The sequence below is a fragment of the Ochotona princeps genome, chromosome 13, assembly GCF_030435755.1.
Source record: "Ochotona princeps isolate mOchPri1 chromosome 13, mOchPri1.hap1, whole genome shotgun sequence".
Classification (NCBI taxonomy): Eukaryota; Metazoa; Chordata; class Mammalia; order Lagomorpha; family Ochotonidae; genus Ochotona; species Ochotona princeps.
This window is the reverse complement of record NC_080844.1, coordinates 22287360-22431538: the sequence shown is the minus strand read 5'-3', so window position 1 is coordinate 22431538 and position 144179 is coordinate 22287360. Positions and strand designations below refer to the sequence as shown.

General features: G+C 36.7%; 1 pseudogene; it reads right to left on the bottom strand.

The window, feature by feature from the left end:
* Positions 1–42996: 42996 nt before the first annotated feature.
* Positions 42997–120381, bottom strand: LOC118759431 (cytochrome c-like; annotated as a pseudogene).
* Between the last annotated feature and the right edge of the window lie 23798 nt (positions 120382–144179).

The following is a 144179-nucleotide window of genomic DNA, read 5'->3' as shown; positions in this document are numbered from 1 at the left end:
TCCCATATGGGCGCCGGTTCTAATCCCGGCAGCTCCACTTCCCATCCAGCTCCCTGCTTGTGGCCTGGGAAAGCAGTCGAGGATGGTCCAATGCATTGGGACCCTGCACCCGCGTGGGAGACCTGGAAGAGGTTCCAGGTTCCCGGCTTCGGATCGGCGCGCACCGGCCCATTGTGGCTCACTTGGGGAGTGAATCATCGGATGGAAGATCTTCCTCTCTGTCTCTCCTCCTCTCTGTATATCCAGCTTTCCAATAATAATAAAAAAATCTTTAAAAAAATATATATATATTATTTATCACACTTACTCTAGTCATTCTTTTATAAAATCTTACTTTCAAAAACCATGACATTCTTGGTCTGTTCTCATTATGTAAATAAATATGTAATGGAACAACAAGAGCAGACGATCAAATAAGCACATATTATGTTTTACCCAGACAATGGGAAGTGATTTAATAAAACCTCTGCTATTTTAGGCTTTGCTTTCAATGAATGCATTAGTTATATCAGTTATGATCAAATAAAATGATCAAAAATGATCAAATAACCATTTGTTGGAGACATGTTAATAAAGCATGTCATTCACAATTACGTTTGAATCTTAAGAGTCCTGAAAGATCCCAGAAGTGAAATAGTACACTAAGCCGTGATAATTTTCTTTTCTCTATTTTAATGCTGACTTTTCCATTCTTTACTAATAAATTTTGCTTTACTTTTGAATTTGAGAAAAATCCTTCCCAAAAATAACCTCCCATAATTAGCATCATTACTATACTGCTTAATATTTTTAAATTGCACATAAATGTAGAGAATGTATTATATTTATGTTCTTTCACGATTCTGTGACGCTTGAGAAATTTAAAAAATGAAACATCTGAAAGTGTGAAAACAGATTTGTTAGAATGACATTTATTAGTAAGCTAGTACAACCACCCAGCTGTTTGTTTTTTTATTCAGGTACTTTTTTTTTTTTGTCTCAAAGGCAATCCTTTATTACTAGTAAGGTGGGATATTTTTGAAAACACAGGAAAATAGTTACTATAAAAGTAGTTCTCAAAAAAAAAAAAAAAAGGAAAGAAAAGAAAAGATCTCTGACACAGGAAATTGTTAAAATGCAGTTTGTGGGCCTGTTTCTGGTAGCCTAGCGGCTAAAGTCTTCACCTCGTATGTGCTGGGATTCCATATGGGTGCCAGTTCTAACACTGGTAGCCCCACTTCCCATCCAGCTGCCTGCTTGTGATCTGGGAAAGCAGTGGAGGATGACCCAAAGTCTTGGGACCTTGCATGCAGATGGGAGACCCTGAGGTGGATTCGAATCAGCTCGGCTCCAGCCGTTGTGGTCACTTGGGCAGCGAATCATCAGATGGAAGATCTTTCTCTCTGTCTCTCCTCCTCTCTGTATATCTGACTTTCCAATAAAAATAAAATAACAAAAGCAGTTTTGAAGAATGAGGATTGGACATCTTCATGTTATGCATGTTTATAAAATAAGTTGAGCTAAGTGTTCTCATGGCCTGTTTAAAACTCAAACATTTTATGGACATTGGCACTTTTAATTTTTAAATTTGTTTCTTGGTAAAGTTCTAGTCATTCTGCACAATCCTGAGAACAGCTAGCTATTTACCTAATGATTGTAATGTGATATAAGTGGACTTTATAGAAACCAAAAAGGAACAACGGATAATAAAGAAATATTCTGTGTGTTAGGTCAATGATTGTGTTACTTCCAAATCATTGGGCATGGACAGGAACTTAGCATGGCATATAGAAAACATTTGTTTTGAGCTTGTTAGGCTTATTTGCTCTCTCAGGAGGTATACCATCTGCCTAGCTAGGACCCATTTTCTCACATTTGTGATTGGATCATGAATTAGTGCTATTAAGCACCAGAAAATCAACTTTAAGTCTATGTGTAAGTTATACTTTAAGGAAATCAATGTACTCACTGAGGGTTTTTCTTCACTATGAGAACCTGGAGCACCTGTTGACCATATCAGACAGTGGCCTGAGCCCAGACATGACATAGTGTGCAAGAATTCAGACTATGCCAGTTTTCTCAACTTAAATGCCCTTCAGGTATGAGCAAACTTTGTAGAACTCAAGACAGGATGAGGCTGACAGTACTGCACAGGCCCAGGTTTATCCCTGAACACAGAGCTGTCTGTATTTCTAGTTCCCAGTCTTCAGTGAAATGCAATTTAGAAGTGCAATTGGGAAGATGTGAAAAAATTTGCTCCTTTGGTTCTCCCCAGTAATTACAGCAGACTGTCTTCAGCACCAGCCACCTCAGTTGGAGTTCCTCAGTCCTGCTTTCATTCCCTTCCCCCCACCTTCATTCTAAAACACCCTGCTCTTCAGCTTAGTTAGAAACCAGCTCTGTTTCTACAGCCAAAGATCAATCTATCTGGGGCCTGTTTAACTTGTAACGTGTATTTGATCTTTTGCTTTTTAAGATCCAGAGATTCATTATCAATGTGTAGATGAAGAGAATGCACAGGATAAAGCATACCTATGGAAAGCCAGAATTATCCGTGTACTAGAGATAGGATGATGAGAAACAAAACCAAACGAAGAATACTGGTCAGAAACAAAATGTGCAGTGATTAACAAGGGACGAAGAGCTGTCATCTCCACTTTGCTTTCTGTGCTCTTGAGAGGATTAACATCTGATATCCAGCAACTATCTGTTAAGTAGTGTCACAGTTTATCCTAGAGCGCTACATGGCTGGGAGTTGGGGAAATACCAGGAGACATTAGAAGTGCTGGCTGCTACTGATCTTGCTTTGCTAGGAAAGAAATCAGAGAAGTATCCTTTAGTGAGATATTTGAAATAGTAGTTTGCAGCAGGTAATCATCAAAAAATTAATTTATAGCTGTCCTGATACTTAAAGGATGTTTCATAAAGTGCTAAGGAGATTTTTTTCTGAAGTACAATTCAAGAAATGTGTTTCTTTTCTGTTTTTAATTGTTATTAATTACATTGCATCATGTGACACAGTTTCATAGGCACTGGGATTCCCTAAACCCCTTCCCTTACCCTCCCCCCCATGGTGGATTCCTCCACCTTGTTGCAGTATTACAGTTCAAATTCAGTCAAGATTCTTTCATTACAAACATATACCAAGCATAGAGTCCAGCATCTTATTGTCCAGATAAATTCAAGGGTTTCTTGGGGAGACCATCTTTGGTCTGAAGGCAGAGCTGGCAGAATATCATCCCTATCAATTAAAAGCCCCAACATAACATCAACAACAATTTACAACATTATGGAATTCATTGACATGATATTGAGTAACCAATATGCTAAAAAATGCAAGTTCTTAGCCACATCCTGTGACTATTTTATTGACATTTCAATTTTAGTTTATATACAGCCAGGTTCTATACACCTTAAAATGGCTATAGGGTACTATTCAGCCATCTCATGTCTATTTTCATTTTAGTATTTAGCAGTTTATAGTGTCTTTTTAAAGCTGCTCTATCCTTATTAATAAAAGATCTAATCTTTATGATTTATCATAAAGCAGGAAGTATGGAAAATGTGTGTTTCATTATGAACCAGATTAAACAGTATACATTGGTTTCCTATGTATACTTGGGACATATAAATTATCTTGTTAGTCAAGCAGGCGTATAGGGATTCTCTGAGTTTGTTATTCACATAGAGCAGGTAATAAAGGATATCAGAGTGAACTCAGAAAAATCTGAGTTAGATACTCGGTTGACTATTAAGGAGGTGAGTAATTTCAGGACAGCTACTTAGCTTTCCTGGGATTTTTTGTAGATGGAAATTTCATTCTTATCAGTTGAAGGAAGTAATGAGAGTACCCATCTCATACAGCTGTTGTCAGAATTAAATATGGTAAGTTCTGAACAAGTGAACAAGTTAGCTGTTAGTTCAGGTCAGTGACAAGTATGGCACATAGGGTTCAAATTCAGGGAAACTTTCTCAGTTTTTGTCAAAGGGATATTTAGAAAATGAGAATGATGAAGTTAAAAGAGAAAACTGCTGCTCACTGAGTATCAGATATTCACTCAGAAACAGAAACATCTATAAAAGAAAAGAAGGAATTGCTAGAAGGAAATGTGGGAGAAACATGTCAGGACATGAGTGTAGTCCATGATTTCATGGACAAGATCCCAAAAGCAGGCAACAAAATGGAAACTAGACCTATGGGGTTGTAACAAACTCAGACACTTCTGCACAGTCAAGAGAAGAACTAGTAGTGTCAAGACGGACACACTGGATACAATGAGATTAAATGTCCACAAATTAACTTCTCTAACACAGAACTAACTCCAAAAATGTACCAAGATTCAAAAAACTCAGTAACAACAACAATAAAAATCCAGGTGAGAAATGAGCTGAATATAGAGGTCTCAGTAGAAAAAACTACAGTGATATATGTATCATCACACACACATATGTATATATATATATATATATATATATATATATATATATACATTCTCAATACCACTAACCCTCAGTTAACTGTAGATTAAACCCCTGAAGAGTGTCAGCTCATCCCTGTTAAAATAGCTATTATCAGAAGTACAGAGAGCAAAAAGGCCACCAAGGATGTGAGAATGTGAGAAAGGATATCTTTTGGATGTTGTTGGTGGAAACGTAAATTAGTACAACAACCAGGTAAAACAGGATGGAAATGTATCAAAAAGAAAACAAAATTTGAGCAGCCACATGATCCAGCAATCTGGATACTGGGTATGCAACAAGAAGACATGAAATCGTTGTATTGAAGTGATACCTGCTCCATCGTGTTTAATGTACCACTGTTCACACAAATCAGCCATGGTGTTCATCATCGGATAGCTGGATAAAGAAAATATGTTTCATGTATACACAGAATACTATCAACCTTTAAAAAATGAAATCCTGTCACTTGCAGTAAAACGGATAGAGTTGGACAGCATTGTGTTAAATGAAATGTCAGGCACAGAAAGACCATATGTCCTCCTTCATATGTGGGAGCTTAAAAAAAAGCTATTGTGAGCACAGAATGTTAATTCCTACAGGCTGGGAGGGATGGCAGCAATAGAAAAAGTTTGGATAAAATACTAAGGGAAGCTGGATATGGTTGTTAATTTTGGCGAATATATCCTGTAAAATTGCATGTTGATAATATGGGAAACTGAACATGTGGTATATGGGATCTCTTGATACTACTGCTTCACAAATTTTATAATTTAGAACTATTCTGAAATAAAAAAAGGGAACAAAAAATAAACAGGATGAGTCCAAAGTTTAAAAATAGTTATAGTCTAACAAAATATGGACATTGGTAAAGGAAAAAATGTAGTGTTAATCCAGTGATTATGATGTCCATGTCCCATATGGGAATGCCTGGGTCTTGACTCAAGCTCCTGGTGATGTAGACCCTGTGAGGCCACAGTGATGGATGAAGTCACTAGACCCCTGTAACCAACATGGGAGACCTGGATTGTCTGCCTCCAGTTCCTCAGCTCTTGGAGGCATTTGTGGAGTGAATCAGCAGAATGGTGAATCAGCAGAATGGAGCCAGCTCGCGCTCGCGCTCGCGCGCTCTCTCTCTCTCTCTCTCTCTCTCTCTCTCTCTCTCTCTCTCTCGTGTCTGTCTGTCTTTCAAATGAATACATTTTTAGCAAGATAAGTTACATTTTTGTTTAGAAAAAATATGAGCCAGCCTTCAGGTGGCCAAGTTTAGGAGACAAGAATATCCAACTTACTAAATTGCTTTTTTATTTTGAAAAATAGTAACTGCCACAAGAGATTCAAATACAGAAGAGTCATTTCAAACTTATTTAAATATCTGCAAAGCCATGAACAGACCTCGTTTATGTGGGAGCCTGGATTTATGGGACATGGCTGAGGTTCTGTTAGTTGGAATCAAATACAATTATGGTGACCCACATTTATTATTACTCCTGGCATGGTTGTCACTGTTACTTTTAACTATTTTTCCGTTTAATATCAGGTTGAAGGGTTTTTCTCTTTTTTTTTCTTTGTATTTATGTATTTACTTATCACTGATAGATGCTATGCATTGAGATATTGGTACCAGGTTGGATTATTAAATCTTTCACTTTGTAGGTTCTGTGTTACCTATAAATACAAAAATTATGTGGAAGCATTGAGATTTAGTGTACTCTTTTAATCTGTGTTTACAATTCTTAGCAACCAGTGTGTCATGTAACTCTAGTGGTTTGGTGATAATTTATTTAGCTCTACACTATATAAAATAATAAATCTAGTAATTTGAAAATATTCCTTCTTTTTTATTTGGTATGAAGGGTGGCTATCAATGGTATTTGTAGTCATTTCAGATTATTCTGTTGTAATATGAGCATCTAGCTATTTCTGATTTATGTATTTATCCCAAGTTCACATTGAAAAGACTGTTGATTTGAAGTGATAGTCATCAGTGACTCTTCTCTTTCACAGCTCAGCTTTACTGCTGAGATCATGAATTACTCATAAGTTCTCTGTTCTGTTACATCAAGTTAGCTTCAGAAACAGTCCCCAGTTTTGGATTCTTCCTTCAGGGAGTGGTTTGCTCGTAGGTACAAATCAGAGCCAAACTGAAGTCTTAACTTCAGGTTACTTTCTTACGAAAGCTGCTTACAGCTTACTGCTTACAAATAAGAAAGTCGCTGTAGCTACTGTGAGTTTTCTTTAATTCCCAAAGCTGTTAATTGTCAGGAGGAGAAAATAATGTGGTTTGATGAGAGGAAAAATTTTTGGAACAGAAGTATTCTTGTCTCAAAGCACTAGATGTAATGTTACTGGACATATGAACGAATAGAAGTGTGAAAGCAAAATAATCATGAACCATTCATGGGATGTCTGCCCCAGGATATTCACTTCTGCCATTGAGAAAGGACCAGGGATTTTTTTTCAAAAAGAAATATAATTTTATTATTTCCTGATAGGCACATTGGGCATTGGAGATCACTCTCACCTGAGATGATGCCCCTTGTACAGAGGAAGCTTAGCTGCATATAATAGACCAGGAAACAAAACAAGCAGCTGTTGTTCCCATTTCTAAGTTCCATTTATGGTTTTTTTTCCATTAAAATTAGGATATCTGAGTATTTCTATTTGATTAACTAGTTGACTTACATTCATCAATGCAACAAAAGGGGTACACATTTTGTCCATTCTTTACTTTCTTCCTCCAGGTTACCCCAAGTAAAATAGAGAAGACTCAGCATGCTGATTTCCAAATCCTGCTCTGATTTCTTTCCTCAATACAGTACACAAAGACTAAGAGAAAAGATGAAGGGAAAATGTAGAATAATGAGAAACAACCGGCCTCCAAAGATGATTAAAATGTTTCTCAATGTCTGAACAATCAAAGGTGCTCACAGGGATTTGTAAACAGCTGGTAACTGGCCAGAACCCTAATATTACTGCTTTCTGAGTCCAACGAAGCACCTGCTTTCCTCTAGGCACAATGTTAAATCAGAAATATATACGGTGTATTGAAACCAATAAATCTCTCTGGGTACTGACAAAGACAGGAAGTAGTGAGCAATTAGGAGATGGTATTATTCAGGCTATTGCATTAAAGAACGTGATAATTAATGAGGAACAGCTAAAAAATAATAAGTTCCTCCTGCTTGTGGGCAAACAAGGGAATCATCCATGAGTCTCACGGGAGTCACAAGGAATTTTGAAAACGTTATTTTTTTGTAAAATAACAGAGCACGGTAGTCCTGGTTTTTCATAGAAGAGATAAAGTGAGGACGTTTGGGAAAACGAAGGACTGAGAAAATTTTATAGCCATTACTATATTCTGGGAATACTAGGTACAGGCAGAGTTCAACACTGGTGGAATTAAATACCCCTCCCACTAAGAGTATTTTAATAGGACGGATACTAAAAAGATTGCAAAGTAACTTTATTAAAGTATAATTCATACACAACAAGCTGTACAAATTTAAAGTAAACAATAAAGGGGGAGGGAATTTGGGTTAGCAATTTAGGCTCTGTTTAAGATTCTAGCATTACATGTCAGAAAGTCAAGGTTCCTTGCTCCAGCTCAGTATGGTCTCAGCTTCCTGCCAATGCAGACCCTGGGAGGCATGGGGGTGATTTTAGTAATTGAATTCTTGCCGCCTAACTGGGAGACTTTGATTGAATTCTCCTAGCACCTGGCTTGGGCTAGTCTTGCTCTGTCATTGAGGATTTACTGAGAATAAGCCAGCAAATGGGAGGTTTTTTTGTCTCTTTTTGCCTATCAAACATTTTTAATGAAGCATGAAATTTTGTTATTTCAGCATATCAAAATCAAACTATTACCAGATTCACAATAGTGCTTCAGTTTCAAACTTTATGTTGCCTTTTGATGCCTCCCTACAAACCGCTGAAGAAAGATCTACTATTGCCGTGCATATACACTTACTAGGCTTGGGAAGACTGACATCCATGTGTAGTGATTCTATCTTCATTCAGAAGTCAGAAATACAATTCCTTACCATCTCTATTCCTTATAAAGTGATGACCTTACACAAATCACTCAATGTTTTAAGACTTTTAAAAATAAGGATGCAATCGATTCTAGGTCATAGGACTGCTAAGAGGATTAAGGAATATGTTGCAGTAAAGTGTTAAGCTGTCTGGCATAGGGTTCATAGTGGAGTTCATGACTCCTGGCACAGGGCAGATTAGGCCAGGCCATTATGGCCAATTTTGCAGTTAGCTGTGAAGGATCTCCTCTCTCCTCCCTCTTTGTTTGTCATTCTGCCTTTCAAATAAATAAAAAGATATATATACATATATATATATATATACATATATATATACACATATATATACATATACATATATATACATATATACATATATATACAGCTTCTTTTGTATATACAGACTATATTTATATATTTTAAATTAAAAGAAGTTATATATATAGTTGTATACTATATATAAAACTATATATAAAATTTCTTTTGATTTAAAATATATATTTTTTATCAAAAGAAGTTTTATGAAAATGTGCACATCAGCACAATAGATCCAATATAATAAATTTCATTACAAACTGTTTTCTGACCCATAAAGTACCTGGATTCCCAGTAGACAGAAATCAAAATGACCCTGTAGTAACACTTCCCTTTGTTTCAGAAGTCCTGTTCTATGTTTTATATTCATACCAGTGACATCTGATTTATGTTACATCATTCAAAATCTCATGTTTTAATTCTCTTTTGAACCAGAATACTTGATAACTTTGACAATATTTGACAAAGATCAAAATCAAGCCAATGATGAAATGAATTTTCATTAAATAGAAATTCTTAATTTCTGTTTTTTTGTGATATGTGAGTGCCATACATCATAATACACACACACCCACACATACACACACACACACACATGCACACACATACTCATAATGTAAAAACACTTAATGAAATGATTCTTTGTGGAGAAGTGGCAAATAATGTAACCAAAAGCTTAATGATCACAGACTAGAGGAAATAATTGTGCTCTCACATAACATGGAATTAAACTAGAAATCAAGACAGAAGGAAAGCTGAAATACCCATATGGTTGGTATACTAAACTAAAAAATGGGACAATTTTGGTATGAATCCACCATAAGAAAAAAACGAATTTAAAAGATTAGAGCATGCATTAATGATATAGAAAACAGAAAAATAAAGCAGAAAATAAACAAAGTCAAAAGTTGATTCTTCAAAAGCAGTAAATAAAATTGGGGCAGGATTATGGTGTCACAGGTCAACCCTTTGCCTGTGATTCTGGAATCTTCTTTGGATGCTGGTTTGTGTCCCAGGTACTATACTTCCAATCAAGCTATTCTCTAAACTATCTGAGAAAGCAGTGAAGATGGCTCTTGGCACATATGTGGATGTCCTAAATCTAAAATCAGAAAAACAAATTAAAGATAGGAAGACTACATATTAGTATCTTTCCTTTTGTTTTGTAGGTATAGAGATTCCTCCCTGTGTACCTCTCCTTCCTCCTTCCTCCCTATCTCTGTTCGTTTTTCCTTAAAAATACATCAAACTCAAACAAATTCAATTTTAAGGTAGGCCACAGAACATACTTGACTACTATTTTTGATATTTGACATCATAATACCACGTTCCCATTCATTAAATCATTATATGCAATGAAAATCACACACACACATACACACAGAGGTGAAATGAAAGTGGGGAGTTTGAAAAGTTGACCCCAGTAAGATGTTGACCTGAGTAAATCTAGCGTTGACACGCTGGGGGATAGAGAACATCCTGGAGAAAGCAAAGTGGCCTGATAGATTATCATCGAAGAACTGAAATGTGTTGGATTGTTGAGAAGAGAAAACCAAAAGGGAACCATCAAGTTAAGGTTGAGAAGCAGGTTGTTCCAGCTCCAAAAGTTTTTGAGAGATGAGTATTGCAGTTTTGGGAAGCATCAAGAAATTCGGGCAGTTGGGTACTTTAGAAAGATTATGGTAGAAGTTGTATGTAAATTACATAGAATTCTGAGGAGTGTGGGTACTAACTAACAGGAAATGTCTATTATGTGTGACAGGACATGGTCAGGATAAGCAATGCTAGAGTCTAGTATCTTGTTGTCAAGGCCTTCATTTAGCCAGGAGTAGAGATGCATTTTGCAGTTCTTTGCTTTCCAGTACTCTGGTCTCCATTACACCACTCATTTATGAGATTAGGAGTGACAGATGTGAAGCCCAGATAGCTGGAGATGAGACTACAGCTGAAGGATTATATCATTGTAAAATACAGGGGACAGTGGGGAAGGCAGAAAAGAGATGGAGGAAAGGGAAAGAAAGTGGGTGGTGAAGCCCTCTACCTGTAAAACTATCATGGGGAATGATGATAATAATAGAGCAGAGAGGCAGTGGAAGGGGTGGAGGCAGAGACTGAGCTGCAGTCACTCAAGGAAGGTGGTGAGCTTCTGAACCAAGGCAGCTACTGTCGTGATGGAGCAGAGGAACAAATATGGACATACTAAGGAGAAACAATGGACAAGCCGTGTACAAATCAAAGAATTACAATGTTAACATGGCCTTTTCCAGTGATGTTTTATCAAAACGTGTGATATTTTTCAAACAAGAAAAGCTAATAGTTTTCTCCCGAGGGTAAAATGCATTTTCCCCCTCAAAGTACAAAACAGTCTACCTTTAAATGGATATTAGTCTAATCTGTCATTTTGAAACATACCTTATGTTCAAGACATCTTTCCCTCTGAGAAACCTTGACAGCATGTAAGCACAAAGTTGCTGGGCTGTACTATTTAATATTCCTTGGATGTTTCCTTGCTATTAAAAATTCAGATTAAGAAATGCACTTGTCAGAATTGATTTTTATAGTTTGGACATATTAAAATGCATTATTAAATTTAGATTTTGATGTGCTTTCCACTAAAAAAAAGATCCTGTTATTCCAGTGACCTTCTCAGGGTAACAGGAGAGTTCTCAAAGTGCCAAGTATGTGACCCTCCCCATGGTGTTGAGTGATGGGAGGCCTCGGAGGTATCAAAGTAGCTTTATTAGACAAAAATCACTCTTTTCTCTGAGATGCTTTTCTGACTGCAGAATTCACTGCATTGACGAAGTGCAGTGTTGTCACATCAACAACACTAGGAGGTGAGAGAATGAAAGTGTAAATTTTACAAAATGATTTCATGTGGTTGTCATTAATATAACTGGGAAGTAAATGTTGTGTTTAAATCTGGCCTGATTTCTAAAAGAAGAAACTTCAGTTTGTACCCTTGAAGAACAGAAACCTGTGCCTTATTTAGCACTAAGAGAAAATACGAATGAATTGGCTCTCTACCATTGCTATATTCCAACAATAGTGGTTAGCTATTCAAAACATGTGGAGAAGTGGGAGTCTCTTACGATAATAGAGGAACAGGAACATAAAAACTGAAGTTTTAACTTGCTTTTCTTTTCGTATGTGATAGCTATTAGGAAACGTTCTGTTTGTCACTGCATTTGGACAAGATGCACCATTTCTAACATTTCAGTATGGAGGAGGCAGATACTTTCATTGGATGGACATTTGCAGAACTTGAAAGAAAAGAAAACAAAGCAAAACATAAGCAAGAAAAGAAAGGAGTCTTGCCATCTCCTTGGAGCATGATTGTCTTCTGCGTTACCTGCAGTTCACCATCACTACGAGTCTAAAGCAAGCTGTATGCCAGACACTCTGAATGCGGCCCCATCAGTTGTTTTGTTTTGATTTAAATCTTTACATACAGGATGGCTGAAGTTCCACTTGTGAGAGTCTTTTTGTGTGTGTGTGCTTCGGGAGAAAAGAAATAGCAAAATGTCGGGATCATTGCCACTTGGAGTTGCAAAAATATCTAATATCTAGTCCATCTAGGAAAAGGCAATGTAATTTCTCTCTTATTGTTTCTTAGGAATATACAACAAACACAATGTAGAAACAAAAGATATTGACAGGCATTCATTACTAGTGGGAAATATGTACTCTGTCCTTACAGAAAGGCAACTTTAGGTTTTTTTTTTCAAGATTTATTTACTGGAAAGTCAGATGTACAGAGAGGAAGATCCTCTGTCCATTGATTCACTCCCCAAGTGGTCACAGTGGCCAGGGTTGAGCTGATCCCAAGCCAGGAGCCAGGAGCTCTTCCGGGTCTCCCACGCCAGTGCAGGGTCCCAAGGCTTTGGGCCATCCTCAACTGCTATCCCAGGTCACAAACAGGGAGCTGGATGGGAAGCGGGGCCACCAGGATTAGAACCAGCGCCCACATGGGATTCCAGCATGTGTAAGGCGAGGACTTTTAACCACTACACTATCGTGCCGGGCATAACATATGGTTAAACATGATATTAAAAAACTAAACCTGGGCCCGGCACAGTAGCCTAGTGGCTAAAGTCCTTGACTAGCAGATGCCAGGATCCCATATAGGTGCCAATTCTAATCCCAGCTGCCCTGCTTCCCATCCAGCTCTCTGCTTGTGGCCTGGGAAAGCAATATGGGAGACCCGGAAGAGCTCCTGGCTCCTGGCTTGGGATCGGCTCAGCTCCAGCCATTGCGGCTGCTTGGGGAGTGAACCATAGGATGGAAGATCTTCTTCACTGTCTCTCCTCCTCTGTGTATATCCGCCTTCCCAATAAAAATAAATCTTTTAAAAAAATCAGCCAGAAAAGGTCAGTAGCTAATTCCTGCCAAAAAGAAAACAATTTAATAATAAGTTTTCTAATCATAAAAAAATAACAATAAGAAGAACTGAGAGCTTTCAAATGGCTGGACACAATTTTTTAAGGTTATTTTTTTCAGATTTACTTTACTTGAAAGAGTTACAGAACAAGAAAGGGAGAGAGAGAGAGAGAAAGAGGGAGAGAGAGAGGAGGGAGAGGGAGAAAGAGAGAGAGAGAATCTTCCCTCTGCTGGTGCACTCCCTAAGTGGTCTAGATGCACAAACCAGGATTCATATAGCATGCCAATGCCACAAGCAGAGGATTAGCCTGCAAGCCAGCCCTGTGGCTGAACATGCTTCAACAGGAGTTATGCGAGAGGCATGCTGGCCCTAAGGAGGAGGAGACTGGCCTGTAGGGTCCAAACACTTCCCTTGAATGTGTGATTGCATTTGGCTAGTTTTCTCTAGCACCCTTCCTAATTATATTATAGGTTATTACTAATATTAGAATAATTTTTAGCATAGTTCATGAAAATTAAATTACATGTGAATTTCACATCCTTTTACCATCTGTGAAAATCTAAAGGCCCGAGGAAACACACTTGCTCTTGATCTATGAGAATGTGACGTGTCATTGATATATGTGAGACTATAGGCTAGAACATGATGAACAGTTTTTTTTTTTTTATGAAAGGGAGGATGTCAATGCTAAAACGAAGATTAGAATACAATATTCTCTATTTTTTATGTCTAAGCCACTAAACCGTATATATTTTTAATATTCAGAGGAGTGATTCCATGTGAATCACTTCTAGCATCATGGCTCGATTCGGCAGAGTGGCTCGCACAAACAGGAAGTTATTGCATCCTCCCTGATCTGACCCTTCTGGGGCCTGTTTTTTATGATTTTAAATGAATATGAAATGACATTCCCAAGAAAATGAATCCAGCATGGCTGGATGTTAGCTGTATGCATCATTATGGCTTTTGCAGGACCTATTTGCATTTCAGAATCTAGTAAAATGAAAATGTAAATATTTGCTTCCTGAAAGAGGTGAAGGCTCTCCATTAGACCACAGGCACTTATGTGACACAGAGGTGGATGTGTAAGCCTGAAAAAGTTGGTCAGTGTGTCCAGGAAAAATCTTCTAACAGAAAAACAATTTCACTAATTTCAGTGTTTTTGTTGTTTACATTTGAAAAGGATGCCCAATGAAATATTCCTTATCAGTAGAAGTAGAAAGCTTCAGACAGAGAGGTAGTGAATGTTTGATATAACAGGCATGTGGTATAGTTAAGAATAAAGTTGATTAGTGAATGGCTACACCTAGTGAAAAAAATGTCAATGACTGTACAGTATTAGTTACCGCTGAAGATCTCTAAATTTTACTCAAGTGATGTGTGCTAGGTAGGATCACATGGACCAATTATTTCATCTCTTCATTCACAGAATGAAGATCTTTACACTTTTCTCCTTTGATTTCTATAGCGTGACAAAATAAGTAAAAATTGCATAAAAATTTTGTAAGCTATAGTAATGGATTGTGAATATGAACCTTCATTTTTATAATTCGTGCTGCAAAACAACATGTGGAAGTGTAGGAATCTTTGTGGAGGTAGGACCAGTATCAGATTGCCAATCATTTGGTGCAGAGACAAAATCTTTTTTAGAAGTAAATATTAAGTGGTCCTTATTATCAAGTCTGTTCTCCAAAGGAAAACTAAATTATTTCTTTTCTGTGTTGTTGGTTTGTCTCTTTGTATCTCTGTTTTGTTTCTCCTGCATTGCTTTTGCCTGTATGTTGGAGAGATACATTTGCCATGTATAGGTAAATTGAAGAATCTTACTCTTCCAAATACCTCTCATTATTTTAACGACTGGTAAAGTCTATTATTCAATCAAAAATCACCGTTCTGATTACAAAAGTAAGCTGTTGTGTATGACTTACTGACTTTGAACATTGAAAAGTATGCATTAGAACACCATGAAGTGAGTAAGATGTAACAGTATAAATCAATCAAGGTGCTTTTCTTTTTAAAGTAATTCTTATTTTGGAGGCATTTTTTTTCTAACAAAGGCTTTTAGTACTATTTAGACATTTTTTAAAAAGTGGTTTATTTGTGATGGAGACATGGGGTCAGGAGTGGAGGAGAGACAGTAAACTCCCACATGCTGGTTCAATTTCTAAATGCTCATGACAGCTGGAGCTGGACAATGCAAAGCCAGGAACTAACACTCTATCCAAGACTTCCTTATGGTTGGTATGGCTCCAGCTCTTTGTGTCTCAAAGTGTGTATTTGGAAGAAGCTGGACTCTGGAGTAGTGTGGGAGATCACTCTTGAATCTCTGCCTGCTTAGCCTATGTGGGGAGCCATAGGTCTGCGGCACACTGTGCGCCCTGGGGAACCCCTGACATGGAATTGGCTCGCCAAGACCTCAGTCTGGCCTGATCACTGGACATAAACACAATAGTGAAAGGCTGCACTCCAGTCTCTCTTCCATGTCCTTGGATGAGCTGTGTTGGGACTTCCTTGATAAACAACTCTGAAAAGTCAAGTGTGACCCACGAGCCTACCTGCCAGCCACACTTGCTGAACATGACCTGAGGCATAACTGCCAACTGTGCATTTGATCTGTGGCTTGATTGGAAGGTCCAGAGAGATACACATGCCTTCTAGCCAATTACAAGTGTCATTGTCAGGTGGGAGAACTGTCGGGAGACGACCTTCTGCCTTCCCCTTTCTTTTTTTGTTTTTTTAAAGATTTATTTGTTTTATTACAGTCAGATATACAGAGAGGAGGAGAGACAGAGAGGAAGATCTTCCGTCCGATGATTCACTCCCCAAGTGAGCCGCAATGGTCGGTGCTGCGCCAATCCCAAGCCAGGAACCAGGAACCTCTTCTGGGTCTCCCACACGGGTGCAGGGTCCCAAAGCCTTGGGCCGTCCTCGACTGCTTTCCCAGGCCACAAGCAGGGAGCTGGATGGAAAGTGGAGCTGCCGGGATTAGAACCGGCGCCCATATGGGATCCCGGGGCTTTCAAGGTGAGGACTTTAGCCAGTAGGCCACGCCGCCGGGCCCGTGCCTTTCCCTTTCTTACAATAAATGGATATGCTCAATCAGACTGTCTTCGGTGGTTCATGCTATTGAACACTGTGACTTCATCTCCTCAGTGGTTTTGGAAGCCTACTGATCAGGCAATCCCAGAAAGAGTAACACTGAGACTCTACCCAGATACTCTTATTTGAGATGTGGCTTTTCCAAGCAACATTGAACCTGCTAGGCCAAATGTAAGACCATGAAGACATTTTATTATCTGAATTTTAAGTTGAGAGAAGTAACAGAGAAAAAGCAGGAATGCCACTGGTAAGTCCCAGGACTAGGGGCTGGCCATGTCAGTCTGAGCAGCATCCTACTAAGCTCCCTTCCCCCTCAGCACATGCAAGATTCATTGTTAGGTAGGGGAACTTGTGGAACTCCCCTGCTAGGCTACAGCTCACATTGTTGAGTGTGAGAGCTGGTCTAGAGGCAGGCCAGACCAGGATTTGCTCCAGCACCCTTTGACATATGTGTGGATTGGATTTGGGATTGGTCAGGCTAGGCCACTCCACAGCACACACTGGTTGATCAAGAGTCAGGATGATGTATAGGTCTGACCCAGTTGGAGCACAAAACTCACTAGTTCACATGAGGGCTGGTGCTGAGAGTGAGCCAGGTTGGACTAGGCTGCTGCATCTGCTGGTAAGAGATGGACTGAGGGTGCACTGGACTGAGCCAGGCTGCAACATCAACACCTGTTGCTGAATGCCAAGGTTGGGTAACTGGTCAATTCATACCAGACTGTAGCATCCACTGGCATGTGCAAGACCCAAGGATGGGAATGGGCCTAGACCCTGTGGGGTTGGTGATTCCATGAATGAGCAGAAGAGCTGGGTCTAACGGCAGGCCAGACTGAGCTAGGCTGCCTTTGCAGCCCAGGAGAGTTGAATGAGTGCAGCCCAGCCAAGCTAAGCTGTGAACTCCATTTGGCAAATGCCATGACTGGGTAAGGGTTCTGTAAGGCTTGAGCACAGTATCCCCTGGCAGGCAAAAGATATGGGGCTGGGAGCATGCCTGGGAGGGGAACTGTAGGCATTCACTTGCTAGGCTGTACCTTCCATTGGTGAGCATGTGAACCAGGGCTGGAGGCATGCCAGGATGGTCAAGGCGACAGCACTTGTTGGTATACATGAGGACCAGGTCTGGGGATATGGCAGGCTGAGCTAAGCTGCAGCACCCGTGGGTAAGGATGGAACCTGAGAGGATGTGGGCTGAAGTAGGTTAGGCTGCAGCAGAGGCTGGCATGTCCAAAAACCAGGGCTGGAGACAGGCCTGGTTTGGGTTAGTAAATATTGCCCCAACAAGGCCATAGCACCCACTGGTATGTGTGAGGACTGGGTCTGTGGTGGACTGGCTGGGCTGAGCTGCAGCACCCACCTGTTCATGTGAGGTATGGGGTTGGGACAGAATTGACCAGGCAGTTACATCCACTGGTATATGTGTTGGCAGATGCAGGTGACAGACCTAACCTGAACTACCTTGTGCACAGAGTCAAGTATAAGTTTACTCCAAGTGAAGTTTCTTGGGGGACTCTACAACTGGATTGCTATATTCAGAACTTGGCCACAGGAAAAATGACAATATGTGTTGTGTGACTTCGGAATGCATGTTTTAGGATTGTCTTCCTCAGTTGTTTATTTTTAAGATTTATTTATTTTTATTGGAAAGTCAGATATACAGAAAGGAGGAAAAACAGAGAGGAAGAGGTCTCTGCAGTGGCTGCATACCCAGATACACACTGGAGATGTGAAATTCAGCTTATTCAGGTCAGCAGGGGATGTTGACTGCTTCTTCAGAGGGTGGAAAGTAGAACTGGTTGGACAATTCTTGCCACGCTTTGCAACATGTTCCCGTGTCTGTGGATGCACTAAGGTGGACTTTGTCAACCAATAGACTTTGGATGATTTTCTCAACCCTGGAGCAAGGAAATCAATAAATTTTCAGAGATCTTGAAACTACTCAGGTTAACATCCTTGGAACATTCTTTTCAAAATCAGGGTCTCTAAAGCATCATCACTTGACAGTCTCTCATCCCCAAGTGCTACTCTAGTTTGACAGCAAGGAGAACCGCCTCCTATTCCTCCCTTCCTACTCCTCACCGGAGACACAGAAAAAAAAAAACCTGAAACATTTGTCCCATGCATCTTCCTCTTTACTTAACCATCTCCACTTTAATCAGATGCTCACATGGACATGCATGCCTCTCAATTATGTAAACAATTTCATAAAGAAAATAAATGTTTAACAATAAAATCAGGAATGCTATTCACATCGTGCAATCCTCAATAAAGTCCTCTGTATTAAGAAGTTTTCTGATATCAGCATTAATGCCGCCAGTGTTGAGAAACCCTCATTTAGAGCATCATTAAGCAAACCAGTTTCATGGGCTTTCACTGAGAGCCAGCTTTGCTCCAAGAAGCTCAGTTTTTCTCCTTTTATACCATTTCTCTTTAATCGTATCATCACCTTTAAGTATTGGTCATGACTTTCCTACTAGAATGTATTTGAAAACATAAAGACCACAACATTTTGACTTCCGTAATGATGAACAACATCTTAGCTGAAGAATGCAAGTACAAAGTCTTGCAAGTAGAAAGTCGTACAAATAGTTTGGAAGAGAAGTTAGTAGAAATATATTAAACAAGGTAGAGTGCAAGAATGTAATATCTTCATACCATAAATTTATAAAATATTAAAGTTATCACACAAATTTTTAGAGTGACATTTGGTGGGGCGATATTTAAACAACTTAAATATTTTATTTCAAATAGAACCAACAGATATTAAGGAGTAATGTCTGTGTAAAGGATTTAGTGAGCCCTCCTAAAAAGAACTGGATGTTAAAGGTGTTCAAAGCTTCTACAATGCATCCCTGGTCTATTTTTCATTTCAAAATTTTTACCACCAAAATTTACCTTCAACTCCTATTTTTGTGAACCTATTGAAGTACCCTTATAAAATAAAATTTTCATTGAGTACTGTAAATGTACATATATTTTATTCTAAGTGGAAATATTTGTAAAAACTGTTTTGGTGAAACTGTCACTGTAAATGTTATGGATGAGAAAAGAGCATTTGAAATTCAACTTTTAATAACTGTCTCACAGGTTGTTCAAAAGGGAATTATTATTCCCATTCACAGAGTGGCAATGTAAGCCTTATTTCAAAATACCAAACAAGTTGGCAAAAATAATAGCGTGGTATGCTAAATAAAGAACCAGATATTCTATTATAAGGAAGTGCTCCTTTTAGGCAAAACTGTAAAAAATTAGTCATTAAACCTTTCACAGTTTTTTTTTTTTTTTATGTGAAATGTAGAGTTACAGAGACAAGTAGAGGCCGAGAAACAGAGCTCTTTCACCTGCTGGTTCACTCCCCAGATGGCCGCAATGGCAAGTTGACCTGATTGGAATCCAGTAGCCAGAAGCTTCTGTGAGGTCTCCCATGTGGTGTGCAGGGGCCGAAGCACTTGGGCCATCTTCCACTGCTTTCCCAGGACATAAGCAGGGAGCTGGATTAGAAGTGGAGCAGCTGAGACTGCAACCGGGTCCCATAAGGGATGCCAGGATTACGGTGGAAGTTTAACCTAGTACGTCATGGCAATGGCCCCAGGAGGAATAATTTAAGGAAAATTAGTGGGAAGACTTCATCTAGCGTGTGAATTGTCTATGCAAATTGCATTTATATGGATACATACTTGGATAAAACAACCATGGGGGTTCCAAGTAACTCATGTTTCTGTCTATGCAATTCTGTTTTGGGGTGTTTTTAGCCATGTGGAAGCATGGGGACAATATACCTGTTGCTGTCTTTTATAAGTAGAAAATAAATAAAACACGGTTTTCAAATGTTTTAGCAGTAGGGAAATATACGACTGTGATCCTTGAATAAAACAGAACACAACTAGGTGAGATTTATGATTAGCTCAGATTAAAGCTCCAGGGCAATTTCCAGGCAGTAACATCGAGAGGAAGAACCAAACAGAACTTTACAAAACCATTAAGAGACAAAAATTGAATCTGGGGAGGTAAAACTGACTAGAAAGTGGAATATGAGAGGAGCAGCGGTGGAGGGAGAGAGAGAGACTGATTTTCAGAGGTCACATTGAATCACATGTATAAAAATAAATTATTGCAGTTTGAGAAAGCCTGCAGATATGCAGGAAATACCCATTAATTCAAGATTTAATGGTATTAGAAGGAGGGCAAAAGTAAAATAGCCCAAAAAAGGACATGTTTCTTGCATTTTAAGAACAGCCCCAAAATGTTCAAATCAGTTTCTGAGAAAATTAACCACAAATAAATGAAACTAACATGCGAGAAATATAATACATGTTTATAGCATAGATTTATAAAATAGTATGCCATCCAAACAACTCAACTTAAGAATTACACGTAATTGTGTATTTTATTCCAAGTAGAAGTAGTGGGAATAAAGGGCTATGTAGGATATGCTGTGCAGTCTGTGAAACTTCATATGAATCAGATTCATGGAGCTTCAGTTTTCTGGCTAATTCCCAAAGTATTTTCTATAACAGAAAGGTATTTATGAAAATAAGAACCACCTACTATTGATAAATGATTCTAGGCAGTGACAATACATGTTAGCCTGTAGGGTTTTATTCAGGAGAATGCAAATCTCAATCCAGTAGAATCAAGCACTGCATATTTTAAATCTGCTTCAGAAATCTTAAGGTTTTGAAAATGAAATTTAACTATTTAATTCTTCACAAATTTTTTTAATCTATTTTGCCAAATCATATGTTCCCTCCTTGATAAAGACAAATTTACATGTGTTTATTTTCTACTTATGGACAAATCTTTTTAAAGTTCTTTAGAATTATAATTCACATAACCTTCCATGTTATTGAAGAGCTCAGAGAGTCAGTTGTTAATTTTATTAACATTCACTAATTTCTCCTCTGCACCAGCTGCTGTTTTAAGTAGTTCCCATCCTCAATAGCTTTGCAATGTAGTTTAGAGTTTATGAGGCTATGTGGAGTGCACTCTTTAGTGGAATTACTTAAAACATTGTGGAGAAAACTAGTTAGAGCATATGATTCTCACTGAAGTGTTGAGGTCAGAAAAAAAAAGACAAAATACACAGGCAGTACTGGGTCCATAATGTGAAGTTATAGATGAATTTGACCAATAAACAGGTATAGAAGCAGGACAAAGGGAATAGGAGGACACTCTTGGTCAGAAAATTCATCAAATATCTGGGAGTTACTGGAGTAAAAAGTGACTGGAGTAGAGCGTGGCTTTAATGAAGCTATAAACAAAGCCAGCTATACCTTGTGAAGGACATTTCTTGCTAAGGGATCTAATGTTTTATTTTTGACAAGGCAAAGCTTATGAAAAAGTTTTTTTTTTTTAAAGAGTTATTTATTTGAAAGCGTGGCATGGAGAGAGGGGAAAATAGAGGAAGAAAGATTTTTCCATTCCATTTTCTCCCCAAATGGCTGCAACAGCCAGGACTGAGCGAAACTGATGCCCAGGAGCCAGAAACTCCATCCCAGTCTCCTTCATGGACAACAGGGACTAAGTTTTGGGGCATCCTCTGCTTCTTTCCCAGGTACATTATCAGGGAAGTGGGCTGATTGGATGCAAAATAGTCAGTACTCACACGTGCACTCTGATATGGAGTGCCAGTATTGCAGACAGCTGCTTCATCTGTAGTGTCAAAATACCACTCCCTATGAAAGTTTTAAAGTCTCTTCCTTTAGGGTGATCTCTGCATTTCAGGCCAGCTCCACTGTGACAGACAAGTAACTGATGGAAAAGGGAACAGATCACAAATAGAATCTGAGACATAATTAAGAGTCACTTCAGAAATACTACAGTGGAGGTGAAGGGACATCTAGACTCATCAGAGTGACCGATTCTACAGGGGCTGCTGAGGTGTGAATTTGAAGGATGAGTTAATGAAGCATCATACATTATCACTTTTAGTGATAAACTGAGTGGATGGTCTGGAATGACAGTTCTTAAAGAGAGGGAAAGCAGAATTAAAAACAGGCTGATGAAGGAGATGAGTGAAAACATTATATGGAAAGGAAATAGAGCCAGGTCATAAGACTGGGGAAAATACTGGCCTACCACAAAGTTATTATTATCAAAAGAAAATTAAATTTAATTTAACATTAAGATAGCAGTGGGCGAAGTGTACCTGCTCTCAGGCTTTAGTTCTGGATTACCATGTGAAAGGCAGCATGTTATGTAAAATTTCCAAATGTCAGATTCCTCATCATCTTTTGCTCCATATGGTTGTGAACAATTTGTTTCAAATGAACCAAGAAGGAACTTGGCATATAGTTTACCCTCAACAAGTGTGAACATAAAAAATTTTACTGTCTACAAATAGTAAAATAGACCACACTGAATAAGTGTTTGACTCCAGCTTTTGGATGGCTACTTATTTTTTTTTCTTTGTTTTAATCTCCAAAGTTCAGATGATTCATGAAGTTTTGGCTAAATACCATTTCTTTTTTGATTGTGTCTATTGAAAATTTTCCCTAATTTATGTTTTATAATGTGATGAGACTGTGGGTTAAAGGTTTGTTTCTTCTTAGTGAAGATTTATTTTTAATTTAGTAATTCAGACTTACTTCAATTATTATGCCTAAGGGCACTAAAATAAATTCACAGTCTCATTCCACCTCATTTATAGTTCATCAACCTTGCAGTATTTGATATTCTGAACTCAAAGTATTTCATGGCTTCATTCAAAGTATTTAATGGCTTTCAAAAGAAATTCCTTTTTAATTTTTTGTGTTTTCATTTATTATACATTTTCACTAAATTTGAAAGGAAGAGAAAGAAAGAGAAAGAGAGCCTTGCATGTACTGTTTCATTCCTCAAGTCCCCCAGCAGCCAGGGCTGTGCAGGATGAAAGGAGGCCGATCCAGGCCTCCCACATGAGTGGCATGGCCCGAGATACGTAAGCCATCATGTGCTCTCTCTCTCAAACCCCTGCCTGACACGATTCTTATCGATTTTCTTTAGCAGGATAGCATAAAAGCTTGCAGATACCCAGAAGAATTAACTGACCATAATGTGTTTTTCTGATCACAATGGAATGATGCCCCATATATTCACCTTGTTATAATTAGGTCTTGCTTGAGTTGAAACTGATTTAAAAATATGTGTGCTCACATTTCAAAATTGGAAATTTTGATGTTCTGTGTTGCCTCATGTCTTTGGTTGGTTGGTGGTCTTTTAGTTTTAAAATTGTTTTATGATACAGTTTAATAGGCATTGTGAGTTCCCTTCCCCTCCCTAAGTTCCCTCCTCTCCCCTTTGTTCTCCCCTCCAGGCTTACAATGAGCATCCTTCATGAACTTTTACAAGTTCTCCATGCTGCCACTAAGTTGTCTCCCAACAGTGTAGGAGATTATTAGTCATTTTGTTGCGAGTCCATCCTGTAGTGCATGCATGAGGACTTACTTCTCTTTTTTTCCACCTATGAAAATACTCATTTCTGCTACTTTTCCATAATGCATACCCTTTACTACAGTCCACCACGGGGAGAAATAAATAGTGAACCTTCATCCACATGAAGCTAACGAACATATACAAAGGTATCAGTGTGACGCTAGGGTGGTGAGAAGAGAGTTCAGCCTTTCACATGTCCCAAGGCACTAGTGAAGGTACGACGAGGACTAGACCCTCATTACTTATGGGCAGTAACAATAAGAGTGATAAAAGGGGCATTGACAATCTCAGGTGATTACAAGCAGTCTGTAATGGATGACTGATTAATGGATTACATTGTAAGTTCTTATTTTGAAGGGTACAAGTAACTAGAAGGTGCAATAAGGTAGAATTTACAGGTAAAATCCTTACATTTTATATTATATTATATTATATTATATTATATTATATTATATCATATTATATTATATTATATTATGGCAAATATATGATGTCTGACATTTTGGGATTGACCTATTTCCCTTAGTATAATGGTCTCCAGTAGGCTGATGGGATTGCAGGCTTGTGCAACCACTATGGAAGACAGTATGGAGAATACTTAGGTAACTGAAAATCCATCTACCATAGGATCCAGCAATACCACTTAAGGAATATATCCCAAATGCTTGTTACACGAGAAAACAATGTGCACCCCAATGTTCATTACAACATAATCTATAAGTGCAAAAATATAGAAGCAACCTAAATGCCCATTAACAGAGGAATGGGTAAAAAAACTGTCGTTCATCTACACTATAAAATACTACTCAGTTATTTAAAAAATGAAATGCAATTATTTGTGGCCAAATGGGCCCATATACTGTCTCTGTTATGAAAAAAACATTTAATTTTTGCCCACCTGTGGAACATATGAAAAACGATATTCACTGCTGTGAGTTGACATTTAGTAGTTAGTATATTTTCCTTCCAGTGTTGTGAGCATATTTTACATACTCCTTCATCAACTGGAAAGTAGATATATAAGTTTCAAATATAGTGCAGTCACCTGAGCATGAGAAAGGGACCACAAGATTCAAAGCAGCCCAGTGTATAAATCCAAGTGTATGAATGTAATGTGCATAAATCCAAGAGCCTTCATTTCCAACGTTATTCTAGAAATGCGCCTAACAAATAAATGTGCGGATTGCCAGTGCTGTGAATGGTGGATTGTGATAAGTGCACACACACGTGTGACAGTTGACTCGGAAAGTGCAGAGAATTCCACCACTGCAGGGTATTCCCTGCTGCCCTGCTCAGTGATTCCACACTTACTGAACATCTTATTTTCTTACATAACATGTTTTTTAATTCTTTCACTCCGTATTTGTTATTCCTGTTCTAAAAGTCTTATACAAATGGATTTATACACCATGTTGTCTTTTGTGTGTGGTTTCTTTCATTCATATATTTTGAATCACCCATCTTTTTGTATACATTTGTTCCTAGCTTTTTTATCATTGCTGAGAAGAATACCATTGTACAATTATGTTGCAAATTGCTTAAATTGTCTTTGGTTTAAAGCCTTTATGACTGAGATTGATATGAATGTTCTAATACAAATAGCGTTATGAACATGTTTTGAATTTCTTTGGGTACTAGAGCAGATGTATGTTTCACACTTTAAGATAAAGACAAGCCATCTTTCAAAATAGCTTTATCATTTCACATCCATGTCAACAGTATGCAACAGTTTCATTTCCTAAACTCCATAACCAACATATGGTATTAGAATCTTAAATACTAGCCAGAATAATCAATCTTGTAATGTTGCATTATGCTTTTGTATTTATTTATACAGTATAATATTTTCTCAGATACTTAATGTTCTTGTGCTTATCTTCCTATTGAAATGATTACTGAGCACTCATTTCCCTTTTTTTAAAACCAAGTTTTTGTAGTTTTGTTATTGCTGTTTAGGATCTTCATATGCATTTTAGAGATGTTACTCATCGTGCCTATGTCCAGATGTGAAGAAAATCATTTGTTACATTCTATTTAACCAATTGGTAGCTTGACATGAGGATATAGGTTTTATAGGTAACATCTGGAATATAGTTTAGCATATATAGATTGCCCATCCATTTATCTTCTATTTTCTGATGAGATTTTCCTCTTTTTTTAAATAATTAATGGAGTTTAGTTTATCTTCTGTTACAGCTTGTGTTTCCTGTGTCTTGCACAGAAATTTTAAATTTCCAATTAACAAGAATCCAGAAATATCCAGGCTTTGATAAACTCTGTATTGTCCCCAAATAATCAATGATTTCCCTCTTCTTGGCCCTAAAGTCAAAATACTATTCTGGGGGACTGGCCTGGTGGAATAGAGAGTAATCCTTCCCCCCGCAGTACCTGTGTCCCATGTGGGCACCTGTTTGCATCCTGGTTGCTCCACTTCAAATCCAGTTCCTTGCTAATGTACTAGGAGAGCAGTGAAAGATGATCCAGGTCCTCAGGCCCCTTCATCCTTTGAGAGACTGGAGAAGCTACTGGCTTCAAGTTTCTGATTAGCTCAGCTCTGGCCATATTGGACATGTGGGGAGTGAACCAGTGAATGGAAGATTTCTCTGTCTTTCCCAGTCTTTCTCTGTAATTCCAACTTTCAAGTAAAAAAAATGCACACACACATACATATATACATATATTTATATCTATATATCTACATATATGTCTATATATAGATATATAAATAAGATTTAAAAAGCTATTCTAAATTTTGTCTTTAAATAATCATTTTTATTTTTAAATACTTTGTTACATATATAATATATTATTTAAGGCATAAATAAATGCTATTGTGCATGCAAATGGAGTTAAGTAAGCTTTCTCAACTTTTTATTCATTTTTTTCCTTTTCTTTTTCGTAGAGGGTTATTTTTAATTGAAACAGTTATAGAGAAAAAGAGAAGGATGGAAGGAGGAAGGGAGGGAAGGAGAGAAAGAGAGTGGCCAGTTTGAAGCTGGGAGACAGGAGTTTTTCCAGGTCTCCTATACGGGTTCATGGCCAAAGGCTTCGGATCTTTTCCTGCTGCTTTCTCAGGCCATTACCAGGGAACTGCATCAGCAAGTAGAGCAACTGTGACACAATCCAGCACCCTAATGGGATGCCAGTACCATAGACTGAGGCTTACCTTGCTACGCTATGGCACTGGTTTCTTTACTTATTTTTTTTTAAAGATTAATTTGTGTACATGAGTAGATTGATTTATTACTTTCTGGGGACATAGTATTCCATTTTATTTCTATGTTTTAGATGTTTATTTCTTTGTTTTCATCTAACTGAAAGGCAGAGAAACAGAGAACGGGCAAACTTCCATCCACTGGTTCATTTCTCAAATGTCTATAACAGCCAAGATTGTACCAAGTCAAAGCTAAAAGCCTGAAACTCCACCTAGGTCCCCCAAGTATGTGGCAGGGGTCAAGGTTCCTGAGCTATTAACATCTGCTGCCTTCCATGTTGCACTAGAAGTATCAAAAGCAGAGTAGCCATGTCTATGTTAGGCATGCCAAAATGAGATGCAGGAATTCAAACCAATGGTCAAAACCACTGAATTATACAGAAACCCTCTCCCTTGGCAACATCCCCATTCAATTTCTATAGCATGCTGTGTTTATCAATTTTCTTGTCTGCAAACATGCTTCCTGCTGTCTATTATGAAATTCCCATAGCAACTGCTTTTGTACATAAACAAGAACGTGGGTTGTTTTTTTTTTTTAATTTACAGATAGGAGTTGAATTACTGAATCCATAGAGAATACATTTCTGCCTTGCAAGGTAAACAGTTCACTACAGTATTTGTATTGATTTATGTTCCTACCAACAATTTAGAACACCTCCTTTTATTCCATTTTTAATCAGTTCTTGGTATGATCTGCTTCAAATTTTGCCATTAACTTCTTCTGAGAGTCTCTCGCTATTCAGAAACTCAATGTGTGCCTTACAAAACTTACTTTATCATCCCTGTAAGCCCAGAAATCCAAGGGCAATTGTTCTAACTTAACCATATTAAACATGAAGGTTAGGAAGATTAAAGGTATCCAAAGTTTTACAGTTCATAATAGCAAAGACTTTCTTACTCTGTCACAGACATTGTATTAAATACTTTTCTTTCATAGTTTTACTTTATTCTACTCTAACATCTCCTGAGGTAATACCAAGGCATTAGGCAGGCTATGTTCTTTGGGACTCTAGAGGACAACATATTTCGCTGCCAATTCCAGAGTCACTGCTGTTTCTTGCATGTTCTTGGCCCCCTTCTTTCATCTTCAAAGCCAGATTTCTCATGCTGTCATCCCTTTGACTCTCTCTTGTAACTTCTTCTTTCCTTTCATATTATTTATTTGAAAGAGAGGCTCATGGGTGATGGACACAGATGATAGTTAGGTGGCAGATAAATAAATAGATGCATAAATAGGTTCATTTCTCAAAGTGCTGACCATGAATGGGGCTAGAGTTGAGACTTGTGAACTCAGTACAGGTCTTCCACATGGTAGCAGGAACCCAACTGCTTGTAATAAAATCAGTGACTCCCAGAATCTGCTTTATCAGGACGTGGAGGTTAGGAGTCAAACACAGGTATTGAACACAGATATCTGATTATAACCAAGAGTGTAAAAGACCTCAAGGAGGCATGGGAACACTGGCTGGGAGTCTGAATACAACTTGGTCTTCAGAGGACACTGCCGGAAAGCTGATCAGCAACTTTGTACTCCTAGCTTGTGTCAGTGGCTAGGCTAATCAGCCACACCTTTCTCCCTTTTTTATGGACCTGGGTGACTACATCGGGGCCATTAGAATAAACCTGGATTTTCTATTTTGTCACCATAGGTTAACACATTAGCTCTATCTACTTTTTTAAGATTTTTTATTATTAATTACATTGCATTATGTGACACAGTTTTATAGGTATTGGGATTCCCCCTTCCCCTCCCCAAACCCCCCCATGGTGGATTCCTCCACCTTGTTGCATTACCACAGTTCAAGTTCAGTTGAGATTCTTCCATTGCAAGCATATACCAAGCATAGAGTCCAGCATCTTATTGTCCAGATAAGTTCTGGGCAATAAGTTCTAGACAATCCCTGTGTCAGATAACTAAATTTTCACAGGTTGTAGGGATTAGGGCATAGAGGTCTTGGAGGAACCATATTTTGCTTGCCATGGGGAAGAACCAGTTAAACCATACATACATTTTCTGTTTAAACTTTTAAGCCATAGATTCATATTACAGCTCATATTGTAAACAAATATAAGCTGACTATGAATGAAATTTTGTTAGGATGCAGAGATTGAAGTGGTAGCGTAGGACATTTTCCCTACAGCTGTCCAGACAAGACCAGAACCACAGAATTAGCACTGTTAATACTATTTGCTGTGGAGGTACAAAAGAGTATAGAAGGACGGGGTAATTTATTTGTCCTTGATTTGTTGCTTTACCTCAGATAATTGTCCACCTCATCAAATCTGCTGGCCAGTTTCCTTCGCCCATTGCAGAAGCATAACGCCTGCTTCATCACAGAGCACAATATGATCTGGAGAATTTTGTCTCTCCCACTTCATCATCTGGTCCATCTCTGTTCTTTCTAATTTTGCAAACTGTGCTTCTCACAATATTATAGATCAGTGAGTAAGAAAAAAGAAAAGTTCCTTGGACAAACACTTTGGCTAAATAGTTTGGGGGAATGATACTTCAGGTATTAGCCCACTCCCTTTCAGATTAGCAATGCCCATTATTGTGTTAAAGACCATGTGAAACCTGCTAGTTAGGAAATTCAACAAATTTGGCCTGAGAATGCCTCTATGCTAAAATCCTTATGTAACACGCTTCAGCCAAACACCAAGCTTAAAAGTGAAGCTCACTGAAACCCTAACATAGGCAGCTGAGTCTCAGTCAATAGCGGAAACTGGGCTTCAGTCACTTCAATAAGGCAAAGCACATGTGTGTTCAGACTTCCCTTCTGTTTTCCGTCTGTATGTGCTGTCTGACCATGTTGCAAGCCAGAGTTCTCAGAGTCTGTTCTGGTTCTCAGGTTGCCTGATTCATCAGCCATTCTTTGCTCAAATAGGCTCTTAAAATTTGTCTGTCTTCTTTTCAAATTCAGTAAAAAATTAAAATATAGTTTTGTACCCATGACTAATTGGACACAATATGATTTTGCGTCGTTGGTCTGACGCTCATCTCTCTTTTTCTCACATGCAGAGATTCCAGGTTTATTTTACGTGAGGAAGGTGGGGAGTGGGCGAGATGCTAGGACAATAAGTCTTAGACAAGAGGTAACAGATGCTCTTTTGGCAGGGCAAGACACACTTAAGTGGAACATTTTAGCAGTCATACTCTGCAACATACCTCCTCAGCATATTGTGGGGACATTAATTGACTTAATTATTTTAGAGATTAACCAGAATCAAGACTACTGGAAGTATCGTGGCTGGTGTGAGAGACTTCAATGAAAGTTTTACCCTCACTTAGAAAGCTTTCAAAATTAAGGTTCAGCAGGGATGGAAATCCTTGTTGAAGTCATATTTTCAGTTAGAAGGTCTTCTCAGCAAGACACCATTGTCTGGGCTGAATGTAGAGTTCTGAGCACCTTGAATATTCAGCCAGAGGATGTATTTCCCCAAGTACGCATAGTGGTAGCTGAAGTGTTCGAAGCGGACAGTATTTCTTTTCTTTCTTTAATGTCTCTAGAAATAGTCAATTTCATACAACCAGTCCTTCAGAAAATTGTTTTGCTTTCAGGAGGAGAGAGGTTAAATGTTGTTTGAATGTGACAATTTCCATAAAGATGTAGGGCAAATATAAGGGAAGCATTAGAGGATCACAATAAAGGTTTGTATATGTGAAAATACCACAGTTTTTCTCTAGCCATTTTCCACATGAGTAATTTATGCTTTGGAAAATCTGGGAAAAATCAGGAAAAATGCAAAAATTAATGAGAATTTTCATCAAAGACATAAGGAATAATTCTTGTTTAAGTCTCAAAAACTCTTCTATCAAAGTAGAAAGTGTAACTAATTCTTGTATCCCTGATTTTGGTGCTTGCACACTGCCATCCCAGTTCTGCATGCAGAATTTGTTGGAGTGATTATCAAGTTGGAGACTATTAATCTGATGGGTGGTTCAGGCTTCAGTGAAGGGCCGTGCCTGAGAATGCTTTCAGGGAAATGGAGACAGTTGCTGGATTATAGTTGTCCTACTCTGTGCACTCAGTACCTTGTGGAGGGCTGAGACATGACATCATCCCTGGGGGTCACAGTGTGGAGTAAAGTTGGCAAAAAATTCTCCTGCAGCTACCATTCTTAGCTGCTGTATAATTCAGTATTTTTCTAGAGATGTTTCATAGTCTGGTGGACAAATGCACGCTGAGTATTCTCATCCCTTGAGCACTTAGAAGCCTTTGCATATAAGAGGGTTAAGGAATTGACATGAACATGTAACAGAACAGGAGACTGCTGACGTGTAGCCAGAGTGACAGATTTGGAAATCAGTGGCATAATCCTTTTCCTTTCAGGTAGTCACCCTGCATTTGTGCTTCTCCTTAAACTGATTACAGTACTACAAGAAGCAATGTTAGGAGACTGACAGTGCCCAAAGACAAAAAAATTCTTTTATTTTTGGTGGCTAGAACTTTGATATTGCTACTATTTCTCTTAAAAAGGAAATTTTTAAAAATGTATGGAAAATTCGTTATGCACTTGTGAGAATATTTCTTCCATGATGATTTTGTGGGAAAATGTATTCTAAATCAGATGACTTTATTAAAATTTGGGCGATATTGAGTAATTTCTTCATTGATCAGGATGATAAGATCATGGTTTATAAAATTCTATGCCTCAGGGAGCAAAGAGAAAACATTTGCTTTCAACTGAAATAAAATTCATATTTATGAATCCCACTTTTCACATTAAATATTATAAGTGTCTATTTATTGGCAACTACTTGGATTGATTCATCCTACACAAATACCCCAGTAAATTGGTCAGATGTAGAATCAGTTTATAGGACCCCATTCAAACACAGAATTTTTGATTTTATTTTTTGTCACAGGTTTCTTAATGATTGTAATTAAGATAATTAGTTGTAACATCACTCCAAGAAATATTTTCATCAGTCTTTCTTGGTGTTTCCAACAACTAAGTTGTGAATGTGCTTTAGTTAGCTTTGGCAGATAATTTTCAAAAAGGTTATCTTGTTTAATTATCGTAATGATGTCACTGATAATAATAACAGTAGCAATAACTACACATTAAGGATCAGTCTTATGGAGGCCACTGCATGAGCCTGGCACTATGGCTCAGTGTCTAAAGCCTTGCCATGAAAGCCCCAGCAACACATGTGGCCAAGGGTGTGTGCCCACTTCTCATCCCGCTCCCTGCTTACGGCCTGGGAAAGCAGTGGAGGACAGCTGAAAGTCTTGGGACGCTGCACCTCCATGGGAGACCCTAAAGAAGCTCCTGGCTTTGGATCATCTTGACTTCAGCCATTATGGCCACTTGGAGAGTGAACCAATGCATGGAAAAATCTTTGTTTTTGTTTCATTTTATCTCTGTAAATTTGCCTTTCGAAGAAAAAAAAAAAACTTTAAAGAAGCCACTATGTAACTTGGCAGTTTTCATACTATATTTTTACTAACAAGAAAACTAATTATTTGGATTGACATTGTGGCACGGTGGGTAAAGCTGCCTCCTGAGATATGAGCATCCTATTTGGAGCACTGAGAGAGAGAGATTTTCCATCTGTTGGTTCACTCTTCAAATGGCTACAACAACCAAAGCTGATCAGAAGCCAGAAGCCAGGAGCTTCATCTGAATACAGGACACAAGTACCCGATTCATCCTCCACTGCTTCCTCAGGCCATCAGGAAGCAGCCAGGGCCCAAACCAGCGCCTGTATGGGATGTTGTAGATACGGGTGGAGACCCAAGCTTTTATGTGATAGTGCTGACACCAGTAGTTTTGACCTTAGAAAATTTTTTGAGACAAATTCTTTGTCAAAGCTACATTTAGAACACACAAATTCATAGAGAAAAATTGACTTGTTCCTTAACTGTCGAATAATATCAAATCTTGGTTTGCTAGATTTAATAATACTTTTAAATGTGGTTTAATTTGGAAAGGCATAGGTTTTTGCAGCCTTTGATTTTTGTTTCTAGGCATTTTAAGGGTTTTTTTCCTGTTATTTTAGTAAAGTAAGCCCATTGATTTTAATGAAAACATCAGTTTTGCGTAAAAATTACAACCTGTATTGAAAACGAAGCCAATTATGTGAGCAATGTTTTCTAGCTTATAAAAATGAAGCATTATTTATGAAAGAAATACTCAGTCTAGAAAACTCTGAGGCATATAATGCTAGAAAACCACTGAAGGCCGAATTATACTGTAAACCGTGTGTCAGCACCTGCTCTGCCAGATTAGTGGGTTGTGGCTTTTGACACTTGTATTTGTCATTAAAATAACAAAGTTCACATATCAAACATTTCTAAGATCTACTTCAACTCAATAATATGAAGGTTGTATATGTACTTTCTATTTGTTAAAAATTATCTGTAAAATTATGGAATGTAATGAAGTGGTTTAAATTTGAAAAGTATTCTTTTGAAGACATAAAATCTTATCCATATGTTAAATTATAAATACCACTATTGCTGTATTTTACATTCACAGGAAAACAAAGTGGTAACTTTTGCCCAAACAATATTGGCATTATTGTGACAAATGCTATAAAATAAATATAGCCATAGAGATATCTATGTTTCATAGATAACTTATGTGGAATTTTTCTGATACACTAACTTGAATGATATGTATTAATTATTACTATTATTCCATTTTTTGCATTTTAACAAATAGAGGTTCAAAGAGTTTAAGTAATTGAACTAAACTAAACACACATATCTGGTAAGGACTGTATCCAAACTCAGTGTTCTATAACATGCTATACTTTGTCACAGAAGAAAACCTAAGATGTGATTAAAAGATGAGATAATTACTCAGTATCTAAAACAAAAAAGATTAGACTGGTTGCTTATGTCTTTGAATATGCTGCTGGTATAGGTTTATGTGGTAAAGCAAGATACTAAAACAATGCCTAAGTTTGGGGAAGGGTTGATTTTAGGATATTTTAGTAATCAAGGTAGACGTAATACCAGTTGTAGAATTACCTATTGGTGATATATGTTAGAATGGATTGGTATCGACCTTAGGAGAATGGTCATAGAAGCTCATTGATTGTTAGCTGTGCTCAGTGAATCTTGTTGTCACTGATTATTTCAGCGTAAAAAAAGTTGACCTTTATAATGTTAAGACTATAGAAGTACGTGGACTATTTAAGAAGGGTTAAAATTATTCCTGGTCTTCACTTATTGCCATATGCATTGAAAATTCCATAGCAACTTTTACTAGTGGTTTACTTGAAAAATATGATTCAACATAAAAAAATAGGTTTAGCTTAGTAAGAACATAAAAAAATACTTAATTCCTTTCTTTCTCTATGTGATCTCTCAGACATATTTTCTTTCTGTGAACTACAGAGAAGATTGTAAAGTGTTATTTTCCTGAAAAATCTGCCCAAGTCTTGGAATCCAACTATGTTAAAAGCAGCTGGCTACCATTTAACAATCTGTAGATTGGATTCTAAACCACCATGAATTGTTAGGCTTGCTTTCACAATGCTCATGACTTATTTCATTTGAATTCACTTTGATGGTATGGGCCATCAATATCTAGCATCTGTGAAAGCATTGCAATAATTTAGTTCTCAGTTTCTGAACAAGAGTTGTAACCATAGCTACCAAGATGAGCTAAAATCCCATGATACAAACCTGTCATACTCATTATCTGTCTTTCCATTGCAACAATATAAATGTTAGTCTTTTAGCTGTATTGGAACAATGAAAAAGTCATCAACCTTTACCCTCCCAGGTGGACCAAGAGTATCTCATAAAAATATAACATAAAAATAGCTTCTTAGCTATTATTTACTAGAACTTTTTTCATATAGCTCTTAATGAAGGGAATCTATCTTTGTGCTTAAAGAATCTTTATACCACTTTGGTTTGATTACTGACTAAGCAACTTACTGCCTCCTGGACCTTATTGAAATCACATGAAGGTTATTTGAACATACGAATATGTGCTCATGGACAAGGATTGAATATTTAGTGCAGAATCCATTAACAATGACATTAATTTTGTTCTGTTTGAGAGGCAAAGAGAAAGGTGGAAAAATACATAGAAAGACAGGGACAGCCCATCAATTGATCCACTCCCCATATGCCCAACATATCTGGGCAGTTGAAGTAGAAAGCTGGGATATCAATCCAGGTCTCCCTGATGGGAACCAACAGCACTGCATCTTAGAGTCTACATTAGAAGGAAGACGGAGTAGAGGGTAAAGCTGCAACTTAATTCCTGCATCCTGTGATGAGACACCGGCCTTTCTGTCCAGAATCCTCACTGGCAGGCCAAAAGCCCTTGCCCTCAGCTTGGATTTTACCTCAAGTGACTGACTGTTCTTCCCCTTGTGGTACTATCTTCTGGTAGAAAGCTTATGTTTTCAATTTGTGAAGATCTTGGTGCTGGAAATTAAAAAAATGTATAGACGGTAGATTTATCCAATTTTCTCATTTGCCCTTTGAGATCAATTAATCTTCTCAAGTGCAGATTAGACGAGTTTACTAAAACGATATAATAGTGACAAACTGTGATAATGAGGAAAGTTTCAGAAACTAATTTGTAGAAGCTATCATCCCTTTGGTTATTATCAAAATTTTCATAAGGAAAGTATCATGAAAATATAGTATTCAGATCATATAATAATAATTCCAATAAAATATAGCGTATTAGGGAAATTTTTAAAAAAGCAATCCAAGATACATGAATATAGCCCTTACACATAATTGTTTGTGTTGTTTTTACAACAAATAGAATCAGCCAAGTAAACTGGAAACTAAATAAAAGAAAAACAAATATGTGATTATTATCTTAGTGTAGCAGTTACCTCAAAGTGTTGGAAATGAGATTGTGGGGAAGATGAAAAACTGTAATTGAATATAAATGCATCCCAGACATAGAACATGATTTCGCTCAGCTAATGTTTATAGAAGAATCTACGAAGTCTCAGGTGCTGTGCCAGTTTCTGGAAGCACGGTGGCGAGCAGGAGAGCAGACCCTGCCATGCTCTGCTGGAACGCATCCTCCAGAGGGAGTTGCTAGCAGCTGTACAACCAGGCACTTGTGAGATTCGTGTGAACAAAGGGCAGTGGATGCATTAGTTACTAGGAGAGAACATAGCAGACCACTGAACTGGTAGTGGGCAGGAAAGGGGAAACTATTCAATGCAAGAAGCATCTAAACTGGGAAACAGAGTGCATGACAGTGAGCAAAATGAGAAAGGAGTTAGTCCAGTATAAAGAATCTTGTGGCTAAGATCACCAGGAAAAACACATCTAAGTGCTTAGCCAAAAGATGTTTGGACTTTGGGAGTCACAAAACATGTATAGATCCTATGCATCCTTTCCTTGAAAGCCATGGCAACACAACAAAGCATTCATAGTGATTATGCAATGGAGCGTACACGTGAGGATATTGCCTGTTTATTTTCCTCCCTTCATTACAGAATTGTGACTGTTAACATTTCCTCTCCCCTTGGTGATGAGATGCCTTAGCCAAAGAAGTTATAGGTATCCTAGCTATAGTACACAAAGATCTCTCACCTGTGTGTTTGTTTCAGGATCACGTAACAATTAAATAATTTGTCCATCATGTGATAGTCAAAAACAAAGTCAGTCTTTTCCGCCAATGTACTGAAAATTTGTGTTCCAAGTGCTTTATGATTGAGTTTATGCTTCTCATCTTTCTATGCCTTAGATCAGCACATGAACAAGCTTGTTGAGAATGAAATCTTCATGGTACTTCTGGTTTTCAAAAATTGGTGTAAGCCAAACTGAAGCTATCTAGAAACATTGATCCTTTAGCAAGATCCCCAAGGCAACTGTGTGAATAGTACTGGCTCTTTCCTATTCATGTCAGAATGTTCTGTGAAACTTCTCTTCTCACCTCATTACCACACCTTACATTTGGGTTATAGCACTAGGAGGTCAGTATTGATTTTTAAAATGCTTTATTTTACTTTATACTTTTGCTTTTTTCTCACTATGCAACAATTTCCAAATTTCTGATGTATGTTTTTATCTCTCTGAAACACAGTGCCAGTCATATAAAGGGTGGGATGCAAATTCATACTGGTTACAAGAGAATTCCGTGCTGTTGCAAACACTTGCTGGTTTTGTACTTTTTTAAAGCAGGAGAGGGAGGAAAGAATGCAGCAGGAAGCATTAGAAATGACAGACACATTTGCTTTTAGCAGCGAGCTGGTACCCTGGAAAGCAGAAGACCTCAAGGTGATGATCTTGTATTTCAGTCTTTCATTGTGTGCTTGTTCCTCCAAGTTCCACTATGTTGCCTTTAGATCTTAACATGACATTTACAGTTTTGAAATTTCTGTAATTCATCTGCTCTATGGAAAATGCATTCCTGGTAAGCACAGAGTACTTCTTCCTCACTGTTCCAGCATAATGACTGACACTAAGTGAACTCACGGTGTGTGGTTTTGGACTTCATGTCATGTGCTTGTTGCATCCTAATTCCAAATCTCAGCTTAGACTTCTGTGCTAAGTGCTGAGAAAATTTATATAGTTATCTTAACCTCCCACTAAAGTAAACAAGTGCAAAATGTGAAAACCAGTTTTCCAGCATTTTCAGTAGATAAAATATATGCAGTGTGGTTAGCATTTTAGAGTTGTGTTTCTCACATATGAAAAGGATTTAATAACATTTTTATTGAGTGAAAGAATCTTAAAAGTGACTCAAGTTTGAGAAATGGCTGCATTTCTGACATGTAACAATAGTGGTTTTAAAAACTAATAATAATTTCACTTTTTTAGGAAAATTATTCTCATGGAGGTAAAACCATTAGTTGATTTTTTCTGAGTGCCATGTGTCCTCAATATTGTGAGTAGGGAATATTTGTGTGGTCTTATTTTGGGGTTTTATAATATGGTCTGCTGGAAATATTAGATATAATTCCTCTACCACAGAGGGTTGATTCTAAATGATGACCATGCAAAGAAATTTGCATTTTAGTCAAAATCATGATACATCTTTTACTTGTTGGAGTTCTCATCATTTGCTACATTCATTCTTTTTGTTCTTATTTGGGAAATCCATGGTAGTCTTTTATTTAGAGTATTCCCTGACAAATTCCTGGATCATAATTGAGGCCATGAGGCATTGCTAAGCTAAGCTAAAGCCAAAAGCAAGTTTGTTCTGCATCTCCCATGAGGGCACAGGGGCCCGAGGACCCAGGCCGTTCTCCAATGCTTTCCCAGACCACAAGCAGAGAGCTGGATCAGTAACTGAATAATTGGTGCACAAAGTGGCACCCATATGAGAATATGGGATGCTGGCATGGCAAGCAGCAGAATAGCATGTTATGGTATCACACTCGCCCATAGGCAATTTTCAGAAGCATGCTTGTAGAAAGAAAATTTAAAGAAGACAATACCTTCAAATGACACAAAGAAGAGACTTTCTTAATATTATAAAAATAGTATGCCCACCGGTCTCAGTATTTCTCAGGTTTGGTGCAGCTATTCGCTGAGTATTAATGAGCAGTGAGAAGAAAATTAGGCAGAATATGGAAGATTATTCTAAGCTTGTGTCTTTTTTTAATCTTCCTGCCTTTCAAGTAAAATATATAAAATGTAAAATAAATGCCTTTTGTACATTTTACTGATTGCTTGTCTTCTATCATAAGAATTGAAATGTTTTAATATTCAGTGTTTTTTGAAATGTAGTGAGTTAGCATTATTAGATTATCTCAAAAGACTTTATTGGCAGATGGAGAAAATGACAAATACATAAATTTTCTGCATGATTTTTACGTGTTCAACATGAATGAGTATGAAAGAACAACATCTATTAACAATGTGACTAGGATATGTGTTATGTGTTTCATGAATGAAAATGTTTTACTGGTATCCTGTAATGGTTTGTAGAATACTCATTCGAACATAACCAGTAAAAACAGCCTTTTTGACCTGAATAATATATTGAGAATCTTTCTGCTTTGTTCCATACCATATAGTAACACTATCCAACTACTATTTTTTTTATGTTGACTATTTCAGTTGTTCCTTAAGCACTCTATATCCTTTCTATTCTCCTTAAAAACTATTTTCTTTGTAGCATAGTTTCATTTTAATACTTCTGAGCACCAATAATTCCTATTCCATTTAGAATCAAATCCAAATATCTTAATGTAGTTTTTACATTTTTCTTCCTCTTTCTCCCACTATGTTATGCTTACTTTTTTGAATGGTCTGTGTATCTATTTCAGGGAGCAAGAAGTTCTGTGGGGATAAGAAAAGCAAAAGAGCAAGAGAGAGGGAAAGAGAGAGATCCTACCCATCCAGGGCTGGGTTGAGTTTGAGGCTGAAAAGCCAGGGCCTCAAATGTCTCCAGTGTGTGTTCTAGGAGCCCAGCTGCTTCAGCTGTCAGCAGTTGGCTCCAAGGATGCTGCTAGCAAGAAGCAGGAATCAAGTACAGAGATTAAACATGAACCCTCATACTCTATATAGGATGCAGGCATCCTAGTTGTGATCCTGCTGGGACAGACACCCACCCTCTTTGTTCCTTAGCTTAAATAAAGCACATAGGCTTCACTGTGGCTTCAGGTTGCAAGCTCCTATCAACCCCAATGCTACCAAAATGATCATTCATTGCATAGATATCATTTTCCTGACTTGTGTCATGGTTTCTACACTTTCATTTTATATCATCATACTTTATTTCCTTCACAAAATTATTAATTTAGGATGTTTCTCTATTTTATGTGTGTATTTAATTCTTAACAGTGTAATTTTCAGCCATGTCCTCGGCCTCAGGTTCATGTTTCTCCTGTTAATCACTTAAGCCAGAGCTTCTAGAAAAGTCCATTACATCAAAAATACTTCAGAGATACTGAATAGAAGACTGAACACATAGTACGAAGAATATGAGCTCTATAGCATAAAGATAAGGGATAAATACTTAGCTCTCCATCTTACTACCTGTTTGGGACTAGAGTAATTGCTGAGCCTGGCTGAATTTCAATGTCATCGCTAGAAACATGGAATGAAAACAGTTCCTACCTCATCTGTGCCTGTAAAGAAGACACAGTGAATTTGAACTGTTGATTCCACTACCTCAAAACGTAAAATCTCAACAAAAATCATAGTAGTGGTTTGCCTGCTGATAGCCATTCCCTGGATGTTGGAACCTGGTTTGAGTCATACTTACGCTTCTGTGGGCGACCCGGACTAAGTGCTTGTCTCCTGGTTTTGGCCTAGCCCACCCCTAATTTTTGCTGGCATTTACAGAATGAAACAGCAGATGAAAGATTTGTCTGTCTCCCTCTCTGTCTTTCTGCCTTTCAAATGAAATGAGACTCAATGAACAGTTCCTTTTACTAAGTAAAATTTTTGAAGTTTCAGAGTTACTTTTTTTTTAATTATTTATTATTTAACTTCATTAATTACATTGTATTATGTGACACAGTTACATAGATACTTGGGTTCTCCCCACCCCTCCCCATACCCTCCCACCATGGTGGATTCCTTCACCTTGTTGCATAACCACAGTTCAAGTTCAGTTGAGATTCCCCCATTGCAAGCGTATACCAAACATAGAGTCCAGCATCTTATTGTCCAGTCAAGTTCAACGGCTGCTTAGGTATAGAGGGCTGATCTCCAGAATATACAAAGAGCTACAAAACAACCAAAATGTCAAAACAAACAAGCCACTCAAGAAATGGGCACGGGAAATGGGCAGACACTTCACAAAGGAACAAACCCAAATGGCAAATAAACATATGAAAAAATGCTCAAGTTCCCTGGCAATAAGGGAAATCCAAATTAAAACATCAATGAGGTACCACCTAAGGCCAGTAAGACTGACCCACATGAATAAAAGCACCAACAACACTTGTTGGCGAGGTTGCGGGGAAAAGGGATCCCTACTCCACTGCTGGTGGGGCTGCAGGCTGGTACAGCCTCTATGGAAATCAGTATGGAGAATATTCAAACAACTCAAATTCAACATACCATATGATCCAGCAATAGCACTCCTAGGAATATATCCAGAACAGAGTTACTTTTAACATGAAAAGAACAATTGGTCTGTTGAATTTAGGGGGCTCATATTTGGAAATCGAGTCACCCATAACCACATATCTAGGCAATATCTTTGTCCAAATTTGATTAGAGGAATATTTTCACAAAAATTAAAAGACGAAAGCATTTACCTCAGTCTCTTCTGGTCTGTTTCCATCATTATGGCAACCTACCCAACAGTAAAGAGGAATGAATTTTTGTGTCTCTATTGCTCAGAGACCTTACATCCTCCAGAGGTATCTTGAGTCATATTTTTTACCAAAGCCATTTGACTTGTAAATGACAGTACTTAAAATTATCAGTGGGACGTTGATAATCTGATGGTTCTGCCCTCGAACCGGACAGGGTCTCCCCAGGAAGCTGAGGAACTAGATTGGACTATAAGATGTTGGACTCTATGTTTAGTTTATGCTTGCAAAGAGGGAATCTCAACTGTACTTGATCAGTGGATATGCAACAAGGTGGAACATTCCACATGGGGGGAGGGCGGGGGGAGGGGTGGGGTGATTCCCAGTTCCAACGAAACTGTATCACATAATATAATGTAATCAATGAATAAAAAAAAATATTAAGAAAAAAACAATTATCAGTGGGACTAATTGAAATCTGAAAATGTATAGGGACAATCTAAAACCATTTGTCAAACACCCAAAAGAACAAAAGGGAAAAAATTCAAATGCTTAATGATTCATGTATATATAGTCCAAAAAAAAAAAACCTTGGAAGAAATGGAATATTTAAAGATCCAAACATTTCTGAATATTGAATCCCCGCCCCCTCTTGTTAGTACAAAGTCCCTTTTTAATTGTCCAATTAATCTGTGGCATTTATTTATTTTTTTTTTCATTTTTTATTATAAATAATACATATTTATTAAACATTCAAATACAGAAATAAAAGCACAATATCCCACCCAGTAATCTGTGGCATTTATACTGTTAAAATTATTTTTAGGTGGAGTGGTGATATGGTGAGAATAAGAGCTGTGAAATAGCAGACATTTAGGTTATAAATGAAGTACTTATCAGAAGCCGCAGTAGTTTGGGATAATGTTGATATCTACATTTCCTGATTAAGGGGACTGAAAGAGAAAAATAAAACTGTAGTTCTTGAAATCAACAGAGAACTAGTAAAGGAATTCAGCCATGAAACGTATCCTTTTCAGCTGTTAGAATGAAATAATCTTATCGTTGTTTGTATGAGTCTGAAAGTGTCTTATGTTTCCTGCAACTTAAAGCATATAAACTGATGCCCTGGAGTACAAACTTGTCAAAGGAAGAGGGAGAGAAAAGAGCAAGCATTGAGGAAATAAATTATTGACATGTTAGGAAGTATTATTCAACCTTTTAAAAAAATTGTCATGGAGAATAGTGATGAATTTGGGAGACAGGACAAATACTGCGCTATTCCTATATGAGATAATGAATACACAAATTCAAACAGATAGAATGCTAGTTGTATATATTGTATTGTGCACTCAAAGACTTATTGACAGGTTGAATATTCATGTTGACAATTCTTACCACAATGAAATGAAATAGATGAAAGCAAGATTTGACAGATTAGGCAAAGGTTCGTGCCAAAGTATAGTTGAAAACCTCTGCAGTGTATATTTAATTAGCTTTTTTAAAAAAAAGAATTTATTTTTTTCAAAAAAAACTATTTTTATTTTCCGGGATACAGTTTTGTAGGCACTGGGATTTCTCCTTCCTTTCCTTTGTCTACTAATGCCATTTCTCCCATATTATCACAGTAGCATAATTAGTTTTATTTTTTATATACTATTGCATGAAAAAGCTGCATATAAGGTGATTTTTTTCATGTTACCTTTCTTGTTTTTGTTGTTGTTGTTATTGTTGTGATTTAAGGCACATTACCTTTTTTTTTTCAACAGATCTAATCATTTTTATTTAATCACACAAGGCAACCTTGTTTAAAACCAGTACTGCCGAACAGAAATATTCTGTCAGCCATTCACAATCTAAATTCTGATGTAGGAGAACTAAATTATGGTGGACATAAAAAAGTCATGAGACATTTCTGATTTGTAATAAATAAGGCAGTGGCCAAGCATTACTCATTAGTAGATTTTTTGAGATAAGCTATCTATCAAATCTGCCCTCTCATTCTTCTTCTTAATGCCAACAAAAATCATTGCCTGGGATGTGCTTCGGGATTCTCCAACTACTCAGTCACAGTGTCCCCTTCCCAAGTGGGGCCTGATGGAAGAGCTGGCTACAGGCCACGTTCAGGCAACTGGGGCGGTGTTAGGGAACCACCGAACCCTCTCACCTTGGTTCTTGTCGGCACTTCTGTGACAGAAGCCGACGGCCTGACCCATGACCCTACCAGACCATAGAGATTGGATCTGGTCTTGTGCTTGCCTCCTTTTCCCACAGTGTGGCACTGGGCACACCTCTGAGTAAATATAGTCTTGCCTTTCTCAACATCACCTGTTTTTTTTTTTTTTTCTTTTTTTAATTCGCTCTGGTCGCTCTCTGCACCCGAAAGGTCAGCGCTGGGAAGCTGGACATCCTGCTCTCTCCAAGGCACATCGTCTTTTTTTTTCCCTAAGATTTATTTATTTATTTACTTATTTATTGGAAAGTCAGATACACAGAAAGGAGGAGATACAGATAGGAAGATCTTCCATCCGATGATTCCCCAAGTGAGCGCAACGGCTGTTGCTGTGCCCAAACCGAAGCCAGGAACCAGGAGCTCTTCCCGGTCTCCCACACGTGTGCAGGGACCCAAGGCCTTGGGTCATCCCTGACTGCTTTCCCAGGCTACAAGCAGGGAGCTGGATGGGAAGCAGGGCTGCCGGGATTAGAACTGGTACCCATATGGGATCCTGGATGGGATCCTGGCACGTTCAAGGTGATGAATTTAGCCACTAGGCTACTGCACTGGGCCCCACACCATCTTTTTAAAATAAATAATATATCTGTTAAATTTCTAGATATTAATATCCCTTGATCCACTGGTAACATTATAAAGTAAGCACAATCATATTTGGATTTTTCCAGTCCAATTTTGTTTTGAAAATTTCCCAACATCACATACTGAAATGAATTAATGTTCCACTCCTACATTCCCATGACAAACAGAAAAACTCATGAGCTGAAAACAAACACAGGGGGAATTTATAAAATTATGGATCTCAACATTGACAGTTGAAAGAAAAAGAGACTAAAACATTTTAAAAACTCACATGTGGATCACAAGGTGTGTAGAACATAGAAAATTTACAAATTATTTAAAATCTGGAATTGCTGACTGTTTGGAAATGACTCAGATGGGTCATGGGTGGTGGTAAACAGCAGAGAGATTATGGGAGAATCTGCATGGTTCTGGATGTGCCCTGTGCCTGTTGCCTCTGAAGAAAGTGTGCCTTCGGTCCATGTTGCAACAGGCAATTGTCAGCAGCAGAAATGCTGTTCAGTAAATCTTTCTATTTGGTTGTCACTTTTGATCTGTGCTCCACACATCTCATGGATCACATTAATTTTGTCTCCTGGGGCCCGGCGCCATGGCATAGCAGCTAAAGTCCTCCCCTTGAACATGCCTAGGATTCCATATGGGCGCCGGTTCGAACCCCAGCAGCTCCACTTCCCATCCAACTCCTGCCTGTGTCCTGGCAAAGCAGTCAAGGATGGCCCAAAGCCTTGGGAGCCTGCACCTGCGTGCGAGACCTAGAAGAAGTTACTGGCTGCTGGCTCCGGATTGGTGCAGCCACCAGCTCTTATGGTCACTTGGGGAGTGAATCATTGGACAGAAGATCTTAAAAAAAAGAAAATAAAATTTTGGCTCTTGGAAATCAACTATACGGTCAATCTAATCGTTTGGATTGCTAAATTCTTGAAATGTAGTCTGATCAGATGTGTCCAGACCTGCACTAAAACCAGCATCATCATGTGTCATGGGCAAAGGAGACTGTGGCAGTGCCAACTGGTGCAGCTTGATTAACTCTGGCTATGGAATTTCTTACTGTCCTTGAATGGTATAAGCCTCTACCTGGAGGGCTTGAGGCACTTGGATGAAGTGGTGTGGGGAAAGCTCATACTGGCACTGCCCTGACCACCTGCAAAGATGACCAAAACACTGGACAATATAGGATTCTCACACCACACCTTTCATGGGGGCCTTGATCATGACCAGACAGATCTAGCAGAAACACGTCATGATAGATGGCAAAATGCCAGACATAGTGATGGCCCACTCAGTTGATTTGCAGACCATGTTCGCTTTTGCCTTGAGCTAACCCCACATTCCTTGTATTTCCTCGATCTTGCAATCACATTTTTAAAAAGGAGAGCCATACTGATTAGGAGGAGCCACCAGCCTTAGGGTGACTGTATGTCTGTTGGCAGATGTGTGGTTGATCATAGAGTTGCTGATGTGCTCTTCCAGTTTGTAAGTGAGCATAGCAAAGGCTTTGAAGTGTTATCAATGGGTCCAGCCAAAGTGATACTTCTCTCAAGACATTTCCTTTCTGAGCTGTTGATGCATGCACTACTTTCCTCCCATGTCATCATAGCATCCTACTTTCTAATGATGAAGCTTCCAACTTCCATGCCATGTGTAAGTAGCTGCATGTTAAGAGTGATGTTTAATCTACCCCCAATCATGCTGACGTCCATGTAGAACAGAATTCTTGGCATCTGGACACTTTGGTCACTGGTGGCGATGAAAGCCAAAACTGCAGGCATGTAATGGGACAATGGAAGCTCATGGGAAGAAGGAGGGTAAGGGCTGGGGTCAGGATGGATTGAAGCAATAGTTGAGGACAGAGGATGAAGGTGAAGTTGGAGGAAAGGGAAAAGAGATCTGGGGTTGATGGTTAGCTGCAGCTCTCCATGCTGCCTCTGTTGGCTTGGGCAATATGTGGATTTGTATTATTCAAATCTAATGCTAGTGTGTATTTGTTTAAAATTTAATTTTCTATGTTTAGAACATTAATTCCTATTACGTCAATAGTAACTCTGCTTTTATATACTAATAGTAAGAAAATGTAGATTTTTTGGTACTTTGTACCAGATTGAATTATTTTTTATGTTCAGTCATTATCAAGATCTAATATGCCCAAGGTATATCCTTAGCTTTAGAAAATATCTAGTAGTCCATTTTCAATACACAAACGTAAATGGAAAATTTCCATTAACTGACTAGTATAAATAGTGCAGAGGTGTAGCAACCGCTAAAGTTCATTGGGCTTGTGCAAATAGCTTACAGCTGCTGCCGAAAGTCGTGGGGCTTGCATAAACAGCTTTCAGGGTAGCAGCTGTGCAAGTTCATGTTTCTGAAAAGTCCCTAGGCAAACATGGTGTTAGGAGTGGCCAATTCAAAAGAGGAAACCAAAGTATCAGTGTTGAGAAATAAAATGGGAGGAGGAGGACAAAAAAAGTACTGATCAGAAATAATGAACGTAAAATGACATCCTTGAAGGTTGTACACTCCATGGTGCTCAGCCTGGGAGGAGCCAGTGGAGGGACCCATATTCTAGAAAATAAACTGCTGACAGTGGCTGCACTGTGTGTGCCTGCACATCAGACATTCCATCTTGCAAGACCATTAATGAAGCTTTCTTTTCTTTCCTGCCTTTCCTGTGTCTGAACCCAACCTTTGAGTGGACATGTGGGAACATATCCCACACTTAGTAAATTTTTTATACATCCATTTATTTTTATTCTAAACGCAGATTTACAGTGAGAAGGACAGACAGGGAGAAAGATAATCTCATATGCTGGTTCACTTCCTAAGTGACCACCAATGGCTCGAGCTGAGCCAATCTGAAGCCAGGAACCAGGAGCTTCTTCTGAGTCTTCCAGGCAGTGCAGGACTCCAAGTCTGTACTCAACTGCTTTCCCAGGCCACAAGAAGAGAGCAGGCTGGGAAGTAGAGCAACTGGAATACGAACCGGCACCCATACAGGATGCATTGCTTGGAGATGGAGGATTAGCCAGTTGAGCTAATGTATCGGCCCTCAGTGAATTTTTTTTTAATTATTTATTATTTAACTTCATTAATTACATTGTATTATGTGACACAGTTACATAGATACTTGGGTTCTCCCACCCCTCCCCAAACCCTCCCACCATGGTGGATTCCTCCACCTTGTTGCATAACCACAGCTCAAGTTCAGTTGAGATTCCCCCATTGCAAGCGTATACCAAACATAGAGTCCAGCATCTTATTGTCCAGTCAAGTTCAACGGCTTCTTAGGTATACCCTCTCTGGTCTGAAGACAGAGCCAGCAGAGTATCATCCCAGTCAATTGAAAGCTCCAACATACCATCAGCAAAAATTTACATCATTATGGAATTAATTGACATAGTAATGAGTAACCAACCATGGTGTTGAGGATTTTCCTGCACACACCCCCCCCCCAAAAAAAAGTGTTCTGCACCTAAAATGTTGACATATATCTTGTTAGAGTTACAAGCCAGTCTGGATTATCCTAAAATCTGCCAAGATCAGCAAAATTTTACTTCAACACAACAACTGGCTAAATACTAAGATGAAATGGACACGAAACAGCTGAATGGTGCCTTATGGCCATTTTAAGGTATAGAGCAGCCGGTCCTGTATATGAACTAAATTGAAATGTCAATGAGCTAATCATAGGTTGTGGCTAGGACTTGTTTTCCTTTTTTTTTTTTTTTTTTATTTATTTTTTTTTCTTTTTAATACACTGGTTACTCAAAACCATGTCAACTCCATAACATTGCAAATTGCTGTTGATGTTATACTGGGACTTTTAATTGACTGTGATGATATTCTGCCAGCTCAAACTTCAGACCAGAAAAGGTCTGCCCAAGAAACTGTTCAACCAATCTGGACAATAAGTAGCTGGACTCTATGCTTGGTATATGTTTGCAATGAAAGAATCTTGATTGAATTTGAACTGTAATACTGCATCAAGGTGGAGGAATCCACCGGGGGAGGGGAGGGGGAGGGAGGGGGGGATACCCAGAGCCTATGAAACTGTCACATAATGCAAAATAATTAACAATAAAAAAAAAAAAGTAAATGCGAGTTCCCAGCCACCTTCTGTGACCACCTCACCTATACTTCAATTTAGTTTATACACAACATATAACATTCAAAACATAACATGTTATACATAACATCATATCATCTTAAATTAAGGCAAACATGTGGTATTTAACCTTTTGGGATTGGCTCATTTCCCTTAGCATTATGGTTTCCAGTTTGGCCCATTTGGCCACAAAGAACTGCATTTTGTTTTTTTTAATAGCTGAGTAGTATTCCATGGAGTAGATGTACCATAGCTTTCTTATCCAATCCTCTGTTGATGGGCATTTTGGTTGCTTCCATGTTTTTGCAATTACTGATTGTGCTGCTATGAGCATAGGAGTGCATGTTGGTTTAGCAGAATAGAAACACCAGAAGGAAACCCACACAGATACAGCCAAATAATCTTTGACAAAAAGACAAACGACAATCCAGGCAAATGGGAAGGTCTGTTCAATAAATGCTGTTGGGACAACTGGTTAATAGCCTGCAGAAACAAAAAAATAGATCCACATCTCTCACCATACACTAAGATCAGATCTAAATGGATAACAGATCTAAACCTACATCCAGAAACCTTCAAACTTTTGGAAGAAAATGTTGGAAACACACTGGAACACTTAGGGGTAGGCCCTCACTTCCTAAAAAAGACTCCAAATGCAGTAGAAATCGAGACCAAAATAAACAATTGGGACCTCATCAAACTAAGAAGCTTCTGTACAGCTAGAGAAACAATCAACAAAGTAAAAAAGCAACCCACAGAATGGGAGAAGATCTTCGCACACGACATAGGTGATAGAGGGCTGATCTCCAGAATATACAAAGAGCTACAAAACAACCAAAATGTCAAAACAAACAAGCCACTCAAGAAATGGGCACGGGAAATGGGCAGACACTTCACAAATGAACAAACCCAAATGGCAAATAAACATATGAAAAAATGCTTAAGTTCCCTGGCAATAAGGGAAATCCAAATTAAAACATCAATGAGGTACCACCTAACGCCAGTAAGACTGACCCACATGAATAAAAGCACCAACAACACTTGTTGGCGAGGTTGCGGGGAAAAGGGATCCCTACTCCACTGCTGGTGGGGCTGCAGGCTGGTACAGCCTCTATGGAAATCAGTATGGAGACTATTCAAACAACTCAAATTCAACATACCATATGATCCAGCAATAGCACTCCTAGGAATATATCCAGAACACTTGTTTTATGAGAAACCAACATGCACTCAGTGAATTTTTAAGATCACATTTTTGGATGTTGGAAATGAAAATTTCCTCATAACAATAAATATTTCATTGTAATTTGTTTCATATTCTCACTTCGTATTATTCAGTCAGTATGTTTAATAATTATTCATAGAAGATATTTCAGAAGTCTATAATGATTGAAAACATTACAAACCAAGTGTGGTGTTTCATCATAAAAGCTGGAATATAATAATTTTTATTATTGTTTAACTATTTGATAAATTTGAGCAAATGTTGTCATAAACACTGAAGAGGTTTTTCAGAAGGTCAGTAATATCTGCATTGTTCATTGGAAACTACTACGGTTTGAAAGTAGAAACTGAAAAAACACTTGATTATATGACCTACAATTATAAGCCCATATGTTTTTTCTAATATTAAAAACATGTATTTAGCCAAATGGCAAATGTTCTATCCATTCTGAAGGAGTTACAAAAAGTGTTTTTTTATAGATTTATTTATTTTTATTGCAAAGTCAGATATACACAGAGGAGGAGAGATAGAGAGAAAGATTTTCTGTCTGATGATTCGCTCCCCAAGTGAGCCGCAATGGCCGGTACTGAGCCAATCTGAAGCCAGGAACTCTTCTGGGTCTCACACATGGGTGCAGGGTTCCAACGCTTTGGGCCATCCTCCACTGCTTTCCCAGGCCACAAACACAGTGGTGGATGGGAAGTGGGGCTGCCGGGATTAGAACTGGCGCCCATATGGGATCCCGATGCATTCAAGGTGAAGACTTCAGCCGCTACACCACAGTGCTGGACCCACAGAAAGCATTTTGAAAACAATAACTCACACACAAAATGCCCAAAGATGATCAATTTTGAAGTGAAATAAAATATGGAGGAAGAGATATAAATTATAGATGATATGAAGATTATTCTCCAGAAAATTTTGAATAAATTCATTAAGAACATGTAGAATTTTATTTTGTTATTGCTCCAACAATCCCATCTTTCTCTGTTTATGACTGTATTTGAAATAAGATAAACAAAACATGAGGAAGTAAATGAGGAGGTGAGAACAGGAAGAGGTAGCACACAGGGGTCTTTGCCTGATTTCCATTATATCTGATGGCATTGTCATTTCTTTTTTCTCTCCTACTACACTGGGATGTATGTCTCACTAATATTTATAGGTTTCAATATTGACATTGCTTTCCCCAGGTAGTTTCCTATGACTTTTAAGACCAGTCTGTGGCCTGGGATTATGAAGCTCCTAATACTCTATCTTTGAAAGGTGACCTGTTTTACTGATCACACCATATTCTAGTTGCTTGTCTACAATGTCCAATTCCTTTAAGCAGGAAGTACTGTCTCTCTTCAATGTTTCCTGAATAAACAGTGCAGTGCTATTTTTTTAGCTTGCATGTAATTATACTAAATAAATGATAGCTATAATTTAGTCTAGCAGAAATTAATTATCAAAAGTAGTCTAAAAAGAGTCTCAACTGCAAAGTCATTGGATAGTCCTTAAAAAGTAACAGTGGGGAAGGAGAAATTTTCACTAAGTTGCAAAACTAGGAAATAAGTGAGACTTTTTTAGTTTTTCCTGTTTATTACGTTAATAAAGAGCACTACTTTAGTAGGAACTAAGCTTTGAAATTGTAAACAAGTCTGACTATTTTGTAAAGAACTACATGTTTTTGTGAAATAGAAAATTTTTCTTGTAAATTTCCAAGGCACTGTTTTGTACTAACATGATATGATTATGGAAAAATACTCTGATAAACAAACAAGGGTTACTATTACTGTGAAAATGTACAGTTGTGTAAATAGGAAGTGAACTCATGAGAACATGGTTATGATTAGGGTAAGATTTCCGTAATAAAGACAGTGAATCTGTTACAGTTGAGAGACTACGGGGATGTGTTGCTCACTTTCATGATACTGATGAAGCAGATGATCTGGATTTAGGGGTTCAGTTTTGTTCTAAAAAGCATTTGAGAAACAAGCTTTCCTTGTGAGGCCTTATTGGAAACTTTCGTCATTCCTTAGCTGCAAAGCTGGGTTGCTGTACTCTTTGGCCTCCAGAGGAGAAAGGAGAGGAAACATGAAGTGGTGATATGTGTAACTTACTTTCAGTTCCACTAAGTGGAGGGCCTAACTTTGAATTCAGGAAAAAATGATAGCAGAATCTGATGGATGATTAGACATTTCTGCCAAAGAAAGAGAAAGCGTATTATAATTTTCAGTAATAAGGAGAAAATGATGAAAGAGATTTGGAGTGTATTTTGGGTCATAATTATATCCTTTTTAACTGTGTGGTAATTTTTATTACATATATGTGAAATTCTGTTGTTCACAATATAAAACAATCTGCATGTGACTGCTAAAGCAAATTTGAAAACATTATGTATTAATGTAATTGAAATACAACAATAAATAGGTCATAACATTTAAAATATTTTATACCATTATGTGTTATTGCATTTATATGCATAATATATATAAAAGCAGAAAGATGTCTACCTTAATTGTACATATATACTAGAAATTGAGAGATGATCCCATGAAAACTAACAGTGATTAGCTTTAGTATCAGAATAATAGTTATTTAATTTGTTATATTTTACAAATCAATCTTTGTAAATCATCTACTATGATATTTATGAAACTCCTTATGAGAAAATTAAGTAGCAATTCATATCTATGTAAAGAAAATATACAGAAAGATTCTGTGAATATCACAGGAAGAATCAAAGTGCATTCAGTTCAGCTATCATTTATTTTTGATGTTCAGCAATTGAGACATATCTGCAGTACTTTCAGGTATTCGTAAAGATAAAAGTAGTACATAGGACTTTTGGAGCCATCTCACTGATAAGTTTTATTAAAATAAAGGTAGCCATAATGTAACAACTTAAAGAGCCTTATCACAAATCCCACAAACTATATAAATGTCTTATTTTCCAAAAGCATTGAAGCAAAATATCTGAAACATACGTTCCATTTAAGAAAAGTCTTTTTTCTCTAAACGGCTTAATTTGTTATGTATTTAGTCATCTATCATTTCTCTGTTCAGAGCTTGAGTTTCTACTAAAATGTTCACCTCCAATTTAAAAAACAGAGTAAACATTTTATTTGGGACATTTTTATTAGTCTCCACATTTTTGTTATTAATGACCTTTTGAAACCTTTTTTACATTAACTGTCAAGTTATTTTTTGTTAAGTCCCTAGCTGAAAAGAATTTAATAGAAATTCTTTGGCATTGGTACCCATATTCTGGTTTTTTAAAATGCCAAGCTGATCATGTATCTGTAATAATAGATAGAAAATTAATGTTGAGCATTAATTTATAACTAAAATATAACAAAGCAACCCCAGTTTTCTTTCCTTTCCTTTTCTGTCCCATGCAAAGGAGCTGTCTTCCTCTAGCCTTTGGATGCAACCAGAATGTGCCTAATTGCATTCTTTGTGCCCATACATGGTCTGGAATGTCTACACAGTGTGACAAGTGTTCCAGCAATCTAAGTAACAGCATGACAAGTTTACTCATCAAACTTTTATATATTCATTTGGGAAGGAAACAATGAGTCCTGGTAGATTTGCTCATTGTGTTACTCAGCAGCGCACCAGGCATTTTAAATTTTGTTACAGCTCTCCTTGCCCCTGAAGTCCCATGAGAGTGATGAGGAGGTTGGCCCAGTGACTGTAGAACACACAGTGGATCTGTGTTACAGCTCATATTCCCAGTGTTATACACCTGCTGGCAAGCCTTCCTAATTTAGTGCTTGAGAACGACAAACGACATTATGCTTTTATTCTGGCTGGGGAATAAGTCTGCTCTCTAGCCTAAATTAAATATTATCTCTATTTTCCTAAGGCTGTTGGCTTTTAAAACATGTAGCACAAATCAGATAGAAATGCTACATTTCCTTCCCAACATTGTGTATACTGTTGTCAGTGTGGTTTGGGATGCTCTCGGGAGAAAACTATCACTGCTTGGGAATCTCAACAACTCTGTATTCATTAGATAGATGATCACTTCTTATTATAGCACCAGTACATGGGACCAACCAGCTCTCCTTTCCTCTTCATTTAAGTTCCGTTTACTTCCACAAGATTAAAAATCTAAGTTTTGAAAAATGCAAACCAGAAAAACATATCTTGTAAAACAAAACTAAACTAAATGCCTTGCTGCTTGGCATATCCTTATGCCTAGACCTTTGGAAAGCTGAATAGTTAGCTGTGTATCTTACTTCAACATTGTGCAAAAGTCAGGGATAATGGAATAGATATGGTTACAGCATGAGTGATCCAGAAGTCTTACTATATTTTATTCATATTTTTAGTTATGTTCTCAGAAAGCAATGTTGGAAGAGAACATATGGCATGTTTACTATGAAAAGCAGAGACAGTGAAGTCTTCTCCATCATTATTCTTTAATCATATAGGAAAACTGTACGCTATATTAGGAATTTTGGAGCCTCTTCATCAAGTACATAAGATGTTCAAATTGTAAGAAAAAAATTTATTTCTGTGTTTCGGAGATTGAAGCTCCAATGCACATACTCAAAAGAGATAAAGCAATAATAATGTGAGCATTAACAATTACTGATGGCTTTTGAGAATATAGCTCATTTACTGAAACCTGCTAGCAAATAACCAAGATGGCAATTTTCAGAGTGTGGGTCTTTTTCTCATGATACATTTATTGTATTTCTTAAACAACATCACAATTGGTATTGACACGAGGAAATCTCAGAAGCATTTGGAAATTCAGAATCTCCATGGTCATATTTTTAATCTGAGATTTACGAACAAAAATTTCTCAAGTAGTTGAGTAAAAGAGCAAATGCATGCAAAATGGAAAAATGATAAAATGCTGTAGACAACTCCATTCCTGAAAATACTCAGGTGCTTCTGAAAGTATGTGAAGCACTAGTGTGAGATTGCCTAAATAAAATTGCAACATCACTATTCAACCGATCAATACTGTTAAGGAGAGGATAACTGTACTTTGATCTTATCTTGGTGAGTTGCAATAGAGCAGAAAGAAAGCAGGATTTGATGGGAACTTCAGCATCATGTAGAAGCTGTGCCAGATGAAATTTAGTTTTCACTGTCATTGACCTTAGTGGAAAGTTAGCTTCAGTTTATTGTTCTATGAGTGTGCAGGACATCTGCAGGAGGAATCAGCAAGAAACAATGCTTTTCCTTTTTTACGTTCAATATGCAGTTTTTATTTTTCATTTTACTTTTCATTATATCATTTTATGATACAGTTCCATAGATCATGGAATTTCCCTTATCCTCTCTCCAATTCCCTCCCCACTCACTGAGTTCCCATATATCATTGCTATAGTATAGTTCTTCATACACAGTCGTATGTCTGTCATTGTGGGCAAAGACAATGACAGAGAGTCCAGCATCCTATTGTCAAGATACAGTAAAGAGTTTCACTGAGAGTCCATCTTTGTAAATAGAGGTACATACTGCATTGTATCCTCACATGTGAACATGATCATCTCCATTACACAGTTACTATACATCCCCTTAAATGAAAAGCCACAAAACAAAGTCAACAGAGAAGCTGGATTTACAGATGTATTTATTTAATAAAATAATATGAGAATTTTTTCCCTAATCTGGAGAAAGAATTGGGAAACATCTAGGAGGGGCACAGAACTTTCAACAGGCTTGACCAAAAGCAATCTTCACCAAGACACATGATAATCAAGCTCTCTTCAATCAAACATAACGAAAAGATCCTTAAATGTGCAAGTGATAAAATCAATTGACATATAAAGAATGCCAATTATACTCACAGGAGACTTCTCACAAAAAACTCTACTGACTAGAAGAGAATGGAGTGACATATTCCAGATTCTAAAAGCAAAAAAAAGTCACTCAAGGATAACGTATCCAGCAAAACTTTCTTTGAAAATGAAAAAAAAAATTCTTCCACAGTCAGTAAAAGTTAAAAGAATATTGCCTCTTGCAAACCTGTTCTACAAATGATACTTCAAGATGTTCTCTTGATAGAGAAAAGGAGTAGCACCCACCAAAGCCGAAGGCAAATGCGAAGAACATCCCAGTAAAAAACAACAGAAGACTAAACCAATGAATAGCCCATTGCTAAAATGACAGAACCAAATTACCACCTATTTGTATTAACCCTGAATGTAATGGCTTAAACTCATCAATAAAACTTAACTTACTAGTTGAATGGCTTAAAAAACAAAAAGCCTACAGGAGACTTATCTCACCAACAAAGATCAACGGAGACTTTATCTCATGGATTTTGATTTTTTTGTTAGTTTCATCTCTTCAAAACACTTTCTTCTGATTAGATTCTTCAGTGACTCATAGATCATACATTAGTATCATTTTCTTCAAGAAGGTTCTTGATTTTTTCCTTTCTTCTGCAACACATTTAGTCATTCAGTAGCATGTTATTTTACATCATGGTGTTGTTAATTTCTTTTTTTTCCTTCAATATGCAGTTTTTAAAATATCAATATCAAACTCTTAATTCATTTGTAATACTTTATCCACATAGTTTGAGTAAACTCTGCATCATTCCCATATTCAAAATGTTCACTATATTATACTGTTATCTCATATATTGGTTTAGTTTTGATTTAATACGTATCTTTGAAAATGTTGTATTCATTTTTTAAAAAAACAAACAGAGAGAGAGTGAGCCTTTGATCCACTGGCTTGCTTCCCAAATGGCAGCAACATTTGGAACGGGGCTGAACTGAAACCAGGAATCAGGAACTGCATTTGGGTGGATGACAGAAACACAAGTATTTTGAGCCATCATCCATGGCTTCCCAGGAGCATTAGCAGGGAGATGGATAGCAAGTGGAATAGCCACAGCTCAAACGGCCATTTCAATAAGAGATGTGAGCAACAGCACTTACCTCAGAATATTAATCTTAACTTGATCCAACCAATTTTTAGCAAAATATAGTTTCATTGCACTTAAATATACACATACCTCTGTTGAATGACTCACAATATTGAAAGTTGAAGCTTTAGGTTTTGTCTAATACGATTTTTCTTAGGTCTTAGACATAACATCCCCAGGAGGATTTTTCTTTACTTCTAAGCTGACTCCTTGGTTTGACTTTGGAAAGCACGTCTTAGACAAGCTGTCTCTTAAAGTCTTTTGGTCTGAAACTTCATTCTATTGTGTCATAGCCTTCTTATACATAAAGGCAAGTAAAGGTGGTAATTATCAATGACCAACTTACACATAAGTAGTTAAATACCAATAGAGTAGCTAGCAGCTCTCCAGCTTCCCATTAATGTGTCTGGAAAAACAGTAAAGGATGTTCTATATCCTTAGGCCCCTGACCCCTCTGTGGGAAGCTGTAGCTGTTGTTCCTGGTTCATGGTACTAACCTAGACAAACCCGACCATGACCATTCTCCCATTCATGTTCGTTCTCTCTCTCTCTCTCTCTCTCTCTCTCTCTCTCTCTCTCTCTCGTTAATCTACATAATCTACAGTTCAAATAAAAGATTTATTTACAAAAACTAACAAATCTTCCAGTAGATAGGCAAGCATGAGAAGAAAATATGGGCTAGGGGAAAAGCACAGGAATCTTGAAGTAGAAATTTTAAATGCAAAGAAATAGCTGCCCTGCATGTTGGCTTCCCTTATTGGAGTGTGGTTCAAGCCTTGGCTTGCTCTGAAAGATGACCATAGGCATTGGCTTCCTGCCACCCACTGGGTGACCAGCAAATTTTCATAATTTCCGTTTCCTTATTTAATTTTGACCCAGTCTCACTTTTGTGGAAATTTGAAAAGTGAACTAGTGGATTGAAAATCTCTGTTGCTCATTCTCTCTTTCATTTCAACTACTCAAATAAATAAATACACTTTTAAAATGTTCTTGTGTTATGGTAGGAAAAGGTTTTCTTCAGTTAGACCTAGATGTCTCTAGAGACTTTTTACTAATTTATGTGTTCATTTATATTTTTTAGAAAAAAATATTGAGCTTACTCTCTGAGATTGCAGTAGATATCAAGCAGACATGCATTCTGGGGATTGTCACTTTATATTCTGCTAAGAGAAAAAGAAATCCATATAATGACAAATCTATAGTAGTTCCAATTATTAAGTACTGTGTGGGAAATTAGAATGTAGAGGGAAAACAGGTGAAGCTAATGTTATCCAATGCCATATAGAGTGAAATTCAAGAGCGATTGGAAGGACGTAACAGAGCAAGGCATGTAGATATCTAGACTAAGTAAGTTTCAAGTCAAGGAAACAATAAGGAACAAAAAAGTTGTTAAGGGAGCATCGAGTATTCAGTTAAGGTAATGTAGCTATATGCTCAGGGAGGAATAAGAGGGACTTTATGTGTGATTCTAATTAGGTAGGCATTAAACTTGTTGCTACTGTAACATTGAGTTCTAAATTTCTAGTCACTATTTTAAAGTCTTTGTATTTCTCACCTCTTAGAGTTCTATTGTCGTAAATATCAATGATTTTATGTTTCATTTCTAGTTGTTACTAGCACATGTGGCAACTATTTGCTTCAATATTTTTAACTGTATACTTTTATAAAATGTTTTTGTTAAAGGGCAGCAGACAGAGAGAGAGAGAGAGAGAGAGAGAGAGAGAGAGAGACTTTGCAATATGTTGTTGTACTCTCCAAACGCTCAGAATAGCCAGGGCTTTGTTAGGTCAGTTGGGTTTCCCATATGCTCAGCAAGGACCCAATTTTTGGACCATCTTCCACCACCTCCAAGGATGCATTAGCAGGAAGCTAGATTGGAAGTGGAGCAACCAGGAATCAAATCATATTGCAGGTGTTTCAAGCTTTACTTTAACCAGTTGTGCCACAATACCTGCCCCATAAACGTTTTTTCACTTCTAAGGATTAATTTTTTAACCAATTTTATTTCTCTGAAGATGCTTTCTAAATTTTTACTTAGTATAATTATATTCCCTTTGACCTTCTTAAATATGTTTATACTAGTTATAGCAGCTGTTCTAATGACTCTGAATGGTAATTCAACCATCTGAGTCATCTGATTGGCATTTGTGATTTTTAAGTAAAAAAGTGGGTTACATTTTAGTTCTGTATTTTAAATTATTTTGAAATATAACCCAATTATTGTGAATACTGTATTGTTGAGTCTTGATGTTACCTGTATTCTTCTGAAGAATGTTGATGCTTTGTTTCAGCAGGTATTTGACTATACTCGTGAAGCCACGTCTCTCCTGCTACTGTGAGCTTAAGTTCAAGCCTAGTTTAATTCTTTAAGACTTTCCTAAATCCTCTTAAGTATTTCTCAAGCCTGTTTGGCTTAGGCACCAACCAGAAATTTGAGGAGTATTTGCACATAGAATTAAGAGATTAATTTCTCTAGCTTTATCCCCTCTTGGATTTCTTTGGACTCTGTCGTTTTCCTGGGCTCCTTTCCCCGGTTAATTCAGTTAGAAAGATTTTAAGTCCAAATTTTGGATACTAGACTGATACACAACATGACTCCAACCCTTTTTGGACAAAGATTTTTTAAAAAACTAGTTGTCATTTGGAATAATTTCCATAGTAATTATTTCTGCACATTTCCCAATATTTCCGCTGCTGTTTATTCTGCAGAATACCCAGGTTTCCCCAGAGTTTGTAGCTGATTTAAGGGACTGTGTATCCTGTTACTCTGGCTGTTACACTGGGATTAGTCTGACAAGAGTTAAAAATTAGAGGCCAGATGCAATGGTGTTGAATAGCAACAGGCAATGATGTTAAACACAGGCAACAGAGTTTGATGATTTGGATTCGTGATGTTGAGATACAAATTGGTTCAGAAAATATATTAAAGGATAAAACAATAATATTTGATGACAGAAGGGATTATTTGTAACAGAGAAGAAAATAAAGAATAAATGCAGGATTTTCCTAGTAACTGATGTGATTTCTAAAATGAAAAAGCTTTCAAAGCAGTTTTAGAGGGAGCTTAGAATGAATTAGAGTAAGCATCTCGTGTGCTTCTAGATATCCAACTTGAGCTAACAAGTAGTATAAAGTGTATCAAGTACTCTGTTGCATAGTCCAATATGCAGATTTATGAATTTTAAGAATTTATGGATTATTATTTTAAAATAATTCAGTGCTGAATATATACAATATATCAGAATTACCATGTTTCATTTATTCTGGGTATATTGCATTTTAAAAATGTATTGCACTGTTACAAGAACATTTGTATTAGTAAGTTTTTATCAGGAAACACGCACAACATTCCAACTAGCAAAAAACGCGGGACTTTAAAACACATTGCCAGATCCAAAGCTCTGTCCCCAAGTGGCCATAAGTTCATGTTTTAACAATTAATTTTTTGCAACAAAAGCTACATCCATTTTATTTCATAAATTTGCACAATTATTTTAGATAATGTAATGTGTTGCCCACTGACCCTGATCAGATGGATCTTTTCCTGATCATATTTTGATTGTTCATTTAGGCCTAGGAAGATAGCCATAAGGGAAGTAAAATTAAATATAGCTTCATTTTCAGCAGAATCCTTGGATAGTTGCTTTAACAGATGGATTCAGGTTGTCTGTGGGGCCAGCTGGGCTTCTTTCTTGAGATGACCCTTCACATGATCTTCAGTTTTGTGGCTTATTTTCTATCTAGTGGATCAAGGCTCCCAGAAACGTAGGCAGAAGTCGCCCAACCTTGACTGCTTCTGTATCTATTATTGCATTATATTGGTTAAAGTGAGTGACAATCTGACCTCAGAATCAATGAAGAAAGAAACTACAATGGCACCAGAATAAACAGGGGTTTATTGGGGCTATCCTGAGAAACTAACTACCACAAAAAGTTACTCAACCTCTCTGTTGTACAATGTGTGTGTTAAGTTGTAAATATTAATGTTGCTGTCATTTAAAACTATAGTGAGACTTACAGTAGATTTATTAAAAGTACACAAACTTGAGTATTAACACATCCCGAACACATCAGTTGTCATTATTCATGACTACTCTTTAAAAATTTACTATTTTGTGGATTAGACCTGGAGTATATTATTTGGTATTTCCCTAGTGGTATGTGTAAGGGGTGTGACTGTACATGTGTGTGTGACTTAAAATATACCAATTTTATTTTCTTTTCCTTCTTTGTTTTGCTTGTTTGTGACTTCTGTCTAATCTCCAACTAAAAGCAAATGAAAAGAAACTTATTTGACATAGCTAAAGCTATCAGTACTCAAACATAAGACTCATTGAACACGATTTCAAAAAGGAGACTTTCCAAGATATTACATATCTATTTTTAAACTAATTGGTTCTTTTTACTCTTAAGTCAGCCTTTTGAACACTTTATAGCTGTGTTCTGAAGAGATTTGACATAAAGAATGACCCTTTGGCACTTGTGGCACTTCTCGTTGTGGGTAAAAGATTAACTAGGACTCCCTCAGGTACCAAAGTTCAGAAAAAAATGGTGGTTTATAGAAAGGGAATTAATAGCTGTCTCTTTATGATACCTTCTTTTCAAAGAACAATTATTGACATTGTGGACACTTATGATGGGTAACAATAGAAAATTATGTGTATCTCAGATCACTTTCCAGGGTGAGTAGACGTTTCTGCCAGCTCTTTATAGCAATATTGACTTTAGTCATTATTTTAACAGAAGAGGTTATTCACTGAGAAGCAAAAGCTGAAGCATCTAAGAAATTTCCCCAAATATCCTCACCCTCAGTTCAACAAACAGTTCTGTGTTGTTAATCTATTTTGCATGTGAGATTTCCAGGTAAGAAATCTAGAAGTAAAAAGTTGCAATACAAAACAGCTTGACAACTTTTTTTTTCAAGTTTGTTATATAATTTAATTATGAATTCTTATGATTAGGGTTAACATGTGACTTGGACACTTCATAAATTCTTGACTTCCCAGTCATTTATTTTAAATCCAAAGGACAAACGGAGTTTTTGAAAGGTAAATAGAGATACTATTTAAGAACTTAGGATATTTTATAATCAGGCAAAGCAAAGGAGCTTCTGTTAAGAATTTACTGTGGGGAGCTGACACAGTGGTGCAGCAAGCTAATCCTGCACCTGCAGTGTCAGAATCCCATATGGCCGTTAGTCTGAGTCCCAGCTGTTCCACTTCCTATTAAGCTCCCTGCTTACAGCCTGGGAAAACAGTGGAGAAGGACCCAAGGCCTAGGGTCCCTTTAGCCCTCTGGGAGACCTAATAGAAGTTCCTGGCTCCTGGGTTCAGACCTGCCCCTTGCAGCCACTTGGGGAATGAACCAGTGGGTGGAAAATCTTTCTATTTCTTGGCCACCCCTCCTCTGTAGTTCTGAGTTTAAGTAAAATAAATAAGAAATCTTTTTTAAAAAGTTACTGTGAAGGCATTAAATTCTCAGGATTACATGGAGTTAAGTTGAAGAAGAAATGCTACATTAATGATCATGATACATTACAACCCATATTTATTTTAAAACTACACCTTGAATTGGAGATTATTCTGTACTATATTTTCTGAAATAGTACGTGAAATGTACCTATATGACTTGTTCTATGAACTGTATTACAATCAAAGACATGAACATTTCATAAAATATAGAACTGTGTTTATGTGCAAATAAAAGGGAATTATGGTAGGTCACAGAGGGAAAAAAAAAATCACCTGTCCAACTACTTGTACACTTACCATATGAAAGAGTAAACCAATAGTTATTTGTCTTAGTTGAGTGTTTTGGAGACCAAGGAAATTTGTTCTTTATTCTTCTCATTAGCAACTATTCTGGAAAACAAGGAAAAGTGGTCAAAAATATATAACCAAGTTATTTCTTACAGAAAAGATTTCCTTTTATATCCTAATTTCTTTAACACAAAACAGTGATATTATTTTTTATTTAAGGAATTATTTATTTTTATTGAAAAGGCAGATATACAGAATGAAGGAGAGACAGAGAGAAAGATCTTCCATTTGATGATTCATTCCCAATTCACTCCCCAATTGGCCTCAATGACCAGAAATGATCTGAAGTCAGGAGCCAGGAACCTCTTCTGAATCTCCCACACTGGTGCAGAATCCCAAGGCTTTGGGCCATCCTCTACTGCTTTCCTAGGCTACAGGCAGGGAGCTGGATGGGAAGCGGAGCAGCCAGGACATAAACTGGTGCCCCCATGGGATCCTGGTGGATGCAAGGTGATGACTTTAGCCAATAGGCTATCCAATAGTGATGTTCTTAAATCTTCTACAGAGCAATACAAAAGAAGGTGCTGCTGTGGTTCAGTGGGTTAAACTGCTACTTGGGACATTCCCTTCCCAAGTTAAACTGCTTGTTTGTAACCTGAGATACTTTGTGCTTCCTATCCAGCTTCTTGCTAATTTGTTTTGGTTTCAACAAATGATGGTGTAAGTACTTGGATCCCTTCTACCCACATGGTTCAGGTACTTTTTATTTTGTATAAAATTGGGCAAAGAATGTTACATCTCTGCAATATCATATACAATAAGAGGTATTGTGCCACGTTTCTGTGTTCCTCCAAACAAACCAAGTCCATTTTCCCAAATGTGTCACTTTTTCCAATACTGCAGTTTCTGTTGTCCAGAGTATTGTGTGCATTATAGCAGTGGTATATTGTTGTGGTGGAAACGAAAATTTTGCACGCACCTTAGGTGGTTATGTAACATCTTTCCAAGTTCCAAAGAGTGTGCTGACTGTTGATGAGGTGTTTGGAACTTGGGCTGTTAAATTTCACACATGAAATGATATGATCAAAAAAGGAAAGCAGCAAGGAAGTACGCAACATTTTTCAGAGCCCATTTTCATCTTGTAGTCTGGAGAACTGATTCAGATTCACTGAAGCAGCAAGCGCATCTCCCCTCTTCAGTAGGCGTTACCTCTACTGAGACACAGAACTCTGTCTCTCCATCCCTGAGCTGTTTCCACTCCAGGGAACTCTTGATCATACACTGAACTTGAGTCATTGTCTGAAAAGGTGAAAATGAAGTGTTAATTAGAAACGCTCCTGTATTGTATGTATGGGTTCTTTTATAAATTGTCAAATCATATGTAGACCACAGTTGTAAGTCCTTATGGCAATACTGATTATTGCAGGGAAACATTTATTAATAATAAAATAAAACCTAATAGGCATTACTTTTGCGACTTTAAAATTATAATGTAGATTCCCTAGACCTTGTTAACTAGTCCCCATTCCAAAATCCAATTTGTGTATAGATTGTGGACACATCAATGAAACAACATCAGCTTTTCTGAAGTTTTTGTTTGTTTTAATGGGTATGTGATATTATGCAACTTTTTCATTTAAATACTTCTATAACTAGTCCATAATCTCCACACTTTTTGAGGTGTATGGTATTTTAACAGGAGATTGAAAACTGTGCCTGTGATGAATAACTAATAACAATCTTTTATTACATGCTTATTATGAGCTGGCTATTGTAGAGGCTGTTTTGCATTTAATTTGCATAAGTAGTTTATGAAGAATTTGAGCTTCCAACTTACATGGCACAAAATCTTTGTTCTTATCAAGTATCCGAAGTAAATGAATTAATAAAAGATATTTGCTGTTTGACTTGGTATGTCATAACCACAGTTAATTGAAGAATTTTGTCTTCTAAGCAGGAAAAAGGAGCCAACATCTCCTGATTGGATTCTCACAGTTTTAAGTAATTGAGCTGGAGAAGAGATGTTTCCAATTAGCTTTTGGAAGGCTCTTAATATATATTCGCTGTAGCACTGTCCACTTCATAAGCTCCACTCTGACCCTTATTGAGCTTCCTGTTTTGCCTTCTGTCCCTCAGAGAATGAATTCCTGTGGAGTGTTGAGTGGTTCCTAGTTACAGTAGAGGCTCATGCCAACGATATATGTATGCGTTTAGAGGGTGTACTAAGTAAGTTTACACACTTTTCTGTTAAAACTGGTTATAAAAAGAGCTTCGTGAATTAAATTATCATTTATCTTTTACCAAATTGCATTATTATAATTTCTAGGTTTTTAAATATTTTTTTCAAAGATTCATTTCATTTTTGTTGGAAAGTCAGATATACAGAGAGGAGGAGAGACAGAGAGGAAGATCTTTCATCCTATGATTCACTCCTCAAGCAGCCAGAATCACTGGAGCTAAGCCGATCCAAAGGTAGGAACTCGGAGCCTCTTCCAGGTCTCCCACGTGGTGCAGGGTCCCAAGGCTTTGTTCTGTCCTCAACTGCTTTCCCAGGCCACAAATAGGGAATTGGGACTGCTGGAATTACAACTGGTGCCCATATGTGATTCTGGCGTGTTGAAGGCTAGGATTTTAGCTGCTAGACTAATGCACCAAGCCCTGTATCTTCTCTTTCTTAAAGTTAAGATTTATTTATCTCCTTATTTATTTACTTATTGTAAATCCGTAGTGGCAGAGGGAGATATATGTGTGTGCACACACACATCTATACAGAAAGAGAGAGACTCTTCATCCACTAGAGGCTCTGGCTGTGCCAGGCCAAAGACTGGAGCCTGGGAATCTGTGCAGGATTCCCGCGGGTTGCTGGATCTGCAGTGAAGGATCTGACTCAAGCCAGTGCTCAGATACAGGATGCTGGTGTTGTAAGTGATGGCAGGCCCTTGGAACCTTATTTAGTCCCCAGATGCAGTGACATTCTCTCCAAGATAAGTTTGGTTAAATACCTAACGCTGGTACATAAAAGTGGCAGACTGACAGACTGGCTAAATGGGTCAGGATAGACTAAAGTGAAGTGTGGAGGAAACAGTAGTTAACCTGGTGGCAGGGGTTAGTAGAGAGTACAATGTGACTTCTCTTCTTGTTAATCACATGGTATATTCTGGGAAGTCTTGGTGAGTTCTATGCAGGACTTCCCCCATTCACCCATTACCCAGAAGATCAGAGGCATTGTATTTAATTTCCTACACAATACGCTAATGCCTTGGGAGATGCCAAGTGCATACTAGATTATGGATAAATATTTCTTGAGTAACTAAATGGAAAACTGCCTGCAATTTCTTTTCATTGGTAAGAACATAACTCTTGCGTATACAGTAGCAAGGCTTCTCTTAAGAAAGAGGAACAGTAAATGTTTTCCTAAGACTGAAAGAAGGGGAGTTGGGAGCATCAATTAAGTATTGTTGGAGAGCACATCACTCAAACCTTAGAAGACTTAGGACAATAGAGGCTGGCATTGTGGTGAAGCAGACATAAAGCTACATCCTGCGTCACTGGCATCCCATATCGGTACTGTTTCAAGTCCTGGATGCTCCTGTTCTAATTAGTTCCCTGGTAATGTACCTGGGAAATCAGTGGAGGTTGGCCCAAGCATTGGGAAACCTGGAAGAATTTCCTGTTTTTTGGTGTTGGCCTGACTCAGTTCTGGCCATTTTGACCATTTGGAGACAGAACGAATGAATGGAAGATTCTTTCTCTCTCTGTCTCCCTCTCTGTGTCTGTTACTTCCTTCTAAACAAACAAATTAATTGAAAAAAGAACTTGGAATAGCATTTCTTGTTGGTCATGATTTTATGGTTTAGTTGGGTTTGCTTAAGTAATTGAAGTTAAATATTTGTAAATCTAAACTAGAGGCAAAATTTTTGTCTACTATACAATTGATTTTTAGATTTTGCTGTTTGACTTAATAATGCTCTTAGCTTATATTTGTTTGCCTCCAGTTCATTTGCTGCTTTATTTAACCATTAGGCTATATAGCAACAGAATACTTTCAAGGAGTTGCCTTTTTAGGGTATAGTATCTGAAGTTTTCAAAACCCATTTTATTTCTTTTTTTATTTATTTATTCATTAATTACATTGTATTATGTGACACAGTTTCATAGGTACTGGGATTCTCCCCATGCCTCCCCACACCCTCCCCCCATGGTGGATTCCTCCACCTTGTTGCATAACCACAGTTCAAGTTTAGTTGAGATTCCCTCTTTGCAAGCATATACTAAGCATAGACTCCAGCATCTTATAGTCCAGTCAAGTTCATCGGCTTCTTAGGGAGATCCTGTCTGGTCTGAAGGCAGAACCAGCAGAGTATCATCCTGATCAATTAAAATCTCCAACATACCATCAGCAACAATTAACTTCGTTATGGAATTAATTGACATAGTATTGAGTAACCAGTATGTTAAAAACAAATGTGAGTTCTTAACCACATTCTGTGGTCACCTCATTGACATTTCAATTTTAGTTTATACGCAACATATAACATAACATACATAAAATAACATGTTTTACATAACATCATATCATCTTAAATTAAGGCAAACGTGGTATCTAACCTTTTGGGATTGGCTCATTTCCCTTAGCATTATGAAAACCCATTTTATTTCATTAGTGATTTTATTAAAGGTGATTTCCAGATTGCTTTCTCAATCTCAGTTACTATTGTTCCCCTGGAAAACAATTGAAATTCTATGGGGAGACACTGAAAAAACATGTGAAACATACTAGGTTTGATTATTTTATCTCATTAGTAAATTACTCTTATTATTATGGAATATTACTTCTCTGTACAATATTTTGCTTCAAGCACTATTTTTATCCTAGTTTGCTTTTGCTATATCAGATTTTTATTAATTTATTATTGCTTGGTTGATAATGGACAGGTTGATTTGTTGGTATATCCACAATTATTATCTTATGTTTGATACTTCATTTGTGTTTACACCAATCTGTGGCTAGGAACATTTAATTACATTTTGTTTTGTCCAATTTGAAAATGGTTTCTTGACTAGCTGATTGAATGATTAGATTTGTTGTTATTTCATTTATCCATAGAATTATTGCAGTGATTTTAATTTGTACTTTCAGTTTACCAATATCTTTTCATTTGCTTTTTTGTTTCCTGACTTAGAAACAAGCAAATTTTTTTCTATCTACCCTTCTACATTCTGTATTTCTCATATGAATTATATGCTTATGGTACTTTTATTGATTATGCTTTGAAATCCTACAGATATATCTCAAATATTTTATGTTCATGTGAAAAGTAATACATAGGTTTGGTCTATAATTTGGGTTTCTCAGATATCAGAAATTCTCCAAAAAGATATCCAAAGAGATAAGAATCCTCCTTTTATTTTAGTTCAAATTTCTTAATTGGCAATCATTTCTATTATTTCTGAAAACGAATACTGCATAAAGTTTTTTGAACAGAATAGTAAATGTATTTTAAATGTGAAAGAGTTATCATCTCATACAATTTATTATTTTATTCCAATGCTTGTACTGAAATTTGCTAGCAATGAGAATTTAATGGCCAATTATGCTGGGCAATTATCTTGTATTTTCTTTCCTGTGCATACTGTGCATCATAGTGCCGCAAGAATACTTATTGCTTTGATTTGTAGTATTTATGTTTGCTTTTGTGGCCGACTGGTTCTATTCCTATTCTCCAATCATTTTTTTCTCCAATGCCCTAATACTTAAATGTGTGTTGACAGCCTGATATACATGCGGGATTTGGTTTTTTGCTATATGTAATATTATTTACCCCTACTGTTAAAATGTAGGTTTACTAGAGTAGGGTGATACATAATGGAGTCAGGTTACAGGATGGTGCTCCAATGGTAGAGCAGGGCCAGAAGCCAATCCCTAGGCTATGAGCAAGAATATTCGTTCATTATGCTACTGTTTCGTTGGAAGCATTTCCTGCACATTCATGGTGGGTCATCTGTGGCTTGTTTGGAATCTCTGATACTACTTTTCTGGAATTAGCAGTTAGGATTTTGCTTGGTTACCTGAGAATGATAAATTGAGGGGATTTGATATATATCAATCCCAGGCACACCAAAGTGGGGTGCGGGCAGGCTCATCACGGCTAAACTCCCATCCCAAGTCCCTCAAAACTGGTTTATAGGAATCCACTAGGGTTGTTTTTCTTTTTTCTTTTTTTTTTCTGGGAAATGAACAGTGACAAAAACAAAGCTCGATGCAGAAATAATCATTTTCTCTGAAGCATAAGAACTTGTGTTTTTAATCAACTAAAATATGTCCTTTCTTGGGCCTTAGTGCTTTCTCAGAGCCTGTTTGATCTTTTCAGAAGTAACTTAGCTAAAGGTGATATAAATGTCTGAACCTAATGTACAAAGGATAATCTAATGTACAAAGCGTTCAAGTTGAATGCCCAATGTGCAAACAATTTCTTGCGACTGTGACTATGAGTCCACAATTGGGACACAGGAGAGACTGTAGTATGTGTTGCCATAGCTACTACCAGCAAGTGCTTCCATTCATTTACATACCTGTTTGTGTGAAGTCAATTCTAGCTTTGTTGAATAGTGGCAAAAATGAAGGTGAGAAGCAGATTAACAGATGTGTGACTGGCTAAATGTGTTGGCATCCTACAGAGTTAAATAGGCCAAATAGTTGATATGAATAAACATATTCTACCACCACAGTACTGATCCAATAATAGTAGCTTTTGAATTGCTGTAATGCTATTCTCAATCTAATTTTTATTTTTGCTGTATATTAGAAAGAAATACAATAGAATGAAATAGGTGTGAAGTTTGGAGGGTAGCAGCTTGATTTTGAATCCCAGCTCTGCCATTACCTTCATGTGTCTCTATAAAGTGCTCATTTGATTTCTCTTGACTGTCCCAATACACTAAAAAAAAAAAGGAAGTTTAGCATACAGAATAGTTGAGACTCTCTGTAGTCCTCACTTTTAATGAAGTGCACTATTTCATGTGCTGAGCCATTCTACTGAACATAATTGTTACATCTGTCAGTTGAAGAATGCAGCAATTTGCTTTTTAAAATTATTGTTATTTTTCATGATACCATTTCATAGGTACAGAGATTCCCTCCTCTGCCTCCTCACTGCACCCCTGTTTTTCCCCATATTGTTGCAATGATATAGTCTTTTAGCAACAGTCACAAGTCCAATATTCTGCTATTTAAATGTATCTTGACATTAAAGGTATGGACAGTGGTAGAATGTCTAGTATCTTATTGTTGAGGTATATTTAACAGTTTCATTGGGAGTCCACCTTTTTTATTCAGAATTAGCAGTGTAACCTGCCTTCACTTCCCAGTATACTAGTTTCATTCTGTAGTTCATCTATGAGAATATATGTATATACAGGCTTACCTATGTATCTGTTTTGTATTTTGAAAACAGTTGTCTCATATCAAAGGGCATATGATATTTGCAATTTAAACTACTTCATTCTTGTTAAGAGATACTTCATTTTTCTCAGAAAAGTTAAAAAATTTTAAATCATGCATATGAGGACTTTTCGATATGTTTATGATGAGTGTGCATTATGAAAGGAACTATTCGTGGATTTCAAAATCTGCAACAATGTAAATTTATCTTTTACTTTAGTTTTTTTCTTAACCTTTGGATATACACTCAAATATGTTGGAAGACAATGGATGATAGTACAACAATTCCATGAATTCACATAAGCAATATGAAGAGCCAAAGGTACCTATTTCAAATCAGACACAAAGCTACCAGAAATCTTTATCGCAATTGTTGAAGTGTACATTTTGTAACCTAACAGCATTGGATTGTCATAGAGGAATCAAGAAAGTGTATATGAAAGAAAAGGGGCTAAAAGTAATCATCTTTATTGTTAATAAATAGCCCATTCTTAATTAAACTCTTGATTTAATTTGGAATCATGGCTTTTAAAAATGATTCCTTTGCACATATCTGTTAGAATTCTAACCGTTGTCTTAGATTAAGTGTACCAGTGACAACAGATGAGCTTTTCCAACTCACATATGTCCATAGAAACTGACAGAAGGCTCAACAAATCCAGTTCCACAATTCAATCTCATTGATCTCTCATTGGTAGGACTGCTTCTTTTCTGGTAAGGTAAGTACCTTAGCTAGATGCCATAGAACAGTTTATTTCTGACTTCCTGAATGAAGGATTCCAATCCAATCCAATAGAAGAATCCAGTAAAACATGATTTGTGCTTTGCAGTGATGCTTGGAAATTTGGCTTGAAACGATCATGTTAAGTGAAGTAAAGTAGTGTAATCGCTAGCCAAACTTCGACTTGTACTTGAAACCATGGAAGACAATTATGGCAAAACTGTGAAAATACAGGCATATAGTGAAAAATCAGCTTTTTATTAGTTCTTAGTAATGCTTAGTATGGGAGAAGTTATCTGATGAATAGAAATATTAAGAGAGAAGACTACATTTGTTTCATGTTTCCATGAAATGTATATCTGAATTTAGGACAATAAATCTGTTCCATATTGTCATTATAGTTGCACATTTCCCTGCAAGATTCTCTTTAAACTAAAAAAATTAATGTTGAAGAGGAACTTTTTGCAAACCTTTTGTTCTGACTTACAAATCTTAAATTCGAAGACAGTTTAAAGGCATATTAAAATAACACATTCCAAGTGTGAAAATTAAAGTGCTAATGTGAGTGAGTTGCTTAAAATTGTATTCCTCATAAGTATTGAGGTTTTTCAAACCTGATTAAAATGTATCCAAATCTAAAAGAAATGCAGGGACAATATTTTCTTAAATGTGCTGGTTTTAGAGAAATGAAAAAATATATTTGAGAATTGAATAGATTAGTGTGCAAATATGTTTAGAACAGAACTTGGAAAATAACAAATGACAAACCATTTGTTGATATCATGGCTGTTGTTACTGAAATGATCATTATCATTAAAATCATCATGAATTTTTACTTCTGTACAATCTCCAACTATATTGTTGAGCTATTCATTATCTTCATTTGAACACATGTATTTCAGAAATCTGCACCTGGTTGGTAGGAACAATGACCCTCACAATTGGGAAATGATTGGTAACTAACTTTTCCCAATTTATATTCTTCTTGATAGCTCATTAAAACACTGAGGTAATTCCTAAATTTGTTATTCACCCATCTATTCCAATCTAAATTTTATGGTTATAATCCAGTTATTCATTGTTACTTAGTTATGTTTTTCTGAAATGTTGCAATTAATGGCTGCCCTTCTATGTTACTCAAATCATTGCCCTGAAAGCTTTGGAGAGCCTTGTCAAAATTGCAAGGTGTTCCTATCAATTCCCTCGTGACATGTTCCAATAATCTTCCATCACATATTAACTACAATTCATCTTCATCAAGATGTAATATTATTAAATATATTGCAATTAATCATTTATATCGGTTCTTTATATATTCAGTTATACTATAAAGTTGTTACTTGACCTTGAAATGGTTTTACCCTCCTTTTATTTGGAAAATGCATTTTGTCCATCAATATCTTGTTCAGTTACTTCCTCTGTGACACAGAAACACTTACTTAGCAGAGTTAAAGCTTAATTATTCATTCTTAGACATATTTTGAGTGTGTTGCATGCTACCCATATTCTTCCACTATGTTATACTTGAAGATTATTGGCAATTCTAGCATTGATATTGTTAAGGAGAAAAATATTCTGATATTTTCAAAAGGGTAAGAAAGACTTCATTTCATAAGCATTTCAGTAGGGAGTGGAGATTTTCAATGCAGGAAAGACAGTTGGAGGTGAAGACTTCACGATGAGAGGAAAAGATATCAGTGGATGTAAAATTACTAAGGAGAGATATCAGAGGTAGGAGAATCATTACTAAAATGGCTTAGCAGGGTTATTGCTGAAAACATAGCAAGATGATCAGATAACAAAATTGGGGAAGAAGATTCTTAATGACACAATTCCTATAATGCTAGGATGCATTCATTTCATCCAAGTTTACTTAAACATTATGTAAAAATCCTCCCCGCTACCCTTCCCAACCTATAGCAATAATTATTTTATTATCTGCTTTGTGGTATTTTTTTTTAAATCTCTGCTCATAGGAGTCAAAGCAATCAGTACTTTTTTTTTTAAAGCCTAGCTTCTTTCACCTAGCTTAAAGTCCTCTGGTTACATTTTGCCACTTTTGAAAAAGGAATCCTTGGTGTGGGGAAATTATATAAGCTATATTTAGCAGCAGGGGAGAAGTTAGATGTTTTAGGTGAATTTCTTTATTACTTCTTACCTTACTATTTATCTTGTTATTACATATCATCGTTATTTTTAAGCCAGACAACGTGTTGAGAAATATTTTTTGGAGGTAATTATCTAAAGGAGTCATCATTTTGAATCCTATTGCTGGGCACTAGAGTCAACCACAAGTACCAAATATTTATTTTGCAACTCCCTGATGATAGACTCAGCGCCAAAAGATTTTACTTATACAATTAGACATTAATTGTTTGATTTTAAATAAAACAGGCATATATATATATATATATATATATATATATATATATATATATAGAGAGAGAGAGAGAGAGAGAGAGAGAGAGAGAGAGAGAGAGAGTTATTGTAGACTGTAACCATAAGCAGTGCATCAAGATTTGATCTGAAGTCTGTGCCACTATAAAGTCTGTCTGTCTCTTTTGAGTATAAAACAGACTGGCAATAAGCACCTGCTGATTCAAATAAATGTATATTTTGTTGGTAGAATCTTTTTCAGTCTTATTTTGGGAAAATATTATTAACACAGAGCCAACCAGGAAAACATCAGTAAAGTACATTGCCACATGTCATCTGTGAACAGAACTCCTGGGAATGGAGTTCTGGAACTGGTTGCTTGTTTTTTATTATTTTATTTTTTTTACCTGTCATCTAGGAATAAGAAATTTCCTTCTTCCAAATGCCTCCATCATATAGCATTCTCTTGAGCAAAATAGAGCTTACATACTAAGCAATTGTGTTATAATTTCTACAAAGCTGATCAACATTAATAGAATGACATTGTAGATACACTGATTGGAACAATATATCCTTAATGATAAAAAATGTATTTTTTACTAAATAAAAACAGAACTTGTTTGAGGACACACTGTATGTTATGTAAGTGACTGTGACTGAGGAAATATGAGTTCTAGAAACTTCTTCGTAATTTTAATGGATTTTCACTCCAGCATGTGTTTTTGTGGGTTGATGTGTCTTGACAAATAAAATGAAGTGATATTTGAGGCTATTCTTTTATGTCATAACACATTTATGTCAGAAGTTACAATAGTGATGCTACTTCACTGAATAAAGCCTTGGAGGGGAAATTATTAGTAGTATACATTTCAGTACATCATTAGTATACATTTAGTACATTATTGGTAATACATTTATTTGGTGATGGAAGAAGGCAGAATCTATTATGTGCCAAATTCTTTCCTAAATCCATTGCAAGTGAAAACAGCTACTTAATGGAAATCCTAAGTCCAAAATATTATTTCGAATTATTGATAACAAAATAAGACAAACTCACTATGTCAACACATCTTAAAGTTTCACAATAAACAAAGATTCTAATGAAAGATAGGAATGATGATGGCTAATTTTGCATCAGTATAACTAGGCTGTGAATCTCACATTACTGGTCAAGCACTATTATCTGTGTTGTCTGTGAGGGTATTTGAATGTGACTCATATGGACCATTAGAATGAACAAAATTATGTTGAGCTCATGCAATCAGTTGGAAACCTGAATGCAACAAAACTTTATCCTTTCATCAGCAAGAAAATTGCTCCTGCCTGTCTTTGAATGAAATCATGTTTCTTTTTTCTTATCTTCAAACTTGCGTGTACACGTCTGCTATTCCCTGGTCATCTTTGGATTAAAAATGTGCTGTTGATTCTCTGCTGACTCTCTTGTGTTTCTGGCTTGCTATGCAGATCTGCGAGTGTGTCAACCTCCATAATTGCTCCTTTAACCAGCTTGTGCTGCTATGATTAAACAGAATGAGACAGGGAATTTGTAAATATAGAATCAATCTAGAGGCAGCTGATGACTGGATAAAGAAAAAATATTAATTTATATGAAAGAGTCGGAGAGAGAGAGAATCTTTCAGTTACTGGTTCTCTCCCTAGATGGCTATAAATGGCCAGACTTGAGCCAGACCAAAGAAAAGAGACAAAAATCTGTTTCTGGTCTCTCACAGGTTGGCAGGGGCATTAGCACTTGGATCACATTTTGTTGCTTTTCTCAGGCCATTATCAGAGAACTAGATCGGAAATGGAACAGCCAGCACTCAAACCAGTGCCCATGTAGAATGCTAGCATCCCAAATGATCAGCTCTATCTGTTATGCTGCAATGTCAGAACCTTTACCCACAACAAACCTTTAGAAATTTCAGTGTGTGTGTGTGTGTGTGTGTGTGTGTGCATCCCCCACGCCCACCCCCACTGGTACTATTTCTCTGTAAAATCACAATACAGGAACTTCAAATGAAAAAAAAATGGAGAAGGTATTTGGCTCAGCAATTGAGATACCACTTGTAAAGGTCACATCCCTGTTAGAATGTCTGGAGAGAGTACTTGTTTAGTTCCCAACTCTAACTTCTAGGTCATGTACACTCTAGGTGAGAACAGATGATGTCTTAGGTGGTTGTGCCATTGTGCCCTGCCATTCACATTGGTGACCTGTTTTGATTACTGGCTCCTGGGTTTGGCTTGGCTTAGACCCAGCCATGTGGGAATCTGGGGGGGTGTGAACCGGTTTATGGGAGCCCTCTCACATTCAGTCATTTCTTTGCCTTTAAAATAAAAAAAAGTACCACCCATACATATTAAATGTAAATGGCTTAAGCTCAATCAAACATCATACATTAGTAGACTGGATTAAAAAACAAAACCCATCTATTTGTTGCCTACAGGAGAAATTCTTCAATGACTCATAGATCATACAGTAGCATAATTTTCTTCAAGAAGGTTCTTGATTTTCGTTTTTTCAGTGACACATAATCGTTCAGTAGCATGTTATTGAACTTCATGGTGTTGTTAATTTCTTTTTTCTTCCTGTTATTGATTTTGTTTTGTGACTTCATTTAAGGGGATGTATAGTAGCTGTGTAATGGAGACTGTTGTATCTAGTAACATGTTATTCAAATTCATGGCATTGTAAATTTCTATGTTTCTTCCTATTGTTGATTTTGTACTGTGACTTTTCATTAGAGGGGATGTACAGTAACTGTGAAATGGAGACTAAATGTAAATTTAGACTAAATGTAAATGGAGACTAACATATCCAGATGTAAGGATACAATGCAGTATGCATCTCTACTTCCTGACAAAGATGGACTCCCAATGAAACTGTTTACTGTATCTTGACAACAGGATGCTAGACTCTCTGCCATTGTCCATGCCCACAAAGATGGACATATGACTGTGTATGAAGAACTATACTTTAATAATGATATAGAGGAACTAGATGGGGAAGGGAATCTGGGGAGAGGATAAGGGAAATCCCAGGAGCTTATGAAAATGTATCATAAAATGATAATAATAATAATAAATAAAGATTTTAAAAAATAAAATAAGCCAGTTAAAAATTTAAGTTGAGAATAGCTTTTGTGGAATTAATAAGCTGTCTAGGGACCCTTTGAAAAGAAAAATAGGGGAATCACTTCTCCATCACCTTACCAAGACCACAACTCATCTTTTGAGAATGGAATCTAAGATTTTTAAGTATGTTTGTGTTTATTATATTCATCTTGTTTAATATTTGAATATATGTATATAATTCTTATATATAATGAATTAAAATGAATAACTTTACCTGTATTATTCCATGAGATAACAAGCTGTGTGTGTGTGTGTGTGTGTGAGAGAGAGAGAGAGAGAGAGAGAGAGAGAGACAGAGATGAATTTACTTCCCTCCCAACAAATAATATTTTACACAGGTCCCAGCAAAGGACTGTTTCTGACCTAAGAGCTGTCTTAATTTTGTAATAAAATCACATAAGAACTATTTCCTGCCACTAACTAGCAGTTGCAACCTGAGTGATTCACCCCTGACAAGCATTGTTTTTGTTGTTAATGAAACTTAAGTTCTGCTGTGTGACACAGCACAACTCTTACTGATGGCTTTATCACACCACCTCTTGCCTTCTGAAGCCAGCATCTAATCACCAGGAAATTATGCCGTTGGAGAATTGATTTTCTCATGAAGATCACCTCTGCAATAGTTATATTTAATTTACTATATTTCTGATAAATCAACCCCCAAGATTTGAAACGTTGCATTTCTATAAATAGATAAATCTTATAGATAGATAGATCGACAGAGAGATAGATCAGAAGGAGAGGTATGAGGAATGCTTGTACACAATTTGAATAGAATAGTTAGGCTACAAGTAACCTCTAAGTCTCAGGAACAAAAAAACCGCACACTTGTTAATTTCTTGCTGGCACTGCATGTCCAATACCACTGCAACAGAGCCCTTGTTCTAAGTTTTACCTCATTCTGGAAAGAAAATCAATCGGCTTCTGAAATGTTAACAAGCTATGAACATAGAGTTAAATAGAACTTAGCTCTGTGTTCTCATTCTTAAATCTTCATTCTAAATATGCTGCAGGCACTTGCTGCTCGTACTTCATTGTCCAACAGAAAACCACATGACAGCTCTTGTATTACGGGAATGGGAACACTCGTGAGCAAGTATTTTCTAATGGCAACTAAAGTTGTCATGTGCATGTTGGTAAACTTTTCAGGAATACTCTTCTGCTTTTCTGTGGATTAGTGACTTTGAGAAATAATTTATATTTCTTTAGAATTCGCTTATTTACTTGTTTGTTTATTTGAAAGACATAGAGAGAAAGAGAGAGACAGAGAGGCAAACACAGAAAGGAAATTGCACTGACTTCCAAGAATGCTCTTTTTGGGCATAAAAATCTTGACTACACTTACCATTTGAGTATTCCACATCTGACATTTATTCGTAAAATGTTTTAAGGGGTCGTTTAATCTGATAGTTGAATAATAAAAGAGCATTATTTATAAATTGCTAAACATAGAGTCTATAAAGAGAAACCTGACTAATTTACTGAACCAGTTAATTTTAAGATACAACATCAAGATAAAATGAATGAGCCTACTTCTATTCCAATTTCAAACCCTTTTGAGGACTCTGGCAAAGAATGGCAGATGGTCTTCAGTGACTCCATGATTCCAATTTTATAATTAATACAGCATATATTTTATATTTGCTTAGTTACTACATTACTTACATTATAGCAAGGTGTTCAGTATCATTTCTAAATGCTTCTCCATCTGTTTCAAGTTTATAATAACGGCATTTCTGTGACTTGTAAACATTGTTCATATAAAGGGATTAAATTTTTCTTTTGTCTAATACACAGTGAGATGTGCTTGCTGCAGTCTCTTTGTATAGTTTGCTTTCCTCAGTATTCTTTTCTGTAAAGGCAATTTCTATCACTCTGTTACCACTATAGTTTTCAACTTTTCCTTTATTGGAATAAGGCAGTTTTCATGTTGTGAATATGACCTTGGAAGCTGTCCATTTTTTTTTCTGCTTGAAAACCCCAGGTTCTGAAACAGTTTCTAGTTTTGAGATGAAACGTTGTGCCTCTTTATAAATATTTTATGTCTTTTTTGTATATAATTGATATAGTGGGTAAAGTATATGTTGATCCAAAATCAATGGTCTTGATTATTAAAATATATTTTATGTCCACTGAACCACAACCCCATCCCTAAAGGAAAATCTCCAATCTAGTTAAAATCAGTTTACAACCAATATTGAGAATTATGATAGTTCATGATATCGTTTCCCCATGTCCCCAGTTTTGGAGAAGAATCGGTTTGAATTCGTTTTTTGTAGGATCCTAGAAAATGGGTTTTTGTTGTTTCTCAAGGTGTTTTAATAATACTGATATATTTAATCTAGATAATATTCTTCCTGGGCTCATAATTGAATTATTTTATTTCTCCTGTTGTAAATGAAGAATCTAAAGCATTCAGAGTTAGCAAAAAGTGATTGAGGAAGTTATCTTGGATCTTTCTATCCTTATAGCATAACACCAGTGACTCACAGATCCTGGAATACAACATTCCAGCCTTACTGCTGGGCGAAACAGGAGTTCATGTTCCGGAGCTGTTCTAGGCATAGGTCTGATGATAAAATTCCTCCACAAAAACACGTATTGGCAACATTTCTCTGCCTTATCCTTTTTCATTATGACCTGGAAGGTTTTCTTGTGGACATTCCCTCCATATATCATGTAGCCAACTATACTTGCAGCGCACCTGTCCCAGGCAGTGCTCATAACGATTTTCTTACTAAGGTAAGTTCAGGGATCAGAATACCACCTATAAGAACCATTAGCTCCTAACAATGGACTCTAAGCAAGAATGGACTCACATTGTCTGGTATATGACAAAGGTTCAAACAACTTTGTTTAATGAATACCAGAGCATCCTGCATTAAATAAAAAGTCAAACCCAAATTTCATTGATCCTTGCTACGCTATGCCTACCTGACTGAAACTTATCTGATTACACACAAAGAAATTAGTATTCCTACCTTGCATTGGGCCTAGGAAAGTACAACTTTCCCAAGGTGGATATTTTTCAAGTGTAGCTCAGCTAGAAAAGTTAAGATACTTTGACTGGAATAGATGTTGTTTGTTTAAAGCCAGTGTTTCTTATTTTCTAGATTTCAAGCTTCACATGGAATACTGGAGAAGGGTTCCTTGTTTTACATCCTATCTGCTTTGTTCTTTGTGCACTTATTTTGACTAAATGCCTTGAGCCAGTAGTCTTAGCAACACAGCAAGCCCACGACTCTATTTTTTTCCTCTCTTTGCTGTTCCTACACTGTATTACAATCATGGAATTCACATTATTCCTCCATTTAAATAATAATAGAATAGTGTTTCATGACTATTCTTCAGCGCCCCACATATTTAATGTTTTATATTCCCCAAATCAGTGTGAAGTAAACAGGAGCTAATATTTTGGAGTTGTGACAATTCCTGAGTAGAATGATCAGAGAGAATCTTAAAATAAGTGAGGGCCCTAAAATCTATTTTTATTTATTCTGTGAGATCATACATATTTTGATGCTTGAATACAGAATCTAGAAGGGAAAGAAAGGGTTGCTGTCATATGCATGGGCCATTGGTAGCCCTATTTTTCCCAAGTGGTAAAAACTGACAATGTGCAGGTGAGAGGTTGGCTCTGGCATGCAGCATTAAGTTGCATAAGACTATGACTTTATGTCATGTATACCCTCTATATCAAAAGGTTAAATATGGGATGGTGTTTCTGATGTGTAGGGCATTGTAGCCACTCTGTACAGTTATTATGTACCTTGTAGTCATTCATTTTTCAGTAATTATGTGAAGACTCATTTAACTTTAAATTTACTTCCTATGAGGTTGTATATTATGTTATATATTAAATTACTTAGTGTTTCTGGAAAAATTGTCTTCTAATCATTATTTTAAAGATCATTACTAGGTAATGGATATAATCATTTACTATGTGTGGAAGAGATATTTATGCCTGTCTGTAGGGAGTGAGGGTTTTTTTTTTTTTTTGAGGGATATATAATTGTTACAGAACTCACGTATGTGTTCAATTATTTCTAAAATTATATGACGTTTTAATTACAGTTAGTAAGGTGGATATAAAAGATACATATGTAATATTTTGTTTCAATAAGGAGTACCTAAGCAACTTCTATGCTAATGTGGCTACTTATGTTTACAGGTAAATAACCATGACCTGGAGAATTTGAGTGTGTTGTTTAATTAAGAGTCAGAAAAAGGGAGAGATTTGGATCTGATGTCGAGGTCACTGGATAATTCCTTGAATTCTGAGACTGGTTTAGTGAATATGCTTTTATCAGACAGCTGTTAGGAATGTGCAATAAATTCAAGTAGACTGTAACATCAAGTGATTATTTCTTGGCTTTTAACAATTGCATCCTTATCATCAAGTACAGTTGAGATAGCATTCAGACCAATGAAAAAATATTAAATTAATACTTGAGTACAAAATGAAAAAAGCTACAAAGATAAAAAATGTAATTTTCATAAGTGTTAGAGGTTAAGGAGAAGTAAGTTTAATCAGAATGATGGAAAAATAATTTCAAAAAAGATTCTGAAAAAGTACTCGGGAACTTAAAAAGGCATTGAAGGTGGAACATGCTGTCTCTTTCTTGTGTCACTTCAGAAAGCCCACTTCTCTTGCAAGTGGAGATACAGCACTAAATACATGGCAGGCAGTTGTGATGACTGTCACAGCTCAAAATGCAAATAACCAATCAAAAAAGTCAATGCTGGGTGAGAGACAGCAGGATAATAAGGAGGAAGAAGAAGCAGTATGTTTCCTTGGAGAAATAAGATGCAGAACAGGAACAGAGGATTAAACAAGATGGGTGTCTGTGAAAAATTGTTGAAGGCTGATTAGTCATGAAATGCCAAAGAAGAAAGTGTATTGGGTTGAAAAATTCTTGGCAGCACTGATCATCAGCAAATGCCAGTTTGTGGTTCCTAAGTTTTTGTGAAGTGGATACATTAGGAGTTCTATGTAGAAGGCCACCACCGCCCTATGTAAACCTTTCCTGAGTCATCCCTTAGGTCAAATGTACCTAGCTAGGACTTTGGTCTCGCTTATAGTTTTTAGATACAAGTAATGATGTATTACTCTGACAAAGAAAGAATTTGACTACTAAAAGCAATTTGAAAGTCAACTCTGTAGCCTGCCCAATATTAAGGTGTTCTTGATGCAGGCTTCTTAGTTTAAAAAAAAGTCTACAATCAGGTTTAATCTCTTAAATATTAATTTATTAGTCACAATTTATTTTAAAATAAACCATACAACATGTTAACATAACATTCTGAATTTAATGCAGGGTTTTCTTTTAACTTTTAGTATTTCTTGAATGTGAAGCATAGTCCAAAATAGTTGTGACTGTAGTTTCTTCATCTAACAGGATTATAGTAAATTATATTAGACTGTGATACCAATTTAGTAGACTTTTTCTGGGAAACAATGAAGAATTATGGCAAATGTTTACCACAGAGATTGATGCATTGTAGTTACACAGGAAATGTAGCTATTCTAATTGGCTTTTCCAGGTCACACTAGATAATGCTGTCTTATTACATCTAGTTCCAGCGGCAAATAGAGAAGCTTTCTTGCCAGCACACTATTTTACACAGACAACAATGCCTCCTAGGTATCCCACAAAACAGATCATCTCAATACTGATTTACTGGATTTCTGATTTTGGACTAGCCCCTTTGGTCTTATGAAACATATCAACATTAGGAAATAAATTCCTATCAAGTAACTTTTAAATTATCATTTAAAAGGAGAGAGATACCAACAAAGAAAGATCTTTCATCTGCCAATTCTCTCCACCAGATTATGTAATAGCCAGGACTAGATCAGGTGATAGGAGCCAGGAATGTAATCTGGGTCTCCTTGGTTCTTTGAAATCCAAGTACTGGAATCATCATCATCCACTGCCTTCCAGGCGAACCTTAACAGGAAGCTGGAATCAGAAGCAGACCCAGAAGGCAAACCTAGATACTGATGGGGGAGGCGGGAATCCCAAGAGGCAATTTGAATGCTGCAGACAGTGCCACCTACCCCTGTTAAATAACTGTGAGGAGGTTGCTTCCCTAAATTTATGTTGGAGAGGAACTTGTGTGTATGTGTAGTAATTAACATCATTTGAACCAACGAAGGAAATATATGAATAATAGAATATTAAACAAAAAACTAGAAATTCTGCAATTCTTTCAGTATTTTGTTGACATCAGTAGAATATTAGGTAGAAAGTTTAAGTACCGTGAGAGAAACACAGGTTGAAACATTTATGCAATAAAAATAACATTCCTTGAATACTTACAGTATTCCTATATAATGTTGTGCCTTTATTTATTTATTCCCTCATTTGTGTATTCAGCAAATGTTTCTTGTTGACATTATATTTAAAATGAAACAGAAAAGCTCTGCTTTTGTAATGTAATATATCTACAACATCTGCTGTATAGAAAGAGAATGATTTTTTTTAAAAAAGGATACATTAGAGATATGTGTTATGAAAAAGTTGAAAAGAGATGGTGAGGTAAGGGAATCTTAATTCAGATTGGTGATGAGACAACCCTCTTTGGCAAAGCTGTGTTATCTGTGTGGTCTAATTCCTACTAAATGTAAACACAAACATTATTGATTTCACTGAATGAAGGTATATCTCTGGCTCATATTGCAGAGCAGAGCACGTTGGGGGTGGGGGAAGTGCCTCTGCATTGTGAAGTTATTCAAATCTCTAGGCTTTCTCTTTGGTGGTTCTGTCATCCCCTGACACCTTGAGATCCAGATGTCCTATGTAATGAATGCAATAAAAGGAATAACTTCTGGAAGTAATTTGGTTAGAAGGATTTTGCAGAAGTGACATCAGAAATTGTGCGTGTATGTGTGTGTGTGTGTGTGTGTGTGTGTGTGTGTGTAAACCTCACAGTGACCCTGTTACTTTGCCAGGAGTTCAGTAAGTCATGTAGCTGTGCATCCAGTTGGAAAATGAAAATATCACATCGTCTTTACTATAGCATATAACACTTGAGTGGAAATAGTTTTTTGGTAGAATGGTTCAATCTTATGAATGATGATGAAGACAAAAGCATTAAAAGCAGAGTTACAAATGACTATGATACACCCAGAGGTAGGAGAAATGTTGGCATTTTTGAAGAAAGATATTCATGTAGTTGGTACATTAGAAATGAGAAAGTTTTTTGCAGATGAATTTGGGAAAAAATCATTTATCAATGTGTTAGGATATGCTAGACCTATATGAATGTAAGCAATTGGGAAGCATTGAAAGATATTCATGTGGATGTGTATGGGAATATGCATACTGTATAGTGGCTGGTGAATGGATTTGTGTACTAAAGCATCAACATGAGCATACTGTGGAGACTGGATTAGTGGAAGCTTCATGAGAATGAAAAGAAATGTTTACAAATAAGGCAGTGATCAAAGAGAGAAGTGGCATAGCTTGACTTTAGCAATATAATTTTAACAAGTAAAAGGCTGGATTTTGGTGTTTCTCTTTTATTTTACTTTACGAGAGAAAGAGAGAGATAGAGAGAGAGAGAGAGAGAGAGAGAGAGAGAATATCTCCCACTTGCTTTGTCACTCCCCAAATGGATGCAGTGGTCATACAGGGGCCAGGCAGAATCAGGAGCCCGATATTCATCTCGGTATCCAGCACGAGTTGTAGAGTATTAAGGATTTGTGCCATTTTCTGTTTCCATTCCAGCCACTTTTGCAGGAAAGCTGATCACAAGTGAAAGAGTTAAGACTCACTCTAGTATGAGTATGTCAGTATTGTAAGGAGGGACTTAATCCTACAGCACCACTGGGCGGTCCCAATTTTGAAAAAACAACAAAAAAACCGCATTGGAACATATCAGAAATTAGCTAGTTTTGCTGGAACTCGGGTGAAATTATAGTCATAAGGACTTTTTAAAAGTTTAAGTAGAACCTCCTCCCCTTAAAATTGTGGCAAATATGCTAATTATGTATTTATGTGTTAATATTATAATATTAACACATTGCTATTATTAATATTATATTATTAATATTATTAATATTAATGCAGTAATTTCTCAATCGTATATATGATTTAAAGATTTTTCAAAAGGATTAATTTGTTTATTTGAAAGTTTGAGTTACAGAATGAGAGGGAGAAGTGGGGATTTTCACTCCACAGATTGCCAAGGCTTCATCAGTCTGCAGATGTTTCTTGAGAATCTTTTTTTCTGATGCTCAGTAATGGAAAAATCCTGGGAAAGATGTAGAAAATTCCTATTTTAGTCAAAGGATTCTATTAGGTACAAAAGAAACAACACAAGTAGATCAACATATTGGGTGGCACTTTTTATAGATTGCAGAATTGCTTGTAAACTGTAGACCCAAGCTCTAAAATAACCATTAACACAGGATGTAACAACAGCAGCAAATCATGGCAAAACAACACATTCCCAAACTGATAAGGACATTACTACAACTACCCTGTAGCAGTGCTGCCTCCAGATCGTTACACTATTGCCCCATGGATCCATCAGTGAGCCCTCTGTTCCTGCCAGTGCTGAGTAGACGTTGACAACAAAGCAACTTCTCCCTGGCTCTTTACACCATACTTGTTAATCAAAAGCTGTGTCTGATCAAGTCACACCTGATTAATAAGAGATGTTGGTAAAGTAGATTCCTAGCCATCGTCTGCCTCTATGAGAAGTGGGGGCTGCTTCTCACCAAGATTCACAGAGTACTGAGCTCATAAAAATAATCTATATGCCTCTGAATTCCTCTCACGTCAGAGTTTTGGCTAAAGCCTCAAAGCTAATGAAAATCCATTTTTATTGTTGCTTGTTTTGACTTAAATCAAGGCAAGCATTTGTCACAGCAGTTTAAACACCGTTTGAAATGTCCATATCCCATGTCAGGATACCTAGGTTCAAGTCCTGACTGTGTACCTGATTCTATGTTCTTGTTAATGCATACCATGAGTAGCAGCTGAGGCTGACTCAAGTAGGTAAGTCCCGGCCGTCCACGTGGGAGGCACAGACTGAGTTCAGGACTTCTCACTCTGACCTGGCTTAGCACCCTGCCATTGCTGACATTTCGGGAAGTGAACCAGTGGATTGGGCATTTCTACTTCTGTAGACCTTACCAACACACTGCTTTCCAAATGAGTATATGTTTAAGTCTAATTTTAAAATGTGTTAGTAGATACATCTTTATGACTTTATGACAGGGAGTTAAATTGGTGTAGCAATTAGCACCTCAAGCTAGAGCAAGTGAAAGAATTAAGAAAATTTAAGTTATGTAATTAAACCAGCTCGCTAATTGAAAACACAAGCTCATTTCATAAACTTTAATCCCAAACTCAGAGAGCAAGGAGGAGCTAGAAAAATAAAGCAAAAGAGTAAAGCATACTTCCATACCTCCTTTCTCACTGTAGTTTCATATTTATTAGTGGACAGATACACAGAAAAATTTTTTTACATCTTTAATTTTATGAGAGAATCAACTGTTAAGTTAGATAACATATTCTAGTGTTCAGTTGGTTAAAAAGGCATAATGTGCCAGCCCTGACCAAATGTTGGAAAAGACTACATGTGGGTATTATTACCTGGAGGCACAGTTAATTGAGCATTAACATTCTTACCCTGTCCCAATAATTCATTACCTCCTATGTGAAAAACACACAAGCCTCCCTTCCCCCAAAAGAACCCATTCCCCAAACAAAATCCAGTAGGCATTATTTTCAAGCCTAATGTTCAAGACTTTATCAACGGAATTGTGTCCAATTACATTTGCAGCTTATCAGATATGACTTACATTGATTTGAAGACCTTAAACTGAAATTATGTGTAACCTGCCTTTCATTCTACAGTGATTGATAGAGACAGAAGAGGCACAACAAACACTCCAAACAGGAAACTGAGTGCAGGAGGTCGTGAAAAATATCCTTGAGTATGGGTGAGTGGCTTGCTTAATCCATTTCCTATATATGGATGGCTGTAAATCAGATTCCCCTGTCCTTGTGAAATGATTTGGTACCTTTTTTGTTAAAGCTAGAATTCCCTTAGAAACATGTAGGGTTTCTTAATTCTCATTATAATGTACTCCCATTAGAAAAACAAAGCAAAACAAAATGAAAACCACCATGCTATGAAATATCCTCGAGACAGGCTTCTTTTCTCTTGACTTAAAATTCAAAATCATGAAAATCTTAGGCAAATTGGGTATAGAAGTCATTCCTCAATGCAACCAAGGCAATATATGACAATTATATGGCCAACATCATGTTGGATGAGGGAAAAACAAAACAACAAACTTTCCATTAATATCTGGAACCAGACAAGGATGAAAACTCAGAGACACACACACAATTAAAGCATAGATAAACAAATGGGATTATATAAAGCTATGAAGCTTCTGCATCGCAAAGGGATCTCGCGTGGGATTTCCTGCCATAAGACCCTGAGACCACCAAGGGAGTAAAGCCACAATGTTCTTTGGCTGCAGAACCACCAGGGACACTCTGATGGAACATCCCTGTTTATTGTAAAGTGAATACAACCTTACTTTTTAAATTATTTTTTAAAGATTTATTTATTTTTATTGCAAAGTCAGATATATATACAGAGAGGAAGAGAGACAGAGAGGAAGATCTTCCATCCGATGATTCACTCCCCAAGTGAGTGCAACAGCCAGTGTTGTCCCGATCCGAAGCCAGGAGTCCAGATCCTTTTGTGGGAAAAAAAAAGTATGTGAGAAAAAAAAAGTATGTTTAACTGTTGTGAAATCAGGTTTAGATTAAATGACTCACCAAATACTCTTGCAAATACAAGGTGCCTTTTTTATATCAGTTTTTAAAAAATCATTGATTTACAAGACAGGGAAAATATGGATATTATTCATTTTGTTGTATTTGTAGTTTCTTATAAGAGGACAATATGATGAAGACAGTTTGGCTTCAATTATAAGGCTACATGTGGGTTGAAGTGTAATAATTTTAACTACCCTTCTTTCAAATAAATACGAATTACTGTTTTTACCCCCTTGAATGCCTGATGATTGAAAATTAATCCTGTTAGAATATATAAGTATTTACTGATTTCATGTAGATATACATTTTTGACACAACTCAGGTTCCTGTGTGACTTTCTTTGCTACTTATTTCTGAACGTTATATTGTCCAAAAAGTTTCTTGAAAATGTTTTCTGGTTTTTGGGAAAAGGCATTTATATGTGTTTTCTTACAAAATATTCTATGTTCCACTATAATTATGTAAACAAAATTAAGACAGGTAATAAAGCAAATATTTATTTGTGTAGCAAGAAAATTGTAACCCGAAGAAAATGGAGATTCTTTTCTCTTTGTCAGTAAAAATAAGAATTTTAAAAGATAACTAGGTTAATTATATCATTTTGAAGCGTCACTTGATTACAGTAAGAAAATGTCAAAAATAAACATTAAGATCTATTTTACAGATACCAATTCCATAGGCTGGCATTTTAAATGAAGTATAAGAGCAATAATTCTGTTTCTCTGAATAAACTTCATGGTAAATGGTTCATGAACCAATACACGATGAAGTTTATGTATTATTTACCTCTTTGCATGAACCACAATAAATTAAAATGTAGAATTACCAGCCTGACCCAATGGCAGCTAAAGTCCTTGCCTTGAATGCGCCGGGATCCCATATGGACACCGGTTCTAATCCCAGCAGCTCCACTTCCCATCCAGCTCCCTGCTTGTGGCCTGGGAAAGCAGTCGAGGACAGCCTAAAGCCTTGGGACCCTGCAGCCACGTGGGAGACCTGGAAGAGCTCCTGGCTCCTGGCTTTGGGTTGGCACAGCACAGTCCATTGCGGTCACTTGGGAAGTGAATCATCGGAAAGATCTTCCTCTCTGTTTCTCCTCTTCTGTATATATCTGACTTTACAATAAAAATAAATAAATCTTTTAAAAATTGTACAATTACATAATTCTAGGCTATCAAAAAGACAAAGGAAGTAGAGCACATTGCCCCTTGAGATGGTAAGGAATAGAAGCATAATTACAGTTCAGTATGGCAGAAGTCTTTAAATCGAAAGCTGACATAGAAGAGATGGTCCCAGGAAAAAGTGTTTCACACTTCTGTTATACACACAAATTGTATTCCAGAAAAAAGTACTTCAGACAGACTAGTAGTACTATGAATAAAATATATTCAAGGCTTAAGTCTCAAACTCCTTGAAAGATATTACACTGGAAATATCATTACCCTGTATGTGCTTATGAGGTGAGAGAATTACTGAAAAATGTATTGCCAATTTGTGGTAAATGATTACCATTCCTGGTCTTAGTAACAGAAATAACACTAACGTTGGCACTTGAAATAAAAGCAAGAGTTATCCAGGTACAGCGACTGGTGCGAGAGTGTAGAAAATACAGACACACAAAAATTGTGAATAAAAGTCCTAATTATATATCACTAGACCAGATAATGTGAGCATTTTCTCCAAGTGTCTCCAGGTATTTCTAAAACAGACAAACTCTTCTCATTTCTACTACTGGAACATAACATCTAGGCTTTATATTCTTTCCATAACAGGCACATTGCTTGAAACAGAATGCAGGATCAATACACATTTACTGGTAATTGTAGATGTAAACTAATAAATGAAAAGGGATGCTAAGATGTTGTATGTATTAACATTCCCCGCATTGTCTAGTGTAATCTGTTTCTAACTATGCTCATTATATCCAATCTTCATTTTTTCCCTTTTAAATTATAAATGAGAGTATGGTATTTTTCTATTCACAATCCTCTATGATTAAAATTCAATTACTCTAAAATTCAGGGCATTGCATTTTGTAATAACTATTTTGAAAGACAACTTGGCATCAGAGAGCTTTGCGCACATCAAGGCCTTGAAATGCATCCTAAGAATGCAGTTTTCTAATAGTAAGAGAATTACCCTTAAAATTGTTAGGTATAGTAGAATTTCTAACAGCCACAATTCGGATAATGCAATTATACATATATTAATTTTATTCAATAGGGTTTCAGTGTACTCATCAGGAATAACATGTAAACACATAATTTAACTTAGCGTTTTTATATCAGTCCAGGAAGATAGCAATATGAGATTAAATAATTTTCACAGCTATTTTATTACCTCGATTCTTTATACAACATACATATATTGACTATGTTTAGCTTGTGTTTCACTGACTATTCTTCTTTAAAATTTACTCATACATTTATTTAAAAGGTAGAGGAACAGAGAAAGAGGGAGAAGCAGAGAGACAAGTAGAAAGAAAGAATATTCCATCCAGTGACCCACTCTGCAAGTGGCCACAATGCCCAAGCAGCAGCGTAATCCAGCATGGCAAAATGCCAAACTCACATTAATCCTTTCATTTTTATAAGCATTATCTATCTTAATCTATTACAAAATCCATCTTGAAGACTATTTTGTTTGGTACTAAATATAGTCATTCCACGTTGTTTACGATAAATGAATTAAACATCTTCTCATCCTTTAATGTACTTACATGTGTTAAGGCATGCGTCTTTCAGATATATCAGTTAGTTACTCCTTTTTTCTCTCTGTTGCCCATATTCCTCAAACGTTTAGATCAGAATAATCAGCTTACAAATATATGATTATCTGTAATGTTTTCTAAGATCTGGAATTTTTCTTATCCTGGATATCTATCTCATGTTGTGATACTATTCTTTTATTCCAGCCTTTTGCCACATTTTCAGTGAACCCAACATGTTTAATTTATATATTTTGATTCATCTATTGCTTTTAAATATACTGCTTTATGAAATTATTTTTAGTGGTTTCCCTAGGTATATGATAAACATTTCCAATATAATCTACTTGGAATTAATATGAGATTTCTTTATGTAAATATGAAAATCTCTCAACAGAATATTTGCATTTATTTGTGTTGTGCTACTTTTATGTATTGAATTTATTATTAAGTTAATGAGGCTTAAGCTTCTAGCCTTTTGTATGTGTGGCTTCCTTCCAAGACTATTGGACATACTTTATAGAAACTATTTATATGATTGTATGCTTCTTTCAGATTTTGGAAATAGAACATATTACAGTTTGATTCTTAAGTTATAAAACTTTTAGGTCTGTGAAATCCTGCAATTGTTCTATAACTCTCACAACTCCTTCAAGTGACTTTGTCTTTCATTATACCGGCCAATATAAAGTGCTGTCATTACAATTTATTGGTATCTTAAAATTGACCACATTTTAAATGGTTTTGTACTATGTCTACATGCAGTAGATGGGAACTGTGTTTCCTAGGACATCCTTTCCTCCATCTTACCAGGTTTCATTTAACAAAGAGATCATTTACTCAACATTTGTTAAGAAGAAAGAGCTGCTAGGTATCACCTTACTTCATTTTATTACCAGTCATTTTCTCACCTCAACCTCAGACCAGCATCAAATACAAAATCAACAAAATCCAATAAAACATTTCCATGTGCTTTCCCTTATAATTACACTGTACAACTTGCAATGTCTGGCTTCAGAAAGTGTGGTTAGGTTAGGGAAGTTGGTTAGGAAGGGTTAAATTGCTATGTTTTAACCTCCAACTCGAGTCTAAACTTTTGTTTCCATACTTTACTTCAGAATTTTACATATTTTTAATCCTCTAGTGAATTATTATTTCATATTATCCATAAAAATTCTTTCATTTGATTGAACCCTAACTGATATAATGGAATAGTATAATAATGATACATTTACATATCAGAAAGTTAAACCTTTTACTGTGAAATGAATGATTATTCTATTATACTAAATCGAGAAAAGACAATAAAATAATAAGAGGTGGATATAGGGAAGATGAGGAGAAGGAATCTAAATCATCATGATTTTTTCCTTGGATATTGAAGTCTATGTTGACAGTTCTTTACTCTTTCATCACTTGACAAATATTTTGCCACTTCCTTCTTGCTTTCACAGTTTAACATGAGAGAGAGATGTGCTGCAACTGAATTATTTTTCACCTGTAAGCAAGGTGTTCATTTTCTGTTTTCAGGATTTTCTTATGAGCTTTCAAGTCAGATGACTGAATACAATGGTTCCTGGCATTGATTTCTTTCGGTTGATTAGATTTGGGCTTCTCTCATAGGTTTACATCTTCAAATTGTGATCCCATCTTTCTGGACATCTTTTTTTTTTTTAATTTTTTTTTATAATATTACTTAGTTGATTAGGGAACAATGTGTCAAGGGCTACAGGGTGAAAGTGGGTAATACCATTGTTTCCACAACAATAGCATTTTACCTTGTATCTGGGGTCAGGGAAAAAAACAAAGGGAAAAGCCCCACCCTCTGGACATCTTAATACACAGATGTTACACATATGTGTCTCAACTCAGTTCCTTTTATTTGTCCTGCTTTCTTTCTGTTGGTTAAGCTCTTCTATCTGAATATTCACTGATTAGAACCTCTGTCCCCTCCATTATGCTGCTGAGACCAGACTGAGCTATTTTTTTTTGTACTTACAGATTTTTATATAATTTTTTACTCAAAAATCTGCATTTACTTTTGTCATATTCTTTATGCTTTTACCAAGATTTCTACTTTTAAATTAATTTCAGTGTGTTTGTAGTTGTTCATAGAACTAGTTTCATTATGTTTGAAGTCTCTCCCAGGTAATTCTAACACTCTTTATCATTTCCCTGTTACACATGTGGATTAACTTTTCTCACTTGGCTTATTGTATTTTAAAATTAGATAGTGGTCATTAAGGGTGGAATGAAGCTACCAATCTTATTTTAATCCTAAATTCATTAGCACTTGTGTTACATGCGAAACTGTGGAACACCTCATTGCTTACAGCACTGGGAGAAAGTCTACACATCTGAGCAGGGATGAGTTCATCCTTCTGCCTTACCTGATGCTATCCTGGCTAGCAGTGTTGGAGTCTTTTGTTAGTGTTCCCCAGTTCTCTTCCACTGACAGTGATGGTGATATGATGAAAGCCCTGGTACTCTGTTGGATTCTATGGTAAACCCAACAGGGAAGGGGAGCTGGCTCATTAAAAATGGGCAGTGATTGTCTATAACATCCCTAAAATGAGAGGAAGAAAGCAGCTCCCTTTTACAGTTCCTCTTTGACCTTCATTGGTTTGGTAAATCAGCCTCACCAATTTCATTTGTGTCTTGCAGGGTGGCTGGAATAAAGTGGTTATTGTCTATAAGAGTTTTCTGTGTTGTTCATCTGCTCTTTTCCACTAATTTAGCTAGATAGAACAATATTTGGAAGACAGTGTTTCTAACCTGCATCCCTCAGTGTTTCTGAGTTGCTATTGGTTCCAGCAACCCATCTGTGATATTTGAGACAAGAAAAAACTGTGGTATTCTCACACCTTGTACTCTGCAGTTATTCTGTTTTCTTATTTTCACATTTCAGAGATAGGGGGTTATTTTACATATAATATTCAAGATTGAAGTTATTAGTAAAATAAGAATGTGTACATATCCAATATATGTATGATTATGGGGCTGGCATCAGGCAACCACTGTTGTTTTACTATTATGTTCTGCAGGTCTTAAATATGTCTTGAGTAGCCAAAACAGTTTAAAAACATACTTTGGTTGCATTTTGCCATATTACTTTATTCTTTTTATAACTATACATCTGAGAAGAAAAATTATATAAACCAATTAGAACAAATACATCTTTGATCTTCTACTTATTGAATGTTTGATTTGAATGTCAGCAAAAAGTTAATATAGAAGCAAAAGTTCCATTTATGTTATTTTTTAAAGGTTGAAAAATTTAAAAATGAGGTAGTAACTTACAAGTTTATGTGTTTCAGAGAGAGAGATGTCAAGTAACATGAGTTTAAAATTAGCACTTGACCATCTACATAGTTTTCCTTATGACAGATTGTCACCGTGCCCCCATTTTCCTCTTTATGCATCCTATTGCTCTGTGTCTAGAGTTGGTGCTGACTGGTGTGGGACAGATCTGAAACTTGGATTAGTTGAAGATGATTAATACATGGGGATCATGCTGCACCAGAAGACCATCTCTGTCCCTTGGTAATCTTCCAGTCAAGAGGAATGCATCATCTCCTCTCACCCTACCTTCTCACCACCATTCTCATCTCCCTCCCTGCCCTCCAGTCCCTTTCCACATGGATGTTCAAGCCCCCTCGTTTCCGTAAGGAGCATCAACAATAAAATACATTTTTAAAAGAAAGAAATAATAAATGGGAATCATACTGTAAGAGAAGTCATCTCTACAATGTGAAAGATGGCAGGAGAGAAGCAGAGCAGATTAGTACAAAGCTCTTGGAAGGAAGAACTGGTGCACACAGCAGTTATTGTCAGCTTCTTACCTGAAGTACAATTTAATGGTTCTATTTTAGGTATCTATACCACAGAATCACTGTTTTTTTTTCCAATTGTTGCTTGTAGGGGAGAATAAGTATTTTCTTTCTGCCCTTTATTCTTAGCTGGTGACTCCTACAAAAGAGAAATTCACAAGACAAATGCATTCATATCTATTGAGTCTAAGTTTTATGTGACATGGGAACCTTTGTAAGGAAATAAAGAAGTGTTTAAGTCCAAATATTCACTTTGATGAAGGATAGACTCATAGAAAATGGAGATAGGCTAAAAGGAGTGCATACTTAAAAATGGGAAATTGAAAAAAAAATTAATGAGGCCCTTCCTTTAGATTGTTGTCTCTTTGAGAATTAGGATGGTTCGTCCCTTCAGGAATAGTGATGCTTACATGGAGATCTTACTGTTGTATATTTGACATCTCACAAGTGTCTTCACCTTAAAATATGCCACCTGCTAGGTCCCATACTTGGAAGTAGTGTGTGCTGAATCCTATCCTCACTTTAAAACACATACATTCCCTTTAAAAACCAAAAGTTCCTTTAATGTGGTTAATATTTCTCAATGTGTAAAATTGATAATAACTGTCTCCAGGATGTCAGTAGTCATCATGTTATCCTAGAGTATGTTCTTATTAGATTATCTCCTCTATCACAAGGAAGCTTGGATTAGCAGCATACTCTACTTGAGGTAAATAATTGATTCTATGTTCTCCTCGCTCCCTGATTTCCTGTTTCTCACTCTTCCTGCCCGCATTCCTCCACCCACTTTTGAGTCTATTTTTTCGCTTATGCTTGTACCTAGGTTTGAAATCCAATAGTAATTCTGTTGTCCAATTTTCCAGTAAGAAATAAATCTGACAAATGCTGAAAACGCATAATGTCTGTCAAGCTGACCATCAAATTGTGTGGTGGAAGGGACAAATGATGGTATGAAATTATCTTGGTTTTCTAAAATTCATTTTAGAATATAGAGATTCTTCTCCTTTTTCATCCAAAGAAGATGCATTTTCTTTTTTAGTGTTTTTAGTGTTTTCTATGATATGATTTTGTAGGTATAGGAATTTCCATGTCTACCTCCCTCGCCTTTCTCTCACTCACCATCTCCAGCACAATTTCCTGCCTGTTATTACCACAGTGTATTCCTTCTGCAGCAGGCACAAGTTCAACATTATGATATTTAAATGTGTCATGGTAATGTTAGAAAATCTGGTGTTGTCAAGGTATACTTAATAGTTTCGTTGGGACTCCTCCTTCTATTCAGAAGTAGAGATGCACATGGACACTTAACTTTATTTCCCACTATGCTAGTCTCTGTTATACATTTCATCTATGAGAACATATACATACACATGTGTTTATACATGTATACCTATAAATCTGCTTGCTTTGTATTTTGTATGAATGTTACCTTACTAACTCGCCAAAACTCTGTATGGCCACTGCATCAACTATATAGAAAGTTCTGTAAGCTCTAATAAAAAATGAGGTGAAGGTTACTAATACACAGTTGTTACTAGATATAAAATCATGAAGGTTTCAAGGCTGTCACATGCCTAATCCTAAGAATAAGAATAAGAATATACGTAAGTTTGCTATACTTAAGTATTATATCTAGTATTAGGATTAGAGAGGTGACATTGACCAAAGAAGTCTATAACTGTGGGATCTCACTTCTTAAGCAGGGAATGCAAACATTTCCCTAAATCTTAGTTACATTTACCACAGATCTTATATATTTGCCAAAAAAGGGCTTGAATGCAAATACTTTCTTTTCCTTAACCATATCTCTAAATTTGAATACTTAGTTTAATTTTTAAGAATCTTTTTCTGTGAGTTTATTTTAGCTTGCATGATTCCAATGCCTGTACCTCTCTTTTGTTTCTACATGGAATTTCATGTTGCTTTTTCTCTTCTCCAAAGAGCTGATGGTCTTCTAATAGCAGTAAGTGTAATACTTATATATCACGGTCATCTGTATGCTATTTGGCTGTGCAATGTGTTGGATTACTTCTAAAATAAGTAACAGAATTGTCACAGTGAAATCACCTTTGAGGACTGGAGTTATTTGAAGTTTGCACTCAGAATACCAAAGCTCACAGTTACACGAATATAACACTACTAGTGGAGCACAACTAAGCAAATCATTACTCAAAAATTGCTTTCTGTAACACCAAATATTTTGCTTGTCTCTTTCATCCGTGTAACTCTTGAAGCTAAAATGACAAAATTGCTTAAACAAGGAGATTCCTTATTTCAAAAATGGCGTACACACACACAATCATGGTGGCCGTACTGTCTCCTGAAGCAATGATGAATTTGGCGAGGATTGCAAGAACTGAGACTTGCACAGTAAAATAATGGTGTTGATTAAATCAGAGTTAATATGAACAGCAGGAGATTTCAATTTTAGAGAAACTTACAAGTTCTGCTGGCATGCTCTTAATGAAGTGGAACTCCAGCTGATAGCTGCTTCATTCAACTGTGACTAATTATCTTCCTCAATATTAAAATATTTAATGCAGATTCTTTAGCAATAACACTAAAGGTCTCACTTTGGAATGAACACCAAAATAATGACATCCACACTGCTTAAGGGCTGTGGTAAGCTTCATAATGAATGAATGAAATGAGACTATTGTACACACAGGAAGAGAAATAACGTGTTCTCTTTTTCTTTCTAGACAGTTCTTTCTAGATAGCAAAATGCTTTCTCTCTGTGCATGTATTTAATCTTCATAGGAGATCCAAGGGTAAAGAAAATAAGTAGCAACACAAACATTCGCTTATACAAAGATGCACTCAGGTATCTTGACTTTTAAAAGTCAAGATCTATTTAAAGTGGAGCTTTTTGCACCAGTTTTTTTCTGTGACATCTGAAGAAACTGTGTGTGTGTGTGTGTGTGTGTGTGTGTGAGAGAGAGAGAGAGAGAGAGAGAGAGAGAGAGAGAGAGACTGTGTTGACTGCACGTATTTTGAGGTTGTAGGTCTTTTGAAGCTAAGAGGCCATGTATATATTGTTTAAGGATTTCAGTATAATTTTGTCATTTCATAATATTCCTGAGGAGTTCAGACAAGAGTTATAAACAATAATCAAATCTCAGGATGTCAGTTTCACTCATATATAATGCGCTTTTTGGATTCTATTTATTAATTATTACGAGTAAAAGAAAACAAATCGTATTCTCCTTTTGGGGACTGGCGTATTTCATTCAACATAATAGTCTGTAATAGTACACATTTGCTTGCAAAAGACAGGATTTCGTGACTTATGGCTGAGTAGCATTCATAGTGTATATAGACCACATTTTCTCTGTCCAGTCATCAATTGATGGGCATGGGAATTGGTTCCAAGTATTAGTTTTTCTGAATTGTTCTGATATAAATGTAGGAATACAGATAAAACTCATAAGCTGGTTCCATTACCTTTTGGGTAAATTGCCAAGAGAGAGAGATGGAGGGTTATATGCTAGATCTGTTTTCAGATTTCAGAGCAATCTGTATACTGTAAATGCCCTTTTACAAAGATAAACATGTTGGGGCTTCTGTGATAACATAGGAAGCTAATCCTCCACCTGTGGTGCCAACATCCCATTTAGGTTCTGATTTGTCTCCTGGCTGCTGCACTTCTGATCTAGCCCCCCTGCTAATGCTCTAGGAAAGCAGCAGAAGAAGGTTCAAGTCCTTAGGCCCTTATATCCATGTGGGAGACCCAGAAGCTCCTGGCTCCTCACTTCAGACTGTCCCAGTTCTGGCCATGGCAACCAGTGGAGGAATGAACCACGGATGGAAGATCTTTCTTTGTTTCTCTGTTTCTCTCTGTAATTCTGATGTTCAAAAATGGAGAAATCTTTACAAAGAAACACACTCACACAAAGATAAGCATGACTGTGTACAGACTTAGAAGGTCTGAAGGGAAATCCACATGAATTGGCTTACCAAATTGACCTAAAGATAACAGTTGTTATTATTACAAGGATCAGCCTTTTATTCATTTCTTTATGTTCATAGTGGGAACATGCATTTACAATTTTACATAGGAAAAGTAAAAAGATTTATAAAAATAATTTTGCTTTTAAAATGTCACTGAACCTTTGACTTTTTCTTAAAAATCCGTTTGTTATTGTTTTTGGAAGTTAAAGAAAAGGGAGAAAGGAAGAGAAAGAGAGATCTTTCATCCTCTGGTTCTAACATCACTATGCAAATTGTTGCAATTGCAGAACTAGGTCACACCAAAGCCAGGAGTCTGGAATGCCACCCTATGTGTGTAGCAGGGGCTGAAGCCATGGACCCCTCTTCTGCTGCATTCCCCAGTGCGTAAGTGGGCAGCTGGGTCAGAAGGGAAACAGCTGGGACATGGGCTGGCACTACTGGGATGCAAGCAGGGCAAGCAACTGCTTAGCACTCCTACACCAAAAGGCTAGACCCTGTCTCACTTCTACAGACAACTTTTTCCTTCTCCTGTTCTCACCTGACCCCAGTAGCTTTAAGAGCCTAGGACGTATTCTTTCAATGGCTTTTGTTTTCTATAATCCCATAAAATAGCACAGATTAAAAAAAAAACACTGTTTTGTGTTGCCTGTTTTCATTACTTATTTCTTACTTTTCTTACTAACATATCTCACAAAGACCCACAAATATGAACTTGTCTGACAAGTTTCACTCATATTGTTAATGTATCCTTAAAGAATTTCCTAGATACCGCAAGTTCGTCAATATACCTTTCTCATTCTCAGTACATTCATTACTTGGTCATACATTATGTATTATTTTCTCTGGCACATCTTTGGGCTCATTATTTCGATTGACCTGCAGCTTTATATTTTCAGTGTATGTTAAAAGGAAGCCCTTATTTTTATTTGTAGAGTGTTATTCTCATTCTTTTTATTCTTCATAGCTGTATCCTTTCCTTTCAACAACTTAACAACATTCCATCACTGTTTAAATCTATTTTTTTCTGAACCATGTTCTGAAAGTTTTAACTTAAAAATAGTTTTATTTAAAATATTTAGTAGACATATAACAATTGTACACGCTTATTGAGTACTATGTGATGTTTTGTTATATATGTATTTAGTAATATCTAGTTAGGGTGAGTATATTTATTTTTGCCACTGTTCAGCACTTCCTTATAGTGCAAATATCCAAAATGTTTGTCTTCTTGCTATTAACATATATATCTTCAACTGTCTGTACAATAGAACCCTAGAACTTCTTACTATATATACTTATATCCCCATACCTGTCAGCCAAGCTTTTCCAATCCCCCCTTCCAACTTCTCTCCTTGGCTTTTTGTAAGTACAGTTCTATCTTTAACTTCTTTGATGTTACGTATTATTACAGGGTACACAATTGACTGAATTAACGGGACAAGCTTATTTCATTTAACATAATGACCCCCAAATTCATCTGTATTATAACAAATGACAGATTTCATTAATTCTTCTTTTTTAAGGACTAGTACAAATGACTTAATTTTATTTTTATTAGAAAGGCAGATATATAGAGAGGAGGAGAGACAGAGAAGATGTTCCATCTGTTGATCCACTCCCCAAATGGTCGCAGTGGCAGGGGCTGAGCCAATCCAAAGCCAGGAGCCTGGGAGCCTCTTCCGGGTCTCCCACATGGGTGCAGGGTCCCAAAGTTTGAGTTGTCCTCCACTGCTTTCTCAGGCTACAAGCAGGGAGCTGGATGGGAAACGGAGCTGCCGGGATTAGAACCGGCACTGTATGGGATCCTAGCACACGCAAGGCAAGGACTTTAGCTGCTAGGCTACCATGCTAGGCCCCAGAATTTCATTCTTTTTATATGAATGAGCAGTATTCCATTACATGTGTGTATCATATTTTCTTTATTCATTCATCAGTTGATGAAAAATTCAATGATTTTCAGTTCTAGCTTTTGTGAATATTGCTATAACTAATATATCTCAAAATATTTTACACATATAGATTTCATTTCCTTTGAAAATACACTCAGAAGTGGAACTGCTGGATCATATGGCAGTTCTAATATCTTCATTTCATAACTGTGTTCACATTGATTTATGTTGTTAACTTTTGTGTGCAAGGTCTTTGTTGAATTCTCTCTCTGACTTACTGAAATCTGTTTACCTACACACGTAATTATTATTAATTTCACAGTAATTTTAAGCATAAAATATTTTTTGCCTACTGAGATTCCTCTATGAGATATTGTTAAGTACTCTCCCTAAAGAAATCATGAATTTGCTTCTTGTTGATATTCTACATGCACATTTTGTCATTCCTCTAAGTCAGTAAGTGTTCTTCTGTTCCTTTCCTTAGGTTGGTACTTGCCAGAGAACCTTGTCTGATGTTAAATCCTATGCTTGAGTGATATTGAAAGGCAGACTCAATCTGTACTTGTTACTAAGTCTCAGGTTCAACTTACCCCAGAGAAACTGTTCACCAGTTACCGCTCTGGGTTTCATGTTTTTCTTTTCATATGGTGCTTTCTTTCTTTCGTACATTCTTATAATAGATATTTAAAAAATAGCAGGAAAGGCAGTATGCTTTATCCAATATCTTCAGGTAGGTTTTACTGAGTATTTGATTAGCTCATCACTTTTGCTGGAACTGAAAGTTGTTTGTTCTTTTGAATATTTATTTAATAGTTTGCAGTATTGTTCACACAGTGATCAAGTTTTTCTTTTTTACAGTTTTCCTCCATTATAACTACAGTCCCAATTAATAAGTCTTTGCATGTAACTTTTTTATTGTGATACACTTTGGTATCCTTGGAATAATACTGCCGTGATAAAGATTATTTATATTTTAAAATTTTGGCAAAAGTGTGGCTTCCCCTCACTCACTTCCCTCTAATCCTCAACCCTTCCCATCCTGGTCAAGTATGTAAACATCATAAAAAATAAAGTTTATAAATAAAAAAGAATATTTTAACTTATATTTAACCTTGTGATATATGCTAAGTGTAATACATGCATTTAAACATCTTAATTCTTCAAGTCCTTAATGAAGGAAGCAATTTATTTCATTCTTTTTTTAAAAAAAGCACAACACAGAAGTGGAGAAGTAAAGCTGAAAACTTTTTTGTCTGGCAAATCAGAAAAGTTGAGATAAAAAGCACCATCATTTAGACTCAGAAGGGGTGATACATATAAAATAAAACTGTGTGTGTGGGGTCATTTGGATGCTTGGCTTGAATCCTCAGGGAGCCATAACCCAGGATGGTGGCTGCCTTGAAGCATCAGTATGGTAATTAGGACATGCTCATGAAATCGGGTAGAATAACTACTTCTTGGTATTTGATGAATGCTGCCTTTTAAAATGTATAGTGGCAAAGTCATCTTGGAGATGCTTGGGTTCACAGGTTTCTGGCACTTTTGACTGGAAAGGCTGCTCTAAAACTAGACAGATTTATCTTTGTTAGAATTAGCTCCTATTTCTGATGTGTACCAGATGACAACTCCCCAAGCTCTCTGCTGCCATGGCTGCTGCGTTTGCAATCTCCTACATGAACTGAGAATAAGTTATTGCAGGTAGAAATGAGCAATCCTGATCACTGATTTCATTCTACTGAAATACCTCTCCTTCCTTCAAAGAATGAAAATTGGGCATATTCTTTTTTAGTTTCGTTTTTTTTTCCCAGTGGACACAAAATGCAATTGTAAATATGTGAAGGCTGAATACATTATGACTAATGTAAATATTATTAATCATATGTTACTTTTGTAGCTGTTTGGGAACAGCAGTTAACATGTGGCTTAGGATGCCTGCAGCCCATTTTGGAATGCCTGGGTGTTTGTTCCGCACAGTTCCAAATCCCAGTTTCTGTTAATGGACTCCCTGCGAGGCAGAAGGTAATAGTTGAAGTACGTGTGTGCCGCCACCCACATGGGATCCTTAGTGAGTTCACATCCTCTTGCTTTGGCTGTACCCAATCTAGCTGTTGCAGACACTGAAGAATAAACTAATGGATTAGAGATCTCTGTCTCTTTTGCGCTTTAAATAAGTAAGAATTTTAAAATAAATATTATCAGTTCACAAATTACTATATTCCAGGTATTGCTATGTTTAATAATCTTTGTCAACACTATTTTTAAAGAAAACGTGAGGGGCTTGGTGCGGTAGCCTAGCAGCTAAAGTCCTTGCCTTGCATGTGCCAGGATCCCATACAGTGCCGGTTCTAATCCCAGCAGCTCCATTTCCCATCCAGCTCCCTGCTTGTAGCCTGAGAAAGCAGTGGAGGACAACTCAAACTTTGGGACCCTGCACCCACGTGGGAGACCTGGAAGAGGCTCCCAGGCTTCGGTCTGGCTTAGCTCCAGCCCGTTGCTGCCACTTGGCGAATGAATTATCACACAGAAGATCTTCCTATGTCTCTCCTCCTCTCTGTATATCTGCCTTTCTAATGAAAATAAAATATTTTTTCAAAAAAAGAAAAAATGACTTGGCTGATGCCTAACATAAATGTGGCAAAAATAATTTTGTCACTCTCTAAAACCAAATTAGACATAATTTAGGTATTAATGAAAACACCCTCATTATATATTTTAAACAGGTTAAAAAATTGACAAAATAGAGTTTTTTTAAGTCTGTGTATGTCTGAAAAAGGTCTCTTTAATATGTGAATATTTGTGATATAACAATGAGTGCCTACCAAGCAATTCTAATTAATAAAATTATTATCACATTGTGAGATGAATTTTTGCTTGCATAATATCTGAATAGAGTAATTTTGAAATCAGAATTTTACATGAGTAGAACTATGCACCATATTTGCCAGTAAATTGTAACTTTTCTGAAATTTTTGCTCTGTTACAACAGAAAAAGTCATTGATTCTTATAATTTGATGGATGATATCCCCTTTAAGTTCTTTTGGCATACTTTTTAAGCTCAACTACAAACTAAAGACTCAATCCTTCACGTGCAAATATTCTATTTAATACAGAAAAAGATAAGCTCTGTCTCAACTTTGTTTCTATTATAGTTCCTCTCTTTTAAATCTCTTGTTTCGTGCATTTTCTTATTGTACATTTTTGTGTAAATTCTGTGGAAGAATTTATTCTGTTGATGTTTTAATATCTTTCGTTTTACCCGCAGTATCAGCAGCACAAAGCAATACGTGTTGTCATGGTCCTAGAGGTAATTATCAGGAATCTGTAATATGAATTTGTTTATATCAGTGAGTTAGTATATAGAGTCACTGATACAGTGAGTCATGGATTCACAAAATAACTGCTTCAATACCTTTACTTTCTTACATCTCCTCAAGTGCTATCTTGTTCTGGTATTATCATTTTGGTGATCAATATGAATATTACTTGCATCCTTGCTACATTTCATACACTGTATGAATTCCTTTACACATCATCTTCACAGCAACCATTTTTTGAGGGGTAGGGATTATCATGATAATCCATCAGTTTTACAGTTGAAGAACTTGTAATTCCTTCCAAGAATTCGGGATTTAAGGAGAATATAACACTTATCTAAGGCCAAGTGATATCTAAGAGTTGAAGCCAAAATTTGAATCTAGACTCTGAATACATTGCCCAGATTCAGAACCAGTATTTAATGCCACAGGTTTCTTATCTCTTGAAGAATTTATTACGACTACAAAGGCAAAGAAGTGTAAGCAAAGATTTAAACTCAGACTTAAATGAATAGGAGTCCCCAATCTGATCTGCATTTGCACGTAAGATGCTTGTTACGTTCAAACCTATCTTTCTTAACTTCTATTCTGTAACTCTCTCTCTCTCTCTCTCTCTCTCTCTCTCTATATATATATATATATATATATATATATATATATATAGACTCTCTCTATATATAGACTATATATAGTCTATATATAGAGAGAGTCTATATATATATATATATACTGCTTCTTTTTCTCTCACAGAGAAAAATAAAGGAAAGAAGAGAAGTTTGGGAGTAGATATGCTGCTTTTCAAATAGTGTAGTCAGGGAAGCAACTAATATTTAAGCAAAGACAGCAAAGATGATATGCTGAAATATGTATTTTTATATATCTGATTCATTGATCCATTATTTTTTCTGTAGTTTCCTGTTGTTGAATTGCGCATGGTGGGGTTGAAGGCTAAGCTCGCTGCTTGTGTTGTTTACATCATATCAAAGTGCTGTGAGCCTTGGTGGCTACGCTTGTGACTCAGCTGCCTGCTAATGTATCCTTAGGAGGCAGCAAAGGATGCCTTAAGCCCTCGGCAACCTGCCGCCTCTGTGGGAAATCCATAGGAGGTCTGGGTTTTTGGTGTTAGCCTGGACAACCTCCAACTTTTGGGAAGTTAATTAAGAAATGGAAAACTGACTCTCTTGCTCTCTGTCTCTTCTGCTGTTTGTATGTGTTGCTGTGTCTTTCAAGTAGATATTAATAAATACAAATATGCAAATTTAAACATTTTTAAAAACTCCAATTTACCTGTTGATAGTTCAGGTTCTGGAGATAGCATGATTGCTGAACACCAATAGAATCAGTATATTCTATTTTTCATGATGATGATAGAAAGGATTGCCATTAATGAAACAATGTGTTAACTTTCAAAATGAATGCCCAATACCTGCAATCAATAAAACAAGAACAAATTTGGGTATTGAGAATTGTTTCTTTTTAGCTCACGATTGGGTTTGACTGTAGTTTTTCCCCTTGCCCATTAATAGCAACAGCAATTTTGCACCCAAAAAGCACGGCAGGTATGTAAACTAGTTTAGTTTTTAGTTTGAAATGATACAATTATTTATCCTTATCTTTCTTGTTAGTTGTTCTAACTTAATGGTAAACTTTAAAGAGTAGAAATAATGGCAATTTATATTCATATATTTAGAATAAAATTATTCATAATGAATTTTAAATTTTTATTTGTTGATGTTACAGCATTTTATATTGCTTCAAGTCTTCTACAACCCAAGAACCATGACTTTTTATATTCTGTGACTATCAATCCATCCCTGCATATTAGTTCATGCAAATTTGTCCTTAGAATTACCTGAGGCATCCTTCCAAATTTATTCAATTATAAAATATCTTTAAGAAGTGACAAAAACATCTGGAAAAATCTATAGAAGTATATAAGCCCAAATTAATCTTGCTTAATAGTCTCCTATTACAAATAGAAAATTCCAAACCAGTGTTTTAAAAGTTACTCCAAAGAAAATTTCATTTCTGATTGCTCATTGCAACTTCTCTTAGGGGTTAGTTTCTTATAACTTGTCTGGAGAAATTGTTCCATCCCTTAATCTCAATTAATAATTCCCTTAAACTTCAACATGAAGATGTAGAAAATCACACAAATGCAAGTAGCTGCATGCTTGAAAATTAATTCATATTCTGTCTAAACATAAATGTCCCAAATATAATTAAACAATAATACAGTCACAGAGGATGTACAAATTCACTGGATTAGGAAAATTTCAAATGTAAGTTTCTAAATTCTAAACATGTCCTTTTTTAAATGAGATTACTTTAAAGATTACATGAAAATAATAAATTATGTGTTTTTCTGGCTTACCGATTTATTTTTTGGAGCATAAATCTCAATTTCACTTTTGGATTTTTATATGTATATATATATATATATTTGCATATTACACATACAGGTATAATCATTCAACATTTTGACTAAAATTCTTGTTTTCTAAAATTTATTTATTTTTGGTTTGTTTACTCGAAACATAGAGTTAGACCTGGCGGGATAGTTTAATCTTCTCTCTATAAGAACTGTATACAATATTTATTAAAATTTAAAGTCTACTGACTTAATTGCGAAGAGTATGAAAATTATTTGTATTCAAAGACATAATCTTTAGAACTAATATATACTGCCTTTATCTTGTTATAAAAGTAACATATTTTCCTGATAGAGAATAGTTCCAAAGCCAGGTTTAGCGAAAGTTTGCTTTTGATATCATATCACAGTAACGTGCTATATCTATCCACTTTGTTTTTTCTCCATTTAAAAGACAGATTAATTAGCATATACTGAAAAAGATAAGTTATTGACATTATAATGCCAGAGAAGTGCCAATTTTAGCTGTCTCTATATTTAAATCCTTTCTGCTATTTTTCCATGAGATTTAACATTTGTACTAAAGCTGAAATTCTCATAGCAATGTGTACTCTCAGATTGAAGTTTAGTAACTAAATTAGAAAAAGGATGTTGAAACTTGCTAGTGAATTACTTATTTCCACAGTGTCACCGGTAATGTTGCCTTGTCAGTTTTATGATGAGAAAAAATTCTACTGGGAATATTTTTTATTATGTTAGAAATTTCAATGTTCTTTCAGAATGAATAATTTTATTTCCAAACAAAACTTCAAGAAATACTTTTTTTTTCTTTTGGATGACATATAACATTGGGTAGAGGAAATACTCTTCAACTTTTTGATTAAAGGCTAACAAATTATTTGCGATCTCAAAATATGACATATGGAGAATATCCTTAGAGGTTGTCACACAAAGTTACAGCAAAAATGTGACTGAGTGCTTCTTGCTGATATTGCCAGTGACTTGATTCCATTTCAGCCGTACAAACTTTCTTATCTCTTGGGGCAATGATATGCTTCAGTTTCTACTGCAAATCTCCAAAAGTCGACTTTCTTCTTGCTTCTAAGGGACTGTCAGGAGTCACCCAACTGAAAAATCACAGAAATACTGTTTGTTCTTCTAAGAGCTTTTTCTGGCAATTCTCTACTGCATTGGAAGAACTAACCATAGGGAAGAAGTTCTGTCAAAACATTATTGTCTTTCTCTGTCTATCCTAATTTTTTTGAGGGGGGCGGTGCTCCGGGGCGATCCTGATGGTCATTGCAGGAGAGGGTGGAGATCCAAAGTTGGAGCTAAGGACCAGAAAAGGCTCCTCTCCCTAGTCCCAAAGGAAGTTTACTGTTTCTGTGGACCACTCAGGGCTTCTGGCTGTTGTTCCGATGACCTTGGATGATGCAAGGAAGGATTTGGGCTTCTTCCATCCCATGTGATAGATACAAATGGGGCTGGGTGACCTCAGAGTTCTCGGCCTCCAAAGGCACTCCAATTCCCTGTGTTCTCGTTGGCTGTTGGGATGTAGTCCTTGGTGCCCGTACTGATAGTCCTTGGTGAGGATCCAAGAGTCTTCAGGGTTGGGATACAAGCCTCTTCCTGTCCACCTACTCCACACTGGGGTCCCCCTCTGCTCTGTGCATATGACCTCCTGTTAAGAGGTTATCAGGATTCTCCCTATATGTCTTTGTAGTTTTACTATTGTCTAATACTAATTTGAATCTGTTGTCTATGAGTTACTTGTTATGTTCCCGATAGGTTATACTTCACGTGTTCCTCCCACCTTCTAGGGAAATGAAAGATTTCTCTGCTACCCCGCCCCCATTTCTGAGTAGCTTAGGGTCTTAAAAGTATATTATGTTTTACAATTCTTTGATGTAGATCATAAGCAGTCTGACTCACATTGCTTGTTGATTCATTGATTACATCACACTATCTTATTGCATTAGATACAGGCTGTTTGAGGTTGAAATAATATTACAATTTACAGATACTATACAAGGAAAGCGTAGAACCAGACAGGAAACGGTCAGCATGGATCCACATATACCTTACTAGGTAGGACACAAAGATTAGCTACGCCTCGCTAGGGTAGTGAAGATTTCTCTGCACACCCCTCCTAAAACTGTTCCGCACCTCAACTGTTGACAAATACCTTGTTAGATTTATAAGCCAGCTTAGACTATCCTAAAATCTACCAAGTTCAGCAAAATTATGCTTCAACACTATAAAGTGCTAAATACAAAAATGAAAATAGAGATGAGATAGCTGAATACTACCCTATAGCCACTTTAAGGTGTATAGCAGCCGGTTCTGTGTATAAACAAAAAATGAAATGTCAATGAAGTAATCACAGGATATGGTTAGGAACTTGCATGATTTTTACATATTGATTATTCAATACCATGTCAATTAATTCCATAATGTTGTAAATTATTGTTGATGATGTGCTGGGGCTTTCAATTGATCGGGATGATATTCTGCCAGCTATAACTTTAGACCAGAGATGGTCTCCCCAAGAAACAGTTGAATTTATCTGGACAATAAGATGCTGGACACTAATCTTGGTATATGTTTGCAAAGAAAGAATCTGGACTTAATTTGATCTGTAATACTACAACAAGGTGGAGGAATCCACAATGGGGGGAGGGCATGGGGAGGGGTTGGGGGAATCCTAGAGTCTATGAAACTGTGTCACACAATGCAATGTAACTAATAAAAAAAATTTTTGTCATCTTGGAAATGAACAAAAAGCTTAAATCAAGGAGTCCCAGACACATATGTGTGCCCAATGCAGATAAAGATTGATATGTTCCTTGTACAAGCTAGTTAGTGGCAATATTAAAGGAAAAGACAGTGAAATCACGTAAGAGAGGGGCTAGTCATGTGTTCCACAGTGACAGATAATAAACACTAATTACTTTTACTGGTTATTTACAGCTTGCCTTCCATTATCAGTTTAACAATCATTGATCAAAATTTTGGGCATCCTCAGAATCTCACTGGGGAGGTTCCATGTGTTCTGACATACGCCTTACTTGCCTCAGTAAACCTTGCTACTTTGATTACCCAAATAAAATGAATTAATGTGGCCTAGAAGCCACTGATTTCCTCTTTTGCCATTTCAGCTCATTTGCTTTAGTAGAGATGTTAATTATACAACACATTCATAGAGTCAATGCTATCTGCTTTTTAAAAGTAATAATAATCTTTATAATAGATAGATTGGCCTTTATCCGTGTAGAATGTTTTCAATCTGGCTTTTCACCTTTCTACTAAAAGTGGCCTAAGGCCTGCCATCAGCATCCCCATTTTTCAGTGAATGAAACAAATCTAGTTAAATATTTCAAAAGTCCTGAGGGCATGCTATTCTGCAGAATGATATATAAATTAAACCCATGAGTTTTTGAAAGCTTTCTCCCAAGTATAGCATTTATTAATATGCAATAAGGCAAAACTCAATAATGGTAGATTCCAATAACTTAAAGAAGAAAACAAGGCATTTCCAAAACTTAAACGGCAAGCTTATTATACAGTAGCTATTATTCCTTCTTTACAAAGGATTGCATTATGAACTATTAGCCAATCCTGGGAATCTTTTCCAATACTCTGGTGCTTCGATATTACTTCTCTGATTTGAGTAAATCTTTAAACTGGAGAACCATCCTTACAAATGAAATCACATCATGACAAGCAGGTGACTGAGGGAAGAATAAGTGATAATGATTTGGGGGACCCAGGAAGAGAAATGCTACATAAAGATCATGCATATCCTTTAGGTAAAGGAACAAAAAATGATAGTCAAGATGCAAATCTTATAGTGAATAGCTTTATGGAATCTGTCTGTGAGAATAAATAGGAGAAACTCATTTGTAAGACTTATTTTGCATTGTGGCCTGCAATACAGTGGATATATTGTTGTGATATATTGTTAATATCTCAAGCATCACGTTCCTGTCTCATCATTCCATTTTTTCTAGAGATACTCCACTGGAAACTAATACCTACAAAATGCAGAGCAAGTAGGTGCTTCAATTTTATACCAGAGAATCCAGTTATGTCTTGTTATCTCAGAAACTCTCCATGATAGATGCAGAGAAGCTTACTGTAGTCATAATATTTTTTATATTATCTACCAAGTGTCAAGGATTGATCACAGCAAAATAAAATGTTACTAATCCCTTACCAAGAAAGTCTACCATCTCCTTTTAAGGAAACCATTTTATGTATCTTTAACTTTGTAACGTTTTTGTAAGAAGGAAACAATTTCACATATTTCATACATGCATGTGATGCTTTTTTATGATCACATGTAGAGCAAGCTATAATTACAATCCAAGTTTATTTATCTTAATCTGCCATTTAAAATAATTCTTTAACTTATGGCTCTCATTAAAACTTGTGCTACAAATGCATGAGTCTTTTTGACCTAAAGGATTTTCTCACTTACACAAGTCTGGGAACACTGCTTTAAACTTAGTACCACTGGAGAAGACATGTGGTATAGCAGGTCAGACAACACATGGGCACCCACATGCTGTATCCGAGTGTCTGAGTTTGAGTCCTTGCTCTGCTCTCAGGTTTTCTCCCTGCCAGCGTACACACTGGGAAGCAGACAATCATGGCTCAGGATAACTCGGTCCCCGTCATCACGTCAAGGTGCTGGATTGAATTTGGTGCTCCTTCTCTCAGCCTGGCCCAGCCCTGGGTGTTGCAGTCATGTGGAGAATGAGCCAGCAGATGAAAGGTGACTCTGCCTTCTGGAACAAGTTTTAAAAATCAGTAAATAACAGTTTAATTTTATATTATGGATTTTCCTAATGTTGATATCATTGCCTTTAATTTGCCATGGGCCGAGTGAATCTCTGGTGGAAAAGGGACATATGTATGTATAGTGCTTCCCACAATTGCTTAGTAGTGTATCACAGGGGACTGTATTTCACAGAATATACCAATGGAAACACCGGCTAAACTTACCCGAGTAGCCTAATTTGTATATAATCTTGCCGGAAACTATTTCTGCATCTTGTCTACAGCTGTTCTCTTATGGTAGAAAAATGTCAAAAAATTGAGCCAATTGCTCATACTAAATAGTAAGAAAAGCTATTGAAATCTGAATGCAACCATCCCGACCTGGCTATAAAGCACCCAATATTGCATTGAAGGGAAAATAGGGTTCTATGATGGTGACTGATTTGTGCGAGTCCTTGGTGATGTTTCTGCTATCATAGAATGATTGTGAAAACCAAGTTTTAATAAGTAAAAAAAATATTCAAGACATGAATAATACAAAAGATACAGCTTTAGGAAGGTTCTGAATAAAACCATCCAGAGAGAAAGTAATAAGATCAAACACATCATGGCAAAGTAGTAGCAAAACTAATGCAGCTAGAATATGGTGACCACATTTGAAGACAAATGCTGTATCGTCTGCCTAAATGACAGATGATACATTATTTGTCCTCAATTTAGTCATATTGCAAATATGTTCATCTATAATGTTATGCCTAATTACCTATATTAGTTATATGAGTTTTTTCAGAATGAACGAGTGAGACATAATTATTGTAAACTTTCACTGTTCACTAGTATAATATTCTTAGAAGAGTTAATGTTTTCAAGAACTAGAAAAAATTGGTGGAAAAATCATATTTAAAATTATAGAAGTCAATTTCTCGTCCTAAAGCATACTCCTCCCCATATAAGATAAAATATGCAATTGTAAAATTAAAAATAACAAAAGGAAGAATAGGGTTATGAAATACTTCATTGTTTGTAGACATTTGACAAGGACAATTCAGAGAGGATATTTTATTTCTACCTCTCTAAAAAATACGCTAAGAAACAAGAAGAATTGAAACTATTTAAACTATTTATGCAAAAACGGCATAATTCCTTTTTATAAAGGGTGCTGGATTTTAGTTTTTCCACACTTAAAAAAAAAGTCTGATATGGTGCCCACAAAAACTGTGGCAAAAAAGTAGAACTACTAGCATTTTAAACAGTTGTATTTTATATGGAGTAGTTTTCAAGCTACATTACAATTTGGTTTGAGGTATTTGGATCATGTGTGTTTTAGCATATATCTTGTGTTTTATCCATTTTAGTAAGTTGTCTTATGTGAGAACATTTGAATATATGCCATAACGCTTTAGAATACAGAATTCACTGCTTATTTCCAATAATTTTCCACAATTTAGACCCAAGAAAATACTAACACTAGCATATTTTTAAAAATATCATGTGGCTCTTTCAGTACAGTTTCTACTGTTTTGTTAGTTTTAATTTTATCATGAGGATAAAGCACCAAATTTCTTGATTTATACTTATGTGAAATTATAGAAACAATTACTATTATTTTTAGTATTTTCTGATGTCTTTATGTTACAGAAATTATTTTGTAGTGCTATGTAAAATAGGAAAGCAACTTTAACTTTAAAGATTTGTTTATTTTAAAAATATATTACAGAGAAGGGGGGTAAAGGCGTGAATAGGAGAGGGAGAATGGGAAAGAGAGCCTGCACCCTACTAGCTCACGCTCAACAGCCAGGACTGTGCTGTGCTGAAGCCAGAAGCTAGGAGCTTGTCCCAGAATTCCGTCTTGAGTGCAGTGACCCAAGCAAGCACTCCAGGTGCATCAGTAGAGAACTACATGAGAATTGAGTAGCTAGATACACACCATTGCCTCTATGGGTTGCTGGGACACATAGGCAGCTTAACATGCTGCAGTACAGTGGCAGCCCCACTGTTTCTTTATGAATCATCGACCAGTTCCCCAACACCATCAACAATTGTTGATATATCCTTGTATTCAGTATAAAACACCATCTTAATTATATGAGGGGTCTTCAAAAAACTCATGGGAATATGTAGTATAACCATATTGCATAGGACCCTGCGTGGGGTAGCCTAGCGGCTAAAGTACTCAACTTACACATGCCAAGATCCCGTATAAGATCTAGTTCTAGTCCAGGTGGCTCCGCTTCCTACCCATGTCCCTGCTTGTGGCCTGGGAAAGCAGCTGAGGACGGCCCAACACGTTAGGATCCTGTACCCACGTGGGAGACCCAGAAGAGGCTCCTGCCTCCTGGCTTCGGATCAGCACAGCTCTGGTCAATGCAGCCACTTGGGGAGTGAATCAGCAGGTGGAGGATCTTCCTCTCTGTCTCTCCTCTCTGTATATCTGACTTTCCAAAAAAATAAAAATTAAAAAGTGTTAAAAAACTGTATGCATTTCAATTTTTTTGCACCAAAAGAAACTTATCTTGTAAATCTTTCCAAGTACACTTGTGCATTCAGTGTCTGGCCAGTAGAGAGCGTTACTCACCTTTCAGAGAGAATGCATTCAATGTTCCAGCATCTTCCTTGTGTTTTGTCACTGTTACCATAGTTTTACCTACAAAATTATCGGGAGGAGATTATTAACATTCACATTATTCAGATGGAGATTGTAAGTGTGTCTGCATACCTATGGCTGGAATACAACAGAAAATGTCATGTTTCCATAGATTAAAGATTAGTGGGCCTAATGTAAGCACAATTCTCTACTGAGGAAGCCCACATCTCACATCTTAGTGCTTGTTTATGGTCCATGCTGCTTTATTTCCTTCTGAAGTGCAACCCAGGAGGCAGAAGATGATGGCCTACATAGTCTGAGCCTATCTCCAAAGTGTGAGACCTAGGTGCAGTGCCTGGCCCTTGACTCAACCTAGCCTGGTCCCTGACTTCAGCCCTGACCAGCACCAGCTGTTGCTGACATTTGAGGAGTGAATTGGCCAGTGAAAAATCTCATCTGTCTCTCTGTCTCTCCAACTCTCTAACAAAGTTTCCCTGTGAAAATGGGATCTAAAAATTACAACTGTTTTATGAAATTGAAAACCCTTCTTTGGGTTCATCTGAGATGTGGAGTAATGAATGTTTTTAGTACATTCACTGTACTGCATATGCCCAATTAAAATCAACTCAATACTTTGTGAATTAGGAAGCTGCTGGGAATGCCCACCATGTGCACCTGTCATATTGGAGGGACTACAATCCATTCCAGCCTCTTCTGATCCAAATTCCTGCACAAGTACACCCCATGAGGAAGTCAGTGATGGCTCCTCCACTTGTGCTCATGTGGGGGACCAAGATGGTGTCGTTGGCTCCTGGCTTTAGCCTGGGCCACACCTGGCTGTGCTGACATTTGTCACTAGCAGGCTGCCAGATGAAAGATCTCTCTCTATCCCTCTCTGTCACTCTCACATAAAGAAAAAAGAAAAGACATCTTTCAATGTTGGCAGAATTAAACAATATGTCCTTTCCATATATTAAGCTGAGGAATTCTAGAAAATACAATGAAAACTTCAAGACAGTAAGGGTAGTTGGAATATACATATATGTGGCAAAATGAGTGAATTGAAGCCAGAATATTCTATAGAAAATTAGGTAGTCATTCTGTTAACAAAAGAAAAATGCTGATTATTAATATTCACTGAGCATTTAGAATTTAGCTAGTGTTGCTTTTCCCTATGTCATGCATTTTTTTCCTTTTAGCACTGTAATTAAGCGTTTTTTTTTTCAAATTTAGTTTTGTAAATGAGTCATGGTGTAGAAAGTTGCAGAAGTTGTTCAAGTTTATATTGCTGACAAGGATATGTGATTGAGAATATGTGCCCAGAGCTATCTCACTTCAAAGTAAAAAATCTCTTTTATTTACATGCTATATTTACTTTCTCCCTAAGTTAGAACAGTAAGTTAGTTCACGAATTAGAGAGGATCAGAGAGGCTGGATTAGTTTATCAAACCTTGCCTGAAGGAGAAAAGCTTATTACGATTAATCTAAACCTTGCATTTCTTAAAGGTCCTGTTCCACCACATGAATGTTTAAAAGCTGACTCCATCTAGTGTAATGAAGAGGAATCCCATCATTGAGTGCTATATTTCATGAGAGGTGTGCTGAAATTTCTGTCCTCTAATAGTCACACTTTAAATACTGGTATTACTAAAGATGAAGTTATATGTAAAATCTGCCATAATTATTCCTCCTTACCAAATATGCATTTTACACAAGCAAAACAAGATTGGATAATTTCTTTGAAATTTTGCTACTCTTAATTTTAAACTCTTCTACTAGATAATATATATTAGCCCCAAATCACCTGAGTAAAAACACAAGGGTCTTTTTAAAATTTCTGTCCCGTTCACTGCTCTAGCATTACTGTATCAAGAACTTCCTGACATGTAGTAATCACTAACATAAATATTTGCTGAAGAAATTGAAAAAATAATCAAACCATGATAATCAGTTCAGTTTATAATGCAATCTAGACCACATGACCAATTGACTGTTGGCATATTAAAGGGTAGCTTTACCTTCATTACCCATGCATAACTATGCCTCATTTTCCCAGAGAAATAGGGCCTTTCTAAATTATAAAAATCAGATATAAATAATCTTTAGGTTTTGTTTGAAGTTGGACAATGAGTATATACACTTAGTATATTCTTTCTTCACTCTGTGATCATTTGTCATTAATCTCACATATTCTGATAATGATATTTCCATTTTGAAGAAAATTGTGTATAATTTTATGGATGCGATGAATAGGACAAGATATTATTGGCATAGGATTAAAATGCTTAGAATTATTCTAATTAGATGATTAAAATATAAATAAATGAAGACATGTCTATCGCTAATAAAAATGATAGAGGCTGAGTGGAAAAAAAGTGATAATGAGATTAGTAGAAAATGAAAAGTTTATGAAGCAGTTGATAGGGAAGACAGAGATGTAGGCAGATATGTGTGAGGATACTACATGGCCGATTGACTTTCCAGGGTACTCCTCAGGTAGTGCAAGCTTTTGTTCAAGAGTGTATGTAACCAAGATGAAACTTTAGTTATGGAAAGCTAGAAACTGACGTTTCTTACTTAAGCATCTGTACTGCCTGATTCTTAAAATTGCTATTGGAATGTAATTCTTTGTTTAAAAGATATTATTCACCTAGTTGCTGTGTAATGGAGACTGTCATATCTAGAAACATGTTATTTAACTTCATGGCATAAATTTCTATTTTTCTCTCTATTGTTGATTTTGTATTATGACTTTTCATTTAAGGGGAAGTACAGTAGCTGTGAAATGGAGACTAACGTATCCAGAGGTGAGGATACAATGTAGTATGCATTTCTACTTATAATGAAAGATGGACTTACAATGAAACTGTTTACTATATCTTGACAATAGGATGCTGGACTCTCTGCCATTGTCCATGCCGACAAAGATAGACATATGACTGTGTGAAGAACTATATTTTAGGAATGAACTATAGGAACTAGGTAGTGGTGGTGGGCAATTTGGGCTGGGATAAGGGAAATTCCAGAAGCCTATGGAACTTTTTCATAAAATGATGATGATAATAATAATAATGTTTAAAAATATATTATTCATATCAAGACCATCTTTTCCGATGGAACTGTATTTGAAAGTTATAATTATGGTAATGCATGTAGCTACAGAGAGGAACTGAAGTCTGGCAAGGTCTGTATTCTTGTTGGACAGCTTTCTGCTAATCCTGTCATGAATTTAACTTACTGGTCACCAGTTCCAGCTGTCTCCTGTGGGCAGCTAATTAACATCTCTAGACATTCAGGGTAGACAGCCACAGACACTCCACACTCTGACATCTGCTGTGGGCTCACGACAGCCTGGACCAGTCCACATGGCAAGTTCCTTTTATACAAAGTTCAAGTTTCCCTTTCTGTCCACCATCATGGGCCTGCCTTCCATTTACCATCAAATCCTCTTGACCATTTCCATCTATCTGAAATTCCATACTTTGTAGTGCATTGAAATTAGAACTGGCTGGATATCCAATAGAGATAACAGGGTACACCTACTTACCCAAAGACTTTCAGGTCATTTTAATGTCATTACAATAGTCACAGGCCCAGTGCCATGGCTCAGTGTATAGACCCCTCCTTGCATGCCTGGGATTCCATATAGGCATTGGTTCATGTCTCAGCTGCTCCACTTTCCATCCAGCCCCCTGCTTGTGGCCTGGGAAAGCACTAGAGGATGGCCCAAAACCTTCAGACCCTGGACTAGCATGGGAGTCCAAGAACAAGCTCCTGGCTTCTGGCTTCGGACCAGCTCAGCTCCAGTATTTGCAGGTGCTTGTGGAGTGAACCAGTGAATGGAAGATCTTTTCTCTCTGTGTCTCCTTGTTTCTGTAAATATGCCTTTCGAATAACAAGTAATTGAGCTGTCCTCTGCTGTCTTCTCAGGTGCCTTTACAGGGAGCTGGATCAAAAGCAGGGCAACTTGGGCAACTTCAAGTTTTAATATGATCTTCCTTCTTGATCTCTCAGGAAAAATACAGCTGGATGATTAGAAATTCCTTATATCCAGATCTTCATCACAATATTTCAGAACCTCACACTGGCCCACATTCCCAGTAAACTCCATCTCCTGGTAGAAGTTGTAAAGTGTTACAAAGAGAGTGTTTGACCCTTTCTCAATAATTGACTTAAGTCAATGTAAACAAACGCTATGGAGCTTTTCAGAAGACCTTATGAAATTTGCTGATGAGTTTTCAGGCTTTACTCTGACCTTTAACCAAAACTGAAGTGATCGACACACTTTATTATCCATGTGTTGCACCCCAGAGAAGAAACAGCTTAGGTGGGCTGAGATACAAGCTTCTATGACTCCACCGTGACTCAACAGCCCACCCAGTTGGCTGCGGGAGCTAAAGAAGGCTCATTAATAAAACCTATTGGTATTTATCCAAGAGGTTATAATGATTTAATGCACTGAAACCATATGGTTACCTGATTACTGGATGGAATGTGAAAATGTATAGTCAAGCCTATAAATTATAACAGACTCAGGGAGGTAACACAACCTAATGAAGAAGATCCAGGCTCATTTCAGCAGTGGCTTACAGAGGCCTTAATTAAGCCTAGTAATACAGACTTTAGCACACAAGGAAAAATCCTACTTGATCCCTATTTCATTAGTCAGCAGACTCTAGCTATTTAGAGGAAATTCCAGAAACTGATCATGAAACTTCAAATCCCTCTTAACCAAGCTTCCAGACATAGCATTTCAGATATTTAACAACAGAGTTGGAAAGGAATGTGTGTTCCAACATGAGGAACAATAGTCCAGGTGAAAAGCACAGAAGCTCTAGATGATTATGTGGGTCAAGTGTTAAGCCTATACTCCCTACTCTTTCCCAGGTATACCACACAATAGTCCTGTTTCTTTTTTTGAGCCAATTGATGACATTAAGGTTCTTAAAAAAAAAGAACATGAGGTTAAATAAAGTTTTTGCCTTTCCATGAACTTCTCCCAATAGAAAGATGTTTATTTCCTGTTTCTCATATTTTTACCAGAAAATGGCTGTTGGTAGAAGAACTGCGCCCCAGAAACTTTTCACCATAATGGGAAGAAATGCTAACACCATTTAAGAGGCTGATTTAAGAAATCTATCTATTGCCTTGAGTAACATTGTCCAGCTCACAATCACTGGCCAGATAGCTCTACAGAAACTATAGAATTTCGTGGATTCCCTAATTGAAGTGGTTGTGGACAATCAACTGTTCCTGGAACACCTTCTGGCAGAACAAGGCAGAACCCTTGAAGGCACCAAGGAAACCTGTCACATTTATGTGAATTACAGAGTTCTCATGAGGAGATACCAAACTGATTCATGAATAAGGCAACTGTTTCTAATATTTTGCCTCTGTCGTCTTGGAGACAATAAGAAGCACTCTCCCTTCTCTAGCTTGGTTCATACCCTTGGTGATTTTTTGCCCAGTATATTCTTCACAACTTGTAAATATGTCCCTTTCAGAATTCAACAGTTGCTATGGATGACCCTGCAGTGGTTGCAATCATTGCCAATGATGATGGCAGATCTTTAGCTTCTTAAATATCTTTAGAGAAGTCAAGAAGAGATTTTCATTCTTTGGCAGGGAAGGTGCTGTGACACAGCATAGAGAAGTAAGAGAAGACAGACCTTCCTCCATCTACTTCCCATTAAAATTAAGGGAAGAAAGATCTCTGGGAGGTGAAGGGAGGTAAATGTTATGGGAATATGGATAATTAGGGAAAAGAGCTGATGTGTGACAGTGGGAGATAAACTGCTGTTGCATAGCTCCTTCCTGCACAACAATGCAGATTCCAGTTGAACAGCTCCCTACTGACCAGTGGAACAGTGAGTGTTGATATTGATAGTTTTCGCCAATCTTTGGGCCACTGATTTGACAGCTCCAGGCTGTCTGTGGTTAGATAGCTACCTCTGACCTGTATGATAGATAGCTCAGAAGTGAGTCATCTTCTGCTTACTGTCCAAACTTCTTTCCCGCTCTATGTGCAAATCAACCCTCCTTTCTGTGCACCACCTAGGCCTGCTTTTCAGGTAACACCAATCCCTGCCTCCCCAGTTGGTTTTCCACATGGCAGAAGCTGCAAGTTCTTCAATGTCACAAACCTAGAATCAGATTTTGCTAGAAATATCCGATATGATTGCAGGATAGGCCCCCTAATGATTTTGAAGCCATTATTATCATGAAATTAACACAGGGAGCACTCCTACTGACACCATATGCTTGACACCATGGCACTGTTCATATTTTGAGAAATGGGAATGGATGGTGCTCAAGACTTAGAAAAACTCAACTAGACTCCATCTGAGGCCTCACTTCATTTGTCTCTGAAAGGAGTAAAACGAAGGAGTAACCTTGTGGAGATGGATTTTTTACCCCTTTGTTTAGGGCTTTTACCTAAAGCTGGAGGTTTTTCCTTGGTAAGGGATTCTTTAGGGACTTTTGATGTTTTTGCTCCTCCCTTAGTTGCTATGATTTACTTCTTGAGTTTCACTTTTGCTTTACCTTAAATATATGCTACTTTCCTGTAAACTTTTATGACTCTACCTTTGAATTCTTTTGTGTGTGGGAGAAAAGAACTTGTGATAAGCCCAGTCAGGAACCCTGAACCTCACAACTGAAGGACATAACAAGTTTTCAGTGTACAGAAGTGCCAGAAGAAAATATGCTGTGTTTTAAAAAGAGAACACTGTCGTGTTCATAAAATCCATGCCTGAACGAAAATTATTACTGACTGGCTGATAATAAACAGAATGATATTACTCAACACCTCTGGAAAGGCCAGCAATAAAACCAGTAAACAACGAGAATGAAAACTGCTTCCATGTCAGTGGCTTCTAACAGGAATAAAACCAAACTGAAAATGATTACAAAACTCAGGTCAATGCTCCAGAGTGTTTAAAAGCAGAATTCCACACACTTATAACTTGTAGCACGTATCTATAGCCTGCTGACCAAAGCACAGACTTGCAATTAAAACTAATGAATGATTTTAGACAGATAGTTACCCAAGCATAAAGAAAAAGTCACTCGGTGTCTTTGAGAAGACCATAGCCTTGAATTTTATATTTGGGAAGATCATATTTTTATTAGAATTTATTGAAAGAAACAAAGCTATGGAAATATAATCACAAGTTGAAATTATTGGAAATTGCCTTTCAGTTGGCTGAGTTAAATTATTATTGATTTTGCCCTTCGTGAGAATGAAAGGTTAATGAAAACAATTACATAGTTTTCCTTTTTTGGTACATAATATGTAATACACAAAAATTTAACACATTTCCCTCTATATATGGCAGTTTATACATCAAAGTCATGTACTATTATGATAGGGAGTATGGCATACCTTAATTTCTTTGCTTAGAAGATACTGGCATATTAATAACATTTTTTACATTGCATTCCAGGTTGTATTATTTAATGTGGAGACCATTTTGGAAGATAAAAAAGAAAAGTTTTTCTGCATCAAATGGGACAGTTTGATAAAAGAAATTACTAGAATAGTTGCTTTTTTCTCTGTTTTCCAGGCCAAAAAAATTATTCATATGAAGAAAATCACATCTGTATCACATTCTAGATCAACTAGTAGACAAGTAGAGTCCATTATTCTATATTGGTTACTGGTGATAGAGCAAAAAATACAGTTCTCAGTCACGTATGAAGATCATTATCAACACACTCTTCATATATAAGATATTTCAATGAAATTTATCCTCCTTATGGGGTGCAATGAACAGCAGAAGCAATTGAGAACTTCATTAAATGGAAACAACTTCTGTAAATGCCCAGATATTGATTAAGGCTTTTATTTGTTATTTATTTATTAGATGGATGGATGGATGGATGGATGGATGGATGGTTGCAGCGCCTTACAATTACGCCAATTCTACAAATATCTACTTGCAGTCATCATTAAATATTTGCATGTGTTTTTTTTATTAATTATTTTGCATTATGTGACAGTTTCATAGGCTCTGGGAATCCGCCCGTCCGTCCCCATGCCCTCCCCCCATGGTGGATTCCTCCACCTTGTTGCAGTATTACAGTTCAAATTCAATCAAGGTTCTTTCTTTGCAAACATATACCAAGCATAGAGTCCAGCAACTTATTGTCCAGATGGATTGAACAGTTTCTTGGGGAGACTATTTCTGGTCTGAAGGTAGAGCTGGCAGAATGTCTTCCCAATCAATTAAGAGTCCCAACATAACATCAACAACAATTTACAACATTATGGAATTGACATGGTTTTGATTAACCAGTATTACATGTGTTTTTAAGACTATTGATTTCACTATCTCTCCCTTTACTAAATAAGCATGCCATAGTTACTCTCAAAATTTACCTGTACTGTAAATGAATGAATGAAACGTAACATTTCTCTTTTTTCCACTGGGAGTTATTGTCTAAGCTTGTCACTAAGTATCCAAAAGGAGGCAGGGAAAGCTAAAAGATTACTCTTGGAGGACTGTTGGGTCAGGTAGTAACAAAACACTATATTGTAGATATCATCACTGTTTCCTCTTTTCTGTCTTTTGGTTATGTTCATTCTTAACTTTCACTTTTTTACCAAAAAGTATTCTGGAGCGATCCAAATTCGTCATGTCCTAAAGATCGGCAGTTAGAAAAGTCAAACAGAGCTTATCTGAAAGAATTATCTATTAATCATGGATATTCAGTTTCATGTAAGCAGTCATTTATGTTGGTAATATATGCAATTAATGGGTGCTGAAGTCCACAAGTAGAGTATCTCAAGATATCTTGCGATATCTACAAAATGGGAAAAGTTGAGTCAATATCAAAAATTACCCTAATTACACTTAACTGAAAATTTCTTCTGACTTACACGTCTGTGGAAGGATTGTTGACTACACTGATTTTAGCACTTGACTAGATTCTGAGATGCAGCTGCTGAGCCGATGGGTAGCGATAGTAAAGTCAGTTTGGTGCATAAGATGTGGAAGAGATCATTAAGAGTGCCAAGATCCTCTTTTAATTTATAAGCTGTCTTTGCCTGAAAAAATTAAAGCCTTTAAAGTACTCTATGGTTAGATGCAAAGATTTTTATGGATGGAAGTGAAGAGGTCACTGACAGGTAACGTTTGTTCGCTGAGAATGATGCATGGATCTCTTAGCCAAGAGTTCTAAAGGACAGGCGTCATTGCACTTAACGTTTCTTATCCAATGGCTGTATTACTAGCCTGCTTTTCTGAGCTTTAAAGTATTAACCAAATTTTCAAAGGCTACTCATTAAGTTGTAGAACTAAAATTTCATGGTTTGTCCAGTCTAAATGTTTGCATGCTTTTAACATTTTTTTTTTCATTTGTAAGGCAGAGTCATTTTTCAATAGAATCTACTCCTGGATTAATAAGAGAAACAGGAAGCAATGTGTTTCTGAATGTATATACCATCACACATACAATACTGTGTGTTGTGAATAAAATAACTAGCCAGAGCGCAAATTCATGTTTTTAGGAACACTAGAGTTCTGGAATATCTTAAACAAGTAATTCCAATATTGCATGAGTGCAATAATAATAGAAGAACAGAATGCTACCGGGGTACATAGTAGGAACCGATGTAACTGCTCTCCACCTGTTAGAATACTGTGTACAGCTCTCCAGGGATGTCTCTGCCTATCCCTAGGGAATCCTTGGCTGTATGTCACTTCTGTAGAAATATCCTTATACTCTCCATTCCTGAATTCTGCAGTTTTCCTTCTTCATTCCAGAAACCAATTGTTTTATAAAGAAATAATATGCCATTGCTTTGCCTGCTGCTCAGGTATTTTTTATATTGATTTCTTTTAAGATTGTTTGTGAAGTATGATGGCAGTGTATCATTGTAAAAAATAAAGTCAAAAGAAAAATAAGAAAAGCAGAAAATGTGGAAAGGCGAAAGGAGAAGGTGGGAAGTATTACCATAATCTTAAAGCTCTAGGAGATATGACATTTTTTTGTTTCCTTTTGAGTAAATAAAAAGTTTAACAACAATGTGCAGGGACAGAGGTACAAAACACAAACATTGAGAGTGATTTTTCTGGCCATTATTTCATTCTACAATATCTGCAACAAGATGTACACAGTGGCAGAAAACCCAGTCTATATTTCCTACATGAGTAATGGACACACAGCTACTTCACTCGTTATCTGCAGATTGGGGTGCACATGAGCAGGAAGCTGATATTGGGACTGGAGTTAAGACTCAGAGATCTAGGTACTATTATATGATATGTGGGCATCCCAAGCAACATTTTAACTACTACATCAAATGCATGTTCACTTTCATTTACTTCACAGTCATCCTGAATTGAACCTGATTGTCTGGCTCCAAACCTTTCCTAACCAGTCAACCTCATTTTGAAAACTTTCAGTAAATGACCCTGTCATCCCACTTTGCTAAATATATTAATCATCTTAGAATAAATTCTCCACCCTCCTTTCTCAGCATGTTCACTCTTGTGATGTAGCTTCCTTTAAGTTGTCCATCATTTAAGACTGTTGTCATTGACACCCTCTTGTTCAGAAGACAAGCTGTGCTCTTGCTGTAAATGGTTGTGTGTGCTTCCCCCAACGCTACTTCAATTTGCTCTGTCTTTCCTTGGGGACAGAGACTGCTGTCTATCTGTTTGCTATTAGGCTTTGGTTCTTGCAAAAAAGAGTTTCAATCAAAAAATAATCTCTCGGGGCTCGGCAGTGTGGCCTAGTGGCTAAGGTCCTTGCCTTGATCCCATATGGCTGCTGGTTCTAGTCCCAGCAGCTCCACTTCCTCTCTGTCTCTCCTCCTCTCAGTATATCTGACTTTGTAATAAAAATAAAAAAAAATAAATCTTTAAAAAAAAATAATAATCTCTCAGGGCCTGGCGTGGTCGTCTAACAGCTAAAGTCCTCGCCTTGAATATGCCGGGATCCCATATGGGCACCGGTTCTAATCCCGGCAACCCCACTTCCCATCCAGCTCCCCGCTTGTGGCCTAGGAAAACAGTCAAGGACAGCGCAAAGCTGTTATTTCTTTATTATAGACTTTTAAAATTTTTTTTTAATCATAGACTATTTTCCTGTGTTCAGATTGTAATTTATATTGGTGGTAATATTTCCATTATTTCCTTTCTCCGTTTAATCTTTGTGGCAAATATCTGTATAAATCCATATAAATATATAAATATATAATATAAATCTTTAATCAGTTTTTTTCCCATCAAAACATGTTTCTAACAGGTGTGAGTTAGGTGATAAAGGCAAAATACTTCATTATATTAGTTTGGCTCTGCATAATATTAGAGTAATAATTATATTTACTGAGTTACATGAAAGTTAAATAAATTATTTCTAATTGGTTTTGTCAGAATAAAAGAACAAGTTAGCTGCTGTTATTGTTTTCCAGGCACCCTTTATCTCCTGTCTCTTAGGGCCTGTATCTTCTGCATAAGTCACTAATCCTATACAGTTTGTGATCAGTTGTAGAAATCAGCCCCATCATTGCTAAACCCTAAATGTACTGAGGTCAGGATATTTTTCCCCTTGGGATTGCTTTATGTCATATGAAGTGTGGCTATTACCATTTTTATGAGGTTAATACATTGTTAGGCAGTAAGCAGAGTACGTGGTAGACACTCAAATGCTAGAAGCTCTTAGCATCATCACCATCATCCTCATCATTTCTCTTCTTTAATCCTCTTTCATCTGTTCCTTAAGTATGACACTTAGTTTTTCTTACATCAGACTTCCCATTAACTACATTAAGTGGCCCGTTACTCACTGTCTTCTTGAAAAAGATATATAGTTGGTTTCAGCTATTACTTTGTACTTTCCTTTTCTCTAACATTCTTCTGTTTTTACCTTCTATATAATAGTATCCTGCAGTTTCTAGTAGTTTTCCTTCTAAAATATCACTCATTTTCTCAGCTTTATTATTTCTTTGCCTAACCTGTATTTCTATACCTTAATAAAAACTTTAAAATACAAATATGGGTTTTCCTCTGCATATTGGATAAGCACTCTACTAAAAATATTTTACTTAAAAACAACATGTTGCATGTTTTTTCTTGGAAAAGTGTATTTACTTTTTCAATACAAGCTTCTAATTTTAATCCTTTAACATACTTGAATTATTTGTCTAATCCTATTGACTCATTTTTTAATCTGTTTCCCTTGGCCATTCACTTTTCCCAATCTGACTAATATGCAGCATAGAATTCCCATCAGATGGGAGAAAGATACATGGAGGAAATGGAACAGCAGCTTCTTATACCTTTCCAGTGACTCAGTGAACACTGAAATTACATTATTCAATGGAGAACTACTTGCTGGTGAGATGAAAAGGCAGCTCACAGAATGCTAGCGTACATCACAGAAGACAAAATTCTTTATTTTGGTTTAAAACCAAATATGCATAGTTTTACATCCAGGATCCACTCCTGGTATACTTCAATGTGTGAGAGGAAATAAAATCTCTCAATGTTTTTGATTCCTATATTTGGTAGAGTAATAACACTCATTTTACAGAGTATTGTGCATACTAAACAAAATAAGAGGACTTATTACATAACATACCTGTAACAAAGTTTATTTGTTATGCTCACTACTTACTTTTTATTGTTTATGTGATACATACAGCAGTCATTCATGGGTCTAGCATTGTAACCTTGTGGCTTTTTGTCCTTACCTTGAAAGTGCCAGGATCCCATATGGATGCCGCTTCGTGCCCCAGTGGCCCTGCTTCCCATCCAGCTCCCTGCTTGTGGCCTGGGAAAGCAACAGAGAATGAGGCAAAGCCTTGGGACCCTGAACCAATGTGGGAGACCTGGAAGAAGCTCCCAGCTCCTGGCTTCGGATCAGCGCAGCACCAGCCATTGCAGCCATTTGGGGAGTGAATCTTCAGATAGAAGATCTTTGTCTCTGTCTCTCCTCCTCTCTGTAGATCTGACTTTCCAAAAATAAATAAATAACTCTTTTTTAAGATTTAATTTCTAATTCTGAAAATCAGTTACAAAGAGAGAAAGATCTTTCATTTGTCGGTTCACTGCCGAGATGGCTGCAATAGCCAGTGGTATATTAGGCTGAAGTCTCGTGTCGGGTGCTTCATCTAGGCTCCCACATGGGTGACAAAGATGGGACATCTGTCACTACTTTTTTCCATTCCATTAACAGAGCTAGATCAGAAATGGAGCCTCCAGGGCATGAACCTATGTAGGATTCTGGCACCATAGGTGCTGACTTTACTCTCTATGCTTCAGTGCTGGCCCCAGATAAAGCGTTTATTTTAATTTCAGTTTCTATCCTGGCAGAACATAGGCTGTGGTTGCATTATTTTTGTGTATACCAGATATGATATTTTCATTATTTTTTCTGATCCAATAAAATTTCCAAGAACACTAGCTGAAACTCCATTGTGATTCTTTCTTGATATCAGCTCTCAGTTACAGGCTTGTAAGGTGAATGTCACTTCTCTAAGGCACTTGAAACTTTCTGTGTATTTTTCACCAAAAAGCAATAATCTGAGTCGGGAGTTGGCGTTATTGAAAGTCAGAATATCATCTCTGTTTCAATAGGTAAAACCTAATGACACCTCTGAAAATGAACACTGTGTGGCAAAGGGGTAAGATTAATTTTCTGAAGGCAGACAGATGATAAATGTAAAATACTTTTGGTAAGTTAGATGATTTTTCAGCTCACAGTAGGCTATTGTCCTGTGAAGACTTGACGTCAAGTACATAACTGAGTTCTTCCTCAAATTTCCAAACTACTTAAAGCATTATACGAGAAAGCTAGAGTCTAGAACAGTATGAGTTCATTTGGTAATGCATGCTTTGTATAATATGCTGCTTAGCTATATTCTGAACAGATTTTATAGCTTTACCAAAAAGGCATTTCATTTCACAGAGGTGTCTCACACAGTAATAATGGCTTAAATTATCTCTTGGACTATACAAAATCAGAAAATAGTAACACAAAAATAGCTTATTTGCCATAGATATAAATATATGGCCCCAGATCACTTATTTTAGCCTACCATCATTTGTTCTGGTAGGTAGCAAATTCATTGCCAAATGACTGACCATGTTGCATGTTTTCTGAGTGGCAATACTAATTTACTTTTAAATATAATTTAATAAAACCCAGAATATGGATACAAAAATAAAAAAGAATGCCTTGAGAAAAATCTAATAATTCATCTAAAATTCTATATACAATTTGTTTTGGAAAAAAAATATATCTAGTGAATATATAATTTCATAGATTAAAAAACTGTGATAAGGTGGTTACATTTTCCAATACTTTTGTAGTACTGAAATGTGTTTGTGCTTTATCAGGATAAAAAATATTTAAATACTCTCCTCATGGAAATATTACTCTGTGTGTGTTACCATGCATTTACACTGATAAATTAATTAACAGGAGATTGATTTGATAATATTTAGTAATGCTTCTATCACTTACTCCATAATGAAAAATATCAAACGGTTGTATTAATTCCATGAATTTAGAAAGGAAATTTGATGCTTTTCCTTGGAAGATGGTTCAGGTGGGAAATAAAATTAAACAAGATATTGGATGGGTGAGCCAAGGTAGAATGTGAAATACCATGTGAATACATTTTGCCCATAAATAAGCCAAACCACAATACAGATACACACATTCATGTGAAGTTGATTATAACAGATATTTCTGTATTTAAATATAGTATGGGAAGTTCTTTAAAACTCAGATTTATTAGTTGGTGAGGGAATTTATTCATTGTGTATCCTTATGTTTGGTTAATTATTATTATTATTATTATTATTATTATTTGATGAAGAAGAAATGATATTATTGATTGTTGGAGAGAAACTGTAACTTTTTAAAATTTATCATTGCTTATTCCAAATCTCTAATGTTATTTATTTGAGAGAGACAGAGAGAGGCATAGACAAATGGACAGAACCTCTCATCCACTGGTTCAAATCCCAAATCCTTGCAACAAGCCAAGGTTCAATCACGAAAAGCTAAGAACCTGGAACTTAACACAGGTCAACCACGTGGATAACAGGGATGCAAGTACCAGAGCCATCAGTAGGAAGCTGAAATCAGGAGCTTAAACTCCCCCCAGCTTGTTCTCTAAGTGCTGGTGTTAGGCTCTATCATGAATGAGCACTTCCAATGTAAAAATGGCTGTGAGACTATAAAGGAATGAGCGCAAAAGATAAACATGCCTTCACTGGAGTCTGATGTTCTAGAATGAAAGACAGTTAAGCAAATACTTTAACCATGAATGATATGGTGGGAGAAAAACGTTTTAAGTTTTTCCATGACGGGATGAGATTAACTTTAAGGAGAATATTGCAAGTCACTCTTGCCTCTGAGCACAAATCTACAGAGAATTGCAGAGGATGGGAAATGATGAATGAACCTGCAAAGCAAACAAGAAAAGGAAATAAATATTCATAATATGGTTGTAGATAGATTAAAGTGAAAATATATGACCTGAAATAAAGTAAATTGTGTTGAATTTTGCAGTAGTGTAACATAAAGTGTGTTAAGGAAAGCTGGTTGGAAAGACCTTGTTTATTGTTGAGTGAATGAAAAATTTGCCACAGGCCTCTAAGCTTGCCCAGTTTTGTACAGTTCAGTAGCTCAGAAAACATTTTTAACCACCACAATTCAGACACAGGGCTTGATGAGTACAATGCTGAGACACTACCAACTACATGTATTTGACTTGCTTTATACAAAATGTCCAGAATCAGTAAATTTGTAAAAACAAAAAAAAATGGATATCTTGTAGCTGGGTAGAATAGTTTGGTGATAATTAATAGGTGCAGGATTCTATTCCCATAATGTAACCTTGATTTATCTGGATTGTAACATATATCACTTGTTGTACAAATGTTTGCACTTTGAAGTTTGTATAGGGCTATTTGGATTTGTAAAGGAGAAAGGTCACTGTGAACATTCACATACAGGTGTTGTGTGGATGTGTTTTTATTTGTTTGTTTGTTTGAAATTTGTTTTTAACTTTTTTGGGGAAATTAGATTTACAGAGAGAAAGAGAGACAGAGAGAAAGATCTTCCATCTGCTGGGTCACACTCCAGGTGCCTGCAATGGCTTGAGCTGCTGGGTTGACCTGAAGTCAGAAGCCAGGAGCCAGGAGCTTCTTTCGGGTCTCCCATCAGTGCAGGGTCCCAAGGCTTTGGACTGTGTTCCACTGCTTTCCTGGGTCACAAGTAGGGAGCTGGATGGAAGTGAGCAGCTGAGATATGAACCAGGGTGCAGATGGAGTCCCAGTACATGCAATGTGAGGACTTCAGCCACTAGACTACCATGCCAGGTCCTGTGTAGATGAGTTTTAACTATGATGACTATATTAACTAGGAATGAAATTGATGGATTGTATTAGTTGTACCTTAACCATTTTGAGAAACTACTAAAAGTTTCTACACCATTTTTCACCCACTATATGAACGTTCTCATTTCTTCATTTCCTCACCTACTCAGCTTTTTGTCCATGAGTTATAGATAATCATGAAGCATGCATGGGTGTTCCATTATGATTGTGATTTGAATTTTGCTAAGGTCTAATGATGTTAAACTTCTTTTCACATTTATTGACCATTTTGGAGGCTTTGTAGGAGCTATTCCATTTTTGATCACTTGCTAAATTTTCATCGGATTATCTTTTTTTAAAAAAATTGTTGTTGAAAGGTAGAATCAAAGAGAGAGGGAGAAAGAAAGAGAAGAGAGAGTGACAAAGATTGAAAGGGAGAGGTAATCTTTAATTTGCTTGTTCAGTTATCAAATGGGCAAAAATGCTGAGGCCGAGCTGTAACCCAGATTCAGGTGCTTTATCTAGGCCTTTCACGTGGGTGCCCGGGTCCCACCCCAAGCCACCTTCCATTGCTTTTGTTCAGTGTATTAGCAGAGAACTGGACCAGAAAAGAAGCAGCCAGCACATAGTCTTCACCATTTATGACTCAGCATTACAGAGAGCAGCTTAACTCGTTACATGACAACACTATTGTTTTTAAGCGTTTTTTTTTTTTTACTTTTCAAATATAAATCTGTTATTATACATATGACTTCAGGTATTTTCTCCTATGCTGTGATTATCTTTTCACTTTCTTGAATAGGCTTTTGGAAGTACTAATTTTAAAACTGATGTTAAGTCCAGCTTACATAATTTTCTTTTGTGTTCTATGTTTCAGTGTCAGAGTTAATGAATGATTTTCACCTGAAAAATCATGAAATTTTTTTTCCTAAGCATCAGAGAATTAGGTCGTATCACATATATGTAACTTCTTGATCTATTGGAGTTAGTTTTGCATTTGATATGAAGTAGATGTCCACTTTCAATGTTTAGCATGTGCATAGTCAGTTGTTCTAGCATCATATGTTAAAAAATACTATTAATATTGGAATTTCAGGCATCCCTTGAAGAATATCAATCAAAAATAGATCTAAAGATTTATTTCCAGAATTTCACTTATATTGCATTTGTTTGTGAGTAAGCATTATGCCAGCACCAAGAGGTACAGTCCTGATCACTGCTGGCTTTTTAGCAAGTTACTAAATTGGATATAGTCTTCCAAATTTGTTCTTTTTTTGTTCAGAGATTTATTTACTTTTATTGAAAAGGCAGACTTTTACAGAGAAGAGGAGATACAGAGAGAAAAATCTTCCATCCCATGGTTCATTCCCCAAGTGGCTGCTATAGCCAGCGCTAATCTGATCCAAAGCTAGGAGCGAGGTGCTTCTTGTAGGCTTCTCAGGAGGGTGCAAGTCCCCAAAGGTTTGCACCATTCTCTACTGAATTCCCAGACCACAAGCAGAGAGTTAGATAGAAAGTAGAGCAGCCAGGACACAAATCAGCATCTGTACGGGATCCCAGTGCATGCCACTGAGCCATCACACCGGGTCCTACAAGAATGTTTTGACTACTTGCTTTGAATGTTTTGAGTTCCTTGCTTTTCTACATGAATTTTAGTATCAGTTTATCTAGAGCTGTATAAAAGCATTTTAATAGAGCATGCATGACCAGACGAGGCAGAACTACAACAGCTATTGGCGTCATGTGAGCTGGACCAGCGAAAAACCAGGCTGGGTTGACTGTTCCTACTGGTACAAGCATGAGTCAGAGTGGGGTGGGTTGATTCGGATCTACTGCAGCATCAACTGGCAGATGCTGGCACGGGGAGCTGATTCTGTCAAGTCAACTCCAGAACCACCTGGAGAGTGACTGATCGGGAGTGGGAAAGAGCGGGCATCTCCCTCTTGGGTTGCCACTCCATCTGGTGAACATGAGAACTAGGACTGGGGCAAGCATGCCTAGACAGAGAGTGGCATCGGGCAGCACTTGTATGGGCTGGATAGTGGGCTGCTTGGGTTGAACTAGGTTTCAATGCCCATCAACAGGTAGGAGAGCTGAATGGAATGTAGGACAGACTGGATCAATCTGCTGTATATACTGGCAAGCATGGGAACCAGGGCAGTGGGAGGGCCTTGTGGGGGTTATTGTGGGTCATTCTGACTAAGCTGAAGCTCCCACTGGTTTGCTGGAAGGCCATGTGTGTGTTGGGCAGGATTGGGTTGAGTTCCAACATCCATTGGTTTATGTAGAAAACAGGGCTGAGGGCAGAAAGGACCCAATAACTGCAACCACGAACATGTGCATAAGCTGAATGGGGTGACCGACTATGTCTTGTGTGGCAAGCACACACAAGAATCAGGTCTGGGATCACCTCAGATGAAGTTTGTATGGAGATTCTCCCAACTGAATCACTGGACTCAGAACCCCAACCTTAAAGAGAAGTGCAGGTTCCAAGGGTCTGATCTTGGATTGCATGTGTCAGCGCTGAGTCTCCTCAGTGGCTCAGTCAGAGCAGTGGACAGCATATCCAGGTGTGCATGGTGGATATGACAGTCCATTGGAGCCTGCATAGCACACTTGGTACCAGAACAGAGAACAGAACAAATTGATCAACTACCCCAGCCAAGTGTTGGCAGTGAAAATCTGCACACCAGGAGACTCTAAGGTGGACCGTGTCAACCAGTGGATTCTGAAGAGATTTCATCATGTTCGGAATGGCAAGATTTGCAGCAATTCAAAACAGCTGAACTATCGAAACCATTTGAGCAATGCCCTCAGAGCATGCCCCACACAGGGACTCTGGGATGGTTGGGAGGGTGGGTGTGACTTCTTCCTTTGTCTTTCTCCTTCCTCAAGGTACAGTAAGAAAAAAAAAAATTGGAAATAATGGTTTTACCTACTATCCTGTAGTCCTTGGCCCTTTGAGCCCTAATCAACTATGTCAGCTTTAAAAAAATTTAAAAATTTTTAAAAAATTAACACACACACACACACACACACACAATGCTTCAGTTGTAGCCACTACATTATTCAGGGAGTGACTGGCAAATCATTTCTGGTAGTTTTAGGAATGTATGTATTTCAGGTACATTATCTAAATGTGAGCATTGATTCTTCACATCCTCCGTATGTTTAACAAGTAAGTAGTAATGCTTCCACTTTCATGACTGGTTTTAGTAATTTGTACCTTCTCATTTTGTCTCAATGAGTCTGTCAGAAGGTTTTTAACTGCTTAAATCTCTTCAGGGAGCCAACTTTCTGTTGCGTTGTCTGTCTCTTATTTCTCTGTCCTCCATTTCACATGTTTTCTCTCTAATACTCATGATTTCATTCCATCTGGTTGCTTTCAATTTAGAGTATTGATTTGAAATCCTTTTAATTTGGTATTAAATGCATTACACTTCCAATCATTCTCCATTTAGCTTGATACATTTTTTTAAGTTTAACTTGTAGTTTTTTGACTAGATACTTAAGAGTTTTTTAGGACTATAATATTAAAATGTAAGAGATGCATAATGCTTAAAAATATGTATTTGTGTGTGTGTATGATACTATCTGGTATTTCTATACATATACATATTCTGTATTAGGATAAATATGTCTATATTCCAGCATATTTAATATTTCTTTATGGTGAAAATATCCAAATTCCTCTCTTCTAATTTTATTTTTCAACAGAAATATCTAGCATATTATTGTTGGTCACGCTGCTGTGCAGTACAACCCCCAAATGATTTGACTCTAATTTTGCTGTTATTTAATGCCTCTAATTAACCTTTCCTCATTTAAATATTTTTGAATCTCCCAAATTCCCTTATTTTATTGATTTTAATTGTATTCTAATGAAATCTTTAAACACATTTTGTATGACTTCGTTTTCATTAATTTGGTTTATTGAGACTCATCTCACAGCCTAGCAAATCAGATAGCATGTTCTGTATTCAAATAAGAAGAATGTTCATTCTCTTATTGTTGGACTGAGTGTTCTGAATATATTTGCTGTATGTGGCAGTAGAGAAGTATTCTACTTTGTTGTCTGCATAGTTGTGTTATAGGGTAATTCAGTGATATTTTTGCTTAATACAATATTTGAGTCTGTTATTACATGCACATGTTTTATAATTGCTTCAGAACTCTATTATGGATTGACATGGGGGGAGGGTCTGGGGAGAGGTGGGGAGAATCCCAGTACCTATGAAACTGTGTCACATAATACAATGTAACTAATGAATAAATTATAAAAAAAGAAAATATCTTGTATCACTAATAAGAATATATGTCTTCAATTCTTTATTTTTTTTAACCTAATATAATATTAGTATAGCCAACCAACCTAGCCCAGGTTTGGCTATTGTTTTCATCATGTATCTTTTCCATCCTTTTACTTTGAATCTATCGTGTGTCTTTGATTCTGATGTGTCTCTTGAAGACAGTATATAATTGGGTCATCCGTTTTGTGTTCACTTCGTCAGTGTCTCCTACGTGATTAGAGATTGAAATTCATTTACATTCACTATAATTACAGATAGTTAGATATTGCATCTTCCTTATTCCAATATTAATACATTATTCCTTTTTAATTATCTTCTTTTGTAAAAATATTTTTATGGTATACTTAAGGTTTTTCTCAGCTATTGCTTTAGATATTATTGTTGTTAATTGACAATCATGTAATTGTAATTAATGTTAACTTATTGTCCACAGAATAGAAACATTTTGCTCATATGTAGAACTTTCCCTCCACTGCCACCTGTCATTTTGTCATCCTACAAAATACATGGTGTCTCATCAACACAGATATATTTTATCCTGTTATACAGCTACCTAATAACCTATCTTCAAGTTCATCATTATTCCATCTACTTACTTAATTTTTTAATGTCTCCAGTGAATATTTAACCACAGTTACTTTATTTTAAATTCTTAACTCAAGTTTCTTAAGGCTAAAAAAACCTAGCAAGTCAGAAATTCTACAAGGTCCTTACGTGGCCCTTCAACCCATGGTGAAAGTGCCAAAAAAAAAGTGAAAATTGGGAAGCAAAAGGGCAAAACTTGCCTGTTTATAGGGAACCTAGTTTAGATAATGTCAGATAAAAGAAGGATGTCAGCTACTGGAAGACCTTTCTCTCTCTCTCTCTCTCTAGAGAGAGAGAGAGAGAGAGAGAGAGAGAGAGAAAGGGAGAGGCGACTCTGACTTTTAATTAAATAGAATTAATCTTTAGGGAAAAACAAACCAAAAAACTCACCATCAAGGCCTCACCTCCCAACCCACGCACATTGAGTAGCTAAGGAATCACGGAATGGCTGCAGATACATGGTACTATGTTATATTGGTCATTAATACTTCTTTAGCAAAGTAAGAGAAAAGAATGCTTCACTAGGGGCCTGGTGTGATGGTTTGGTGACTAAATAATCGCCTTGTAAGAGCTGAGATCCTATATGGGTGCCAGTTCATGTTCTGGCTGCTCCACATCCTATCAAGTTCCTTTTTTGTAGCCTGGAAAAGCATTTGAGGATGGCCCAATGCCTTGGAACCCTACTTCCACATAGGAGACCTGAAAGAAGCGCCTGGCTCCAGGCACCTGACTTTGGGTCAGCTTGTCTCTGGCAGCTGTGGCCAACTGGGGAGTGAACCAGTGGATGGAAGTTCTTTTTATTTATTCTTCTCTGTAAATCTGATCTTTCAATAAAAATAAAATTTTAAAAAAGAATACTTGGCTGGGAAAACACTGTTAAAAATAACATCGAGCCATGTTGAGAATTCTTGGGCATCTAGAGATGTTTTGCACTGGTGTTGTGTGATAATATGTAGTGACATGTAACAAAATTTGTATAGTAAATAGACAAGTTCATTTCAGAGATGAAAGGAATACTTAATTATCTGCTATTTATTAATTGGAATGCAATGTAAAATTACTTAGAAATAAATGAGGGCAAACAGAATGCATCCCAGCAAGCTAACCTGGTTTCATCAAGATCACACAATTGACATACCTGGCTTGGAAATAGAACTTGTGTTTCCTTAACTGATCATTTCTGGAATCTAGTCGCCATAGCAACTGCTGGGCTATGAAAAACTAGGTTCAACATTGCCAGTCATTTCGTGGTTGATGAGGAAGAAACAGGCCTGTCCTTAGTATTTGGCTTTTTTTTTTTCTTATGTTTAGGTTCTATCCAGAAATCTCTTCAAATAAAAACTGTGTTGATAAGTTACAATCCTGTGCTTGGCCTTAAGGAAAACATTTATAGCACAGAAAAAAATAGTCACATTTATATCACATGATCCAATTTCCAAAAAGAGGGAATTTGACTGAATATGGGCACATATGCTAAGGAGGGCAACCATTCACTTTCCCTAGAAGCTGGAAACCAAAATGCTGAAAGGGTAAGAAGAAAGATCATGGAAACTTAAAGCAGAAAGTGGTATAATGAAAACTGAAATCACACATGTGAAGAGGTTACATGATTGAGATCAGGGAAGCCTAAACAGACCTTGGGAAAAATGGCCAACTGAGAGAAGAAGGGATTGGCCCTACAGAGAGAAGTGGATGTGTGAGTGGAAATACAGTCCAGAGTGGCATCCTCCCCCTTTTAAGAGGCCCAACAATATGTCGTTTCTGTTTTGAGCGTGGTTTCTATGCAGGCTCTCATTTTGGAATTGGGTAGCAGTAATGTACGGTATTTACAACCAAGGAACTTTAGAAGAGTCCCAGCATTTATTGTCAAATTGCTCTGCTATCGCTATTACTACATTACAATAACTCCTCTCTGTGCTACCTCACATTTTGAACAGGGTCTGCTTTTGCTTCCTGTAAACATTTTCCTTTTCCCTACCTGTGCCTAAGGACTATGTTAGCTATTAAAAAGAAGTCCCAGATTGCTGTTTTCTTCTTTTGCACTCCTGTTTCTTACAGATATTACTGAAAGGTAATGGAAAAACATACTTACCTGTTGATTCTCTCACATTACTGTTATCAGGGGAACTACTCAGGATTACTCCTGGAACTGAGCATTACATCAAAAATATATCTTTCTTCTTCTCTTGGGAAGGTATCATACAACTGATTGATTAATTCGCAAAATTTGAACATTACGTAGGTTCTTGTTAGTGGTTTTCGTTTAGCTCTTCCTACCTTCACTGTTGGAAAAGTGTTAGTGAACCTTGACAGAGGCGTTGAAGTGGAGGGCCTGCTAAGAAGGGTAAAAGGGGTATAGCAATTGTTCTGTGCAACAGACTCAGAAATTAGATTTTTACTAACAGTTCTTCTGTCCAGAAAATGAAACATCATGAATATTTATATCAGTGGAAAAGCTGCATACAAACACAGTTTTATTGAAACAAATTAAAATATAAGGTAAATATGATGCAGACCAAGAAGTAGGACTAGCAGGAAGGGTTACTGGCCTACACTGCCCATACTCTCTTTGCTTGAACTGCTGTACCTTCTCTACTGTGTCTCATAAATTCACTTCTGCAACTTTGTAGCTTAGAGAATTCACTCCAGTTAGAAATAGATACTATGGTTGCAGCAGCATCCTGCTCTAACATTTAGGTCATTATAATAAAATTATCAAAACCAAAACTCTCACTCCTATCATTCACCTGATTCCATGTCGCTTTTTTTTATTAAATTTATTCATTAATTACATTGTGTTGTAATTTCATAGGAACTGGGATTCTCCCCACACTTCCCCACACCCTCCCTCCATGGTGGGTTCCTCCACCTTGTTGAGTAACCATAGTTCAAGTTCAGTTGAGATTCCCTCTTAGCAAGCATATGCCACGTATAGAGTCCAACATCTTATAGTCCAGTCGAGTCCAACTACTTACTGGGGAGACCCTCTCTGGTCTGAGGGCAGAGCCAGCAGAGTATCATCCTGATCAAATAAGAGCACTAACATATTATCAGCAACAATTAACATCGTTATGGAATTAATTGACATAGTATTGAGCAGCCAACATGTTAAAAGTAAATGGATTTCTTAACCCCATTCTGTGACCACCCCATTCACATTTCCATTTTAGTTTATATACTACATATGACATAACATCCATGGAATGCAGGGATGGTTCAACATAAGGAAATCCATGTCAGTTTTGAGATTTCAAAAAGGGATGAGGAAATTAGCACTATTCAAACCCCTCCCAAACTCCACTCTGTTGAATATTCAGTTAACTCTGCCTCAGACATTACCCACAATGCCTCCAGATCCTGAAAAGGAACAGCCCTGAATCTTGTTGAAGGCATCTCTCTCTTCTGAGTTTGTCCATATCTTTCCTGAGCATGTCTTTTGACTTTGCAGGCAGATACATCTTGCTTCTCTTCTAAGCTCTAGTTATGTCTCCTCAATTTCTTCATCAGAAAAAAAAGCATAGAGCAGCCCAGGTAGGGGTCACCCCATAACATGTACAGGGAAATGTCAAAAACTTGATGTTTAGAAGGAATTAAAAGTTCATGCTTGGGACTGGCCCATGGCACAAAAAGTAAGTTGTACTCTATGATGCCTATATCTAAAATCCAGTGCCTGGTTTGAAATCAAGCTATTCTGCTTCCTGTTAAATTTACATTCTAAGAGGAACAGATGGTGCCTCAATTACTTGGGTCCCTGCCACTCACCTTGGGCTGCTGGATGGATGGGGTTCTGGGCTCCTTTCTTTGACTTGGTTTGGTTTTGTTACAGGCATTTGAGTGAAGGCAGAGAGACGAAGGAATGGAAGGTCTCCCTCTGTCTTTCTGTCTCTCTGCCCTTCAAATAAAGCAAAACCAATGCATTTAAAATGTTAACGTCTACTTCTTTTGTGGCTCCGTTATAGTTCAAATTGAATTTATCTGTGTGTCTGTCCTCCTCCCATCCCTGAGTCCTGCCCCATCTCTCTTACCTGTATGTATGTATGCCTTTATACACATAAACACACAAATACATACACACACGTATGTATGTACATATTCAAGCAGTCTCATCCTGCCATGTGAGTTCACAAAGTCTTGAAAGCCTGGAAAAGAATCCTCACCAGGATTTCCAACTGGGTCTTGGACTATTCAGTTTGTAGAACTCTAAGAAATTAATCTATATTATTTTAATCACCCAAACTATGACATCTTATGGCAGCCTGAGCAAGCCAATACACTCACCAAATCATTGCAACTATGTTGTTCATGTTAACTCCGCATAAATGATGTGGTTTATTAACCTTAAGTTTTTTTTCCCCCTGGATTTGGCCTATGCTTCAGCAATGAATCTTTTAAACTTACCCTAAAATCTAAATTTGCCACTTTTACCTTAGAGCATACAAAAGGTTTCTTAAGTTATTGATTATAAATCTCTTAATTAACAAGCAAATTGTTATCACAAACGTTACTACTTCTAAAAGTACACTGGCATCTATCAAAAACCTTATAATCTGTTTTGTTCTGTACTGTGTATCTGGGTCCAAAACTACTACGTGTGCCATCATTGTCTAGGTGTGTGAGTGATCTCACCCTCATTAGGGACTAAGAACCATAGCTCATGGACATCATCACCTTGCTAGTATAGAATGCCCAGAAGTTGGCCTAGGGATGCTTCTCCAGTTCTCCTATTGTGTTACATCTTTTTCCATTTGTCTCTACATGCCAGCATTCAACACACGCTTTAAGATATTTCTGATCTATGATTCAACAAAAAGGTTTTGACCCTAAGAATTAAAGACTGAAGACTGGTATTCTGGATAATCATAAAGTTGTATGTGACTAACATAATTTCAGACATTTATTGCTTTGAAAGTTTATCATTTTGACTTTCAAAACTAAGCCATTGAGTCACTAATTAACTATTTTGGCACATTTCCTTTAGTTCACTTTCAACATTATTCAAAGCTTAAGGGCTATCTTGCTTCCCATCATCACTATGTAATTTGTCCATAATCGAAGCCCAAATATGTGAAGTGGATGATGAAGAGCCACAGTTTATTAATCACATAATATGCCTAGACATCAGCATTTTGTTCTATGCAGTTTCCTTAACTATTGGTAATCTGGGTTCCATTTTTATAATATAAGGACATAGATATAAGGAAATAAATCTAGAGTTCCTGTATTTAGACAAAATTCAGTATTAAATTGTCAAGTGTTCTTAAGGAATAGACTTACTACTTTGCTTTCTTTTTGAAAAGTGATATTATTGAACAAAATGGTTTAATAAAATTCACATAGAAGCACATTTAAGGCATTTGGCCCTGCTATTTTGCTCTTTAGTGAATAAGAAATGCTAAGTTCTTCTCTGTTTAGGCTTTTTTTTTCTTAAAGACCTACTTACTTGGGTCAGTGCGGTAGCCACATGGCTAAAGTCCTCACCTTGCGTGCGCCAGGATCCCATGCGGACGCCAGTTGTGTCTCAGCTCTCTACTTCCCTTCCACTCCCTGCTTGTAGTTTGGAAAAACAGTCAAGGATGGCCCAAAACCTTGGCACCCTGAACTCACCTGGGATCCCTGGAAGAGGCTCCTGATTCCTCGCTTCGAATCGGCTTAGCTCTAGCCATTGCAGCCATTTGGGGAGTGAACCAGCAGATAGAAGATCTTCCTCTTTGTCTGTCCTTCTCTCTATATCCCTGACTTTCCAATAAAAATAAATAAATGCTTTTTTAAAAGACATACTTATTCACTTATTTGAAAGACAAAGTTAGACAAAGAAAGAGATCTTCCATCTCCTGTTTCATTCTTGAACGCCTGCAACACCTAGGACTGTGCCAAGTGAAGCAAGGAGCCAGGGATTCTGATCATGTTATCCCACAAGAGGGACAGGAGCTCAAATGTTAGGACTATCATAACTTACTTTCCAGGAACATTAGCAACAAGTTGGATCAGAAACAGAGTGGTGATAACTGGGCCTGGTCCATCAGTGTGGTATGTGAGCGTTCCAGTGATTTGCTATACCACAACCTCTCCAGAGGGCTCTATTTTGTAAGATGCTTTCATTTCTAACAGAACATTGAATTCTTAGTGTCATAACAAAGAGTTAATTTTGAATTTCAGACATCATAATTTTTTATTATTAAATTATTAACTACCCATGTTCTATTTTTCACCTCTGTTAATGAACAAATACATCAGTTTTGCATGACTAAGCACACATTTATAAAGTACATTTCCTGCTTTGGGCTCTGATTTGAGTAATTGCTTTACGTTTTACTGAATCCGAAGTTTAATCTTATGGAATGAACTCACTGATAGAAAGTTCAAATAACACTGACTCAGCATGTTGAGTTTTTTTTTTAATACTATTTTCATAAAGAGAAAAGTGAAATAATTAGGGGCTCATTATAATGCTGAACTTTCTGTTCTTTAGTAAGTCAATAAGAAGATTTTTCATATTCCTGAAATTTTAGATTCTAATATCTAAACACACTTATTTACTTTTATCCTGAAAATGAAAAACTATGATTTTAAATACAGTAGCTTATTGGAATGAAATTAATTTTGTTCAGAAAAAAATCCTTAAAATGCAAAAGATCTATTTGATTTAATTTATAGCAGCTCCATTTAAAGTATTGGCTGGAGTTTAAATTAAGAATTTTCTATAGATGTAACATCTATCATATCAGAAATTGCATTGGCTGTTTCTTCTGCCTATTTCTATGTTAATTCCAGGGGTTGTGACTAGATTTTAAAATCTTTTATACCTGAGACTTCACACTCAATATGCTTCTAAGTAGTTCAATATGTAGCAACAACAGAATGATTTGTAAAATAGAAGAAAGATGCATATGGTTTCCTTTAAGAGTGCTCTAGGTGGGCCTGGCATGGTGGCCTAACAGCTAAGGTCCTTGCCTTACACCCCTGGGATCCCATGTGGGTGCCAATACGTGTCCCAGCAGCCCCACTTCCTATCCAGTGCTCTGCTTATGGCCTGGGAAAGCAGTGGAGGACAGCCCAAAGCCTTGAGACCCTGCACCCATGTGGGAGACCCAGAGGAGGCTCTGGGCTCTTGGCTTCAGATCAGCTCAGCTCCCATCATTGTGGCCAACTGAGGAGTGAGTGGTCAATTTGGGAGTGACTCGATGGATGAAAAGATCTTTATCTCCTTCTCTCTGTATGTCTGACTTTCTAATAAAAATAAAAATCTTTTTTAAAAAAGTGTCTAGGGCCCATCGACATGGCCTAGCAGCTAAAGTCCTCGCCTTGAAAGCCCTAGGATTCCATATGGGCGCCGGTTCTAATCCCGGCAGCTCCACTTCCCATCCAGCTCCCTGCTTGTGGCCTGGGAAAACAGTTGAGGACGGCCCAATGCATTGGGACCCTGCACCCGCGTGGGAGACCTGGAAGAGGTTCCAGGTTCCCGGCTTCGGATTGGTGCGCATCGGCCCATTGCGGCTCACTTGGGGAGTGAATCATCGGACAGAAGATCTTCCTCTCTGTCTCTCCTCCTCTGTGTATATCTGGCTGTAATAAAAATGAATAAAAAAAAAATCTTTAAAAAAAAGTGTCTAGGCCTTCAAATACAATTACCTTATCAGCAAATGAACATTTATTTGTGGTATTTTCAAGCCAGATGACTGAGTAATTTTTAGCCTGGTTGTAGTATTAAAACATTGGAAGTACATATTAATCTATGCTCCCACTCTACAAAAATATTTTAAATATTTCTCTTATCAAGTTTTCCCTTTTTATTTTTTAAGACTTATTTATTTTTATTGGAAAGGCAGATATACAGGGAGGAGATATTCCCTCTGATTGTTGATTGTTCACTACACAAATGGGCACAAAAACCAGTGGTGAACTGAACCAAAGCCAGGAGCCAGGAGTTTCTTCCAAGGCCCCGAAGTGGGTGTAAGGTCCCAAGGCTTTGGGCCATTGTCTATTGCTTTCCCAGGCCACAAGCAGAAAGTTAGAAGGGAAGTGGAGTAGACGTGACATGAACTGGCTCCCATATAGCTCCTGGCTTGTGTCAGGTGAAGAGTTCAGCTACTGAGCCATCACACCAGGTCATTTCCCCTTTTAAAATAAGCCAATAACAGTAGCATTTTTATGAGAGTATGTTTTGGATTTGTACCCCAGATTTAGTACCTACAAGTTGTATCTTTATACTAAGTAATAATTGTAGTTCTGATTCTTCCTCTGAAAATAGGACTAAGCAGTTACCCCTCAGAGTTGATATGAAAAGTAACTAAAATAATATATTTAAAGACTCTAAATTCTATATGGTATGAGAATGAAACAGATAATGTGCAAGGAATATCTAGCCCAATGCCTGATTTGTGTTAAGTGCTCAGTAAATGTTAGCTAGTATTGTTTTCTCTATTGCTTATCTTAGATTTTTCTAGACAATATTAAAACGAAGTAAATTATTTCATTTAAAATATACTTTTTAACAAATGAAATTATAAATAATAATGATTGAGTTGAACTTCCAAATACAGGATGTATTAATGTCTATAAATTTCATGACCCACCTAATGCCTTGATAAAATTAATTTTATTTTCTCTGGTGCAACAATAATACAATGAAATTTAATTCTATACTTTTTTAAATATTAATTTCCATTTCTTTGTCCTCTATAGAGGAATGTTTCAATACTTTTAATTTTCTTTCAGTAGTAATAATACAATAACAAATTCACAAACTGATTTTTTCTTTCAATAAAAATTTTCAACCCTATGTCTTATGAGAATATTTCCCATGTCTTTATAATATTGTTACCTATTTGCTTTTATCTCCATGTTTATGTAAAACAAAGCACTAAAAATCTTAATCACTCTGTTTATTATATCTAGCTTTCTGAATGTTGAAGAAATGAAAATTTTCATGATAAAAAATTTATACTCATTTCATTACAACAGAATTATCCTTAATGTCTAACACAGGGAATAAAAGAAGTAACTTTTTAGATGACTTGAAAGATAATCCTTTAGATCCAAAATTCTTTCATTTCCTCATTCTTAATTCATGTCCTCTAATTCTTCATGTCAGGAAGGAAAATCTCATTATCATGGCTTCATAAGGCAGATGTGATTGTGAGATGATCTAAAGAGCCTCAGATGTGCTGGTGCCGTATCATAAAGGACATAAAATACTAGCAGTGTCAATCAGTGCTCCTGTGGCGTGGCTTATCAACTACTGAAGCTGTGTCTTGGTTTTAAATAGTGCTATGAGTCAGGCACCAAACTGTAAACTCTTGACACAAAGTGAACAGGATTCAATGAACTCACAAAAGATAGTGACACCCCAGGGTTGTCAACTGTGGAAACCTGTTACAACTTCTGGCCTGAAAATCGAAGGAAGAGAGATAGATATTCACCCATTTGGTGGATACTAGCACATCAGAACAAGGGCCATGAGACCTGCAACTTTGGCTGTCAGTGAAGGAGGAAGCCAGTGCCAATAGCAAACCAGCAGGCAAGAGGGAGAAGAATATGTGCCCTAACGCTCTTTACTGCACTTCACAGAAATTGCTTAGAATTATACGTGACCAAATGTAATTGAATTATTGTAAAGTACTCACCAATAGCAGAGAGTTAACAGAATTTCCAAAGCTATGTTTTTAATAATGTACATGAATGTGAGCTTTGGAACAAATATTATTTCAATATTTTTGTAAATGTGACAAGCAATATTAATTATTGTGTAACCTTCATATGACATTTTTCTCTTTTGCCTGTATAAACAGTGTTTTAACTGGCAAATGGCAACTGTTCCAGGACTCTCTTGCTAATAGGAAATTCCATATGGCTAGATTCTCTTCATGCAGATGTGAACAAAGTGTACCACTTTAGAAATGCCCTTCGAAAACCACATTTACCTTCAAGTTTTTCTTCCTTTCTAGAAGGGTAGGAAAGAAACTATTAATATGTGGACAAGAAAAACACCCATTGAGGGTTGTAGAGGGGAAAAATATATGTATATATAGAAGGGCCACTGTTCCTGGTGGGGCTCCTGGAAAAGCCCAGCCTGTGTGTGTGTGAGCATGTGTGTGTGAGAGAGCGAAAGAAAGAGGATTTTGCATGATTTGACGTATGTTAAGGCAATCAATAAAATCTAAAAACAGTAATCTACAGCCATTTTAAGATGTATAGAACCCGGTGGTATATAAACTAAAATTGAAATGTCAATGAAGTAGTCACAGGATGTGGTTAAGAACTTGCATTTTTTTTAACATATTGGTTACTCAATACTATGTCAATTTATTCCATAATGTTATAAATTGTTGCTGATGTTATGTTGGAGCTTTTAATTGATCAGGATGATATTCTGCCGGCTCTACCTTCAGACCAGAGAAGGTCTCCCCAACAAAACGTTGAACTTATCTCGACAATAAGATGCTGAACTCTATGCTTGGTAGATGCTTGCAATGAAAGAATCTCAACTGAACTTGAACTGTGGTTATGCAACAAGGTGGAGGAATCCACCATGGGGGGGAGGGCTTGAGGAGGGGTGGGGAGAATCCCAGTACCTATAAAACTGTGTCACATAATGCAATGGAATTAATAAAAAATAAAAAAGAAGATATACTCTAAATTTTTTTTAATTAAAGTCAGTGTCATGCTATAGTGGGTAAAGCTGGCTCCTACAACATGGCACCAGTTTCAGCCCCAACTGTCCAACTTTTGAGCCAGCTCTTTACCAAAGGCTTAGGTGGCCCCAGTCATTGGGTACTTAAACGTAGGAAACCTGGAAGAAGCTCCTAGTACCTAGCTTGGGCCTGATCCAGCCTTTGCCTTCGTGACCCTTTGGGAAGTGAATCAGCAGTTGGATGATCTTTCTGTCTCTCTAAAATTCTGCCTTTCAAATAAATAAATCTTTAAAGAACATTAAAATATGTACTCATAAAAACATAGTTATGAAGGTCACAGAGAATATGGGTGGCAGCATTGTGTCCCGGCTGCTCCACTTCTAATCCAGCTTTATGATTATGGCCTGGGAGGGCAGTGGAGGATGGCACACAACCTTTGGCCCAGGCACCCAAATGGGAGACCCGGAAGAACTTCCTGGCCTTTGGCTTAAGATTGTCTCAGCTCTTGCCATTACAGCCATTAGGGGAGTGACCCTGCAATTGAAAGACCTGCTTTTCTCTTTTTCTCCCT